General features: G+C 38.6%; 10 protein-coding genes across 19 annotated transcripts; 3 read left to right on the top strand and 7 right to left on the bottom strand.

The window, feature by feature from the left end:
* Positions 1–21,391: 21,391 nt before the first annotated feature.
* LOC307124490 (putative global transcription activator SNF2L2) lies at positions 21,392–27,123 on the bottom strand. Of its 2 annotated transcripts, none has more exons than XM_079813709.1 (6): positions 26,796–27,123; positions 23,957–24,186; positions 23,631–23,736; positions 23,137–23,238; positions 22,627–22,759; positions 21,392–22,406 (listed from the first exon to the last, which is right to left on the bottom strand). In XM_079813709.1, the coding sequence occupies exons 1-6, from the start codon at positions 26,877–26,879 to the stop codon at positions 22,261–22,263; spliced, it is 801 nt and encodes a 266-aa protein (XP_079669835.1). In that variant the 5' UTR covers positions 26,880–27,123; the 3' UTR covers positions 21,392–22,260. The 2 variants fall into 2 exon arrangements, with proteins under 2 accessions (XP_079669835.1, XP_079669836.1); XM_079813710.1 differs by lacking the exon at positions 26,796–27,123 and adding an exon at positions 25,484–26,588.
* An 8,805-nt stretch (positions 27,124–35,928) lies between these two features.
* On the bottom strand, positions 35,929–45,170 carry kank1b (KN motif and ankyrin repeat domains 1b). Its single transcript, XM_079814744.1, has 11 exons — positions 45,050–45,170; positions 40,466–42,910; positions 40,284–40,370; positions 39,494–39,581; positions 39,175–39,306; positions 38,999–39,086; positions 38,149–38,368; positions 37,034–37,176; positions 36,744–36,944; positions 36,512–36,610; positions 35,929–36,408 (listed from the first exon to the last, which is right to left on the bottom strand). The coding sequence occupies exons 2-11, from the start codon at positions 42,516–42,518 to the stop codon at positions 36,355–36,357; spliced, it is 3,165 nt and encodes a 1,054-aa protein (XP_079670870.1). The 5' UTR covers positions 42,519–42,910; positions 45,050–45,170; the 3' UTR covers positions 35,929–36,354.
* A 3,795-nt stretch (positions 45,171–48,965) lies between these two features.
* On the bottom strand, positions 48,966–68,559 carry prkaa1 (protein kinase, AMP-activated, alpha 1 catalytic subunit). Its single transcript, XM_079816153.1, has 10 exons — positions 68,425–68,559; positions 63,566–63,707; positions 60,444–60,537; positions 58,641–58,785; positions 58,458–58,545; positions 58,162–58,386; positions 57,882–58,031; positions 56,038–56,386; positions 54,331–54,457; positions 48,966–51,408 (listed from the first exon to the last, which is right to left on the bottom strand). The coding sequence occupies exons 1-10, from the start codon at positions 68,519–68,521 to the stop codon at positions 51,113–51,115; spliced, it is 1,713 nt and encodes a 570-aa protein (XP_079672279.1). The 5' UTR covers positions 68,522–68,559; the 3' UTR covers positions 48,966–51,112.
* Positions 68,560–72,509: 3,950 nt separating this feature from the next.
* kyat1 (kynurenine aminotransferase 1) lies at positions 72,510–79,784 on the bottom strand. Of its 2 annotated transcripts, XM_079815206.1 has the most exons (15): positions 79,675–79,730; positions 79,518–79,570; positions 79,346–79,426; positions 79,180–79,238; positions 78,554–78,701; positions 78,256–78,405; positions 78,010–78,096; positions 77,796–77,921; positions 76,326–76,446; positions 76,172–76,248; positions 75,997–76,086; positions 75,728–75,914; positions 75,113–75,189; positions 74,922–75,008; positions 72,514–74,711 (listed from the first exon to the last, which is right to left on the bottom strand). In XM_079815206.1, the coding sequence occupies exons 3-15, from the start codon at positions 79,415–79,417 to the stop codon at positions 74,652–74,654; spliced, it is 1,341 nt and encodes a 446-aa protein (XP_079671332.1). In that variant the 5' UTR covers positions 79,418–79,426; positions 79,518–79,570; positions 79,675–79,730; the 3' UTR covers positions 72,514–74,651. The 2 variants fall into 2 exon arrangements, with proteins under 2 accessions (XP_079671331.1, XP_079671332.1); XM_079815205.1 differs by lacking the exon at positions 79,518–79,570 and having other exon boundaries at positions 72,510–74,711; positions 79,675–79,784.
* A 299-nt stretch (positions 79,785–80,083) lies between these two features.
* surf6 (surfeit 6) lies at positions 80,084–83,902 on the bottom strand. Its single transcript, XM_079815203.1, has 6 exons — positions 83,879–83,902; positions 83,703–83,774; positions 83,411–83,509; positions 83,019–83,213; positions 82,844–82,923; positions 80,084–80,995 (listed from the first exon to the last, which is right to left on the bottom strand). The coding sequence occupies exons 3-6, from the start codon at positions 83,502–83,504 to the stop codon at positions 80,282–80,284; spliced, it is 1,083 nt and encodes a 360-aa protein (XP_079671329.1). The 5' UTR covers positions 83,505–83,509; positions 83,703–83,774; positions 83,879–83,902; the 3' UTR covers positions 80,084–80,281.
* A 54-nt stretch (positions 83,903–83,956) lies between these two features.
* On the top strand, positions 83,957–86,460 carry surf1 (SURF1 cytochrome c oxidase assembly factor). 2 transcript variants are annotated; one of them, XR_013816377.1, is made up of 9 exons: positions 83,957–84,088; positions 84,200–84,278; positions 84,921–85,048; positions 85,117–85,199; positions 85,292–85,483; positions 85,578–85,650; positions 85,758–85,920; positions 86,025–86,102; positions 86,322–86,460. XR_013816377.1 is itself a non-coding variant. In XM_079815204.1 (9 exons), exons 1-9 carry the CDS (start codon positions 84,026–84,028, stop codon positions 86,386–86,388), a joined length of 930 nt encoding a protein of 309 aa, XP_079671330.1. In that variant the 5' UTR covers positions 83,957–84,025; the 3' UTR covers positions 86,389–86,460. The 2 variants fall into 2 exon arrangements, 1 of the variants encoding a protein (XP_079671330.1); XM_079815204.1 differs by having other exon boundaries at positions 86,021–86,102.
* Positions 86,461–87,324: 864 nt separating this feature from the next.
* On the bottom strand, positions 87,325–91,236 carry rpl7a (ribosomal protein L7a). Its single transcript, XM_079813696.1, has 8 exons — positions 91,204–91,236; positions 90,324–90,444; positions 89,971–90,120; positions 88,636–88,776; positions 88,250–88,329; positions 87,871–88,001; positions 87,594–87,663; positions 87,325–87,468 (listed from the first exon to the last, which is right to left on the bottom strand). Exons 1-8 carry the CDS (start codon positions 91,204–91,206, stop codon positions 87,364–87,366), a joined length of 801 nt encoding a protein of 266 aa, XP_079669822.1. The 5' UTR covers positions 91,207–91,236; the 3' UTR covers positions 87,325–87,363.
* A 22-nt stretch (positions 91,237–91,258) lies between these two features.
* Positions 91,259–95,892, top strand: med22 (mediator complex subunit 22). Of its 5 annotated transcripts, none has more exons than XM_079815189.1 (5): positions 91,259–91,353; positions 91,918–92,081; positions 92,169–92,249; positions 92,922–93,130; positions 94,952–95,892. In XM_079815189.1, exons 2-5 carry the CDS (start codon positions 91,959–91,961, stop codon positions 95,121–95,123), a joined length of 585 nt encoding a protein of 194 aa, XP_079671315.1. In that variant the 5' UTR covers positions 91,259–91,353; positions 91,918–91,958; the 3' UTR covers positions 95,124–95,892. The 5 variants fall into 5 exon arrangements, with proteins under 5 accessions (XP_079671315.1, XP_079671317.1, XP_079671316.1 ...); XM_079815190.1 differs by having other exon boundaries at positions 91,277–91,353; positions 91,927–92,081; positions 94,952–95,783; XM_079815191.1 differs by lacking the exon at positions 94,952–95,892 and having other exon boundaries at positions 92,922–94,481.
* Positions 95,569–104,056, bottom strand: cUnh9orf78 (chromosome Un C9orf78 homolog). The gene is made up of 10 exons (XM_079815188.1): positions 104,001–104,056; positions 101,032–101,357; positions 100,781–100,840; positions 100,628–100,679; positions 100,441–100,511; positions 100,266–100,343; positions 99,940–100,137; positions 99,668–99,804; positions 96,212–96,313; positions 95,569–96,124 (listed from the first exon to the last, which is right to left on the bottom strand). The coding sequence occupies exons 2-10, from the start codon at positions 101,109–101,111 to the stop codon at positions 96,030–96,032; spliced, it is 873 nt and encodes a 290-aa protein (XP_079671314.1). The 5' UTR covers positions 101,112–101,357; positions 104,001–104,056; the 3' UTR covers positions 95,569–96,029.
* On the top strand, positions 101,525–139,178 carry usp20 (ubiquitin specific peptidase 20). 3 transcript variants are annotated; one of them, XM_079815185.1, is made up of 25 exons: positions 101,525–101,643; positions 102,623–102,721; positions 102,807–102,860; positions 103,799–103,861; positions 104,011–104,145; positions 104,362–104,464; positions 105,062–105,131; positions 105,278–105,391; positions 105,551–105,629; positions 106,017–106,449; positions 107,682–107,828; positions 108,585–108,697; positions 109,028–109,200; positions 111,540–111,634; positions 111,778–111,811; positions 112,009–112,054; positions 112,134–112,314; positions 112,457–112,583; positions 119,852–120,021; positions 131,281–131,362; positions 131,646–131,754; positions 132,275–132,377; positions 133,338–133,406; positions 133,736–133,894; positions 137,671–139,178. In XM_079815185.1, the coding sequence occupies exons 2-24, from the start codon at positions 102,641–102,643 to the stop codon at positions 133,888–133,890; spliced, it is 2,736 nt and encodes a 911-aa protein (XP_079671311.1). In that variant the 5' UTR covers positions 101,525–101,643; positions 102,623–102,640; the 3' UTR covers positions 133,891–133,894; positions 137,671–139,178. The 3 variants fall into 3 exon arrangements, with proteins under 3 accessions (XP_079671311.1, XP_079671313.1, XP_079671312.1); XM_079815187.1 differs by having other exon boundaries at positions 138,599–138,724; XM_079815186.1 differs by lacking the exon at positions 101,525–101,643 and adding an exon at positions 101,694–101,868.
* The last annotated feature ends 3,223 nt before the right edge of the window (positions 139,179–142,401 follow it).

Genomic DNA, 142,401 nt, shown 5'->3' with positions numbered 1-142,401 from the left:
TACGGATTACATAAACAGAGACTATTTGTTTTTTGCATAAATTACTTCATTTAAAAGTAGAAATTCGAAGGTTAATAATTCTTATGATTCTTATTTGGTGTCTTCATCAAGTTGTAAATCTTTCAAAGGTTTATTAGGAGTTCAAGCACATAGCTCAAATGTGTATTTAAACATTTAAAGTGGCATTCAGGCTGGAAAATAATCTATATTTTCTCACTTATGGAAATAATTAAATGAAACAAATGAATATTCGTGATGAAACACAAGCAGAACAAATATGTGTAAATTGTTCAAAATGCATCGTAAATTGTCCCATTATGGAATTAACTGGTTTTTCCTATCACTGCTACACTGATGACACACAAACAGTGCTGGGAGTAACACATTACAACAGTTATAATATTACAGTAATATATTACTTTTTGCTGTAACACAGTAATATAACGCATTGCTAAATTTTGGTAATTACAGTAACGCACATTACAACAACGCATTTTAACCCGAAATCAAGTGGTGTTATGTATTACATTTTGAAAGTAACTTGCCCAACTCTGCAAACAACTCTCATTCCAGCCAGATGATCCAACGGTTTAGCTGCTCGCATCTCGGCCTGCCTGACAGACATTTCTTGCTGGATGAAGGACCATCACCTTTAACCCAACCTTTGCTAAGAAACAAATGCTTGGGGTCTCAGCCAACCCAACTCTTGATCACAACTTCACCATTCAGCTAGGTTCATCAACCATAACTCCATCCAGAACAGCCAGTACAACACTTATTTAAAAAAAAAAAAAAAAAAAAAAACCTTGCTACGTGTACTGTGCTAAACTAATTGGGACTAGTCACAGCACTTGTATATTGTTGCCTTTGGATAAACATGTCTGCTAAATGTTTACATTTAAAAGTTAAATGTAAATGCAACAAGTTTCATGAATGCAGCCCAATATGTCCAGTAATATTTTCTCTGCCTTCCAGGATGCAGTGTGCTCTTTCAGAGAAAGAATATTTGCAATCAATCAAATGGGAGAAAATGGTAGTATAAATGGACTTTCATGCAGTGTGTTCTTGTTTAGTTAAATGTAGCGTTCTTAAACTGGATATACAGAGCAAGTCATTTATAATGGGGATGAGATGTTTAGAGAATATTTACAGTATACAAAGGTTTAACAATACTACAAACTATACATCCATTATTAAAAAAAGAAAAATATGCAGTCACACAGTGAATGGTGCAAGAAAAGTTCCTCATGCTCTCTCTGGCTGCTTTCTTTCCCTTCTGATTAAGCATTGAGACATCAACATCAACAGCCATGCCTCAATATAAATAGTGTTGCACAGCCTCATTTGACCCAAATAGTCTTTCAAATGTCACCTCGAATATCTGTGGGAAATCTCTCCATACCATTTTTGTCCTGGGGAAATGTTAATGATAAATGATAAAAACCGAAGACTAAGTGTTAAATAAAACCAACGTTTCACAAAGAGATAAATTATACAAATTCTCATAAATATGTGCAATAAAAAACAAAAACAAATGTTTGTGTGTATGCTTTCACGGGTGTGTGTATTCTGTAGAGATCATTATCATCCTGAGCCACAGGACGCTTTGGAAACATCATTACTTTACTCAAAACTTTAATCGGCCCAAGCACAGCACTGAGCGAAAGGATAAGGGCAGCTTCACAGATCACTCTGCCAGATTGATTACCTCCAAGCTCATGTTGACAGAGTACCTCTTTCTTTGAGTGATGCCTTCAGTTGTTGTTTGTGTCTGGGCAATGGGACCAAAACATGTTTAATGCTATTTCTGTTATATAGGCTAGCGACTTTCCAGTGTTTTTCTAAATGCTTGGCCAGGTTAACATTATGGGATCAATTTCCTGTCAAAAAGTATTGCGTTCACGGATCAAAAAATAATAAGCATGAATCAAAAATTGAAAAATGCATTTAAAAATATATCTCACAAAACTGAAAAATGAACGCAAATTTATCAGACTAGAAAACAACGCGGTCACAGATCGTAAAATAATATCTATAGACACCCTCACTCCAATCCTTTAAATGTAACGGTATTCAGAACAGAATAAGACTGAAAAGGTGTATAAAAGAAACACAGCTTATAGCGACATTCATTATAAAGAAGCCTAAACAAAAAATGATTTAATTGTGCTCACCTCTCTCATATTTGCAATCAACTTTTGGTTGTTTGAACTTCACTCCTGATATCCCAATATCCACGCTAAACGTCCGCTTCGGTGTCTCCGGCGGTGAAGATAGTTAGTCAGTGGAGTTAAATGTGACAGTTAGTTGGGGATGTGAACCTTGGTTAGGACAGAGAGCTCCTGATTCCCGTGAATAAAGTGACATAACTCAAGGTAAACCTTCTGGATCAGGGATTCTGCAAAGGTTGGCCAGAGTGACACTGCCAATGGATTAACCTTTTCTGAGAACTGGACTGATGAGTGGTCGGAAGCACACTCTCCCTTCTAAAGTGGACCTTTTTATTTGTGGTTCAGAATCCAATAAGGGGTGTAACAATTTAAAAACAACTGTGTCACCCTCTAGTTGGATTCAGAAAAACAAAAAGAATTGTGTGTTATATTGCCATTCTGGTGTGTTCCGGTCCAATTTGGTTATTACAGTATTTTTAATGGGTCACAGACACTCCTCCATTAATTTAATTTAATTCTAATCTTACAGAAGCCCTAAGAGGCCAAACATATTTTTTTTTCTTTATTGTTTCTCTTGATCACAACTTAACAAAAGTTACAGACTGAAGTAGGCTACAGTTATCCATCTTTATCCATACGAGTCTGAGGATCAGCTATGAGTTGCATGTTGGATTGACGTCAACTCCCCTCTTCCATTGGTTAGCTAGAGGAGGAGCTGTCAATCTAGAACTAGAACAGCAATAAAACTTGGAAACAAGAGCTAAGGGAAAACAGCATAAGCGTACAAAAAATTAAAATATGAGCTGAAAAAAATATTTTGCGTGTGATCTGGATAACTTGTAATTTATCGTTTCAGTTTTGTGCAATATAATTTTAAATGTGTTTAAGGTTCCATGCTTATTTTTTTTTATGAATTTTTCAATTTTTGATTCACACTTATTTTTTGATCAGTGACCGTGTTGTTTTCTAGTCTGATAACTTTGCATTCATTTTTCAGGTCATATTTTGGTCTTCTATCTCTTCATCACGAGATAGAACAGTAGGTAATTCGGCCGGGGACTTTAACGTGGGTGGTGGATAACGGACGGCTTCAGCCAACTCCTCCACCACTAACAGAGCGAGCTGGTAAATCATACTTTTCCCGAGCCACAACATCATGGCCACCAATAAAAATCAGCAAAGATTGTTCTTGCTCTGGCTTTAACTTCTGTATATTTGGCAGTGGTGCCAGGAATGAATGGCTTCACTCGCATCTTTTCTCCGCCGTCATTACTGAACTACAGCTCAAACTAGCGCACAACATCAACGTCATCGTTCTCAGCCACTCCCTCTGTTCGCTGATTGGACCAGTAAAAAATTGTTCGGAGAAAACCAAAGAATATCCAGCAGTCCCAGACGGAGTACTGAAGGAAAATGAAAATTGAGCGGAAGTACGTAGGAGGGTAGAGCCAGGCTAAGGGTTTAGCTCAGGCCAGCCAAGTTTTAAAACACAACACAACATATTTAAGATGTTTTCACCTAGCTGACCTTGATATGACCAGTGTACAGAAAAAAAGAAAAGAAATTAAAGTGTGAATAATTATATTTCATGTGTAAAGTATATTTATTACAAATCATAATCATTGGTTTGTCACTCACCATAAACTTTTCACCTTTTTGAGCTGCCATAGCAGGGTGAATGTCAACATGTTTTAATAATATCAACCAGTGTGATGACAACCGTTATTATATGGAAGGAAGTAACATGATGGTGCTGTGACAAGAGAAATTTGGTGACACTTACGAATCAAAGAATGAGTGGGTTGCCTTCAAAATGTCAAATACTTTGTGAGAGATTCCAGATCTGTTCTGAGTCAGTAGAGTGTCATCCTTTTGTTCCTCATTTTCAAATTTATACCCGGGTGAAAACCGTAGAAACATGAACTAATTTATTGGAAAGCATTACAATAACTCAACCACAGTGTCACAGTTGGTTGCAATAAAGTCCATCTCACCACAGTGACTCTACAATAATTTTACGATGGGACGACAATAGTTTTTGTGCGCAAAAAAAATCAAAATAACACCTTTATCCAACTTGTTCTTGTCTTCCGTGTGTGCCTCCACGACGCATGCGCGAGAATATGACGCAGCGCCGCGGTACGGGAATCCATGAAATGCACACTTTAACCCCATTTTGAGAACTACGCCGAGACCTAAAGCACGATCAATGTAGAATTCAACAGCTTAGATACGCGCGTCTCCCTCTGCTTGTAAACAAATCGCTTCTGGGTCATGTGTCCGAACGCCGGATCTGCGTCATATTCTTGCGCATGCGTCGTGGAGGCACACACGGAAGACAAGAACAAGTTGGATAAAGGTGTTATTTAGATTTTTTTTTGCGCACAAAAACTATTGTCGTCGCATCGTAAAATTATTGTAGAGTCACTGTGGTGAGATGGACTTTGTAACGACGTTTTAAGTGCCTTTTATGGGTCTTGGGAGTGTAAATGTACTGAATGCCAATGGAGGCCTATCTGAAGCCTTTCTAAGCCATCAGCTTTCAACAAAAATATCTTAATTTGTGTTCCGAATATGAACGGAGGTCTTACGTGTGTCGAACGACATGAGGATGAGTAATTGTGTTCATGCGACGAACAACCGTATTAGTCCAAAAAAACAAATTGAGATAACCATGTGACTTGAATGTATGTGTGCCACTTTGTATACAGAATCACTCTGGGGGGTGTTCACGCCACCAAAACTCTGTATTTTAAAATTTAAAATAGTCTCACGCGGAAAAACCGTTTATGTCCACTAACGAAAAATGGAGACGCCGGCTGCTTTCATGTCCGCTGCGGAGAGCGAACGTGAATGAATGGAAGGACAGAGCAAGGAAGTATTTGAGGAATGCTGGGAAACCCTATGTGAACCGGAGAGGAGAGCAAAAACAAGGAAAAAGTCCACCAAAAGAGGTGAGTAAAAACCCGTATACAAAGTATCTAACGTTACCTAAAGTTAGCGGTTACAGTCAGAGGGGCGTGTAGGCTCTGTCTACTACAGTTCATATAGCTCACTCTGTTTAAAGGATCATTTCATGAATGGGTCGAAATGAAAGCTGAGAAAATTAGGATTCAGGGGACGTTTTAAACATGTCTGTACTCCTTATAACCACGGAGAAATGAATCAAACGCTTTAGGTGCGTCTCTAACACCAGCTCAGCTGCGTCATTCATAGATTGTGTTATACGTAACGTTACTGCTGGCAGAATTGTATACATAAACAAACATAATATGTAAATATTATTATGTAAATTCATCCCCAATCTTTAAGATGTTTAGAGTAGAATTTGATTGCTTTATGTCTTCACTGAAATTGGTAAAAAAAATAAAATAAAAAGTCATTGACGTGTTTAAAATATTTTGATATAGGCTAATTTTTGTATCCCGTTAACGTTACCATTTAATGCAACACGTTGTTTAGTAATATGTATGCTATGTTATGTTTGTTACTTGTTATTTAATAAATAATAAAAATAAATTAAAAAAAGGTAATAATAAAAAAAAATGCATTGATTGTGTAAGCTGATATTCTAGCAAGTAACCTTAATAGCTGCTAATAGCTCTAGTTTTTATAGCTAAAAAAAAAAAAAACGCTAATGTGACTTTGTTTCTGTTAAGGGCAAGGTGTGCAAGGAGACGTGTCCCAGGCAGTGTTCAAGCCTAACAGATGAACGAAAACTCCAGCTCTTCACAGAGTTTTATGCTGTCTCTTATGAGAGGCAGCAGGCTATCATTCTCTCTGGTTTGGAGCAGGTAGGCTAACTTAAGCAATTCATGACCATATCATGTCAACAGTATGCAATGCATTACAATGTAGGCCCATGAAATAACCAGTGAATTGAATACTACTGTATGCCTTCAATTCACTAAGACTGCACATGTGCTTGATCACTGTAAATGTTACATTTTGTGAGGATGGATGAAGGATGACCAGCATCAAGTAGGCCACCAAGTGCATTAAAGACCACAGCGCTTTGATGCCCTAAAAGGCACACACATGGCTTATTCATTCTCCTAACCAAAGCCTACTCACATACTTAATGACCTTAACTTGACAGCATACGACGGCTAGCCTGCTACGCTATGGTAAATGTATTTTTTTTTCTTTTTACTTCTAGCACAAGGTGAGTCGCAGACGACCACGTGGGCCTGACACTGAGAATACTAAGAGGAAGTACACCTTCAAGTACAATGTGCAACAAGGAGGCCAAAGACTTGCTGTTTGTAAGCTTACATTTATGTCCGTCTTTCAACTGACCAACAGTCGCCTACAGGCAAGTTTTCTATAGCCTAGCGTTTTCCGTTTAACTTTTCATTACATGCATGATTTTAATTAGATACATTGTCCATAACATATTTATTTAAAGTTACATATCTTTGAAAAGGTTTTTCAAGAAAAGTTAGGCAGTCAGTCTGAGGGAACAGAGCAGGTAGCTAAAGTCAGGTCTCCATTAGAGGACTTCAGAGGAAAACATAAGAACAGGTAAGTAAAAAAAAACAACAAAAACTTCACCTCAGGAAAGATTAATGTGTATTTAAAATGGGTCATTTATGTAGTAGAAATGTAAAATTATTTTTTTATTTGGAGCCTTCTAGACTGAGAAAAGTCAGAAAATTAATTTTTGATTTATGGGGATGAAAGACAACAACTCCCAGAATGCACTGGGACACAGAGACGCACTGGTCTCGTAGGCTATCTCTCACGGAGGAGAATGCACATCAACTGATCACTTGGTTAGCGTTCATGTAAACACTACATTCAGATTCACAAATCGTAATAAATTCAGTTAGATTTGAACAAAAGATGTGCATGTAAACAATGACGATTTTTGCGTCATCGCAGGATTTTTTCCAGACAAAAAATACATAAATCTCTCGTCTCAGGGGGACATGAGGGAGGAAAGCACGGTAATTCGAAAATACTACAGGTTTTCTACTGATACAAAGCTTAATGCTAAATCCGGAAGTATCCCTTTAATGACTGTATGTGAAAAACAAAATCCTATAATTTAATGTCAAAGAAACAATGCAATTTTGCAAAACAGACCAGCATAGTTTATTATATTTCCCGTGTTCATGAGTTGTGTTGTTTATTTTTTAGGCCTCATAGCATTCATCCTGCAGTGAGAGAGGGGATAAGAGAGCATATCCTGAGCTTCCCACGCCAACCGAACCACTACTCACGGTTGAAGGGAGATGTGGAGAGGGAGTACCTGAGCCCTGATTTAAACCTGCTCCGCATGTTCCGCCTGTACAAGGAAAACAATCCAGCATCCACTGCAAAGTTCTGGCTCTATAGGGACATCTTCAAGCAGCAGAACCTCAGTTTTGGGCAGCCAAGAAGTGACACTTGTGCGAAATGTGACGCCCTGTTCTCAAAATTAACAGCTGCTACAACAGATGGAGAAGGTTGAAGATCGCAGCCGAGAGTGAGCTTCACCACCGGAAAGCTGAAAAAGCGTACACCCAGTTGCAGGCTGACACAGATTGGGCCAAAGCCAATGATGACTGCCATGTCATTTGTATCACGCCAAACCTGACACACTCCAACGTGTACTATCAACGGCAGCTGGCCAACTACAACCTCTGTATCCAGGAGATGGGCACTGACGATCCTCCTACAATGTGCCTCTGGCATGAGGGCATCGCTCACAGAGGTTCCATCGAGGTGGCAAGCTGTCTTTTGAAGTGGGCAGAAACATCTTTCGCTCCCCTAGTCCAGGCAAAGGAACGGAAGCTCATCATCTATAGTGACCGATGCTGTGGGCAGAACAACAACTGGCGAGTCCTAAACCTCATGGCCCTGCTCGTATCTAGAAGGTACTTCAGTCAGATAGAGCAGAAGTTCATGGTGTCTGGTCACTCCTTCCTTCCCTGTGACCGTTCATTTGCCACGCTGGACAAGAGGCGTAAGGTGTCCACACTCCACACCCCCAGCGATGTTGCCGAGATGATCCGTGGAGCCAGGCAGCAGCATCCATTTAAAGTAACTGAGATGAAATGTGCGGACTTCAGGCAGCTTCCTGATGCAACATTAAAGCGTCCACCTGGCCTCCTAATCACATCCATGATGTGGTTGAAAGTGACAGGTAAAAAACCGAAGAACTAAACTAAAACTAAACTGGTTTTCTGAGATTAACAGTGTTAGGGATATGTGCGTGAAGGAAGAATCTTTATTGAATTTCTTGTTGAATCATGATTTCAGCTGCTGATCCATGGTGTGTCCACACAAAAGGGAGCCACAGCCTTTACGAGGGATGGAAGACCTGGCTGATCACCAAACAGAGGAAGAATCAACCACCTCCAGCTCCCTTGTTCTCCACCACGTATGCTCGTGCTTACGAGGACCCTCTGCCCGTCAAGAAGGAGAAGCACCGTGACCTTATGAAAATGCTAGCCTACATGCCAGCGGAGGCCCAAGCATTTTATGGGACATTAGAATGTGAAGAGTAGCCTGGTAGGTCATGTGCAGGGTAAGGTGGGGTATATTGTGTATATTGTGTAAAAGTAATCATAAAAGTAGTTGTAGCTTATCTTGTATGCCTTATCTTATGTTGTATAATAGGAATATATAGGTATTTATTTATTTAGTAAATGAATGAATGGGGTGATTATTTATGAAATGTATTATAAAAGTTAAAGGAACAAAAAAGGAAGATGTATATGTAAACTAGCATATGGAACTATAGCATGGAATGATGATGATGTATGTATTGTAAATATGTATTGTTTACTGTTATTACTGTTGTTTATCGTTTGTATGTATTGTTTATTGTATGTACGGTTTATTGTTTGTACTGATGTTTATTTTTTGTACTATAAGTAGGCCTATGTATTGTTCATTGTTCGTACCGTATTGTCCGTGTTTTTGTTCTGTGATTTACGTTGGCAAAAAAATAAAAGAAATTGAAAGAAAGAAATGCTTAATATTTTCTTTAAGGTTCTGTTACTGTATTAAAACTAAGATAAAGCAATCAAATCTCCAGTGGCGTAAAATGATAGGATGTATTGGACTTATACTGTTATTCCACATTAACTGGACATATACTGTTCTTCCACATTCCAGAAATGTAAATTACTCTAACTTTTTATTTTTAATATTGATACTAAAAAATATTATCTCATTAGAATTGGGAAGCTTTTGTTGTCTATCTTCAAGTAAAAAAAAAAAAATACATATAATATTCAGAATCCAAATAAAAAAAATGTATTATTCAAAATTTGCAAATATGGACTTATATGGTTCTTCGTCTCAAGCCCTCAATTAATGAAAGAATTTTCATTTTTGGGTGAACTAACCCTTTAAAGTCCTTATATTGTAGTGTATATTCAAGGTTTCATGCAACGTCCCCTACATGATTGAAATCACGAAATAAATGTAAATAATTTTTATTAAAAATGTGAAAAAAAAATTAAATGAAAAAAAAGTTTTCTGTGATGGGTAAGTATAAGTTTAGGGTTAGGGTCTAGAAAATGTCATTGTACAAAAACAAATACGCATATGGAATGTCCTTATGATAGGAGTACCAATAGGCCTATGTGTGTGTACTCTTTGTGTGTGTGGGTAATTTAACAACACATTCACATATTCATGGATCTCTCGGGGTTGGTTAATGTCACATCACATGCAGGTAAACAAATAAAATGTTTTATCTTTTTTAGTAAGAATTTTAATTTTATTTGTTTTTATTTATTCATTTGTTTTAATTTTGTACATTTTTATGGTTGAATTTATTATTAGCTTTTCACAACCCCCCTGCAGTTCCTTCCCGAATCCCAGTTTGGGAAACCTTGAAAAACCTTGTCGTAAGCACCACTTCATGTTGTTGTTGATAAAAAATGGAATACATTTTCTTTCACTTTGTATTTTTATAACAAGATTATCCTATTCAAATGTTACTGAATGTTATAAACAAGTTAGGTCAAAAGTAATCTAAAATAGTAATCAAAAAGTAGTCAAATTATATTACTTAAAATGTGTAATAGATTACGTTACTAACTACAAAACATCATGTAATTTAAAGTAATGAATTACTATTTGTACCAGCACTGAAGATCAACACATAGACAAACAGCACATACATTCAGCACATAACTTAATTTACTGGATCTATGCGTGCTAAAAACAAAAATTATAAACTCCACACAAAGAAAACAAGGTGATGCACAGCTAAAGTGGCAAAAAGCAAATCTTTAACCCCATTAGGTCTCAGATCTCCATGCTTGTGGATATTCAAACTAAGTAAAATTATGTTTATTATTCTCCTCCTCAGGACTCTTTACACTCCTCACTCCTTTCTTGTTTCAAACTAGCAAACATTGCATTATGACCGGTATATGACATTTCAGCAAAAGAAAAGAGTTTTCTTTGATATCGATAAAGCCTGAAGCTGGTCTAAAGTGGATGAGTTTTTCTTTGTTCTGCTGCACAACACATGAGCACAAGGCAAAGACATTGCATAAGTTCTCTTCATTTGTCTTAGTTCCTCTTATTCACCTGTTTCTGATATCACCACACAAATTTGTCTGGCTATCACCAGACCAAGCTCAATTTAAAATTGAACATTGGTCTGGGGAGTCTGCTATGTATTTTCTACTGCATAATTCAAATGACTCTGTACACAATCGGATAGTCCTTCAACCAATCAGACCACAAGAGGCCTGATAAACGATCATAATTCAAATGACTCTGTATGCAATTGGATAGTCCTTCAACCAATCAGACTACAAGATAGCACACCAGGTGGATAAGCCAATCTGTGATTGGTTCCCGCAAAAGTGTAACAGAAGCAGTAGAAATGAATGTACAGGTTTCCAGTAGTGATGGGAAGTTCGGATCATTTTACTGACTCGGATCTTTGAATCTCGTTCAGCAAAATGAACGAATCTTTTTTCAAGTCATTCAGTTAATTTCAGCAGAATCTAATTAAAACTTTACATGCTACATTTTTCAACACATTTAGTACTTTTGGAATAAAAAATATGTATAATGATTTTTTTTTAATTGAATTTGAACTATGGAGCCTTGATAGCTAACATGTGCTAATATCTCCTTCACTTCCTTGTTGCCAAAATTGTCGAGCACACGGCAAATAGATTTTTATTTTATTGGCTGTGTACATGTCATACAATAATAATATTCAACCAAATAGTATTATCATATTTTAAATGTTATTTTCTCTACATCATTTATAAATGATGATGCACCGTAGGGATAAAGCTCATTGTTGTATTTATGGTTTATGCACTCTTTCATTTATGTTGTATAGGCTACTGTAGACATTGAGCTACAAAATTATTCCAAAATCCCAGTAAAAGACTTTTGTTAGTGTTATGAATTGATCTCACTAGTGTTTACTGCAGGAAGGTATATAATCTGTGTATTTTGAGGTTTTGCGTGTCATCTGAGGCAAAAGTTTGTTGACAAAAGAGAATGTTTTTGACTATGTATACACATTTAATTGTCTCTGTGGGTTTTGATATCTTCATCTTCATTGCCCATCATTTAATGAATTATATGTTGAGTTTAACTACTGCAACCTTTGTTTGTTGGCTCCATCTAGTGGTTTTGTGGAATATTCATCATCATCATCATCATGCAGATGATGTGTCTTTACCAAATGGGTCATGGGTTACACTTAAAAATAAATATTTGAGAATATATATAGCATGACATCATAGGAGAATCTTTTAAAAATTACCATAAAATTACTTTTAATGTTCCATTGATCACATAACCCTGTACTTAAATATAATTTCTAATAAACTGATCTGAAGAACTTATAATGGACAAGTTCATTTTTTTTAATATTCAAAGAACCATATATGTAATTCAACAATTCTATGAAAATGCCTTGTTAAGAGGGTACTAAACTTAATGTGCTGCAAAGAATCAAACGAACCTTTATTTTTAAAAGTGTACCATTTCTCCCAAGACAAACCATTAATATAATTAATATCAGTGTTGGGGGTAACGCATTGCAAGTTGAGTTACGTAATCAGAATACGTTTTCAAGTAACTAGTAAAGTAGCGCATTACTTTTCAAATGTACAATAAAATAGAGTTACTTTTTCACATTTATTTGACTGACAGCTCTCCTGTTGAGTAAGTGCAGAGGTGTCTAAACATGTTATTTTAGTTCTAGACTAAATGTGAGCATTTATTCATCTCACTTGCACAATAAAGATTCAGTACTCCTCAAAATGAATAAAATCAGTCAAATGCAAAATCAGAGCAAACTTCCAATAATTAAATGTTAAATAAAACAAATATTTGTATGCATTTAATCTACCTTTACTGACCAATGTTTTGATGCTGATCTTTGATGATTCCGTTAAACCATGAGCAAAAATTACAATATTTTTTGTTTTTATTGGTAAAACCTTTTTCGGTTTCATTTTATTTTGATGGTCCCTTTAACACATTCTGTTGACTATAAATAACATTGCACCTACATGTCTACTAATTCTCATTAGAGTGTTAGTACAGTATTAGTAGACTGGTAGGGTTAGGGTTAGAATAAGTTGACATGTACTTGCAAAGTTACTTATAGTCAGTAGAATGTCTTTTGGAGGACCATCACAATAAAGAGTTAGCAGACATTAAGCAGACAGTCTACTGATAATCTAATGACAGTTAGTTGACATGTAGTTGCAAATTTACTTATAGTCAACATAATGTTCAAAAGGGACCATCAAAATAAAGTGTTACCCCTTTTTCTCCTGGGTCCTATTCTTCCACTACCCAGAATGGCAACACAGCAGCGCTGCGCCCTCTGGTCATGCGTGAATTAGCATTTTTACTTTATTTTTTCAATTTTGGTATGAAGAGGTCTTTACATTTGCTCATAAACATAACTTTTTTGTTACAAACCAAAAACCCAGCCCAGGTGAGAAAAAGTAACGCAAAAGTAACATAACGCATTACTTTTCTGAAAAAGTAACTCAATTAGTTACTTTTTAAGGGAGTAATGCAATATTTTAATGTATTACTTTTCAAAGTAACTTTCCCCAACAATGATTAATATAATATAAATTAATCACTGGTCCTAATGCTCTGTGATGTAGTAATAATATTAGATTATCCAATCTGACAGAATGTTAAAGAGATAAAATATTGGACGACCTGAGATTTTCTTCTATTAAATTCAGATGAGACTGAGGTATTACTTATTGGACCAAAAACCTGTACAAAGAATATCAGAATACAATAGGACCCACTTTATATTAGGTGGCCTTAACTACTATGTACTAACATTTGAATTAATTATTTGATACAATGCACTTACTATGTACATACATTACATTACATTGTACTTACATTTTTAAATATACCTGTATGTAATTACAAATGTAAATTAATTACAGATGTAATTACACTGTTGACCCTTCCCTTACACCTAACCCTACCCTTAAACTTACCCATACCACCACACCTGTCCCTAACCCTACCCATATCCCATCTCAATATCAGCAAAAGTGTTTTGCAATACAATTTAAACACAGTAAGTACATTGTACTTATTTTTTTATGTAAGTACATAGTAGTTAAGGCCACCTAATATAAAGTGGGGCCATACAGGGACCTACTTAGAAGGTACTGTAACTTCATCCTCTAATCATCCTCTGTTATATTAGACAGCATAATCGAAAATCATATTGCATTTTACAAAAATAGCCTTCTTCCACCTCAGAAACATGACTAAGATGCAGAACATGTTATCTGTTTCTGATGCAGAAAAGCTAGTTCATGCATTCATAACCTATAGACTAGAATAGATAACTGTAATGCATTACTAGCTGGTTGTCCTGCATCCTCAAGAAACAAGCTACAGTTAGTCCAAAATGCAGCAGAGTTCTCACCATATATTCTCATCATCAAAAAAAAAAAAATTATGATCTCTAGTTACCTATTCAATTCCATATTGATTACAAAGTAATGCTACTGACCTATAAGAGCCTATATGGTTTAGCTCCTGTGTTTTTAACCAACCTTATATAGCTACAATCATCATGCTCTTTAAAGTCAAACTCTGGACTTGTTGACTTGGTTGTGCCTAGAATATCCAAGCCCACTAAAGGAGGGAGTGTTTTCGCATTTGGCTCATAAACTCTGGAATAGCCTTTCTGATAATATTCGGGTCTCAGACTCACTCTTCCAGTTTAAATCTAGATTAAAGACACATCTCTTTAGCCAAGCATTGACATAATGCATCTCATAACTTTGTACTTCAGTTATATCAGATCAAATGCACATTATTATCTTTGCTTAAAGGGTCATGAAACCCCAAAACACATTTTTTGAGATGTGAATAAATAAACAGCAGTTACATACTTTTCTGTTTTATCTTGGGATGCCCATCCTAAGGGAACTATACGTCGGCTCCAGTTTGGATCCAGCTCATGAAGACTTGAAGAGATGCTCAAGAGGACTGCAAGGACTTCAGATGACGCAAACTCTGAATCAACATGCATGCATCAATGCAAAATTTCTATATATTGTAATCAATCATATTGTTCATAACTTGTAATAATTACTTCAATGAGCTCATTGTTTCTGCCGTAATTTAATACATTGTAAGCTAACTGCGTGATTTGTATAGGCCTATGTACATTTCTGAAATACATAACTTGGACACGGTCACCTCTGATAACAGATCACTTTATTGTAATATAGACACAAGCATTTTCTGTAAAGCTGTGTTGAAACGATATGTATTGTGAAAAGTGCTATACAAATATAAACATTTTAATTTACAACATTCAGGCAACAGCTTCATGAAAACCTTTGGTTAGACTATTAACAACTGCTGTAAATGGTACACTTACTATAAATGGCTATACAATAACTCTACAATTCATTTATCCTCTGTTCTTCACCCTTTCTAACCTGAATTAATTTAAACTTAAATTATTCTCTAGACTTTAATTACTTAATTCTATTGTACTCTATTTTACAATTTGTACTTCTCTACTGTTGACAGCTCAGGGCTGCATTTCCCGAAACCTTCTTAACACTACGTCGTTCTTAAGTTATACCTTAAGGTGTACCTTAACGTTAATACGTGTTTCCCGAAACTATCTTAGTTAAGAATACCTTCTGTAAGTATTACTTTTGTAAGGTTGGTCTGGACCACTCTTAGCCATACCTTATCACTATTGACAGTTAATTCCACTAGTGGCCACCACTGTGCAAAAAGCGTCTTTACATGTTAGTCTATACGAATATAATTCTGAAGTTGTAATATACACCTAATGTTCAATCAGGCTAATTTTTTTTAATGAAAGGATTACAATTGTCATTACACTAATGTTTGTTAGATTTTTAATTATATTATCCAAAGGTACATCAGCTGGCAAACCATTAGACAGGAAAAGCTTAGGAGCCTATTTAAAGGGAATGATTGTGGAGGGGAGTTTGGTCAAACTATGGCAGCGAGACAGCGAATAGTTGTGCTAAATCAAAGACGGCGCCGCCCGCGGAGCCATTTAGTGTATATGCACTATTTCATACGTGAAAACTTTAGTCCCCTGGCTACCATGTCAGAAGCCGCTATTCAAAATAAATTTCGCCTGCCACGACAGCAAATTGAGCAGCTTTTAGATCTTGTTGGTCCAACTTTGTCGAGACAAACTGGACGGAGCTACCCTCTCAGCCCTGAAATCCAGCTGCTGGCGGCTCTCCGTTTTTATGCCGTGGGGAGTTTTCTGGAGGTGGTTGGGGATGGATATGGGCTGAGTAACACCTCGGGGTGGCGGTGCGTTCATTCAGTAACAGAAATTAGTTATTTACACAATAATGTAATGCAGCTGCTGGGCAATCATCCCTGATTGTGGAGTAAATTAACACACTATGGAAAATATATTGTAATAATATAAATGACTCTTTCAAATGCCAGTGAAGGCATACTGCCAGTTAGTGTAGCGGGTTGACGCATGATGCGGTTGAGCATGAAATTGCTGGTTCGCGTACTCATGTCAGAATTATATAAAATTTAGTTTGCAAGTTCAACTATTTCTGAAGTGCTTCTTTTATAAAAAAAATTAAATATAAAAAATTCGCATAAAGCAGTGAAACAACCCCTGCATAGAGTAAATAATCGATTCTTGAGCTATCGATATAAGCCACTTCAGCACCGCCGCCACGGACAGCACCTGCTAACGTCGCACTTAAGAAGGTTTACCTTAAGTAACCTCCTAAGGTATAGTTCGAGGAACACACCTAGAAATGGTATACCTTTAGTTAAGTTATGCCTTTAGAGTCTTCGTAGCGCGCTAAGAGACAACGTTATCGGGAAATGCAGCCCAGGGCAGTCCGTGGCGGCGGTGCTGAAGTGGCTTATATCGATAGCTCAAGAATCGATTATTTACTCTATGCAGGGGTTGTTTCACTGCTTTATGCGAATTTTTTATATTTAATTTTTTTTATAAAAGAAGCACTTCAGAAATAGTTGAACTTGCAAACTAAATTTTATATAATTCTGACATGAGTACGCGAACCAGCAATTTCATGCTCAACCGCATCATGCGTCAACCCGCTACACTAACTGGCAGTATGCCTTCACTGGCATTTGAAAGAGTCATTTATATTATTACAATATACTTTCCATAGTGTGTTAATTTACTCCACAATCAGGGATGATTGCCCAGCAGCTGCATTACATTATTGTGTAAATAACTAATTTCTGTTACTGAATGAACGCACCGCCACCCCGAGGTGTTACTCAGCCCATATCCATCCCCAACCACCTCCAGAAAACTCCCCACGGCATAAAAACGGAGAGCCGCCAGCAGCTGGATTTCAGGGCTGAGAGGGTAGCTCCGTCCAGTTTGTCTCGACAAAGTTGGACCAACAAGATCTAAAAGCTGCTCAATTTGCTGTCGTGGCAGGCGAAATTTATTTTGAATAGCGGCTTCTGACATGGTAGCCAGGGGACTAAAGTTTTCACGTATGAAATAGTGCATATACACTAAATGGCTCCGCGGGCGGCGCCGTCTTTGATTTAGCACAACTATTCGCTGTCTCGCTGCCATAGTTTGACCAAACTCCCCTCCACAATCATTCCCTTTAAATAGGCTCCTAAGCTTTTCCTGTCTAATGGTTTGCCAGCTGATGTACCTTTGGATAATATAATTAAAAATCTAACAAACATTAGTGTAATGACAATTGTAATCCTTTCATTAAAAAAAATTAGCCTGATTGAACATTAGGTGTATATTACAACTTCAGAATTATATTCGTATAGACTGACATGTAAAGACGCTTTTTGCACAGTGGTGGCCACTAGTGGAATTAACTGTCAATAGTGATAAGGTATGGCTAAGAGTGGTCCAGACCAACCTTACGAAAGTAATACTTACAGAAGGTATTCTTAACTAAGATAGTTTCGGGAAACACGTATTAACGTTAAGGTACACCTTAAGGTATAACTTAAGAACGACGTAGTGTTAAGAAGGTTTCGGGAAATGCAGCCCAGGTCATTAAGCAATACCAGACCAACATTTTGTTATTATACTACCATTAGCAGCCTGCTAAATCCTTCCAATTTATTCTTTTGGCAGTGCCAATTATTGCACGGTTCCTGCGAAAAGTCATCAGTTAGCCCACTGTAAAATAAAGCATTACAGTTTTTCTCGATTGCTAACGCACAACTTCCTCACAATAAACACAATGTCAAAACTACACACCAATTTATACAAACCTCAAATTTCAACATCAAACTCAAATATTTAAGTTAAAAACATCTCTTCTGTTTTGTCAGAATCAAATTTTGGCCTCAGATGGCACACAAGACCTACAAATACACAGAGTAATTTCCTGCAGTGAACACTTTAGTGAGATCAATTCATAAAACTAAAAACCTCTTACTGGGATTCAGGAATAATTTTGTATCTCAATGTCTACAGTATACGACATAAATGAAAGAGTGTAGATACAATCAAATACATCAATGAGCTTAGGAAAAAATAACTTTCATTTCAAGTTAGATGAAAAGTAAAGAAAAGTTCAAATACCAAATAATTGAATATGAACTTGCAACACAATACAGTACAAATAAATAAATACAGCATCCTCTGCACCTTCGGCCAAATTTCATTACAGTATACATCACTATAGCAGTTTCCTGTATAATACTTTCTCTACCGCCCTTAGACAGTAATTTCAGTTCTGGAAAAATACAGTACATGTAAAAAAAATTGGCTACAAATAAATGTGACAGTCATAAGTCTGAGGGTGTAGAACATGTGCTACAGTTTACTGTTCGAGTAGTGAAATTTCCCTCATATAAAGTACTGGTACTGTTTACTGTAATTATACTGTATGTGCAAGTAGTATAAAAACCTGTAGATGATTCTTTCAGCTCTCTATCCAGTGTTAGGATGCATTTTCTAAAGCACATACACTGATTGTCCTCAAAGTTGATGTGTTAGAAGCAGGAAAAATGCACTCAAAAAAATGATTCAAGCCCTTCTTAGATATGACACATTTATATTGTGTTCACTTTATTTAGATATATCTAATTAGGATGAATACTTATATATATTTAATAAGTTTAACGTAAAATATATAAACAGCTTCATCTATGAGATTTATTTTAGTTCGATTAACTAAAATTAATTTGGGTTTTGGAGCGTGCCATTTGAGCATGCGCATAAGCTCAGAGAATGGAACAGAACAAGCTCACGGTGTGGCCACCATTTTCTCATGGTGCGGCGAGGATGGTGCTGCGAGGACTGTTAAGGCATATTCCTTACTGGTAAGTATTAGTTTGTTTGTTTTGTTTTTGTAGTTAAGAATTTACCTCACTGTCAAATAATGTGTATAGGCCTATCATAATTCTGAGTGAAATATGCTACAGCTGTGAAAGTTATGCGAGGTGGATTGTTCAAAGTGATAGCAATCGTTTTGGCGCCGTTTATTTGTTGCTGCATCACCGAATTGGTGCATTGTTCTCGATCAAATTTGACCTGATTAACACGAAAAAAACACATTTCGACATATAAATTAATCGTGTAAGTGAGATGTTCAGTATTTCTCAATCTCCAAATGACTTTAAGCCCCGTGTGGGAAAATACACGAAAACACGACCCAAAATTATTTTTATGGATTAATGTACGATCCCTTAACACTTCCCCCAAACCTAAACATACCAATTTTATACAGAATATAAAGAGAATAAAACGTAATGGACAGAATGTGATGGAAAATTACGATTTTAGTAACAATAAAGCTTTAAAATGATATTTTGAACGGCTAATCCTACACCTAAGTTACCCAAACCATTTATTAAAACCATTTATTATAAATAAAAGCACAACAGATAGACCAGTGTAATCACAATAATTTATTTATTGCAAAAATGTCAAAAGCGGTACCAAGAGTAGTTCAAATGACGATGTGTTGCAGTCGCAGTACTCGCTGGTGGTATATAATAGTTTTGTATGAGCACTGAGCAGGGTGTAAGTTATTAATCAGTGAAAATATTAATCCGGCTTCAGTCCGTGAAGGCGCGCTTTCCCCTTTTTTTTCAAATACAAATCGACTGAAACACGGCATGTCACAATCTGTGACGAAGCAGGCGAGAGCCAATGAGCGTTTGATGTCACTGCCGTAAATCATGTTGTAACGCTTAATGAGCAAGCGTAAGGATTTGAGCGAGTTTGACAAGGGCCAAAGATGTCAGAATACACAGTTTGTTGCATATGGGGCTGCATAGACCAGTCAGGGTGCTCATGCTGACCCCTGTTCACTGCTGCTTCAGAACTGGACCACAGAGCAATGGAAGAAGGTGGCCTGGTCTGATGAATCACGTTTTCTTTTATCATGTGAGTGTGCATGGCTTACCTGGGGAAAACATGGCACCAGGATGCACTTTGGGAAGATGGCAACCTAATGGAGGCAGAGTGATGCTTTGGGCAATGTTCTGCTGGGAAACCTTGGGACCTGCCATCCATGTGGATGTTACTTTGACACGTATCACCTAAGCATTGTTGCAGACCATGCACACCCTATCATGGAAACGGTATTCCCTGGTGGCTGTGGCCTCTTTCAGCAGGATAATGCGCCCTGCCACAAAGCAAAAATGGATCAGGAATGGTTTGAGGAGCACAACAACGAGTTTGAGGTGTTGACTTGACCTCCAAATTCCCCAGATGTCAATTGAATCGAGCATCTGTGGGATGTGCTGAACAAACAAGTCCGATCCATGGAGGCCCCACCTCACAACTTACAGGACTAAAAGAATCTGCTGCTAAAATCTTGGTGCCAGAGACCACAGAACACTTTCAGGGGTCTAGTGGAGTTCATCCCTTGATGGGTCAGGGCTGTTTTGGCAGCAAAAGTGGGACCAACAGAATATTAGGAATGTTATGTCTGATTGGTGTATATCACCTGTGTGTGGCCCTATTGATATTATCCTTAGATTCTGCTTGGGTCATCAGTTTTGCTACACTCTAAAAAAAAGGTTCTATATGGCACCAAAAATGGTTCTTGGCTCGTAATCATAGGGGAACCTTTTTTAGTGCTATATAGCACCAATTTTGGTGCTTCAGTGGTTCTTCAGCAGTTCTTCAGAGGTTCTTTGACTAAGGTGCTATATAGCACCGCTACCATATACAGAACACGTTAAGATATGGTGCTATATAGCACCAAAAGTGGCTCTATGATTACGACGAAGAACCATTTTTGGTGCCATATAGAACCTTTTTTTTTAGAGTGTACTTCATGTTTACTCATGGATAAATGTGAGCTATTGAGTATCACATCATGATGCTTCAGTTAATTATACTACCGGTATGTGTTTGTGTTTTATGAATGTGATCATGGTTAAAACAGTGTAAAAGGAGGGTATTTTTGTAGAGTTTTGTAGAAATCATTGAGATAATTGGAATGTGTGTGAAAACAGGTGAAAATAATTAAAAGTTTTGAGAAAATGTCTTTGTTTTGAAAACTGAATGAATGTTATGGGAAATTGGGCCAACTAAAATCATTTAGTGTTGCAATCAAGAAACACTGTAAGAAAGCCAGAGTACTAAATTACTAACAGGAATTTATGGCTTACTTGTTGTATTGGTTACAAAAAAGCAGAAACCTGCTTTAAAGAAGCAAAATAGCCTGTTATTATTACTATGCTATAAAACATATTTTGATTACCCACAAAGCAAGAGAAGAAACTGATCCACATTAGGCCCTGTGATTTCATAAAAATGTTTATTTCAAGATGATGTCTCAAACCTTGTTGCCCTTTCACATCATATAAACCCCATACATTTTAATGTCAGAATCTGTGCACAAACACACCAGTTCTACCGTCCATCATAAACTGAACACACAAGCGTGACAATATCATCAATAGGTGCCTCTCTTTGAGGGCAGTATCTGATCTGTCACCAAAGAATACATTGCCATTATGCCCCAAGTTCCTCTATGTACAGATAGTTATGATCCTGTGAAAACTAAAGCGAGATAAAGAGCTGCTGGATAAAAAATCGTAACTTTTTTTTCAGAGATTTTGACAGGTAATGAAGGAAAGGGAAACGTACAAAGAGAGGATGACAAAGTGCTCATAGTCACAAAAAAACACAGATTAAAAATTCTCTGAGACAGAGACATAATAGCTTGCAAATTTAGCATAGCTTATCGCATCTTAAAAGATTGAATGCATTTTTTTTTTTAAATGATCATACAATATAATAATATGTCATACCACCATTTTCCATCCTTGGGGGAAAAGAGAGAGAACATTTTCAGGCAGTCTGAACTTACAGATTTTTTTCACCATGATGTTATCTATTTTGGGTTTATGATATATTTACATTATATAAATACATGAAAATAATGCCAATTTTAAACGCATTACTGCAGAAGCACTGCATTAATAATGTTGTTTTTAGAATACAAATGTTTTATAAAGGCGTTTTAAGCAACCAATATAATAAGAGATCACATTCAGAGCAAATCCTTGAGCAAAACATCAAGGAAAGTTGGACTGAAATGGCCATACAATGTTCTTAAAATGGCATACAATATATGAGACTGTCATTTGGGGTCTAATCCAATAGTCCTCTTGTGTTATTCTCACATTCTTGGCCAATGTCTTCATCACTGTTTGCGACCGGGCTGGAATTACTAGGATTGGTTTTATTTTTCTCCTTTTTTTCATCCACTTTGGGATTTTTTGTCTCTGAAACAGGAGCTTTTAAGACAAAAACATTTTTAATTTACATGATACCTTAAATACTATATCCATAATAATTTGCCTGAATTTGATTCATAGTCTTAAAGAGAGACGATTTCAAGCATTTATGCATTATTAGGTTTCACTGATTGTCATCTATTGCATCCCTCAGAATTATTTAATTTTAATATGCATTTCATCTCAATCTGGACAAGACAAAGCATGCGTTTTGACTTACCCTCTAAATTAAAATGATGGCCACCATCTGCCTCACTGCTTCCAACAGCATCATTGTCTTCCTCGCTGAGTTCCACTATTCGCTGTCTTGCACTCTCAAAAACAGACTTCAAAACAATGGAGTCTTCAAAGATCTAAGATATAGAGAGACATTTAACAATCTCAATGCAATCCATCCTCTATATTCACTGATACAAACAGCTTTTTGCCTTGCAAAAATATGCAGACCATTTATAACCTGTTAACTACTTAAATAATTGTGTTAATGTTTAATGCGAATATGAACAAAATGGTTTTTATATGTTGACAGAATTCTAAATAATTCTTAAAATCTATTTGCATAAATGCCTAATTCTTGTGTTCACATATAAATCGTTTAAGTTGTGAATTTAAACATAAAACATTCAAAAGAGGTCATATATGCAGTAAATAAAATTCAAAAGATTTTGAAATGTTTTTAGAAAGTATTTTTAAAGGATGAATGACCCAAGAACATGTTCTTAAGCCAAACCTGAGATCCTTCCAGATTAAACGTCTGAGCGTTGTGACACATCTGCATGATATCCTTTTCCAGGTCTGCAATGCACCTGTATTTGTGATTACGCACTCTCTCCTGCACAAGCAAAACCAGGATCAATTCAAAGGAATTTGTGTTAGAGAGCAGAAGATGGAAACAAAGAACAAGTTCCATTAACGGTCATAAATACATTTCCTGATTTATCCATTTCAATCCAAACACCTACGGAACTTTATGAGTAATGACATATTGTGTTTTTTGGTTGTTGTTGATCGAACCTGTAAAAAATCTGCCTCCTGCATATCACTCTAAAACCCAATCAGCAAAAACACACAACCTGTGTGACAAGAGCAAAATCAATGTGTTTCTTGAGCTGAAAGGGATGTCAGTGTGGAGATAAGAATGGAAAAAGGTGAAGGATGGTCTGGTAGAAAAGGGAGTGGAAGCGGAGGGTGAGATTTGTGTAATTGGGAACGATTCAAGTTCACCCTGATCCTCCTGAAGTCGACTGGCTTGCGGATGAGCTCGTAATACTCTGGCACCTCTTTTCTTGAGGGCAGCTGGACGAAACCTTTACTGATCTGTCGGCCCAACCTGTAGAACGGTGGCGTATTCAAGAAAAGGTACATAAAAAAAACATCTGTTACTCGTTTTCACTGACCTGACTTAAAGAATAAAGGGAAACAATATGAACTCAAAACTTTGTTGATGAAGTTCTTTGTAAATCATCCTGTTTTAGTGTCTCGATATATATGTCATGAAATAAAAACATAATCAGCAACAACCGATTAAGTCTGTGTGTTTAAGTACTGACGTGTCCTTGTAGTTGATGACCATATCTACGATGGTGTTCATCTGTTTTGTGAGTTTGGGAGGGTTGGGGGGCAGCTTCTCGGCAGGAGGGCGGCCCCGTCGCTTTTTCACTTTCTCCACCACCTCCAGACCAGTCTCAGAGCCCTGGTTGCCTTGTTGATCGCTTTTTCGTTTCTTCAAGTTGCTTTCCTCCTCCATAACCTCAGACACTCCGTTTTGGATAGCCTGAGACTGAGGACAAGACATGATCCATGGGAACACTGATGAGAGCTACTGGATGTGACAGAAATAGGGATTTGGACATGAACTTGAACTAAAAAGTATCCTCACGGTGCACATTATATAAAAAATAAAATAATACCTTCAACTAAGAATAGTCATTGTTCACTTCAATAAGTTGCCAGTTAACAAGAAATATAAGTGATGCTTTTAGATAAGGTTGACTTTATAGGTATGAACTAATAATTTAATAATCTAGGTTGTGAACTTACTGTTCATAGTAAATTCATTGTCTTTCATAATATATTTCATTAAGATGTACATGTATACGTATAAATTAACTAACCAAAATTAATAAATGCTATAAAACGGCTGTTCATTTATGACACCTAATTGCAATTAACACATGTTAACGAATTGAACATTACTGTAAAGAGCAACAGAGTTACAAGCTTAGGATACAATTTCAAAAATTCTAGGATATAATGTATATAAGAGGCTAGAGCTATTCGGGACATTATTGTGCTCATTTGTATTAAATTCAGGTTGCATGTGAATTTGCAACTCATTACTGTAATATTCTTAAGACATATGGAGGGATTAATAATCATTGTAGAAGTTTTGTGGCAATCATTGCACTATGAACATGTAGAATTTAGGATATTTGCCACATTGTATTTTAAACACGCTTTTCTAATTTCCAAAACTGGATTTTTTGTTCACCTTTTTTTGCAGTGAATACAATAGAAGAACAATTTTGGTCCCCTAAAGACCTTTTCACTGAACTTTTAAGAACATGTTACAGGGAAATGAAAATTCTGTCATCATTTACTCACCCTTGTTCCAAATGTATGAATTTCCTTCTTCTGCTAAACACACACAAAAAAAAAAGAAATTTTGAAGAATGCCAGTAACCAAACAGTGATGGACCCCATTGACTTCCATTGTATTTTTTTTGGTTAACCGTAATCTTCAAAATATCATATTTTGTGTTCAGCAGAAGAAAGAAAATCATACAGGTTTGGAACAGCTTGAGGGTGAGTAAATGATGACAATTTTCATTTTTGGGTGAACTATCGCTATAATAGTAATAATCTAAAGAACCTTTAGTGCAATGGAAATGGTTCAATGTTAAAGCTTCTTCATTGAACCACAGATTCTTTATTTGGTAGAGTGAATAAATTAATCAAACCAAGATAGTTAGCATAATAGCAGTAAATAAATAAGCAGTTTAATGAACTTTCTGCCCTTTCATCACTTTCAGGTCTAAACTGACATAGGTCATCATTATCTTGGCAACACGTCTCACCAGGCAAGATGCCTTCAATCTTCAGTCGCCTCTAACACGAACAGCTGCTTTCACTTCCATTTAATATTTGATAAAGCACCACTTAGCAATATATAACGGGCTCATTATGATACCACACATGGGCTTCTGGGAGGCAAGATATGCTGGTGCACTGATCTTCACTCCCATTGTGAATGAAATGATTGACGTTTACGACGATGCTGATCTCCGGTCAACACGCCTAAAAATACGTACGGTTCACCATACACAGCGTCCACCAACACGAGACGAGGCGCCACGCCGCCGCTTATGAACACGCACACGCCTCACGTGTGAAAATAAGCAAATGCATAATTCACTACTTGCGCGCGCGTGCGTGCGCGCTGCCAAGTCTGTGTTTTACACAAAGGCAATTAAAGTGCAATGATATTCCTGCCGCAGCCAGTGCTGGCACAGAGAGCATATGAGAGGGATGAAAATATTAATTCTGAGTATGACGCTATGCAGGCAGCGCCAGCCATTGATGTCTAGATCAAACACACACGCGCGCGCGCGCACACACACACACAGAACGCTCTCAAATACTTAAAATGCAAAGAAATCAGACAAAAGACGCAAATTTACTGATATGAGAGAACAGCCCCTCACAGACGCGAGCATTTCATGCAAACATCCTCAAAACGGGCGTAAGAGAAATGTGAAAGCTCGAGCGTGCAGAGAAACACACGGAAAGCATTTATTCACACGTACCCCAGGGGACCGTGAAAGGAAGGAGGCCTAATAATCAACAGCATAATAAAGGAATGCATGCACACACACACACACACACACACACACACACACACGCTTGCATGCACAGGCGCACAGCAGAAACGCAAACATGCAGGGTGTTTGCAACAAGCACATTCAGAAAAGTCTATATTTGGTGCAACATGCAAAAAACCCTTGTTACGCTACACAAGCCTGTTCCCATAACCTCTAGAACGAAAAAAGAGGTGTCAGGACGCGCACTGCCGATTTGTCTGGGCAATGTTTTCCTTCAGCAGACACCGATCACACCTACACACACACACACACACACACACACACACACACACACATTCCCTCTCTCACTTTCTGTCTGTGTGCCCATGTGCTGAAGCCTGGTGTGATTGCGTGCTCTATGCGCAGGAGAGAGAGAGCAAGTGAGAAGGAGAGAGAGAGAGAGAGAGAGAGAGAGAGAGAGAGAGAGAGAGAGAGAGAGAGAGAGAGAGAGAGAGAGAGAGAGAGAGAGAGAGAGAGAGAGAGAGAGAGAGAGAGAGAGAGAGAGAGAGAAACCAAGAGGGCGATTTACCTGACTGTGGTCTCCCGGCTGGCTCCAGTCTGGAGGAGAGAGAATTAGCAAACCAGCATTGCAGCGCGCAGCCAGTCTCTTCATCAGCTGATCACTCAAAACGCACAGCCCAAAAGGGGGGCGAAAAGCGCCCAGCTTTTCATACACAAATCAATTGCTGTTAGGATGTTGAGAGAGAGAGAGAGAGAGAGAGAGAGAGAGAGAGAGAGAGAGAGAGAGAGAGAGAGAGAGAGAGAGAGAGAGAGAGAGAGAGAGAGAGAGAAATAACTCCGAGAAGCCTTTCTGCTAGTTTGTCCCTGTGGAAAGGCCTGCAGCTCGCTTTTCTCTCTCTCTCTCTCTCTCTCTCTCCCTCACCCTCTCTCCTTTTCTCTCTCACTCACTGCATGTTTTAATATCGACTGTCGCAATCTGGTTTCTTTTCCTTTTTTCCTTTCCCCCTCTCCCTCTCTATTATGCTCTTGTTCAGTCTTTTTTAAACGCCCCTCTGTTAAAAGAACCGGGCTCCATTTTTGTGCCTATGCAGATGGTTTTTTGCAAGCTTTCCTGACATCTTGAGAGGATTCCAGGGTAGTTAATGTTGTTTTGCACACACACACACACACACACACACACACACACACACACACACACACACACACACACACACACACACACACACACACACACACACACACACACACACACACACACACACACACACACACACACACACACACACACACACACACACACACACACACACACACTATTGGCTAATGGCATGTTTGTATCTGCGTCTGGTAGCTTTTACAACATAAAAGAGCATAGAGATTCTGGTGATATCATTTGTGGCTATAAATATTACCAGACAGTCTAAAACATAACAGTTTCTGTCTGCTTCCCACTGAGAATTGAGACCTTTAACTTATAAAGTAGCTTCACATGTAGCTCTGTGGCGTCTGCTTAATTATTCTTATGCCATATTATTGTAGGGGTCAGCAGAGTGGCCTATATTAGCTACTTAGAATTTGATTCTTGGTCAAATATGATCGGTTGATGTCAGACCTGAGAGATGTTTGTTTATGTTTACATTGAAATGCCTGAATCGGTATGGGTGTGAATGTGCTGTAAGGAGATATTTCGCATTTCTATTGACTCAAGTCTGTTTATTACCAACTAAAGAAATAATAAGCAGTAGATCATTGAAATAGACAAAACAGACCTTGATAAAGCTGAAAAAAATTGTCAGGGTCACATACACCAATACATTTTTCTTTTACCACGTTTTGCATATTTCTAGAAATGAATCTCTATAGCAGTCATTGTGTTCCTTATCTCAGTTTATCCCTATTGTTTCTTTGTCTGCTGTCATGTTTATTTGTATAATACTGTGAAGCGACCTTGAGCTTGCAGAACGGAGCTATATAAAATAAACATTATTTTTATTAGTAGTAGTAGTAGTAGTAGTATAACAGCAAATAAACATATTATCAGAAGAGGTTATGATAGTAAAATCCACTCTATAGAATGTCATGTGCTATCGTTAGCATTTTGTAAACTGGTTTTAAATGTATGAAAGTTCAGTTATACAATAAATTGCCAACATTTCCTATGAGGTCACATTGCCATCTGTCATCAGAAAAGCCCTGTGATGAGTCATATTCCTGCTTTTAATATTCTCCATAATTTTCATGAATGAAATATGCTTCTCAAGTGTCTGTTTATAATACGATGCAGTTTTAAGGTGCAACACTGTTCATGTACAGTATATTTGCCATGGCAACAGCTTCATTATAGAAGCCATTGTTTAATTTATCAAATAATCTCATCAAATGTAATCAAATATCTGACAAGCTTCTGAGAAGTATTTAAATGTTGTTTGACCATGGAGAGCAGATTATTAGTGTGCTGTGGTATGATTACATGCTGTCATAATTTTACATTTCATATGCATGTTTTGCTATCAGGTCGACAAGGGCATTTTGGTAAAACATCTCAGGCGGTTACTATGGCAACACCACATTTTACTGGCTGCAGACCGCACTGAGCTGTAATGCTATAGCATTTCATCACAAAACACAGACACACACTTTGTCGTACAGACACACTGAGCTGAACATTCTCAAACACAATAAGCCACTGAGCTACATAAAGAAGAGCTAAACTCCACAAAAAAAGATGGGATGAAGTTAATGTAATTACATGCATGCATCCACAGTATATAAGTGATGTATATGTATTCAGACAAAAAAACATGCATGCAAGACGTCATGTTACACAAAAAAAACACAATTTTCTAACCTAACCTCAATTAATGCAGCCTTCTAAATTAATTTCTCACCACAAGATATTGTTTGTGTAATACTATGGGCTGTCTTTTATCTGACAGCCATCTATTTCCCCCTTCATTACAGCTGAACTGATTCTACATAAGTATTGAATGCCAGCTGTTGTCCTTGTTATTCCCTTCGTTTTGTGAAGAATCTCTTTTATCATGCTAACAAGTGCAAACATGATTGTCTAACCTCAAAAATGGGCGCAGACTGATTGTCATTATGCAGCAGAATGCATTTATATCACATAGGAATTTCGTTTGAAAGATTAGTTCACACAAAAATGAATCAAAAATGAATCAAAAATCTCTCATCAGTTACTCACCCTCATGTGGTTCCAAACCTGTAAGACCTTTCTTTTTTTTTTCTGTGGAGCACAACATAATTAGTTTTGAAAAATGTATACTGGAGAATGCAATTACAATGAATGGGGAATCGATCTTTCAAGCTAATATATATAAAAAAGGTTTCATAATGACAAAATATTCCTAACATAGAAAGAGTAGATTAGTCAAATGGCATAGGTTCACATCCAGACCAGTGTCTGTAAATGCCCCACTGAAAGCATTCTACGCAGCTGTATCAGTGTGTGGTGTGGGAGCTGCTCCCCTGTGAGCAGAGGCTGGTAAAATTAGCTCATCACTGGCTGTGCAATGAAGGCAAGGTAAAAGCTGCATTTTGATCTAAAAAGTAAATATTATACAAAGATCAACGCATCTATCTGTCTTCCAGGGCACCAACTAAAATTCCCCAATTCAATCAAATTAATAACAGAACAAACAAACTAAATAATGTCATTTCATCTAAATATGCACTTAAATAACTTAATAACTTTGTTAATGTGAGACCGGAGATGGCAGTAACACTTTTTGTTTGAGCATCAGTAACTCAGTGGTTGTTTGTGCTAGATCTCTCAAAGTTTGATACACAGTAGACACATTTGTCTACAAATAAAACTCACAACACGGATTATGTGAGTCAAGGTCAATAGTTCCGTAGTTAAAACGTAGCAGTTTTACCAGTTCCAGTAACGTCATGAAAAGAAAAGGGAGGCGAGGAAAATTGTTTTAACAAGACAGGTTAGTGCACTGGGTCAATGTGATGGGATGCCGTGCCCTGATCTTTTCGCTGCCTGATTTACTTTCGCGGGAATAGGACGCCGCCCGCACACGTCGGTATGCTACAGTCGATAACGCGCTCAAAGTCCCCGTCTTTTTGCGCTATTATGTAGTTTGTTGGTTTGTGTAACATGCAGCAAAATATCCGTGTCACAAGGATTACAGACTGGTCGGCTGCTGATGTGATATTTTTAACAATAGCCTACTGTCAAGAAAACGTGAATAGCCTACAACTCACTCCTATTGATGGATACATTTATTAGCTTTATTTAATACAATAGCACATTATCTTCGTCAAAAAGGAAGACAGTGAGAAACTTAAAGGGATAGTTCACCCAAAAATGAAAATTAGCCCATAATTTACTCACCCTCAAGTCATCCTAGGTGTATATTACATTCTTCTTTCAGACGAATAAAATCGGAGTTATATTACAAAAGTCCAGGCTAATCCAAGCATTAGAATTGCACTAATAGTGGCTCTGTTTTTGAAGTCCATAAAAAGTGCATCTGTCCGTCAAATAACGTGCTCCACGCGGCTCTGGGGTGTTAATAAAGGCCTTCTGAAGCGAAATGACGTGTTTGTGTAAGAAAAATATCCATATTTAAAACTTTATCAAGTAAACTTTCGGCCGACCGCCTTCCGTGGAAAAGTGTTGAATGTTGAAAGTGAAACTCAAGATGTGTACGTGACGTCATGACGAGCGTACCTGGTCGCGTTAGTCTTTCGATCGGCAGGGGAACTTTCAACAATTTTTCCATAAATTGAACAGGGAAGGCGGTCGGCCGAAAGTTTACTTTATAAAGTTTTAAATATGTATATTTTTCTAACACAAATGCATCGATTCACTTCAGAAGGCCTTTATTAACACTCCGGAGCCGCGTGGAGCATGTTATTTGATGGGCAGATACACTTTTTATGGACTTCAAAAACAGAGCAACTATTAGTGCAATTCTAATGCTTGGATTAGCCTAGAATTTTGTAATATAACTCTTTTGTAATATAATATTCGTCTGAAAGAAGAATGTCATATACACATAGGATGACTTGAGGGTGAGTAATTGAGGGCTACTTTTCATTTTTGGGTGAACTATCCCTTTAAGTGGTTTTATTTTAGGTTACATTTGACTGCTTACTTTTTCATTTCTGAATATCTCAGCTGTTATTAGACTGACTGGAAATAAATGTTATAGGCCTTTATATTGCTTTTATGCCTACTTTTAAAAAGTTTGTTTGATCATTTGATCAATTTCTTGTCTTTTGTTGTTATTTCTTTTGTTTGTCTGGCATAATTGCTTGATGACTGTAAATTAAATTATTACTCGCTTAATGCCATTTTTTTTGGCATTGACAACTTTGTACAATAAGTAAAAGCAATAACCTTTATTTGCATTTATTTATTTGTCTGTTTAGTTATTTTGTAAGAAATCCTTATTAGGTACACCACCAGATGTGACCCTCCATTTTATAGGCCTACCGTTACCGTATATATATATATATATATACGGTATACCGTATATATGATATGAGTGGAGGGCGTTGGGGGCCCACGTCAGTGTTTTTTTCAGGTGGCCCATGAATTCCCAATAGCTACGGCCCCTTTTGGGGATAAAAGTAACAATGAGAGGTGATTAACTTTACTGAAGAAAAAAATAATCACTTTCGAATAAATTGAACAATTTAAAGTGAAAAACATTATATTACATATTTTTTAAAACTTTAAATTTAACACAAAACAACTGCCATGTGTTTGTGTGAATAATCATGTGCGTGTAGGCTACTGCATTTTGGTAACACTGTACAATAAGGTTCATTAGTTAGGCCTACATAAGTTAACATGAACTAATAATGCACTTCACTTTTAAAGCATTTATTTATCTTTGTTAATGTTAATTTAGACATTTACTAATGCATTATTAAAATCTTGTTAACATTAGTTAATGCACTATGAACTAACATGAACAAACCATGAACAGCTGTATTTTTATGAACTAACAAAGATTAACTAATGCTGAACAGAGGTGTTTATGGTTAGTTCATGTTAACTAATGCATTAATGTTAACTAATAAAACCTTATTGTAAAGTGTTACCTGTATTTCTGTCATATTTGATTACATGTGAATGTTGCCATTCATAATATCACATAAAAAACGCTGGATGGAAACGCCAATATGTGCATAAATTCTAAAAATGTGTGCACAAAAAAAAACGTATGCGCTCAATTGAGGCGGATAATGGTTTTACCTGACAAGAAGACCTGCGCATGAAACTACGATGAAAACACATTTAGGCTACCACATCCCTTGAAAGGCAAAAAAAAATAAAAAAAAATAACCTCAAGTGACTTTGCCTTATAGGCTACTAAAGATGTGATTGATAACGGACTCATTGGAGGTTGGTTGGTTGTAACATTTTTAATCAACTGTTACAATTATCACATAACAGCCATTATAACTAAATGTGTGTTTGATGTTAGCATGAATGCAAAGTATCAAATTAAACTACTAGAGAAACAGTTAGTTTAGTTTATGGGTAAAACTGGGCTAAATTTGACTATTTTCTTTTAAAACACTATGGCACAATAAAGCCATGAGAAATAGAGATAATCATTAACCATTATATTAAAAATATATATTAGGCTAGTCATATATCCTAAAAAATATATAATATTTATTATACTATAGGCCTAAAGCTTTATTAAATTATTATGGGATCTCATTCAATGCTTTCCAAATATTAACTATATGAAATAATTTTGTTTGTTTTAAAATGAACATATTTTATTGACATGCGTATATTTATTTTTATGCATGTATAAAAAACGAAAATAGCCTAGTACAAACTTTGCTAAAGTGATTGTTTTAAACAAGTATTAACTAAACCATTATTAAAAACATATTATTTAAGTATTTTAATACTGTGTGCCTTTTAAAAATAGTTTTCTGTTGGCAGTGAGCGTTTATGCGCGCTGTTTGTGCCTGCCGAAGCCATACTTACATTTTAATATATTCTGCTCACTTTCCGACTTAATATCCGAAAAATATTTGTTGCAGAATGCTGCACACTTTTACAATGTAGGCTATTATTTATTAGCGGTCTATGTTTTGGATGAATATTTTGGTGGGGCTCCTACAGACGATTGAGCCGCAGCTACAATGGACCCTGTGTTACAACCTGGTTACAACACTCAAAAAAATGATTCTTTAAACTTACTTAATTTAATTATGGACAGTGGTTCCACACAAGCAAATTGCTTTTTATTAACATTAATGGAATTTTTCTAATCTATGTAAACTCCTTGTGTTGGGACAACACGACTGAATGGGGAAGAATCTATGTGAAATAGTAATGTTGAACTAAATCAGTGGAATTGCTTCCCTATAAATAAAATCGGTTAAGTTAAATGAACATGCACACTCAAAAAAATAACTCATTGGACAAGCTCAATTTACCTGAGGGGAGGTTTTCCATCCAATAAATATGTGTAACCCCAACTCATAAAAAACGAATTCATACAATGAAATGTAATTGAGTTGGTTCAACTCAATTTTATCTAATAGTTTAATTGATATTTATATACGTTTAACATTACTTTTTTTTCTTGTCAAACTTAAATTTAAAAAAATAATTGGAAAACCAATTATAAGCAATTTAATTCATCATCATATACAATGTATATAATGAATATATAAGAAAAGAGGTTTGACATTAGCATAGATCACTGGCGCCACTCTTCAGCATAACGGTAACCACAAAATTAAAAAAACATTACAGAAACCTCTCTAAATGTCCAACATAACTGAACATTAAACACTAACATTACTAACAACATCATTCCCTTTACAGAAAAACATATAAAATAACACTTTAATCGCTAAATTTACTCTCCTAATGGAGTCCCTTGCAAAGCATGCTGGGAACTGCCCAGTTAGTTATGTCAACACAAATATTTAATGTAGTTTTAACACAACTGAATTAAGTAAACTTCAGTTTTAAATATATTAGGTTGATTGAACACAATTAAATTAAGTTGTGACAAAATTAGATATGTTTAAGTAAAGTGAACAGAATTTAAATGTGTCACATCTATGAAGGGCTTGAATCATTTTTTTGAGTGAACAGGGGTTTTCAAACTGGGGTCCGGGGACCTCCAGGGGTCCTCCAGAAGGTTTAAGGGGTCCCCAGAAAAGTTCAGGGAATAAAAAGACAAAGCAAAAATGGATAAAGTCTACCGAACGTTCTGTTTCAGTTCTGTTTCGCTCCTTTCTTGCTTTGTATCTTTCTAGTGAGTTTTTCTCACCATAGTCCCCTTTATCTCACTCACTGGGGTTGTAAGGCAGTATTCTCACCACAGTATAAGCTGCTTACATACAATTACAGTAAAAAAATAAAATAAAATAAAAAATCATCCTTGTTCACATTACTTAAAAACTCATGTAACTACATGAACTTAAATTTATTGAGTTGTTTCTACTAAAAATTAGTATTGTCAGCTTTACTTAATAAGTGTTTGTTCGGTCAACTTAACATTACTAAGTGAAACGAACAAACTGGGCAGTGGATCTAGTTCCCAGCATGCTTTGCAAGGGACTGCATTAGGAGAGTGAATTTAGGGATTCAAGTGTTATTTTATGTGTTTTTCAGTAAAGGGAAAGATGTTGTTAGTTTATGTTAGTGTCTAATGTTCAGTTATTTTGGACATTTAGAGTTTCTGTAATTTTGTGGTCACCATTATGCAGAAGAGCGGTGCCTGTGTTTAGGGCACTCATATACACATATTTATTGGATAGAATTCCTGCCCTCAATTAAATTGAGTTTGACCAGTGAGTTATTTTTGAATTCTGTTTCTAAAAATATGCTTGTTGTTAATTAATAATTTTCCACTTACACTTGTAGAGCAAATAGTTAATTTAATAAGGTAAATTAAATCGATAAATGTGTTCACCTAATATAATGTTATGTTAAATTTATAAAAGTTTATTAAGTAAAATGCACATATAAATATTATGAAACAGTGACAAATTCAAATGGTTTGTATTTATTCAAGGAAATTGTTAGCTTTACTTGAATTTCTTTTGTTCATTTAACTAAATTATTATTTGTAAATATTACTCAATATAGTTGCATATATATAAATGCATTTTTTTTTATATAAATCATTTTTAATTGAAAAATTCTTCACGTTTATACATCCAACATTATGTATAGCCGATTTAAGCTTGGAAACATGTTGTATTTATTATGTCACACTTACTATTTATCTAACAGTTTAAATGTTTTTTTTCCATACATAAAAAAATATATAGATGGATTTTAGGAAGGGGGTCCCTCATAAAAGGTTCATCATATTTGGGGGTCCTTGCATCAAAGTTTGAAAACCCCTGGGTTACAACACCAACTGGTCTCCCCTATAACGTTTACATGGAAATATAGTATTTCTAGTGTTTTCGTGTAATGTTGTCCGACAAAAAAAAAAAAAGACATTCAAGAATGATTGCTAAACTGTACTATATTATGAACAATAGAAATAATATTTTTGGCAAATTTATTCCTCAGAGTTGCAACTCCCCTTCTTCCCAATGTCCGCTGATCTCCTGCAGCCCAGCTTTTCGCCATTAGATGGCATCATAACTGTTCAAGTTATCCAGATCTAAAATACTACAAGAGGAAAGTAAGGCAATTTTTGCAATAAACACAAGGTGGTGATGTAAGTACATATTTATTTATTTTATATGAACATGACATTTACATTTACTTCATTTTCATAAAGAGTTGCTAAAATATAGATTTTAGATTTTGAAATGCATAGAACAAGTGGAATATATAGCAACAAGCTTTTAAAAGTAAAAAAAAACATTTTATACAGTATCATAAAATGCATATAATTTATATATTACCTAAAATTAATACATACAACTGTTTTAACATGCAGTTTCCTATTATAGTATAACAGTTGAATTTAAAATATAGGTCTTTATTAGTAAACTGCATTTCCAACAGTGAGTGCACTGCATTTTTAGAACTATTGCTCTCTTTAATATTACACGTTTGAAAAGATGATGTGTTATATGATCGAACAGGATGTTCAGAGGGGTGTATGAATAGATGAAGAGAGCATGGGAAAATGTCACTAATCAGAAAAGCTTATGCGTGAAGCAGGTGGAGTCTTGCTTCGAGGGGATCCCTGTGGATGAGCATGAAAACAGCTGTTCTGCGAATTTGCGTAACTGGTAAGTAAATAAAATAAAAATGCTATGAGAGAGTACAGGAGTAGATAAGAGTCATACCCTAGGATGGCCCTTGGAGTAGTTGACATGGGCATAGAGGAGCATAGCAATGTCTTTGTGTCCGGCCTCCAGAGCTATAGACAGAGCAGTGCTCTCATCCTACCAGCACAACGACACAAAACATACCAAACAAAAGAACAGATACAAATGTAATAGACACATTTAAACAAGAACGAGAATGAGAATAATAAATATTAGATCTTTTTTCTCAGATAGCCATGTTGTTACTCACATTGTCAGCCAGTGTGGCATCACAGCCTGGCTGAGCCAGTAAGAGTTTGACAATGTCAGCATGGCCGTGTTCACCAGCACACATCAGAGCGGTTGACCCCTCATCATCCTGGATGTTGACCTCTGCCCCCGCAGCCAGTAGAGCCCGGACCATATCTATACGCCCATGACTGACTGCTAGCATGAGAGCGGTCTGACCAGCCTGTGAAGAAAATAGTCCAGTAAACATAAAATAATACTCTTAGGGAGAAACCTTTTTTTTTTTACTCATATAAACAAAGAGACAGATACCTGGCTGGCCTTGGCATTAACATCGCCTCTGCAGAAGAGTTCTTGCACCACCATCATGTCTTCTTTTGCTTCCACGGCGGCCAGGGAGGCAAGCATTATGGGAGTATAGCCAGCCTTATTCTGATGATCAATATTACACACTCCTGCATGAGAAGGAATCAAGAGCAAATTAATTGTCCATCTAGGTTGTCCACAAAACATTAAAGGATCCACAATTTGAACCCTTTTTTAACATTAGAGTGCCTCTCTACAGTTTATTTAAACTGTGTTCTAGAAACAGAAGCATTTGACACTCTTTCTTTATCTAGTCTTTGAAAATGTATATTAAGCAAACCACAACCATTCAAAGAGTCAGTACAATGTTTAAATGTTTTTTGAAAGAAGTCTCTTATTCTCACCAAGACTTAATTTATTTGTTCTAACATACACTATGAACAGTAATATTCTGAAATATTATTATTACAATTTAAAATAACTATTTTCTATTATAATATATTTAAAAACTAATTTATTCCTAATATATGCTCATTCAGCTCAAGAAACATTTCTTATTATATTATGTTGAAAACAGTTGTGCTGCTTAATATTTTTGTGGAAACCATGATACATTTTTTTTACAGTATTCTTTGATTAAAGAAAAAAATGCTGTCCTTTTAAACTTTCTATTACTGTCTTTACTGTCACTTTTGATTAATTTAATGCATCCTTGCTGAATAAAAGTACTAATAAAAAAAAAAAAAAAAAAATCCTGACCACAAACTTGGACGATAGAATATTGGTTTAGTTGTGAAATATTCAATGCAGATCCTGCAAGCATATTAACACAAATGTTGAATCTGCTGTACTACTTCACATTGGATTAATCTAGGATTATATGTTAACCCACTTTATTTTTTAACGTAACAGTGGAACAGTGGAACAGTGGCCATTTGTAAATTGAATGTGTCTGGCTTCTGATATCTGGTTCCAATTATTTTTAGCTGTACAAAACAGCTTGTTATGCTGCTTGATATTACAAACTGGTATTAATTAACATATTTTAATATATTGTCATAGTTGTACAGAAAATAGCCTTCTTCCGCATTGCTAAATTAGGTGGATGGGTTTCAGTGTACCTGCAGCAAGTAGAATCTTTACAACGCTGAAATTAGAGTGAGACACACTATAGTGAAGGGCTGTGTTGCCATTTTGGTCAGCCATGTTGGCCACAAAGCACAGCACGTCTGGCGAGACATGGCGGCAAGCGAAGAGGAAGTCCTCCACGATCTGTGGACATACCCTCTTCTGACTGGACACACAGAACCACTCCTGCTGCACTGTGCTCAGACAGGAGCGCTTTTGGAAAGAAAAACAGATAAAATGCAGAAAAATCAATTAAAAAAAGCTTTTTAGACATAATATGCCAAGAACAAAATGACACAAAATAAATGAATGAAGGCGTCACAAACAGGCTTAAATTACTTTTAAGATAGAGAAAATACAGCAACACTATAATTTTAAACTTCCAAAATCCCACAGAGTACCAAACAATCTGATCTATATGCCAGTGGGTAATTATGGGACGAGGAGAAGATGGAGTAAACATAGAACACATCAACAACTGAGTTTTTCAGACTGTGAAATATGTTTGGTTTGCCCTTTTGCTTTCCTGTTGTTGAGTTATATATTCTTGAATCTTGAGAATTCATTCCCACAAGTTTCTTAAACATGTTTACCAAAGCTAGATCCATCTGAGATGGTTAAATTCTTCCTGAACACATTGTTGTTGTGTGTGACAAAGCAACTCAAAAAGTTAGAAGCCACTAACAATGTGGGCGAAATGACAAATTACTTAGCAAAAGCCATAGAAAAAACAAAAAACAAAAAAAGAGTCTAACCGCAGTCTGTTGAGAATAGACAAATACATGGAAATGGTAAAAGAACTGACATTAAAGGACAGTTCTCAGTAACTGTTCTGTAACTCACCAGTTCTCTGTTGGATATGACCTTGCTGTCATTGAGGTGAACTTCCAGAGTTTGGCAGGCAGAAAGCATCTTCTCACTAAACGTATACCTATACAGTAGGCATCAAACGTATCATGATAAACTGAACAGTTTCATCTTGCACTGATAAAATAAAACTTGTTATTATAAGTATGAACCTTTCGTTTCTTTTAGGAATCTTCACTTTATCTTTGGTGCTCCCCTCGTTCTCCCTATTTTCTCTTTTTTTCTTCTCTTCATTCTCAGAATTGCCACCTTCAGGCAAGAGGTCCACAATACCTCTCTGTGTACTGTATATTGACAGAGAGAGATGTACAATTAAATGTACAATGCATATGTATAGCAATGTATATTGTTCAAATAACAAAAAAGACACACAATACACAATCAATCTGATAAAATAGCTCTAGCTCAACAAAATGCGACACTGAGCTAAATTTATTAGTCATTTAATAAATAATGAAAACCTTTATTTACCCAAGCGATGCAGTCTTAGGGTTCATACTATCCGTGGTTCTTTTTCTTTTCATGATAGACCTGAGACAGCGGTCGTCACTGGGTGAGCCTAAAGGAAATGACAACATATTTCTAATAAAACTAATAGGATATGACACAATATAAGAGTCAAAACTAATTTTAAAGTAAAAATTAAAATGCGATTTGTGTTTCAGTAGTGCATTTCTTAAAACAAGTTTTCAAACTGACAGTAGATGTTCATCGCCCTTCTTTGGAACTTAATGTATATTAGGAAAAGAAGCCCCGTGGAAGGGAATCACCATATTTGCAGGTCATTGACATGAAGATGCTTGAAAACCCCTGAAAACATTCCCTGTCCCTGGTTTACAATGAAGCATGCACACACTTCTTTATACAGCACAAACACCTGGTAAAGGCTCTTTTTTCTTTAATAAGGACTAATGATACACAAGCACTCCTGCCTTTCAGAAATCATGCACAGCGCAGGCTTCTAGTGTGGATGGTATTCATGTCTGTGTCTGCCACATACCAAAGGACATAAGAGCATTCCACAAGCCAACAGCAGCCCAAATATTCTAAGTGTAGGGCTCATTCAGCCAAAAGACAAACCAGAGAGAGCTATTTTCACCTCCCGTTCAAATTCCACAGCATATTGCTCTGAAAAAGTCTTCTCTTTTCTGCTTATTTTTACATCTCGCATGCACTTCTTTGTCGGGTGGAGTCATTTCAACCAGGATGCAATACTTTTGCTTGCTAACTTGAGTTACCTTTGACACATGCAGATACATACCATGAAGAGCAGCAGACATCTGCAGTTCCATTTGATTCTTCTGTTTAACCATTGTCGTCTCATTTGATGACTGGCTTTGTGCAGTGACTGGAAATTAGAAAGAAAATGAAAGCAAGCAATTAGCTGAAACCTCATAAAGCATGCTTTTAAAAAGGCAGATACACAAAAATGCACAGCCTCACCTCCGACTTGTTCATCTACGTGACTGTGGGACTGGAGAGTGACCTCATGTTTTGACCCAGGGTGGCTGTCGGTTAACAGGTCCTGTTGTTCTTTAAGTAATTTCTGCATGCGATCTATGTAATGATCAAGTCCAGGCTCAGTCTGCACAAACATCTGGCCCTCCATGTCGCGTATCCTCCCGTCCCCCACTTCTATGCCGATGCTACGTGTCTTGACCGGATCTGGTAGGCGGGATGGACCACATGCAATGTTTCGTGTATGGAGGCCGATGAGGATATTCTCATTAATATTTGCCATTCCGATGCCAACATCTCGGGTCATCACATTAGGGACAGCAAGGGTGCTTGTGTCTCTACCGAAGCATGTAGTGGTTCCAACAGAGTGCATCTGAACAGCAGCCATTCGGTCGCAAACCTTCCCATCCCCAACCGCCAGAGATCGGGTGATCGTGTGTGCTGTGTTAGTATGTCTTTCCCTGGTGAGTGTGTGCTTTGTGTTGGTGCTGGCTTCAGAGATACAGGCCTGCAAAGTGCTGGTGCTGCGCGAGACTGTGCAAAATGCAGTGCTGGTACGCTGCGACAAAGTCTGTGGGATTGCCATTACACTAAAGTCAACGTTTCGCACTGGGTCAGTGACAGTTCCTTGGGAAATTTGCGATTTTACCACTCTGACGTCCATGTCGACTGTACAGTCACCACAGCCAACTGTTTGGTGGGAAACGCTCTTCTTCTCCATCGTCTCCAAAGTAATTGTGGCAGCGTCACACATGCATATTGTTGTCCCAACACCTTGATTTCGTGATGCTGTACGCTTGCTTCCAACGCATTGATCTTTCCGCTCTACTTTTTGGCGTACTACCCACTCTTCCATAGGTGTATCTGGGCCAGATGAAACAACCCTCACCTCGGGTTTGCAGGAAACTCCAACAGCAATGGAAATCCCCTCTAGTCCTCCCCCAACAGCAGAATGCACAAGGTTGGTGTGGTTTCCAACCCCAAGAGTGCGAGTTTGCGACCCGGTCTGGGTTGCGGCGCAGTCCACCTGCGGTTGTGCAGAGGAACTCTTATCAGCATGGTTTCTCGCTTCTGCTTCCCGCAGTTCACTCCTCAGCCTGCCCATTTCTGCCTTGAGCATTGCTTCTTTAAGCTCAGCCTCCAGTATCTGAACCCGGTCAGTTAAATGTTGGATGGTTTGCTGTTGCAACTCGGTTTCTGCTTCCTTGGATACAACCCCGAGCATAGTCTCCGTGACACTGACAGCCACTGACTGAGTCTCAGGTTTTGCACCAACAGCAACATCCTTACAAAAGTTTAATTTGTGTTGATGAATGACATCAACTTCATCAATGCACCTGTCATCTCCAACTGCAACAGACTTTCGATCCCTCGTCTTGAAGGCACAGGATTCAAGACGTGCATCTTGGATCTTCCTTTCGAGAAGTTGCATTTCAACACTGAGCTGTTGGAAATCCGTCAGACCAGAGATGGCACTGTGCTCCAAACCCTCCATCGCTGGTTTGCTGCTAAATTCTTTGTCATTAATAGAGCCTGATTTGTGATCTTCATCTTGCCTCTTGACCAGGGTGGTCAGTTGTCTCTTTTCTTCTTGCAAAACAGAAATCTTTACCTGTAAGACAGGAATGGCCTTCACTTGCTCCTCCAGGTCCTTTAACCTTCGTAAAGCAGCTGCCATCTGATCCCTGACCATCTGCAGATGGAGTGGGCTCACGCCGCTCCCTGGAGATGCTCGGCCAGAGCTTGAGGGGCTGATTTTAAGGGTGTTCCCCAATGACAAGGAACCTTGTCGGGGCTGGTCTAGGACTGTCATCTTAGCACCTTGATTTAAGGCACTCCAGCTTGTATACGGAGATCGGGTACCACTAGAGCCAAAACCACCAAAACTGGCCAGTCTACGCCGCGGCTGTGGTTCTGGAGGTCCTTGCTGCGACGGGCCTCTCTCATGTTCCAAACGTTTGCATGTTTCCATCAAAGTTTTTTCCACTAGAGGATTTGTTTTGGTTGGGGTAGGATGTTGTGTGGCTGGGGCAGGCATCCCATCTATATACCTCTGAGAGGTGACTAGGTCTTGAGGGACCTCAGGTCTTGGACTGGAGGATTTAGGTTTGGAATGGGGAAGTGGGGGTCTTCTTCTGTTGACAGAAGAAGAGGAAGAGGATGAAGAGGGAGACGTTTTCTTGGCTTCATCACTGCTCACTGAGGACAAAGACTCTGAAGAAGTCCAGCGTGTGGGGTTTACGATGCGTTGCGACTCGGAGGCAGCGTTTGCCGCTCCGGGCCGCTTGGTAAAATGCAGCCGCCGAATGGTGTCACTTCGCTCAATATCATCCACGTATTTAACAAAGTCTAAATCGAGCTGGTACCCGTATGGTGTATCAATGCTGAATGGACTACTCTGAAAAGTGTCAGCTGTGGTTTCACTCCAGTCTGTTTAAACAAAGAAAACAAAATTACTGGCAGAGGAGATTGGAAGAGAATTCATATTCACAGTTCATTGATTTTTTTTTTTTTACTTTATTTTTTATTATTCTAATTTACAAGATTTACAATGAAAATAAAAGAATATTAACAGGAAGGGAGAAAAGAGATTAAACATATCAAATATCTGCAATACAGCGTTCACAGCTGTATACTTATAAATGCATATCTACAGTTCATATTTTTTAAAGTGAATGTGTCTAAAAAATGTTTGTGTGTGTAAAACGGTTCAATAATAAGATAGAAATACAGGGAGTGCAGAATTATTAGGCACGTTGATTTTCTGATCATATTTTTTTTCCAGGCACATTTGACCAATTCCAAACCACAGTAATCCTAATAACTACTATTGATTTAGTATTTAATAATGTATAAGTGATATATAATTGTTCATGAAGGCTGGAAATGAAAAACACCTTATATTCAGGTGTGCAGAATTATTAGGCATGTTTTCTTTTACAGATAAATTGAGCCAAAAAAGAGATTTAACTCAGACTGAAAAGTCAAAAAGTATTAAATGCCCATGAGAAGGATGCAATACTAATGCAATACTAGACATTGCAGTTAAGGCATGACCATTGGACAGTGAAATGCTCGTTGGGTCAGCAGGATCTGACAAAAACAGGTGGTGAAGAAAAGACACCTGTTAACTGCAAAAGAATTAAGAATTAAGGTGAAGAATTAAGGGTGAAACCATCAGGAACCCTTTAGTCTCCAGCGCCACCATTTTCCAAAGCTGCAACCTACCTGGAGTCTCCAGAAGTGCAAGGTGTCAGGATCTCAGAGACTTCAGTTAGGTAAAGAATCCTAAAAAATGACCCCCACTAAATAAGAATCATAAGCTGAAGTGTTGTAAAAAACATGAAGCCTGCTTTTTTATAGGCTTTATAGGTTTTATAGGTTGAGAGTGACTCTTGAAGGACCAGCACCACTTCCTCTAGTACCACTGTTTGAAGAATTCATCTTCCAGAATCTGGCAGTACGTTTTGGGAGTTCATTTTAGTCCATCCTGAAGTCCGTTTTGCAGAGATGGACTAAAAAACTCCCAAAACGTACTGCCAGATTCTGGAAGATGAATTCTTCAAACAGTGATACTAGAGGATGTGATGCTGGTCCTTCAAGAGTCACTCTCAACCTATCTGTCCATAAAGCCTATAAAAATACCTTCTTCATGTATTTTACAACACTTCAGCTTGTGATTCTTATCTAGTGAGGGTCATTTTTTAGGATTCTTTACCTAACTGAAGTCTCTGAGATCCTGACACCTTGCACTTCTGGAGACTCCAGGTAGGTTGCAGCTTTGGAAAATGTTGGCGCTGGAGACTAAAGGGTTCCTGATGGTTTCACCCTTAATTCTTCACCTTAATTCTTAATTCTTTTGCAGTTAACAGGTGTCTTTTCTTCACCACCTGTTTTTGTCAGATCCTGCTGACCCAACGAGCATTTCACTGTCCAATGGTCATGCCTTAACTGCAATGTCTAGTATTGCATTAGTATTGCATCCTTCTCATGAGCATTTAATACTTTTTGACTTTTCAGTCTGAGTTAAATCTCTTTTTTTGGCTCAATTTATCTGTAAAAGAAAACATGCCTAATAATTCTGCACACCTGAATATAAGGTGATTTTCATTTCCAGCCTTCATGAACAATTATATATCACTTATACATTATTAAATACTAAATCAATAGTAGTTATTAGGATTACTGTGGTTTGGAATTGGTCAAATGTGCCTGGAAAAAAAATATGATCAGAAAATCAACGTGCCTAATAATTCTGCACTCCCTGTATACTTCCAAGCCAAGAACATGCAAATGTATGACTGTGGACTGTTTATGACTAACATGCATGATAACACGATTTAAAAATCACAGAATGAAATTGTGACAGAAAGAAAACGACAAAAAACATTTACAAATTCAATAGTACATACATATACTTTATATTTACAGTATTTCAAGTGGTGACATTCTCAGCTTTCAAAATGTATCTGATTTCCATAAAAATAAGCATTCCTTACTAAAAAGCTCAGCATCAAATGTCTTTCACAATAAAATACGGCTAAAGATGATAAGTATTAACTTTCTTACCTGCAGATTAAAATTTTCACAAAACGTTGTAGACACATGAAAAGAAAAGTTAGTAAAGTTCATCTGTTCTCTTTCCCTCTCTCCGTCCATGTCTTACTCTTTCTGCTTTCCGCCTTCAGTCTCTTATTTTGTTTCTCTCCTCCCACTGCTTTTTTTATTCCCTTTCTCTTTCAACAAATCAAGCATTCAAAAACGTTTCTATTGAAAAGTAAAAAACCCAAACCAGGCCTTTAACACTGAAAAAACTTCCAGCTATAAATAAAGCGATCCCCTTGCATTCAGAAACTGAGAGCATCCAACATTTTTTATATATATAATTTAAGGACACTACAGGGTTACTGATTCTTACCTTGTTGATTCAGGTGGAAGTGTGTTTTTTTCTGAGTCATGGCAGATTTTTATTGATGATACCACCACTAAAATTGTTCTTTCCCAGCAGTAGAAACACTAGAAAAGCAAGAACAGACAAGAGCACATTAAACATATCACCTGACATATATGCTGTTGTTGTTTAGCTGAGAAACTGCATTATACATACTACAACTAGGACACTGCTAATAATCTTTTCTTGTTCAACAAGAAACTGGTAAAATAGGGTTGTGTCCAAATTGCTACATTTATTCCATGTAACAATTTAAAATTCATGCCACTTTCATAAAAGTAATCTTAAACAGGACAGGTCTGGTTATTTGTGGTTAACAGATCAATGTAAGGGGTGAAACCTTTCAATCATGGATCTCAAATGATATATCTTTTCATATACTGCCCCCTACTGGAGATATAAAAAGGCAAGCAGTCTCATGTAGATCTGCAATACACCACTTGGGGAGGGAAGGGAGGCTGAAAAGTTTACAATTATAGTAAAAACAAAGGGATTTGGATCTTTTGAATGAACTGGTTTGACTGAATCACTGAATTGGACTGACCCAGTTCTTCATATAGTTTAACACATGAAGCAATGAACATGACATCAGTTGACTTACAGTATACTTTTAAAGTGCATTTATGGTGCTTTTGCATTCTTTTTTTTAATATGCAAATCTCCAGTCTCCTTTCATTGTAATTGCATGCAAAACTTTACATTACCTAAAATGTATCCTCGTGTTACATGGAAAAAAGAAAGTCAAAACGGTATGGAATGACGTTCTTTTTTGGTGGGACAAACTGTCCCTATAATGCATCGTTTTTAGTATTGCTCCAGCCGCAAGCAGGAGTTCTAGCTTAGTGACACTAAAAAAAGCGAAACCATAAGTGTATGCCACATAATGTTTCTTCCTTCTGATGAAGGAAAGAAATGAAGAGGGAGAGAAACCCTGCAACCCAGGAGAAGCTTGCACTGTCACTGCAGACAGATATCTGAAACATGAGCCCTGCATTGTGTCAGCTGAATTGCTTGGCAGAGAGAGGACATGGACACATTGACACAACACACACGAATGGGCACACACTGATGGTCCATGAACACACGTATACCTGATATGAAAAAAAGGCTTCAGGGTATAAAGTAAAACTGAGAAAATGATTGATGAAAAAGAGAACATCACAGAGATAAATACTTTTGAGGCACATATTTAGAAATACAATCGTTTGTTTGTTTTTTTACTGCAGAATAACAAATATGACCTGTAATTACTATTAATTGATGAAAAATGTGGACATCTAATATCATTTGCACACAATATGCAGACTATGAAAACATGTCCATGTTTTTGATTTTGTTAGCTCACTAGCAGAATACTTAAAATGTTCTTTTTATTCCATATGTTGGATCCTTAAACACAAAGGGCTGTTTTGTTGAAATTCAATGAAAGAGGGTAAATCAGTTTGATTTGGTTTACTGGATATTGCATTCTAAAGACGATTTACTTCGTTTTAAGACGGAAATGTATGCATGTATGCATTAATGGACATAATCTCCTGGTACAACCCAGTATATCTTCGGCTCAATGGATTACACACTGCCTGGAGACTAGCTGTACCACAGAGCCCAGATCCCAACTAATAGCACAGCCATTTTACATTCTTGTAAATAACTTAAATAAAAAGTGCAATAACTAATCAAGTGTATTTTGGTAGCACTAAATAGCTACTCCACCATAACTTGCTTTAAAATGTTTGAAAACACTTCTACGAATCATTCATATTTACATAGCCTACACGTCATCTCTGCAGCAAAATATTATTTTGTCCAAAGTGACAACAAATGCAATAATAAAAAAAAAACTTCCAATAAGATCCTATCAACATTAGTGCAGGTGAGTCTGTTTACATACCAGAGCGAAGCGCAACTTCAGAGATGAGCAGGAACTCGCTCTGCGTTTACATCTGTACACTTTAGTTTACCTCGAAACGGTGCTCCCGTAATGAATGCTTAGCATAAAGAGCCTGAGTCCTGGAGTAACTTTACCATGCTGTTCTGTATATGCGTGGATGAGTTGCTGCTTACGCCATGACGCACTACGGCAGGTGTGCAGCACTACGTTTGCTATCTTCTTCTGCCACATAAAGAAAAATGAAGAGTTAGTATGCTAGTAAGCTATTCTAACTAGTTCCCACTTGACTTAATACTTAACTGTGTTTAGTAAAAAAGGAGACGTGAAGTAGATGGGGCGGGTATTGAAAACAATATGCTAGTTATACTAAACATGCACTTAAACAAAATTATTGAGATTTAGCCCAATAGTTTAATATCTAAGATCCTATATACACAAATTAAGAAGTTAGAAAAGGTTCAGTATCAGTTAACGCTGATAATGACACATTTATTCAGAATGCAGCGACATCTGCTGGTAATTTTCTGAAACATAGACCTGGACATATGTTTAGAAAATCATGTCAGTATAGACAAGTCTACAGAATAGCTATTTGGCATGGGTAGGCTATATACAAACACACACGTTGGGTTTCCATGTTTTATGGGGACTTTCCATAGACACCATTATTTTTATACTATACAAACTTTATATTATATCCCCTAACCCTAAAACCTACCCATCACATAAAACTTTCTGCATTTTCAAAAAACACATCATGCTTTCTTTTAATGGGGATTGGGGACCAAAAATGTCCCCACAAGCTCAAGGATTTTGGATATTGCCATCCTTGTTGGGACAACAAATAAATATAATGAATTAAAAATATATAATTTATATACAAATTATATATATATATATATATATATATATATATATATATATATATATATATATATATATATATATATATATATATATATATATATATATATATATATATAATTTATTCAGGCACCCTCAACACTTTCTCAAACTATCATAGTTTATTTGTTATAGTTTAGAAAATGGTAATAAAATATGACAAGAACTCAACAAATTCATCTTGATAATGTCAGATAACTTTGATAGAAAAGTATGTAATGGATTACAGTCAACCAATCAGCTGTTCAATTTAAATACACAATTAGATAATACCAATTTAGGTCAACCAATTACCAAGCAATGCTTACTTTTATTCAGTCTGTGGTGTAAAAGGTCACATTAGCAATTAAAGAAAAAACACTTAAGCAAAACAGGGGTAGGTCAAAGTGTCTGAATTTTAGTCCCAAATTTTTATAAATTTTACTGGTAGTCTGCTGTATGAAGAACTTTTGGGTATAGTATGTCAGTTTACTTTATTTTGCTATCCTTGCTTAAATGAACTATAGTGTCCTGCACCCACTAGTAAAAAATATATCTGGTGTCTGACAAATTTTTGGTTTGACTATTGACAGCAAGTTTAATATTTCATGTAGTTAATGTAACACTACCGAACGATTGGTGTTAATGCAAGTTATGAAATATTACCTATATACAGTACTGCACATATTACAGTCAAATATATATATTTTTTAAGTGTTAATGTCACAACATACAACCATATTTTCAAAAGACAGAACAATCATGTTTTCATGTATTATTTTATTAGGCAGTTGTATTTACAAATCATCTTTTTAATTGTAAATGATCAGTAATTATCTGTAAATTTACATTGGCAAGCCTCTGTGAGGTGCATCTCTTCACAGATAATAAACATAAATGCAGTTAAGAGACATACATCAACAGATTTTCTAAACTTGTTTTCAAAGGCTGAATAAAAACAGCGTGTGGAGACTGAAATTGTTCTGTAAAGATAAGGAAGAGTTATCATTTGAATAAGACTCCTACATGGGGGAAAAAACTTTGAAAGAAAAAAAAGGCAAAAGGGACAGAGCAAAACCAAACAATTTCTCTGGATTTGTCTTAAGCTGGCTTACAAAGCATAGATTGTCAAGGTTTAGCTTTAAAGTCTCATTAATAAATAATTTGAAATGACAGCGCAGTTTTGAAAAATAGGACCTAATATTTTTTTTTATGTAACAAATACACAAGAATTCCAGTCAAATCAGAATTATTGGTCTTTTTTTTTTTTAGATTTTGCTGCATTTGTTAGGACCAATCACATGATCATCAATCAAGTTGTACTTTGTGGTAAGAATGTGCATTTTTCTTGCTTGTATCACATGAAAAAAAGTATGCATTTATGGTTGCAAAACTATTAATTATATAATGTAATTAATTTGAACATAGCTGGAGCTCCAGACAGGCAAACAAACAAGAGCAAACTATTTAAAACAATTTTTTCAATGCATTCTGTGGAACATAAAACACTGGTCTGAGAGAGGAAGATCCTACATAAAATATTTTTTCATTCATGCTGACAGCTTGACCTTTCTTTGTGGACTTACGATGGCACATGAAGCCACATGCATGTAGGACGCGTGTTTTTATTTTCAGATTGCGCTATTTTACGATTATGAATTCAAACGGTCTTTCAAAAAGAATAAGACATGACTATGTGGCTCACTCGGCCACAGTGCAGCATCACTTGTCAAGGATATCTGGTAATCTTTCAAATTGCAACTTGGGGTGGCAGCGGCTTATTGAAATATTTTATTTCTCTCTTTAAGGAGTACTTATTGTTGAAGCAACCATTGTTTTGTAAAACAACTAAAATAATAGTAAAAAAAAAATGTATTTGATAAAGCAGTGTATGGAATAAAACATTTTACAGCGATATAATCAAACATTTCTTAAAAAAAAAAAATCCAGTCCAATATCACAATTTCAATACAATCTACAACCCCATTGAAAGCACTGATAAACATAAATCCGAATGCATGTTTAAATTCTGTATATAGTTAAATTTATGTAAAATGTGAGCAAATAGAAAAAAAGTGTGACAAACAAAAATCTATGAAACAGAGGCAATGACATTGCACTCCATCGGGATAAATGGGTCTTACATTGGTCTCTTCCTTAAGAAAGGCGGACTTATCAAGTTGTCCCTTTGTGTTAAAGTGCCCACCATGTTAAATTGGCCCGTTCCAGCAGTGGCCCGTTATTTAAGTCGGCTCCTCTTAATCGAGTGCCCTTACCAGCAGGCCGTGTCAATGGGATAACCAGTCATGACACTGGCCTACAAAAACTTGCAGGTAAAACTGTGCAAAAGCGCTTTCTGTCAAGGGCAAGGGCTCTCTCTCTATACATCTCTTGGTCCGCCAAGAATTGCAACAGCATTGTGTACAGTACAGCTAGCTCAGTGTATAACTCTATGCCTCACTCTCTGCAAGGAAATCCTTGCTATAAAACCCGAAAAAGAATTGTAAAACCATCTCTAAAAGAGTATAGATACTATAAAGTGGCTTAGCAATCTTTCTGACACCTTGACTGTGGCACAAAAAACAACCTCCATCCTTTTCCCTTTCGCACCTTTCCTCAGTCCCCTTAAACAGGCTGATGCTGGCCACAGACCATTCAGCTTGTTCATGCGAGTGGGATGCATGGAGTCTTGAGTCTGTCTGCATGCTTATTGCTCTAAAGACACTGAGAGAGAAAAAGAGACAAAAGAATAGAGAAAGAAGGACTGCTGTGGATGAAGACATAGATATCTGAGGATGAAGAGGTAGACAGTATTCTAGAAGAAAGAGAAATCAAGCCAGATAGTGAGAGAGAGAGAGAGAGAGAGAGAGAGAGAGAGAGAGAGAGAAGGCATCAGAGGAACCACAAGTTATCGTGCTAGCAGCTTGATGAGGTTGGCGCACATCTCAAAGAACTCTATGGTGTGACTTCCTGGCCGGGGGAGGATCTCTCCCCCAGTGGAATCCACTGAGGAGGTAAGAGAAGAAGCCAGAGAGCTTTCCGCCGCTTTCCCTCCGGATATCGGAGGTGTGGAGGGTGCGGATGCCTCGCCCTTTGCTGCATCCTCACATTCGTTTTTCTCGTTCTTTAGGGTAGTCCGGTAGTTACCAACTGAGCCAGAGCGGAGAGGCGTGGCAGTCCCTGATTTTACTTCCATCATGTCATCTGAATGAAACAGAAGACATCAGACAGTGAAGTATGCAGAAAACACTCCAGAACACAGAGATGAGAATTGTAGGGAATTTAACAATTTTGGTTATGATTCCTTATAATGGTAAAAGCCCATTCTTAATTTACAATAAGAAACTACATAAACTTTATTGTTTACCTCAGCAGTCTGTTGCCAGATGATGAGATTTCAGTAGAATAGACATCATTCAGAAGTAAATAAACATTTTATTTCAATTTTAATTGGAATACTTACAAAAAAGTATGGTTACACATTATTTACTGACTTAACTGCAATAACACAAAGGCAATCCAATAATTGCTCCAACATATTAAATACAAATATTACATTTAAAAATAACAACCATTCAGTAACTACACTGACTGAAGTCTCACAAGCCTTAAAGGGTTAGTTCACCCAAAAATGAAAATTCTGTCATTAATTACTCACCCTTATGTCGTTCGAGACCCGTAAGACCTCCGTTCATATTCGGAACACAAATGAAGATATTTTTGTTGAAAGCTGATGGCTGAGAAAGGCTTCAGATAGGCCTCCATTGGCATTCAGTACACTTATACTCCCAAGACCGATAAAAGGCACTTAAAATGTCGTTACAAAGTCCATCTCACCACAGTGACTCTACAATAATCTTACGATGCGACGACAATAGTTTTTGTGCGCAAAAAAAAATCTAAATAACACCTTTATCCAGCTTGTTATTGCCTTCCGCGTGTGCCTCCACGACGCATGCGCGAGAATATGACGTAGCGCCGGGGTTCGGGAATCCATGAAACGCACACTCTAACCCCATTTTGAGAACTACGCCGAGACCTAAAGCACGATCAATGTAGAATCCAACAGATGAAATAAGCGCGTCTTCCTCTGATTGTAAACAAATCACTTCTGGGTCATCTGTCCGAACGCCGGATCTGCGTCATATTCTCGCGCATGCGTCGTGGAGGCACACACGGAAGGCAGTAACAAGTTAGAAAAAGGTGTTATTTTGATTTTTTTTGCGCACAAAAACTATTGTCGTCGCATCGTAAGATTATTGTAGAGTCACTGTGGTGAGATGGACTTTGTAACGATGTTTTGAGTGCCTTTTATCCGTCTTGGGAGTATAAGTGTACTGAATGCCAATGGAGGCCTATCTGAAGCCTTTCTCAGCCATCAGCTTTCAACAAAAATATCTTCATTTGTGTTCCGAATATGAACGGAGGTCTTACGGGTCTCGAACGACGTGAGGGTGAGTAATTAATGACAGAATTTTCATTTTTGGGTGAACTAACCCTTTAAGGCCTGTTCACACCGGGGCGATTTTCGCACGCGTTTATCGCCGACGTTTAACGCAGTGCGTGCACACCGACGCACAAAACGGCAGGCGTAAAAGCGTCATTTTTTAAAAAACGCCTCGGGGTCCTTTTTATATTTTGACGCGACGCGTTAAAAACTGGCCGATCAATGAGATCAGCGCTTTTGTTCAGGTGCCTGGAGCTGCTAAAGTGACAGTAAAACCCGACTTGGTGGCGCTCCAGCACAAAACGGTCTTGCCGAACACACATTGATCCGACGAAGAAGTAGTAAGTAAACAAAGAAAAAGATGAGCTGCTAACGCCCGTTTCACACATACTCCATCTGCAGTGCGTATGCGGTGTGTATTTTTTCCGTACCCATGTTAACGGATTACAGCTTTCACACTGCACGCGGATGCTGTCCGTCAGTCCGTTCCAGGTGCGGTGCGTCTGCAGCAGTCCGGCGATCGTTTCCGTACCGAGTCTATTTTTTTTCTGTGCTGCACTGCTGAATTAAAGTGACAGCACATTGTTCGCGTTAAAATAAACATGTACTGACGCGGAAATTTTGTAATTTTACCACAGATGGATATAATTTAAAATATACTCTGTTTCAAAGTCAACACATGGATTTTTTTTCTCGGGTAAAGCAAGGAAACGACACCTTACCTGGCATTTAGGTAAAAAAAAAAAAAAAATGGATAGCACTCGTACGTTCTTGGAGGTGGAAAAACTAAGGTCTTTATGACCTGCTTTTAAAAGTGTTTAAAAACGAAAGAAAAGACGAGAGTCAGCTGTTTTTGTAAAGCCTATTGTAAGTTTCTAATTTTAAATGTTTATAGGCTATAACCTATGTTTAAATGTTTAGCCACTTGTGTGAGCTAAATCTAAAGTACTAGGCTATATAAATATAAAGTAATGAATTGAATAAAACGTTGTTTAAATGTACTACCTTAAAATATGACTGACATCTATGAAAGTGTAAACAAAGAGAATTGCAATTCTGACAAGCCATGTTCAGTAACAACTTTTGGATTTGAAATAAAAAAAATTATGAATAAATGCTGTGTTTGTGCTATACAACCGCGGATCAGTTGCGCGCTGCAAACGCAGCATATATGAAAGCACAACAGCGCGTATTGCTCCTGCACTGCATACGCACTGCAGACGGAGTATGTGTGAAACGGGCGTAATGCTGCTTGCCAGTTAGCAAAAAGTGTGTGAAGTGTTTTGGCCATAGACATAATATATCTATGGTTTTGGCAAGCACGTAAATACTGTCTCTCCTCTTCTTATGTGTGACAAGCGAGTGTCAGAAGCGCTAAGTGGCGCAGCACCACCTTGTGTACCGGGAGTGCTATCTACTGAATGTGCACGCCAGTGAAAATCGCTTGGGTGTGAATACTCAAGACGCGCCGAAAAACATCACGAAAAACGCTGGCGATAAGCGCGCGCGATATTCGTCCCGGTGTGTACAGGCCTTTAAGCTGTATAACATGAACACATTTCAGACATGCTGAAAATAATACTTGTATTATTCAGTCAGATCTATTCAGTATTCATATTCTGATATGCGTGATTGTCTAATCTGATCTCACACACACACTCACACACTGAGAATTTTACCATCTATGCTCCTGAAGTCTAGTAAATAGGTCCTGCTGTCCACCTGGTAGAGCTGGAGGCTCATCTTTGTATGTATGCCAGTGACTGGGTTCTTCCTCCGCACTCGTAAGTAATAAGGATTCACTACCTATCAAACCAGAGGGAAAAAAGTCAGGAGAGTAAACAGATTTGACTGTAATAGACCCTAAGTTCGTTAATATTTAGCTATGTTTAACTTTAAAAAGGACTGTGTGCTGACAGGTTCATTGCACTGTAATACTATTCGCACTGTTTTGAGGAGGTCTGAATGGCATACTCCTGAAAAGCAGTAAACACTGTTCCACTTGATAAGAGAGGCCGCTAAGAGATAAGACAAAGAATGAACGCTATAATAAACAAAAGGCCATTTCCGTCCAAAACTGATGACTCACTCAGTCAAACATGCTTGACCTTCAGCCAGTTGAATTAAGACACACAAACCATATAACGCCTTTAGCCACAGGCTAACATCAAAGGTCTTTCTACGATGGTGGCAGATACGCTACTTTGTCAGACAACATTTTATGGATATTCCTCTTGTAGGATTTACTTTAACTATAAACATAACTGTCACATAAAACAAAACAATCCTCTGTGATTTTATGTTTCAAACATAGATGTCAACGGAGACCAAAATGACTATAGTGTACCTTTAATATACACTATAATGCAAAAGTTTGATCTTAGTTAAACATAAATAAATAAATAATTATTCAGCAAAGACCCATTCAATTGATCAAACGCAATCAATTTAATCGATCAAAAGATAATTACGTAACAAAAGATTTCTATTTCAACTAAATGCTGTTCTTTTGAGCATTCTCTTCAAACAATCCTGAAAAAAAAGATCAAATGCCATCACAGGAATAAAGAATATATATATTTTTTAATTAACTAAAAAAGTTATTTTAAATTGTAATAAACACAGCCAAGCCAAAAGACTTTCAAATTATATATTTTTATAAATCGTACCGACCTCAAACTTTGGAATAGTAGTGTACCATTAAAAAACGAATTTGGTCCTCAATACTTTAGGGGCTCTGTTTATATTTTAGCGCCGGGCTGTTATAATGCCTGTGTGTGTGTGTGTGTGTGTGTGTGTGAGAGAGAGAAAGACAAAGCGGTCAAGTCTTTTCTATTTATAGAATTTACCAGAAGCCCCAAAACGCTTTCCCAGAAGGCAAAGATTAACTTTAGCTTAAGATCATGAACCTCAAGTGGATAAGCAAAAGAAAATGCGTAGCGGGACATGCATTCACTCCATTTATCACATTTTTATTTTATTTTTTTACCACTTTTCTAGCCTTTCTTACTGCAATTAGTATTTTCCTGGTCTAAACAAACTAACTGGTTGTTTGTCTGGATGCAATTTATTCCCATAGCCTGTTCTCATCTTAAAGGGATAGTTCACCCAAAATTTTTTATTCTGTAACCATTTATTCACCATGTTGTTACAGTGTTGTTTTGGACACCACTGACTTTTATTGTATGGATAAAAACAGTTGAAACATTCTCCAAAATATCTTCTTTCGAGTTCTGCAGAAGTCAGTCAGTCATACAGGTTTAGGATGTCATGACGGTAAATGATGATAACTTTCATTTCTGGGTAAACTATCCCTTTAAATGCTGAATGCTGCAGTGATCCGAGAAATGTATACTTCAAATCAAAACACATTCACAGATGCTTACCTTCCACTCATAGTCCAGCTGCTTCATAGCACGACAGACCTCACTCATGATATCATTTGGTCTGCTCTGGCTACGGATTCCCAGGTGCCACTTTGCCCGCCGAACACCAAGATGCTTGGATTTTTGGGGGTTAAGCTCATCCAGCGTGTGTCGAGGACGTGGTTGAGACTCCGCCACTAGGAATGGCACTCTTTCAGGGTGAATCTTAGCAGAGTGATGAGCGGGCAGGTCATCTAGAAAGCTGTCTGGGGGGCTGGAGGCCAAATAGAAGTCTTTGGCTTCATTCATAATGCGGCGGTTGTCTATGATCAAGTGATAGGCCACAGCAAGAGGATCATGGTGATTGCGACTGCAAAAGAAGGGAGGATAAAGGCAGGACAGATGAGAGAAAACAACATACATCCACATATGAAACAGCTACTGGAACCCATGTATTTGTTTGAGGTTTTGAGTTGGGATTCTGTTAAATATATATGATCCAATCATAAGCGTCTGGCCCCATTTACACCTGGTATTAAGATGCATTCTGATCACAAATAGACAAGGCAGACACATACCTAGGGCTGTGCCCGTAAACTTAACAACCGCACCACTGCGGTGGCTGAGTAGCACTGGTAGTAGTCCACCAAAACATTTTTTCTGTTTGTTGTGAATGCTGTTTTACGTGAATATTACCACAGGAGTGAAGAACAAAGCTTTGTTTACAAAATAAATAATAGGTTAGCAATTAAATGTTACTTTGCAGCCGTGGAAACATATGGATTCATGCCAAATGAGAGAGGTATGCTATGTGAGCCCAATTTAAGCTCTGTCAGCTTTTTTATTCGGTTTTGCGATCTGGTGGTCACCCGATTTTCTGCTAATTTTAACAATAGGCCTACTCCGTTTTATCCCACTGGACATGGACATTTCGTTTCTTTTCCCAAATCTTCACTTGCGTCTCACAATTTTCGCAGGGGATATTTTAAATGTTTCTTCCTTTCGTTTGCTTAGAATTAGGTCTATTATACCTATTTGCATCTTTTACTGTGGTAAAGTAGAAAAAACACTGTAGGACAGATACCTTTTTACTTCAAATTCTATTTAACACAGTTTGTGCTTGTTATTAGACTTGGTAAGGCATGTCAAGTTTATTTCTAGAGCATTTCACACACATCTGTGATTTTAGTTTTAGTTTTTAGTTTGCTTTCTCTGGCAGCACAAAATCAAACATAGCCTAAATGTCTTGACCCTGTAGAAGATTAAATTCACAACTGTAAGTTGCTTTGCAACATCAGGAGAAAACAAAGATGTCTTGAAAAGAGAAGGTATCTTTCCTGCTCAAATATTTTTTTAAACTAATATATTAAATGTTCTTACATTCTTTTAGATTACCATTATTTACTGATAATTGTTTAAATGTTTTACATGCTGTAGTGTGTCGTTTCACTTATATTCACATATATATATATATATATACACCTGCCGTGGCTATTATTAGCCACTACAGCAGATGTAAAGATATTCACTGTCAAAGTGAGGCCAAAATGAATGGGAGTCAATGGGATGCTAACAGCAGGTGATGGCTTGGTTAGCAATGGCTGCCCCTATGGAAGGTACGCTTTCCGGAGGCTGGATTACCCCCTTGGTACACACGTGCACCGTACCGAAAGCCCTGTACCGAAACATTATTACTCCCCTTATTGTTTAAGCCCCTAGACATTGTGTTATTTCGGTAATAAATCCTTTCTGCATAAATAAAGAATCTTCTAATTCAAACAGTTTGCTTGTGCATGTGATCCTCTTAATGCAACGGCCGAGAATGAGCTGGCCGTGACGGATTAAAAAAATTAATTTGCACAAACCTGTACAAGCAGTTGAGCACCTCCTCCTCAGTGCACTCAAACTTCTCACACACCTCCTTTAGCGCCTCCTCATCAATCAAATTACTGCTGTATGCAGCGTCCTCTGGGAACAGATACTTGGGGAGATCTTGCTTAAACCACTCATCATCTCTGAGAATGGAGAGCAAGGAATAGAGAAAGAGAGAAGACATTGATTTTAACTTTTACACATCTTACTCTACACATCCTCATAGTTACACATTACTAAATTAAATGGACAGTGTCTGGCATAGTTTCTGACCGAATCTCTTTGATGGTGGCTCTCTTCATGGGGTCCACCTGGAGCATGTGTTTCAGAAGGCTAATAACGGAGGGGTTCAGGTACTGAGGCGTAAAGAAGATCCCATCGCAGATCTTCTTGAACAGTGTTGGCACGTGGTCGTCGTCAAACGGCAGCGTTCCACACAACAGGGCATACAAAATCACTCCACTACTCCAGATGTCCACCTCAGGCCCAGCGTATAACCTGGGTAAGAACAGCAAGGTTAGTCAAGAGATCATCTGAAAGGTAAATACAGCCTCAGAGGTAAACAGTACCTTCCAGAGATGACTTCCGGAGCAGCATAATTAGGAGAGCCGCAACTCGTCCTCAAGAACTCTCCATCCGACATCATGTTTGACAAGCCTACATGGGGAAAAGTTGAAGTTTAAGTCTGTACAGCTTTTAATATAAATATTTAAACAACCACCATGTTTCACAAATATGAAGAGTTCACATACCAAAGTCTGCAATCTTGGCATTCATGTGTGCATCCAGCAGGACATTCTCAGGCTTGAGGTCTCTGTGCACCACCATATGTCTGTGGCAGTAATCCACCCCTGAGATGATTTGCTGGAACAGACGCCTGCTCTCCTTCTCATCCAACTGACCAGAGAGATAAAGGACCATGTATTATTTTTAAATCTCCCACGTGGTCTAAACTGAACATTCTGCCTTAACTGTTGATTTTCTGGACCCTGATGTACGCAACTGTTCAAATGTTTGTTCACCCAGGCTGCATTTGTTTGATCAAAAATAGAAAGTAAAAACTAGTAAAAACTATTATTGCAAAATAGTATTATCTTTTAAAATAACACTTCTATTTTAATAATTTTTCAATTTTAAAATGTATTCCTGTGATGGCAAAGCTGAATTTCCAGCACCATTACTCTAGTCTTTGGGATTTGACTGTTCATAGATTAAGTAGTACATTTCAAATGGATAAAGACTGTCTTCGGGGTCAAGGCGGGGTTTAGACTAGTGGGTTGCAAAATTTCCATTTAAACGTTGATAAAAATTAATCTTTGCGCACATCCCTGGATTGCCCTTCCTCTTTCTGCAGATCTATGATGATTTTGTTTAGCAATGAGAGTGTTATTTAATCTCTCACTTCCTGCAAGACTCTGTTTCGCAAAAATGAAATGCTTGTATTAATAAGTAGCAATGCAGCGATTAACCGATTTCTCGATTAACCGCGATTAAAAACGTCACGGTTAATTAACTGTAAAGGCTCTGCTACACAGAGTGTTTCTTTTGCACGGAACGGAACTGTTGCAACTTGCACAAAACGAAAACAAAGTTACACCAGCAGTGCACCAGCTTAAAGCGCTGTGCCGTGCTTGGCGTCACGGAGGCTACTACTGTACACACTGGGTTTACTGTGGCAGAGGGATCAAACAGCGAAGCTTTATTTCCACCAAAGAAACGCCTGAAGTCGGCAGTCTATAGCTGAGGCCTCAGCGTGAGGTTTTATTTTAAAGCGACCGTTATTTTAGAACGTATTATTTCCATGCCGACACGTCATGCAGTCACAATACAGATACAGTAAGTATCGTGTTTATTTCAGTTTTCCTTTTTTGTTCGAAATATTTACAAACGTGTTAACTATATCTTGAGTTGTGATATATTCTGATTGTCAAATATGTGGAAGTGAATGTGTTTTGTCATTTAAACCCATTTATAATGATCATGTTAGTTAATAGATATGAGTAACTCAGGCCAAATGTAAAATTAGATTAATTATTAAAAAGATTATTAAAATGAATACGTATGGATGACAATTGGTGACAGTAAGAGTTCAGTTTTTTCCCTCACACTGACATGGATGTTTACAGAGCAGAGGTCACCTTTCTTTAATTCCAAAGGGAGAGATGGACTTTTGTCTTATATTATTATTTTATGCCGTATTATTTGGTTACGGTGTTATTTCTGGTTCAAAAGGTAGGAAAAAATAACACTTTAAAATCTAAAGATTGTTCATGTGATTTTATACATTGTTGTGAAATTAATGAATGCATAATAATCATGATAATTGTGAAACCATGATTATTTCTCAGACTATAATCGTACCAACAACAAAATCTATAATCGTTGCATCCCTAATTATAAGCATTATATATTATTATCAACATATCATTTCATTTTTACTACAATAAAGAGGCATCACTGATGGAGGTTCAGCACAAAGATCCAACTATACAACAACTAGATTAACGGTTTCATTTTCCAGTCCTAAACATAACCTACAAATTCAAAAGCTGTACCTTTCCATTTTTACAGATGTAGTCGAAGAGTTCTCCTCCTGAAACATATTCCATTACCATGAAGATGTCTGTTGGTGTGCTGATGACTTGGTAACTGCCAAACAAACAAAATGCACAAATTTGAAATAGAATACATGCGTTTGCTTCTGTAGTCACAATGAAATACATCTGAATGATGAAACCATCTGAAACGTAAATGTTTAAGCTTTTAAGTAAAAGCTCAGTATTTACCATAGAATTTAGTGAACCTGTGGGTGGATTTTAATGTTAAATTCATTAATCTGGTGCACTTTGAGAGTTTAATTAAGAGCTCCAACCCATATTCAGTGTGCGAATTGAGCAAAGAAAAAGTCTTGGCTTCAAGCATTGACTTGAACCTCAACTTTAAAGGGGACTCTTACACTCCATAGTAATAATAATAATAGTTATAATATTAATCATATGACAGTAATAGCCATATATTGTAAAAAAAAAAAAAAAAAAAAGGCACTGGAAATTGGAAACAAATGCATGAGCTTTTATTTTGATGTAAACTGCAGTCGAGCATTTATTTTGGCGGAAACATTACAAACGCTCATAACAAATCTAGTAAAATGCGGTAATCGTCAACTATGCAGGCGTGAATATAATGCGTAACTGGTGCCCGCTACGTTCCCAAATGCACACTAAACTCAGCACATGCACAGATGGAGTTCACCGCGTTCATTCACTGTGAACTGAGACCGGAGCTGATCTCGTGAGCGAAGCGCGCACTTCTCTTTGCACAGCGCAAACAGTCTTTTGCGATTTGATAAGGGCACAAAACCTTATCGTGCTCTGAAATCTATTTGTGGTGGTCAGTGTCAATCAATGCGGTCAATCAATGTATGGGAAACACTGAAGCTTTTAAGATCTACATTATTCTAAACAAGAAAACATATTCCCCTTGTAGTAGTTTAGTGATTAATTCAGGCAAATTTTAACGGTATGGTTTTTAGTTGTAATGCTGGTTAGTAATGTTAGATTGTTCACTTATACTATTTTATCACAATTTATATGGGGAATTTCAATGAATTCCCTAATGGTTTCAATAAATTCTCTAATGGTTTGGAGCAAGGCTGGATGGCTTCGACATTCCCATGAATTTTCTGGCCAGAGTAAAGGTTATGATTGACACTGACCTCAAAATAAAACATCAACAGACAAACAGCTCACATGTAAACACACAGACACACACAAAAATCAAGGTGACAGACAGAAAAAGACTTCATAGCATCAAAGGCAAAGATTTACTGCTTCTCTATAATGGGAACATAGAATACTGAGGGAATGAATCTGGCATGGAATCAGAAATGCATTTGGTGAATTGCATGGGAAACGAGAGAAAGGGAATGAAGGGAAAATTATCATCAATTTGAGACAAACAAATCCTCTAAAGCCTCTATATCAAGGGTAGAGATGCACAGATACTAAATTCACCCACGACCCACCGATATTGATGGTTTGATTTTCTTAAAGGGGCACTTCAGTGCTGGGAAGATGAATGTGTATTTAAACTGTGTCATTTATGTAGTAGAAATTTGAAATTATTTTTGAATTTGGTGCCTTCTAGACTGAGAAAAGACAGAAATTTTATTTTATTCTCATGTGGATGAAAGACAACAACTCCCAGAATGCACTTGCTTCGCTGCCCTACGAGGCCACTCCCAAAGCCACGGCTATTGATTATCACTTGCCCACCATTACACCGCGCCCACCGCCATTTTGTTTTTCGTGGTAATAAAATCATTCCATTCAGTTAGAGAATAGACACTACAATTAAAAACTGAACGTGTCTTTTCAATAAAGTGTGAGTGAGCCGAACGAAAGTCACGTCACAGACGCAGCAGGAGTCAGATTTCATTCATCACGAGCTGAGGTAAGCGAGCGGCAGCGGCCGTGCGCATTTACATTCTGTGAGTGAGATCCATCCACTGTGGGCAGGTTGAAAACATGCGGAACTAGCTCCTGTTGTCTCTAGGCTCTGGCCAAAAATCCTCCGATGATGCAAAATGACGATATTTGCGTCATCTGAGGATTTTTTCCAGAAATAAAATGCATAATTATCTCGTCTCAGGGGGATATGAGGGGGGAAAGTACCATAATTTGAATATACTATCGGGTTTCTACTGACACGAAGGGTGTACTCACACTAGGCATGGTTGCCTTGTACCGTGCCCGAGCGCGATTGCCGGCTAATCGAGCCGCGCCCGGGCACGGTTCGGATCACTCACACTAGTCAAACGAACCGCGCTTTGGTGGTCAAACGCACTCGGGCACGGCTCAAACTGGCTAGTGTGAGTACACCCTAAGCTTAATGCTAAATCACTGAAGTTACCCTTTAAGAAGAAAATCTTAAGAATATTAAAATCATCTTTTTCAGAAAAACATAAAAACAGAAGTATTTGTATGCAGCTAAGTTGCACATAAGGTAGCTTTTATAACAAATTTACAAATTTCAAACAAACATATCTTTAAAGCTAACTAACAAACTGTGAACTTAACTTTCCTGAGGTAAATGAAAAGTTAAGTGACATTGTTCACAAGCTGTTTTATTGATTTTTATTGCACTGTCTCTTTAAAAAATACATTTGGAGGTTTTTCATGCTATAACCTTTACTAAAGTGGAAGAAAAGACTTGCTCAGCGCTGCCGTTTGAACTGAGGCTGTCACGTCACATTACAGAGCATTAAACCCCCATTTATTGTTTGAATTTTGTGAGAAAATGGACAGAACGGCTAACATCACAGCTAACTCTGGGGCATACGGTGAATAAGCTAAAGTCCCAAAAAGTCGGCGTGTTCCTTTAAACTACGTTTGATTCAACGGGTTACATAGAGACTGCTTTAATGTTGCTATTTTCTAACTGTTTGTGCATTATTACAGGCTTAAATTCAACACGAGACATTTTCTTTACACACAGTATGAGTTTTTTTTTCCACCACGTTTGAATGACAGGATATAATCAGCCCTGATCATCGGCTGTTTTTAAACAATCGACATATGACCGATAGTAAAAATAATTGCTTTTATCAGACAATACATCGGTGCTTCCCAAGTCGAGGGTCCACATTCTAAATGAACACGTCATGGTTGTTACTCACAGTTTGATTATATGCGGGTGACGAAAGAGTTTGAGGTTCTGGATCTCACGTCGAATCTTCCCCACCACATCCAGACTGCGAATCTTCTGCCGGTTTAGAATCTTTACCGCCACCTGGTGCTTGGTCAACTCATGCTGGCCAACTGCACAGACAGATAGAAGGTCAATGAAAAATATACAATACATTTCAGAATGTATTTGAGAAAAAGACACATGAATCACATTCAATGTAGAAGCAACTGTCCTATCAATCTTGAAAGAAAATCTTCTTGAATAACCCATTTATTCTAACTCAAAATCAATGCCGGTGAGTCGCAGGTTTGTTCTGAGAAGGAAAAATATAAGTTCATTGCATTATTCAAATTTTCCATAACTTTTTTACATGGGCAAAGGCCTTGCAAACCAGCTTTTCAGAAGACAGGATTTTGTTGCATTAGTAAGTGCTGAAAGCTGTACATTGAAGTTTGAACTGTTCCCAGAAGCTGTGTGTGGTGGCAACTTGCAACATTTAAAACAGCTAGCCTGCTTTAACTAGACAGATCTAGTTATGCATTAACACAAACCCAGCCATGCAGAGGAATGTGTGTGTAAGTGTGCGTGTGTTAGACCTAAAGCCGGGTGCACACTGTGCGATTTATAATAGTCCTTCACGATTGTTCCTTGTCAGAGTGTACGAACATGATCCCCGCTGTAAGCCATGTCACACTGTAAGATCTAAGTTGTCATTAATGTCAGACTGTACGATAGTCAAGGCACGCTAAAAACAGATGCACGCAAGAACTCGTCCGGAGTTTTATATCTTCAATCAATGACACGTTCGGTGACGGTGAGCTGCATTACACGCAGGACTAAAATTGTGCATACAAAGAAATCTCTAGCGCTCATTTTGGTCATAGTTTGTCTTGAAAAACAAAGATAATTTGACAGTCGTCGTAGGAGAAGTCACACTGCAGGACTGTGCGCCAAAATCTTCTGACACTGCCAGAATTTCGTCTGAGGTCAAATTTGATCGCAATGGTCCTTAATCGGCTGCCGGTGAACATGTCAAACAAACAATCAAAGACTTCAGATTTTAGCCAAGGATCAGAGGAATCTTTTAGGATTTGCTCAATTTGTCTCAGACGGTCAAATCGTGGCCAAAATCGCACAGTGTGCACCCGGCTTAACACAGCACTATTAATTGTCTTTGTGAAGGCTATTTTTTGGATTGATGATTGGTAGTTTCCATGTTTCGTCAATATCTCAACTTCTCTGTTTTCCAGAAACCCTTCTTATGAAATATTTGATTTAACCAACATACTTCCTTTCCTGAAAGGTTTGCATTGTGTATTGCCCCATAATACAGGATGATTCAATGATGATTCAATGGTTGCATTGCTCCGAGGGGCACAGCAAGCTGGGAAGCCATGATTTATTATTTTTCTCACTATTGTTGAGCAGACATTGCATTATTTCATCAGACTTTGAGTGTGTGGGGGGGACATGATCGACAAAGAATTGGAATTTTAGAAATGCCATCAAAAATTATTTCTGGGCAATCATACAGTAATAAGTAGGGTTACACAACGTGCATATATTTCAATGAATCTGTTAATTCTGTCTTCGATTAAGCGGATTTAAAAAGCAATATTTTATTTTAAGAAAAAGTTATTTCATCCTGCCTAATGTTGTCATTCAAACAGTGTGCAAGCTGAAGAATCTATAGCCGCGTTTCCACCGCAGGAACTTTCCCCCGGAACCAGGAACTTTGGGGGGGAACTCGGTGTGTTTCGACCGCAGGAACTAGGGTCTAAATGAAGTTCCGGGTAAATATTTCCCCCTCCAAACGGCCCTGCTTGCGAGGTGGTACTTTTGAAAAGGTCGGGAACTTTCGGGGGTGGGACTTGGGCGCTGAACATGCTGATTGGTTGAGCTCTCGCAGCATTTTTTTCCCCACCGCCATTTTTACAAGTTTTTTGCGAGGTGGGTTCTGCGTTCAGTAAATATTTTCTTTGCAACAATGGAGTTCAACAAAAAAATTCGACCGACGACTAGGTTCAGGCTTTGAGCATATATGCGGAGGAGGACATCCAACTGGAAACGGCGACCCGCAATGAAAAGGTATACCTGAAGATATCGACTCGGTTCCAGTCACACTGGAAAACAGTGCAGAGAGAAGTTAAAGAAATTAAGACAAGATTACAAGAAATTAAAGGATCATAACAACCGGAGCGGTTCCAACCGGCGTATCAACAAGTGGCATGACCGCCTGGACGCGTTGTTGGGACAGACCGTCCTTTTCTAGGGCAGCGGTAACGAAAGACTCGGCTAATGCGTTGTTGGAAACCATCCCGGAATCCGAGTGGGTTGAAGGTAAATATCTCATCTTGGTATCATCTATTAAACTCGTTGCAGTGTAACGTTGCAGTAACTTTTTTCAACGTGCTTTTCCAGACGTAACGGGTGGCCCTGTTGAATTGCAGGCAACGGAGACCAGCGTGTTTTCCCCCGCGGTCACCAGTACACGTTAGCCCTCGTCCCGTGTCTCCTGCCGAAACACACACATGCCAGAGGTATAAAGCTGACAAAATGTGTATATATTTAAAAACTGATGTGTAATCCATAATGGTTTTAAGTAGTTTTGTTGTTTTTAATTGTAAACTTAAATTGCCAATGATAGAAATTGCACACTGGGCATTGTTCAAGCTGGGCAAGCAATTGTTCATTATTTGTAGTGAAAACACTAAATAATTAATTGATGGTTTCTATTGTTTCATGGTTGCCTTGTGTATTAATTTCCATGTGTTTCTGTGCAATTTTTCTACTTAGGGAAAAGGAAAAGGGACTGACTTTTCTTGATGCACTGAGGGACATGGAGGATGCTAACCGGGCCGTCCTGCAGCATGGACAAGAAAAGCGAGACCAATATATTCAGCTGTTACTGGAGAGCCAGGCCGAGGAGAGATGAGGAGGCAAGAGTTGGCATTCCACCAGTCAGAAGCGGAAGAAAGCTGACGGCAGCAGAGGGACTTTCAGACCGGGTTTCTGTCTGTTCTTGGACAGTTTGTCCAGTTGTTCAAGAAGTAGCCACAATGACCAGCCGCTTGAATGAAGCATTTGCACTACCACATTTGTACTTTATATATTGTACGTGTTGGCACAGCTCTTGGACAGGTTACTGAAAAATACACTTTTTTATATTGTTGTTTTCACATTTTATAATTTAATTTTATTGTTCTAGTAATTTATTTGTCTTTGCACACTTATTTTAATTTTGTAAGAACTAATCTGTCTAAAATAAAGTCAAATGTGTAAAATGCCACTGTGTCTTTTTAATTTCCACATTTTAACTATATAACCACTTTCTAATTGTAGTGTTGGAAGCAAATAAAAGGGCTGCTGCTCGCAAGTCTTTCTGAATATGCACATAAACATATCTAGAAAACCCAAATATTATATTTTTAAATGTATAACTATGTGAATGTAGTATAATAACTTATAACCACAACTTAAGTGAAGCCATACGTGTGGTCCTGCTTCATTTCAAATTTGAGGAAGAAGTCTCTAAAATTATGCATTTAATGAAGCATATTGTAATACTAGTCATGTGATTTTTTTTTTTTTTAGTGAATGCTAAGAGATGTTATTGTGATAAATAAATACTTGCAGTCTAGTACCTAATCTTTCAACCGCTTAATTCAGTCTATTGTTTTCATTCAATTAACTTTTCACACATCTGTCATGAATGACTGACCTCATTATCCTTTTATAGAAAATATTTTGGAATTGAGCTATTACAACACATTCAGATTTTGGATTGCCCATCATCCCATTTTGCATTAAAATGGTCAAACCAGGTGAAAGTGCACGTTTAAATAAGCAGTGTTGGTAATGTGTATGCAAAAGCAGCGCTGCTTGCATCTCCTCCACTTGTTATTGTTGCAGACAGTATCGCGCAAAAGTGATTCATGTCCGTCGGTGACTGGGAGGAGCAGCCGCGCGCATTCTCGCGTCATCGGGCTAATTTGCCTAATCTTCCCGGTACTTTAGACCGCGGTGGAAACGCAGAAAGTAGCAGGTCTGGGGGAGAAAAAGTTCCTGGGAAAAAAGTTCCTGGTACAAATAGTTCCGGGTAATTTCGGTGGAAACGCGGAGTTGGCTGTTGCATTCTAAAACTTGACCAGTATAATAGAGTAAAGCAAAGATGCCTATTGCCATTTAGAAATGCGTTCTTCACTACTGTAAAGTCACGTGACTGGCGGATGTTTTCCTTGTAACTTACTGGGCGCAGACTGAATAAACGATAATACATTTCGTTATCTATTATTATTGATTAGATGTTGCAGCCCTAGATAGAAGATAAATTTAGCATGACTAATACGAATGCTATGAATATACAGGTCATACTGGATTAATTAAGTTACGGTTGTGAAACTGGATCACACAAAAAAAACAGCATGCAACATTTTTAAAAAAATTCTTGTAATTTTGACAGACTTTCTGAAAAGCTGCATCAGCGGTTGACATTTGGCCTGTGTGAGAGCGCATGCATCAGTACCCACCAAACTGCAACTTCAGAATACTAATAATCACTCTATCAACCATGAAGCTAACCAGGTTAGCTGCGACCAATCCATCAACAAACCACACAACCATACCACATACGTGCGACTATTCAGAAAACAACGTAAGCATCGATCGCCGACACTATCGACGGATATAAACGCAGGAAGCTCCGTTGTTTGATGTTTGTGTCATGACTACACTGTTATTAGCCAACAAGTGCTGCTGCTTTAGCCGCATTTAAAGACTCGACCAGCTCCAGTTTTACTTTTCCGTCTTCAATACAGCAATAACACAAAACATCTGGGACAGTTTTACCTTTGACTTTTCCAAACGTTCCCACTCCTAGCGTATCTCCAAGAATATAATGTCCAATTTTCACCCTGCCTTCATGTTTCTGTTTGTCCGTCGCCATCTTCGCTAGAGGCCCTACCTGAGAGAGGCAGCAGCGGGACGGGGACGGGAGCGGCGTCTCTACTGACAACTACCGGTACTGAAGAGTAAGAGCGCGCCAAAATACCAAGCTCCAAACACTTGGATTCATGTTTTGACATTATTACAAACTTTTAACTAATTATAGCAACATAATTATTAAAATAAATTATTTAATTATTATTAGCCTATTACTATTATAGCAGGAATAAGTGACTACTGGCTAAATTTATGCTTATTTGAGTCCACAACGGTGCTTTTTTTAGTGAGGTATGCCTATTATGGATTCCAAAGATTTAAAAACCCCACATGCAATGGGGAAAAAAAAGTAAACAATAAATGTTGGCTACAAAAATAACCAAATGGGGGCATTCTGTGTTTTCTGGGATTCTGTATTTTGTTATATATACACCGTGCCTGCATCATGTGCATACTAGCCTATCCATCCTAAATATTAGGCATATGTGACATAGTAATTCAATACTATTTTGTTTCGGATAGGGTGGATAGTAGTGCACATTGGAATGCAGGTGTGTTCCAAATTATTATGCAAGTGACATAGTAGGATTTCAGTACAATAAACATTATATAAACAACATTAAAAACAATTTGTTTGTGTTTTATTTATTTTTTATAGGCCATTTATTTATTTCATAGTCCATGTCTTTTTAGATAGCCTAACTGGTGTCAATCTCAAACAGGTTTTGCCTGGTCTACTTCGGCTTAAAGTCACAGTTCTCATGCAATATGGGGAGGAAGAAAGATCTTTCTGAAGATGAAAAAGGGTGCAATGTTATGCAAAAGGCATGAAAACAACTAATATTGTGTGAAAACTGAATGGAGATTATCAAACTACCACAAGATATAAGTGAGTAATTTACAGCACAAGAGAGCAAAGGAAAGAGTCTGTAAAAAAAAAAAAAAAAACTATTGAGCAGCAAAAAGGTATTTGAAGCTGCTGATGTCACTGGAGTCCCAAGAACCTCTCCATGCAGGCTGGCAATTATGCGTAAAGTTTTATTTCAGCCACCTCTAACCAAAGCTCACAAAGAGAAACGTTTACATACTGTGTGTGTGTGTGTGTGTGTGTGTGTGTGTGTGTGTGTGTGTGTGTGTGTGTGTGTGTGTGTGTGTGTGTGTGTGTGTGTGTGTGTGTGTGTGTGTGTGTGTGTGTGTGTGTGTGTGTGTGTGTGTGTTGCAATGTCAAGGAACATTGGGTGGAGTTAAATGTCTTGGAGTAGCTTATGTGAGAAAATATGTTTTACTTTTTATTTGTGTTAGGCTTTTGGCTGAACTATCTCTGTGAAAAAACTAAATGTTTTTGGCACAGACACACATGCCATAAAAAATACTTTGAGATATTTTCAATCATTGATTCTATCTCTTTCTTCATTGATTGGTTTAAATGGAAAGTGACAGCTGTGAATGTCTTGTTCCTTGATCTTTGCGGAAAATGGAAAGTTTGACAACTATTGCCTATTCACAAGTTCACACTTGGGCCTACACAGTGGTTAAATTGGCTTTTGTAGGGAGGGGGAGCCCTTATTTATGGTGAATGGTCATTCAAAATCGCGCCGGAAAAATACTTAATGTGTTTTTACACCAAAGGGGCTCTTTTTCCAGTATTACTGTGTAAGGTAGGGTTGAGTAGTTATTCAAACAAAGATAAATACTTTACAGTTCACTTAGAGCCATAAGCAGGGTTTTTAAAATCAGTGAGGTCCCAAATTTTAGGTAGTTACAGGGGTTCGGGGGAATGGTCCCCTGAGAAAAATTTGATTTCTCTGATCTACATTATGTGCATTTTTAATAAGTTTGAAGGCCAAAAAATTAATAATAAATAGCTTTCAAAACCATGTCAGTGGGCAGTAGATTATTTGACAATACCCCCCTAAAGATGAGCTTTGACTGTAGTCTTTTAATTTTCGTCTGTGTCCCTGAAAAGGGTTGGGAACTTTTTTTGTCCAAAGAGGCATTTTTTTTTTTTTTTCATTTTTGGTAAATGCATTTTTCCAAAAGAGCCACAGTCAAAAATTATATACAATTATTATTAAAAAGCTTTTTTTTCCCAATAAAATGTCAACAGTAGTAATTATTAGGTCCATAACTAAAAACAAACAATTATGCAGCAAACAATAAATAAGTTGCAATATGGAATTAATTGTGCAGGGCTCTCACTGTGAGGTTGACCAACTGATGAGTATAAATCCTCTTCGTGTGTGTGAACGCCCACAGTGCTTACATCTACTATGTTTATGTGAATACTCGAATACTTTTGATATATTTCTGTGTTTATTTGGTCGTTTAGGCGCGTAACCGAAGACAAAAGCTAGTATGATTGTCCGTGTTGCGCTCGAAGCGCGCGCACAGCATCCTGTCAGTAATTCAGTTGTCTTTCGTGACTTATCATGCTTTTATTATTTATTTTTTCATGACACTCGCGAACAGCACTGAACACACAACTTGAATATTATTATGATAAACTTGTCATTAACTTCGGAAGGCTGTACAACAAGGGAATTGTTTTTGTTCAAGGGCTGCTTTTTTCTGCAGAGAACGGATCTCTGTTGATGCGTGTGTCTAATATTTTTATTGATCATGTTAGTAAATGTTAGATATGTTGGTAAAGTGTGAGAGAGGTTCCCGACCGCTGCTCTAGCTGTTCGCGGATTTCCATGGTAACTCACTGTTAGAATTGTGACTGTTTTACCTGATGGCTGTGGGCGCGGTACTGAACCAGAGAACGCAGCGATTAATGCATTATGACGTCTGATAATTCCATGTAGCCTGTATTTGCCAGGAGACGAACAATAATTAAAGTCTAATAACAATATTTTGTGCTGAAGGAGACGGAGCTGAGCTCCAGCAGGGTGTGTTGTGGACCTGAGGAGGCGGAGCTGCGCTCCGGTGCGCTCCGGCCCAATTTAACCTCTGGGCCTACATATAATTTAGATGGACTAAAGTTTAAATGCGTATTTGGCGTGCTGTCCGGGGGGAGAGCTCCGAGCTCGTAATTTGGCCCGAACCCAGTGTACTCCGCCCATGTATGTAAGTGGTTAGAAACTAGAAGTGTGGAGAAGGGGTGGTGGAGGGATGCTGATAAACTGTCAACAAACAGAGGTAAGACTTCTGAATATATTGATTGGCTGAGTGCTCTCCACTCGTGTCAATTATCTAAACGTGCTCCTCCCGAACTTTGTTAATAAAACATAATTTTTTGCTTACTTCTACTCATTGCAACATTTGGTGCCATCAGTAGGCCTATAGTGTATTTACGTGTTTTTGTTTCAATTTCTGCTCATATGACAATATTCAAGAAACCGACTTCTCTTTCCTCTGAGGTTAGAGTGAGTCTGGCTTCTTGAGTTTTTGGAACATTGCACATTTAATTTTGCAGCATTGTTGTGAATAAAAAAGATACACAGTATAGAGTTTTCTCATGTGTAATATCCATCCACATGCATGATGGAGTCTATTCCAGCGTCACACACCTAGAGCCAATTCACACCAGAACTCCGCGAGAGTTCCTGAGTTGCACACCATGCAACACAGGGATAACATGCAAAGTCTGGCTCTGAGAGTCCGACCAGTGACGTTCTTTAAGATTCTACCCATTGTGCAATATGTATAATGAAACTCTTGTGTTTTTTTACACATCTGTTATTTTATTTTCAGGCTCAACTCAATTATGGACAGTGGTTCCACACATGTACTCAAATATTTAATGTAGAATGAAATAAAACTCAAATAACTTGATTGAATCAAGTAGCGGTTCGCAGGTGCGCACCCGAGTTCGGAAGACCGCGTTCACATCATCCAAACGGCCCAAACTCTGACGTCAATCGAACTCGGCTTGGAACTCTGAGGTTAAAATGTATTTGGCAATACTGAGGATTTTTGCAGCTACAACTAAGGTTGTCTGCTATGGTAGCAGTCAGTGTGCTACAAAAAAGACAATTTACCACTGAGTATGTTCAAATTAGTTTAATTACAATTACACTGCAATCAATAGGCTAATGTGTCAACCAGAGTGCGACAATGTCACTTTATTGCGTTCTCCAGCAGAAATTTGTAAAACTACATATTTATGTAAATGGGGACAGTACCTAGATCATCTCGCTCTCTCTCTCTCTTAAAAAAAAAAAAAAAAAAAAAAAAAAAAACAAGGTTTTACATGCAGATGCATGAGGTAGTTTGGAACATTTTATGAGAAAAATGGCTGAACATAATACTTACATTGAGTCAGCTGATAAAACAGTTTAACATTAAGAGAAATTTATTAAGGTGTCATTTGTAATTCGGAGTGGAACCAGACAGTAATAACAGGCAATGGTGCAGTTTAAAGTGTAATCCAAACGGTAAATATATGCCAATATGATGACAAACAATAAAAGGACAAAAATGCTTAACCAACTAAAGATTCCATCCACTAATATACTTTTGTGGCCAAAATTATGAGATTTATGATCATGGCAGCAATGATTCTCAATTGAACATTCAAGGACATAACACAAAATAAAACAGAAAAAGTAGACAGAAATAAGAATTGTAATGCAGGGTGAAAAATGTTGTTTAATTTTTTTTAACCCAATTTGCCATGCAAGCTTTTCACCTCTCTGTTTAGTGATGCAACTATCACCATCTGCTACAGTCTAAAGGGATAGTTCACCATAAAATGAAAATTAAATCATCATTTATTCACCCTGGTGTTGTTCAAATGCTGTGTGCCATACTTTATTTTTCGGAAAACAAAAGGAGAATTTTTTTAAAATGTCCCACTCAAGCTCATCCATATAATGGTAGTGAATAGCAATCATTATCAAGATTTATATAATCAAGGGTGCAGTTAACCCAAACATTAAAATTCTGTCATTAATTACTCACCCTCATGTCATTCCAAACCATATGAGATTTCTTCAGAGCACAAATTAAAATATTTTTGATGAAATCCGAGAGCTCTCTGACTCCTCCATAGACTGAAAAGTAATTGCAACTTTCAAGACCCAGAAAGTTAGTAAAGGCATTGTTAAAATAGTCCATGTGACCACAGTGGTTCAACCTTAAATTTATGAAGTGACAGGAATACATTTTGTGGGCAAAAAACAAACAAAAATAACTACCTTATTCAACAACTCTTCTCTTCCCTGTCACTCTCTTACGCTATTCACTTTGCTGGGCTATTCACAAAGTACAGCGCTTCCGGGTTTTATGGCAAAACACCAGCTCACTATTGGCCGATCACGATCCCATGATCCCATGCATGCGTTGTGGTGCTTGCGTGAATCGCGTAGGAGACTGGCATGGTAGAGATGAGATTGTTGAATAAAGTCGTTATTTTTGTTTGTTTTTGCACAAAAAAAGTATGCTCGTCACTTCATAACATTAAGTATTAGTATTAGTCACATGGACTATTTTATCAATGTCTTTACTACCTTTCTGGGCCTTGAAAGTTGCAATTACGTTGCAGTCTATGAAGGGGTCAGAGAGCTCTCGGATTTTATCAAAAATATCTTGATTTGTTTTCCGAAGATGAAGGAAGGTCTTGCGGGTTTGGAATGACATAAGGGTGAGTAATTCATGACAGAATTTTAATTTTGGGAGGAACTAACCCTTTAAAAAAGATGTAAAAGTATCACAGAAAGCGCATTCACGAGACTCTATAGCGCCGCTGTGCTTTTTCTGGGTGAGTTGGAGTGAACTGTGGCGCGATTAGTGTCTCACGAGCACCACACACAGAAAGGCAGAGGTCAGGATTTTTCTTAAATAATACATTTCGGTTATGTTTTTTTACTAAACCTCATCATATACCCCCCAGAATACTTGGTATATACGACACATATGACACAAGGTCCAAAAAATCAGACCATTTTATGATACTTTTGCGTCTTTTTTTAAAAAAAAAAGCTTGATTCTGGTCACAATATTTGCTGCTATTTATGTACGAGCGTGAGCTTTTCCCCCCAAAATTTCTTCCTTTGTGGTCCGATAAATAAATAATTTAATATTCCCAACTGCTACTAGTCTCATTTTAGCTTTGCTCTGTCTTTACAAAAAAAAGCATTCACTTGCTTTTCACATTGCTTGAATGCCTATACTATCAGGATTTTGAATTTTCATTTGCTTTCACTCCACTGCCTCAGGATGTCCTCTGCTGCTTGCAGGGTTGAGTCCTCCTATTAATGTAAAAAAAAATTATAATAATATAAACAGCATTTTAACAAGGTCAACTACAGATCACAATGGCAATCACATTTCCTGCATTAATGTACGATTCACCTATATAAAGTTAACATGTAAACTTTGTTAAGGTATTAAAGAGTTGATTAAAAAAAAAAAAAGAATTTTTCAAATAATTTCATGTTTCATTTTTTTGTTAAAAATACCTTAACGAAGCAGAATCTGATGTATTTCTGGAATTCTTCTCTGTGTTCCGGACTGTAGAACGCAGACACAGGGATAGTTGCCAGTCCCTATCCAGAAGTAAGGAACTCGCATTAAAAATTAAGCAACATATTTTGCTATATAGATTATTAAAGATTTTATTTTAACAGTAAATACTCATGTCTGTGAGTACCTTCTCTTTTATAAGCCATTTCACAAATCTGTAGTCATAGGGTTCGTCTTTAGTACTAGGGTCAGTAAGGTCGATATCTTAAAAAAAAAAAAAATTTAAAATCAAAAGCAATATTAAGATCACTTTATTTTTGAATAGTCATGTCAAAACATTCACTAATCATTGAAAACCTGGAAATATCAGGAATTTTTACTTTCCAGGCCTGGAAATGTATCAAATCTTAAAAAGCCATTTAAATTCTGTATAAAATTTAAATTATAGAATTATTCTATAATGGATATTTATTTTTAATTATGAATATTGTATATTACCTAGTTTACAGTCAGTGCTACAGTATTTTACTAGCTAGAAACTGCTCTTTGCGAGTTCCAACTGTAAAAAACGATTATTGAATATCCACAAATGGCTGGAAAAGACATGGAACAATATACGTTTATTATTTTGTATGAACTCAAATCTGAGAACACTACTATCAAATTAACAATCTCAAAAAGAGAATTCCTCTTGGGCTGATAGATCGGGGATTCTCCGATGTGAAAATGTTAGTTCTATAATCCATAAAGAAATCTGAGTTCCTGCTTTAATACTTTGTTCTACACCTTTTCTGTTACTTACTAAGATGTGAGATATCAACAATCATGAAGTATCCTCCCTGGGGCAGAATAGGTTTTAGGCCAACGCTCTTCAGACAATCTGCCAGCCTCAGTCGCTTTTCATGAAGAAGGAGGGGTAACTGGTGGAAATAGCTGTCCTCTGTTCCAAAAACATCATATTCCCTCTGAAAACCTACTGCTACGGCTTCCTTAAGAACAATAATTGACAATGTCAGCCCACTGAACCCCCCCACTGAACTTTATCTTTAAAATAAAGGAGCCTTGTTTTACCTGGGCAGCTGTGGCACAGTGATACACTGAGTTCTGATGGACGGTTTTTAAGTGCTTCAGGATATGCCCTGATCCCATTGCCCAACCCACCTACATTAAAATAATAAAGTAATGAACAATGTCAAACAAAGGCATTTAATAGTGCAAAAAACCCTGTTGAATTTGACCATCTCACCTTCCACCCTGTGGCACTGAAAGTCTTGCCAGCACTCCCAATGGTGACAGTGCGTTCCCACATACCTGGCAGGCTGGCTGTCAAAACAACAACGTTCTTTTACTATGAAAGTCCACAAAACTGTGATATATTACTCGCACAGTTCTGCTCTTACCGATCTTCACATGTTTTGTTCCATCATACGTGAGCCACTCGTACACCTCGTCGCTGATGCAAATGACATCATGTTTAATGCATAAGTCAGCAATCACCTGAAGTTCCTCCTGCTGATAGACCTGCAGGAAACCACAGTTAGGGTTAGGCTGTACATATAGGCATATGTATCTGTGGTAAAACTCTAACCCACTAACCTTAAAAAACCTTTTCAACTCAGTTTCAGTTCCAGCTCTGAATGATCCAAATTTAAATATTTATATAAATGACGCTACCATATTGGGGTCAGTTAGATTACCAACATTCTTCCAAATATCTTTTTTTGTGTTCAACAGAAGAAATAAATTCATTCAAGTTTGGAGCAGCTTGAGGGTGAGTAAGTGATGACAGCATTTTCATTTTTGGGTGAACTATCCCTTTAATACTTTTACTCAGTAACAAAAGTGACAGTAAAGACATCACGACAGATTTCTATTTTAAATAAATTCTGTTCGTTTAACTTTCTATTCATCAAAGAATCATGAAAAAAACATATAACGATGTGTATCAAAATATTAAGCAGAACAACTGTTCTATTTCATCTCAATCAACACACCACACAACCCATAACCAAACCCTGGGTTTTTTGCCTAACTCTCCGTTCCATTTTATCTCAGTCAACACGCCACACTATAGGCCACGTGGGATGTCAACCTATTCACAAAAGACCAGGGTTACCCGCATGACCCTCTGTTTTCAACATCAACAATAATAAGAAATGTTTCTTGAGCAGCAAATCAGCACATTATAATCATTTCTGAAGGATCATGTGACACTGAAGACTGGATTAATGATGCTGAAAATTAGCTTTGAAATATAAGTTCAAATAGAAAACATTTATTTTAAATTGCAATAATATTTCACAATAACTGTATTTTTGATCAAATAAATGCAGCCTTGTTGAGCATAATATACTTCTTTTAAAAACAAAAAAATCGAACTCACCTCAAACTTATGAATAGTAGAGTGTATATAAATTATATAAATATAAATCTTATGTAATGTGAAAAACAATTCTTACTGTAATACCTGCCTGTCCAGACACAGATGTTTTTGGTTAAATCCACATAAAATGTATTCATTAAAACACATTCCACCACAGTGATGCATACTTACAATTGTACTTTATAAATGTATACCTTGCCAGTTGTTTTAAAATAGTGTATTGTGCTGTAATTGCATAAACAAATACAAAACAATGCAATATAATTTAAGTTATATATTATTATATTTTTCTCATTACAGTGATGACAATGAATAGACTACTGACCATTTGGCAACAGGGTTTAAATGTGCTTAATTGTCATAAAAATAATGTAATGATGCAACAAATCTAAATGGTCTTTTTAATAGCTTTTTACAAGGCACTTGTATATTGGATAAAGTATAAGAATGGGTAAAATTGTCTTATGTTTGTTGGTGACTGACTCACCTTGCCAAGAGGGTTATTAGGAGTGTTAATGACAATGGCTTTGGTACGAGGACTAAATTTACTCGCCAACTCTTCAGGAGACAACACCCAGTCAGCACTGGATAGAGCAGGACCACAGCCTTCCCTCTGTCAATACACAGCAAGTATTATTTAAAAGAAACATTTTAATCTCAGATCAAGTTGACAGATCTTGTCACGTGATACATAAACATACTGGTTTAAGGGGCACATATACAGCTGTTCCTCCCGCCATCATTACCATTGGCTGATAACAGTCAAAGAATGGCTCCACAATAATCACCTGCTCATGAAAAGGAAAAAAAGGGGCATTCTGACATCTCATATTGAACATAAGGAACCAGACACAGACTTTTTTATTCTCTACTAACAAAGAATCGCAGACTAATACTGACAGTCTAATTTTACGAAAATGAATATTGCCTATAAACGATGACTTTACCTCATCACCCTCATCAATAAGAGCCTGGAAGGTGCAGAAAAGTGCTTGATATGCTCCAACAGAAACCAAGATATCCTCCATTGGATCTATTTCCCGGCCAACAATCCTACTGAAGAACTTGGCCAGGATCTTCACAAGATTTGGGTGGCCCTGTATGACCGCATGTTGTTAGATTCTTTAGAAAAGCCTTACTAAAATAGTCATTATATTATGCAGTGGTTGTTTAATTACTTTATAAACAAATTGTTAATTGAAAGCTGAAAAGCGAGCAAAGCTGATTGTACTTCTAATATCTTACAAAAGCACGTGTGTACTGGTGCATGGGGAAACCTCCATTTAGTGCTTTGCAGAAGGCTTCCTGAATGAAACTAGGAGGGGGGAAATCAGGGAACCCTTGACCCAGGTTCACAGCCTTATATTCGGCAGCCAGCTGAGTGAACTCCACCCTACCAATGAAATAAACAAAAGGAATAACATGCAATTTTAAACATCAAAATGTATTACCTTTACTTCCGTAGGATGCACAAAGGTAAGGTAAGATCTATCATTACTGTTATCAGATAATTACACAGCTCTCTGTAATACAAAAATGGCAAATTAGCGCCATCTTGTGACTCAAAACTGTTAATGCGACTATCGTCTATAGAAATGAAGGACAGTACTTTGAAAATTCATGGTAAGCAATAAACCTTTTATATAAATACTATATTATAATATAAATATGTTGCTTGACATATTTTTTCCTATGATATAATGGATTCTTTTTTTAGCGGAATCTACAACTAAAATAACTCAATATTTACGTATACCTATAGTATTTCCTTGTTTGGTAAATGCCGTGTAATAAGCCGAATGTTAAGCACTAAATGGCAACAGACTACCCATTATACTTTCACTTATTTATAGGCCATGAAACTTAATTACCATATGTTTTTGTCAATTCCTTCAATCCTTCTCGCGTGCAACTTACGAGACATTATGCCCTGCGTAATAAAGCAGAAAAGCATGTAATAAGACACAACGATTGCAAATGACGCCACTCAACCACAACATGATCAGGAATACCGATTGACTGTGAAATGTCTCCTACCTTATATTGAAAACCTGCGATTATTAGTCTGTTTGACAACGAAGCTCCATTCACCGCCGCTCTTCTCCACATGCCAGTTTTCTAAGAGCAGGTTTTCAGATAAAGCCATAAATCAGTAACAGATAGTAACAGATTAGAATAATGGCACATCTCGAACAACTGAACTGTCAACCTTTAAATGTCGTGCAGACAATAATTCAGTCACATGACACTGACAGTAGTGTCCTTAGGATTTAGAGATTCAAGAAACAAACGATAATGTGGTAAATGTCGACTTCATGCTGCAAATCTAAAAAGTAATGCACAAAACATTCGGTTTCGCTCCAAACCTTGTTGCTTTACTTTCCCCAGCTGTTAAAGACGTCACATATTTATTTTTCAAGCGTCTTCCTTACTCTGAGCCAATGAACCTGCGAGCAGAGCTCCTCCTCCGGTTAGCAGTTTCTTTTGTAAAACTACTTCCGCTGTGGGCGGGTCCAAAGTTTGATAGCGCTAACGCTGTCAATATACACATTGTAATTTGTAGTGATCATTCAATATTAAACAAAGCGACAAAAATCATATTCTTAGCATTCCAAATAAAACTTGCATGGTACACCATGAATAGTGTTGGTTCTGTGACAATTTGCTTATGTGCCTCTATTGTGTCACTATGGATGAAAGCGTCTGCTAAACCACTTAATGTAAATGTAGATAAATGTCTCCAACCTTGGCTTGACAGAATAATAAAACACAAAATATGGACACAAAGAATTCTCTTTATAAAGCTGACATCTTAAAAATGACAATAGAAAACAAAAGATTTCTTTACAATGAAATTTTGTGAAAAAATGTGTTACATTTTTTAAAAGGTCTCTTTCAGTCCTAAGCACAAGGCAAATTCCGTTATCCCAAGAGCATTCATCACAAATCCTCACTTCTTTTCACCCTTTCTGCCTATAAGTCGGCCTTCTTGAGATCCCCAGCCAGTACACGGCCCTTTTTTCTTGCTCTCTGTTTGCGCTTCTCTATCTTGGCATCCTTGCGTTGCTTAATATTCCTTTTCCGCTTGTCTTGTCTCTTTTGCATCTTCTCCACAACTTGCTGGCTCCTCTTTGTCCACTTCTTTTTCTTCTGAGCTTTCCTTTTCTCCTTCTTCTTCAATGATACATGCAAGAGTTCCTCATTGTCTTTGATCTTCATGCCTTCAGCTTTGTAGAGAACATTGGTCCACTTCATCTTCTCTTCCTCTTTTTTTGCTTTGCCTTCATCCTTCTCCTTTAGCTGCTCCAGGTAATCTTTCCTCGCCTCAATCCGCGTTAAAAGCTGCTTGTAGTTCTTGCCAGTGAGCGGAGTAAGCATTCCTTTCACTTTCCTTTTCTTTTTATTCTGGATCAGCTTTGTTCCTTTGTCCACATATTCTTCTCCAACCTCCATCTTGTTGAAGACTATGAAGCTCTGCTCCTTTTTGGCCGGCGTGCTCGATGTTGAGCTGACTTGCAGTTGGGGTTCTGCTGTTTCTTTGTCATCTTCTCCTGCCTGCAAAGCTGCAGCATCAGCTAACTTTTTAATTCGAAACTCTTTCCTTTTCCTCTTCCGACGCTCCCTTTCTATTTTTCGTTTTTCTCGTTTCTTCTTCACCTCCTCCGAGGAAGGATCTTTAGGAGGGCCCTGAAAAAAGCACAAAGATTTGGAATAAAACCTTTTAAAAGGGTTATAAAATACATTTCTTAATTTCTCCTATTTTTTTTATTTAAAAGGCACAATATGGAAGATTTTTGGATTAAAAGGTAACACTTTACAATAAGATTAATTAGTTTACATTAGTTAACATGAACTAATAATGAACTGCACTTATACAGCATTTATTAATTTTTGTTAACGTTAATTTCAACATTTACTAATACATTATTAAAATCTTGTTAACATTAGTTAATGCACTGTGAACTAACATGAACAAACCTTGAACAGCTGTATTTTTATTAACTAACAATAACCAAAATTAACAAATACAGTAACAAATGAACTGCTCATGGTTAGTTCATTTTAGTTAATATATTAACTAATGACCATTATTGTAAAGTGTTACCGATTAAAATGTCCAAAAACCACTAGAACATTTGGTTGCCTTGTGTACTTACATTATCCCAAATGTTTCCAAAAATCCAGAAAAAAAGCAATTTTAACCATATAATATATTATGTTTTATTAGACAGGTGAGCAACTATTTGGATACATTCATTGACAGAAAATGTATCATTGTTATATAGCTCAATAGCCTAGAAATCTAGACGCATCCTAGCGGCAGAAAATCTAATTTGCAGCCAGGGTAGTCTAGCAACTCTCCGTTGGCTTACGAGCTGGAAAAACAAAACTCTGGTCAGGCCAATCACGTCGTGTATAGAGTCGGTGGGCGGGCTTAACATAATAACGACAGAATTGCTGCGGTTCCGCATGCTACTCGTAAACAAAGAAGCTGGCGAACAGCGGTCTTTCGAATCGACTTTGGCCGCGACTCTGGAAGACTTGGAGTTCAGCTTTTCTTTGAGGAAAGAACAAAGAACGGAACTGAGTCATTCTTAAGAAAGGAAGATGTGTTCAGAGTTTTGCCAACCGGATATGGCAAAAGTTTAATCTATCAACTAGCTCTGCTTCACCTTCTTCGTTGCTCTGGTTGGTTGTAGTGCTATCCTATTGCGTGCAGAGGGAATTTGAAAGACAACCGTTTATCCCGCGTGTTCCCAGACCCAAGATCTTGATGTGGCTCTGGCTTGTCAGGCTAATAGCTCAACACAGTTTGTCTTAATGTTTAAATCTCGTTTTCTTGATTTACCATGTATTATCATGCCTAATATCGATCTAGCTTACTGCAGTGTGCAACAAGTGTCTCATAGTAGCCGGCGGGTGAACACACAGAATAGTATTATAACTTAACTTTCAACACACCCAAATGTATCTATGATAAAACAGTGCTGCGTTACCTCACATACTAATGACTGGAAGAAGCAGAATCGGTCTTCTGTGGCATAATAAAAGCTCCACTGCTCTCGAGACAGGTGTCGTGCTTGTCTCTCAATAGCAAATTCTCCAGCAGCCTCATTCCGCTCTAACGACTTTCAGCCCCACCCTACTTCATATTACAGTAACGTTAATAAATCTTTAATATATTAGTTCATCCACGAATATGATTTCTGCCTGAGTCCCATCGGATTCTTTTCCACGGGCTGTAGAGGTGAAGACTAAAATTCCCATGATTCCACGAAATCAAGACGTCATCAAGCTAAGCCTTTGTTTTGAATAAGCAACCTCTAGCAGCAAAAAGTACATATTGTGCCTTAAAAGTAATGTTTACCATGTTTTTGAAGAAAAACATCATAATGTAGCTTTTATGAACAATTTACGCTATTTCTCTGACCCATAGAAAACAATCGATTCAGCATATTAACACTTAATAACACTCTGACAGACATTACATTTTCTTCCATTTTTTTAATCTTTTAGTCCAACTGGAGCACGTACCTGTCCACGAGATTCCTCAATCTTCTGGTGGAGCCTCTGACGAAGAATGTCTACAGCATCAAATTCCTGTGATGTTCCACCTAACATGATGCATCAGTTAAAACGCATTAACATTCAACAATAATAAAGCATTCGGAATGAACTAATATTCTCTCTATACAAACAGTTGTTTTACCCTCAGGCTTCTTTTGTGTCTCTGAAATCCCATTCTGAACAGTTTTTCTCTGAGTGGGAGGTACTGCAGGCTGAGTGCTCTTTGAAACTGTCTTATTTTTGCTTGCATTCATGTTATCTCCTTTCGTTGGATTTTGCTTGTTCTTTTTCTTCTTTGGAGGAGCACCATCTTTAACCCCACTGCCTTGGAATGGAACTAAAAGGGGATTAATACAACTTTAGTAATTATAATTAACAAAAAAAAGTGATTTTGTGCTTGTTCAACTGCTGACTTGAAAATTCAAACGTTGCATGAACAAATAAATAACCCACCAATAACAATTTCACCAATGCTGCAGGTGACTTCAGTATTCACTAATTCATTAATGCGTCATTAACAATGCAGAACATTACCATAGGGTCTTTTCTTTGGCTCCTTTTTCTGAGACACACATACTTTACGTGTCAACTTCTCTAGGTAATCATACTTCGCAGCAAGGCTGGCCATGTTTCCTATTACAAAAGCACAAACAGACAAATAAATAAATGCAACAGATGCAGATAGGTAAACATATTACTTAAGATTTTTAGCAAAGTCCGTGTGGTGTGAAAGCTATGCAGTATTTTATGATAACAATAGCAAATACGTTAACTAATAAATGCAATAAACATATCATTATGCGTTTAACGTGTTCGAAATATTTACCTCGCACAATCAAAACCGTCAATCGAAATTTCACCGCACAACTTCTGTGATGTTTTAACCGCGTTTCATAAGCTGGAGAATGAAAATAAAGGCATTTAACCCCCTTGGAAATTACAAACTGAATCGGATAAAAGCCTTCAAATGAGGACTGTATACGACAGCCCTATTAACTTCACCGTATTCAGAAACATGCCCCACGTGTGGATGATCTTGCGCATGCGTATGATGATGCTTCAGGTTTCCCGGAAATGGTTACATTGAAATCATTCCCCTGAAAGCGTTGTTATGTAGTCGACCTCACAGTTACAACAATTTCAGCTAACATGAGCGGTTTCAGATTAATGCTGATGTTCTCTAATAATACAAGTAAGATCATTCGAGGAAGTGTAAGTTCATTTTAATTTTTCCCTCCTCATAAAGCGGTTTTCCATTAAAATAAAGTGTATTTATCACATGTTTGTAATTCATTCTTGACAGTTCGTCTGTTCTTTTCTCAGATTCTCATCTCACCCAAGAGGACCCTGTTTGTGACACGACAGGGTTTATTCAGACGTCAGGATGACCCAGTGCTCCTGTGTAATTCTGTTTAGTTTTCTCATTTACTATATTCTTAATTATTGACTAGACTGACTACATTACCGTTCAAAACTCTGTGTTCGGCAACATTTTTAGTGTTAGGCAAGTCTCTTATGCTCACCAAGGCTGCATTTATTGATAAAAAATACAGTAAAAACTGTAATATTGTGAAAAGTCATTACAGTTTAAAATGTTTTCTAATTTAATATATTTTAAAATGTAATTTATTCCTCTAATGGAAAGCTACATTTTCTTTAATGTCACAGAAAACATTCTAATATGCTGATTTGCTGCTCAAAAAAGATTTAGGCTATTATTATTATTATCATCATCAATATTATTCTAAATATTGAAAACATTGCTTGTGGAAACCACAAAAGATTTTTTAAAACAATGTGAAGGTATACTGTCACTTTTGATCAATTTAATGCATCCTTGCTGAATAAAAGTATTAATTTCGTTTTTTTTTTTTTTTTAATTCTTACTGACCCCAAACGTTTGAATGGTAGTGTTAAAAAAGGTTAACAGTTAGAATGAGTTTCTAGTAGGCTAGTGACAAAAATATAGCTGTCTTTTTTTCAGGCATTATACTTGGTAAAACTTTCAGTCTTCTGATTTTTAAAGTGCTGTTTTTTTCCGTAGGTAACCTAGCTAGGTTTAGTCAGCGGTCAAGTTCCACTGTTGCGAGAACGGAGAAAGGAGAAGACTCCTTCCTGAAGTGGCTTCTCTTGTTGATACCTGCCACCACCTTTTGTCTTGGAACATGGCAGGTACATGCAGGAGGGTGGTGTTTATCTGTTAAAAATCTATTTGCTGTTTGTTAAAAGCTTTTTTGTAGTTAAAACGCAGAAAGTGGAAGCTGGAGCTGATCCGTGATCTTCAGAGCCTGACGACTTCAGAGCCTATCCCACTGCCCATAGAGTGAGTCTGTGCCTTCTCATATCCGTGTGTCATATGCTCTTGTGTTATTAAGCTTAGACGTTGTGATGAACTGGTGATTTAATCTGTGACAGTTCTATGGAAATCAAACAGCTGGAGTACAGGCGAGTGAAGGTGCGTGGGTGTTTTGATCACTCAAAAGAGATGTATGTCCTGCCCCGCTCCCCTGTGGACCCCGAGAGAGAGGCCCGGGACGCAGGCAGGATTTCCTCCAGTGCAGAGAGCGGAGCTAATGTCATTACACCATTCTACTGTACCGATCTGGGGTACAAACACAATCAATTTTAAAATTCCACTTAAATATGTTCACTTGCCTTTCACTCTGAAATGGGCGTAAACATTTTCTGGATCAATTTTTAGGATCACTATCTTGGTGAACAGAGGTTATGTACCCAAAGCTAAGATCAGACCAGAAACCAGGATGAAGGGACAGGTAAAAATGTCTTTTACCTATTAGAATTTTTGATTTTTTTTTATTACATTATCTTAATCTTTCTTCATGTTAAATTATTTTTGAGGGGTGTTAATATTTTCTAAAAGGTGACTGAGGATGTGGATCTTGTTGGCGTGGTGCGTTTAACTGAGCAGCGGAAACCATTTGTCCCTCAAAACAATGTGGAGGCAAATAGGTGGCACTATCGAGACCTGGAGGCCATGGCGAAGGTCACTGGTGCTGAGGAGATCTTCATTGATGCGGTGTTTGGTTAGAGCAGCTCTTAATATACTAAAAAGTTCTACTGATGTGATCACATCCTATTAAATGAATGAGTCAGTTAAAATATTTCAACTATTGTTTCATTCAGACAGCACAATACCTGGTGGGCCAATAGGAGGGCAGACAAGAGTGGCCTTGAGAAATGAACACATGCAATATGTCATCACATGGTTTGTTAAACAAATTTCTTTTTCACTAATTTATTGTCATGCCTCAAAACATGCTTTACTTGTCTGGATTGCTAAATTCAGTTATTTTTATATAAATCATGTTTTATCCTTGAATTGAAAAAGAAACAATTACTTTAAAACAATTTGATTTCATATTGATTTTTCATAAATTAACTTAAGGTGAACTGTTCTTTAACTGAATATGTATTGCTTTTTTAGGTATGGACTGTGTGCTGCTACCTCCTACATGTGGTATGCAAAATTCATCAAGCGTATTGCTTTATAAAAAAAATTGCAGCACTTTGAACTTGTAAAAATGTATTGTAGAATAATAAAGCGCTTCTAATGTTGAACCAAATGCTGTTAAGATGTGGATTTGTGGTCTAATAAAATAATGAATTAGTTAAAGAAACCTTCATGCTATGATAAAGGTTATAAAGGCAAACTTTAAGCCTCAGCAAACATCCAAGGAGGCCACAAGATGACAAATACCCCTCAAATATTATTGAAGTTCTTTTTGAAAAACATTTAGAATGAGATCAGAATGTACAATTGCTAAATTCTTATTAAAACACCTAGTTTAATAAAAAGTTTGAAAACAAGTAGTGTTGTCAATTACAACAAGAATACTGGATTAAATAGGTTTTCAACTTAAATAATACTGTGCAGTCCAATTGGTGTATGACAGTACCTCTTCACGTGGCGGTTAAATGCAATGAAATGCACTTTACAGTTTCTTGATCCAATTTGTATTTTTAGGGGATTTTATGGTACTAAATTATATTTACGCAGTAGTCATCCAGTTAATCACAGAGCATAAACCTGAAAATTAACTGTCATTTATGCATTGGTTAAATTGGAAAAATAGGTTTTAAAAGTGAATTTAAAAAGGTTAAAGAATTTCACATTTATTATGAAAAATGCACAAATACTATCAATTTTTATATGAAATACATTTTTCCAAAAGGTTTTACTCAAACTGCACAAATTGCAGAAGAGCACTGGAGGGCAATACATGGACAATGGGAGCCCTTTGAGTATAAAAAAAGAAAAGAAAAAAGGTTGAAAACCAGTTCTACTAGGTGGTTTGATTTTAACGATTTCAGTAATTTTATACAAATCATTTTTTTCTTCATTTGAATGTATTGACAAAGAAAAAAAAATTATATAATATATATATAAATAAAAATAATATAAAAAGGAATCAGTCAAACTCAATATACTTGTGTGAACATTTTTATTTATTAAACAAGATGGAACCTCAACCAAGTTTGGTAGCCAGCTCCTTGGCCTTTGCCTTCTCGAGTTTAGCAATGCGAGCAGTTGACTTGGGACCCAGGACATTGCCTCCCCAGTGACGACGGATCTAAAGAAAATTGAAACAGAAGAAATTAGATTTAGAAATCAATTAGGTTATAAAAATGTCAAATCAATAAATAAAAAAGTAGTATTAGTTTCAGCAATTATAACCACAGCAGGCAACAAACTAACCTCCTCATATCTGTCATTGTAGTTGGTCTTGATAGCTTCCACCAGTTTAGCAAGAGCTGCTTTGTCTTCACTAAAGGGAGGGAAAGACAAATACAAAACGTTAATGTAAGGGTCTTATGTCCATAATGCCTAAATTAGTGTGTAACTGCAAATCATTTTGCTCAGGGTTAAAAAGCTCATTTTGAAGCCACACGGTTGTTCAGTTGAAGAAATTCAGACATCATAGCCATACGATGTGCAGCACAGTAAAGTGAAACATGAAAGCGGCGTTACTCACGGGTTGGTCTGTGTGAAGGCAACCGAAGTGCAGGTCTTTCTGTGCACAAGTCTGCCCAGTCTGGCCTTTCCCTTGACAATGCAGTATGGGACACCCATCTTACGGCACAGAGCAGGCAAGAACACCACCAGCTACAAATTACACATTAAATCAATTAAGAAAACAAACCCTGCATACACAATCAAACCAGAAGCCAAAACAATTCTGAAGAATTGTTACAGAAATGCTCGAGACATTAAGTGGTTGTTGCTCAGGGTTAAAAAGCTCATTTTAATCTTCAGCTTGAATTCAGGTGAAGAAATTCATTACATCATTGCAGACAACCACAACAATTTATGATGTCTATCCTGTAGAAAAAGAACAAACGAGAGAAACGTACCTCAATGGGATCCACATCGTGAGCAATAACAACCAGCTGTGCCTTCTTGCTCTCCACTAGCGTGGTCACTGTGTTCACACCTGAGAAACAACAAGTGTCAAAAGAGAAAAAAGCACTGGTTCTTATGGGGCCTCAACTTCTAGGAAAACAGTTAACTTATTAAATATTGTTCAATAAAATGAAGAAAAAAAAGGACCAGAGATGCACTTCAGCTAAGACAGGAGGGCCTTTGAATATTGTCTTGGACAAAAGGAGGCCTTGGAGTCAAAAAGGTTGAGAACTACTAATTGAGAGAGATGGAAGCCATGTACAAATGAGTGCAACTCAGAAAAGGATTGTACCGTTCAGTGTCTTGAAGGAAAATACGCTCTTTTAAAAAGACCCACCTGCACGGAGGACTGGTGGCCTCTTTGTGGGAACGTCTCCCTTTCCAGCAGCCTTCTGTTCAGCACGAGCCAGCAGTCTCTGTTTCTTCTCCTGCTTGGTCTCGGGCCTGTACTTGTGGGCCAGCTTGAACAGCTGGGTAGCTACAGAGGGTAAAATTAACATTTTAAAGTGTAAATGTAAAAGCCATTTTAGTTCAGCAATCAAATCTAGCAAATAATGCCAGAAGGACCTCCAAGCTAACAATTTAGGACTAACTTGAGGCAACACTTATTACAGTACAATTCCTAAGCATCAATACAACATATAACAGTGCATCAGTGATCTTGGTGGAAATTGTCCACATCAACTATTCAGATAGCAAATATTCTTCACATCATCTGCACATCAAAAAAAACATTCTAAAAATGCCAGAGGTCTAAAATAAAATATTTAGAGGCCGATCAATGTTGTTAGCGATTAGCTGGTGGAACTATTGGTTCTGTAAGAAAATTAGAATTGCAATAGTTTAATTTCCTCTGAGACCATGCCACTTGAAATTTACATTTAAAAGGATGGTTCACCCAAAGATGACAATTCTATCATTACTCACCCACATGTTGTAAGCCTTTCATTCATCTACAGAACACAAACTAAGATTTTTAATGAAATCTAAGAGCTTTCGGTCCCTCCATTGACAGTCAACACAACTACCACTTTCAAGGCCCGGAAAGGAAGTGAAGACACCATTAAAGTACTCCAGCAGTTTAACTTCAATTACAAAAAGCGACAAGTGCCTTGTTTGAGCAAAAAACACGTAACGTGTCAACGCATGTCGTGGTGCTCTTGTGAACATGCAAAGAAAGTTGTAATTAAAGTGGTAAATTAAACACACATCGCTTCATAAAATTGAAGTTGAACTACTGGTGTCACATGGATTACTTTAATGATGTCTTTACTACCTTTCTTGGCCTTGAAAGTGGTAGTTGCGTAGGCCATCAATGGAGGAATAGAAAGCTCCCAGTAAATCTTCATTTGTGTTCGGAACAGGAGTCTTGTGGGTTTGGAATGACATGAGGGTGAGTAAATGACAATTCTCATTTTTGGGAGAACTAACCCTATAATTACATTGTGAATTTATTTTATCAGGGTTAATTCATTGTTCATTTTAACGCTGTTAAAAGTACAGCACTCCTACATTAAGCAAAAAGTCTTCATTCCTATTACTGATTTTCAGTAAATATTTTCTATTTTTAGTTACTGTATTGGCAAAATCCACCATCATAGACCTCTATAAGCATTGTTGTACAGATATCATCAGACTGTCAAAAGAGACTCCAGTCAAGTGAATGCCTCACCGGTCTGGCGGTCCAGAGCCTGGGTGAACTGGTTGATCGCAGGGGGAACCTTCAGACGCTTGTAGAGAATGGCCCGCTGCCGTTGGAGCCGGACGTAACGTGGCCATTTGACGAATCGGGTCAGATCCCGCTTCGGCTGGATGTCCTGACCTGAAGATCAAAGTGCACGACTTTGATTAGCAATAAATGGCATTAGGGTTAACAAAGCCAATTGATTTCAAGGCATTTGTGCATCAGAGATCTTGGTGGGAGATTGTCTGCATAGTTGTTAAGATAGCAAATATTCGTAACATCATCTGCACTTATTTGACTGTTACACACTTCAAATGACTGGTCTCCAGGTTGTTACTCACCAATGCCAAAGTTCTTGGGCCTCTTCTCAAACAGGGGATTCACGACTTTCTTGGCCTCATGCTTCTTGGCCACTGAAGGGGCTGGTGCCACCTTCTTCCCCTTAGCCTTTTTTCCCTTAGGCTATGGAAAGACACATTACTTAACATGAGTTCATCCACAATGCGCAGACAATTAAACAGAAACAGCATTTTAGCTTTTGCTCAGTTTAAAATATAGGAGTTCTACATAAAGTTCAGGTGAAGAAATTCAAGACATCACTGCAAAAGCCACAAAAAAGAAAAAAACCCTTAATGGTCAAATACACCAACTTGTGTTGTGACATGCGTTGTAGCAACTTGTACAAATTTAGCGTTGCATTATAAACGCTTACCTAAGAGCACTGCATTTCGTTTAACCACAATTAGAAAATTATGAATTGACAAACTGGCGTGTAATGGTGTATAATAAATAACGCTTGTGTTTAAGCACCACCAGCGGGCCGATCCGATTCATTTCTGGCCTACAAAGCAAACCGCTAACATGTTAGCCTTCGATTGCATTGTTGAGTTCCTCGTAATAATAAACGTGTTGTTAAAAATATAATAGAGTGAGCCCGTTTCAAAACTACGAATAAGAAAAATTAAAGGCTTACGGTCTAAAGGCGCCACATCTCGAGGCGTCATTGCTGACATTAAGCAAGCGGTCGCTACAGCTCACAGAAGTTCTCATAATTCTTCATCTACATACTTAAAACGATCACAATTCTTGTTCAGAGAGCAAGCGGTGGTGCTTTATTTTCCATAAGCGATATAGTATAAGCCCTAAAACACCCTCCAAAAGAGGATGCTTAAGGATTTTTAAAGAGTGAAGTCTTCCCAATCAAAACCATCCAACACTCACCATGTTGGTTCAGACGGAAAGGAAGAAGAAGAGGATTGTGGGAAATTTAACTACCGCGACATTTGGTAATGCTGACGTCATCTATATGCGACAGAACAAAGCGGGAGGCTCATGTTTATTTGTAAAGATATTAGAAGAATGCTTGCAGTTGTAAGTAGCGATTTCTTTTTAAAATTTAAGCTATAGTACCTACACGGTTCTATTATTCATGCATGATGTACAGTCGCTGTTTAGTTACTGTGTCTGAGAGAAACAAAATAAATCTCGAATGGAGACATTCGCAAAGGCATTAATTTAATTGCGTTGAATAACTGACCGTACTCTTGGCTCCACTTTTACGTGTTTCTCAAAATAGCCAGAATATACATTTTCACAGACGGACGGGCGATTATTAAATCCACTCTCGTAACGTTAGCCATCACGTACCGCTCTTAAATATGCAGAACTACTTTAAACCAGGGTTTACAAATGTACAGTATGAAATGTAAAAACTCTCTACATAGGGTTAATTTCTAACTACTAGTATGAAACATGCAATTACCAGTAGACTATTATTAAGGGTAAAATGAGTATATAATTCCATGATTTTTCATCATTTTTTAGCACAATTTCATAAGAAAATATGTAAATGCAACAATGCCTGTTTATTGGATGTTTAGTAACTTAGCAGTTTGTGTGATAATTAATTGTAATTCTAATAAAGTGTTGTTTCAGTTCCTTTAGCATTAAGTAAAGTGTGACTGAAGAGCGCTGAGATGACCACACAGAGAGTCCTCCCGCAAAGCAAAGAGTCTCTACTGCAGAACTATAACAAGAGACTTAAAGATGACATCAGGTCAATTCTAGACAATTTTACGGAAATAATCAAAACTGCCAAGGTAAGTTGGCATGCATTGTGCTGTGTGATTTTCATATTGGTATGATATAGCTAAAGGTGACACTAATCTGGTTATCTCATCAATCAGGTGGAAGATGAGACTCAGGTTTTCAGGGCGACACAAGCTGAGCAGGACCACTATGAAATGCATGTGCGAGCTGCCAACATTGTAAGATCTACAGTGATGGAGATAAATAAACACCTCAGATTTGGGTGACATTAACAGTTAACACATTTAAAGGGATAGTTCACCCTAAAATCTAAATTCTGTCATCAATTACTCACGCTCACGTCATTCCAAATCCATAAGATTTTTGTTCATTTTCAAACACAAATGAAGATATTTTTAATTAAAACGGAGATATTTATGATTTACATAACAGATTGTAAACCATTGGTCAGAGTATATATGTATAGAGCACTTAAATATGGTAAACAGAATCTCAATTGTACTGTGACACGCGAGAATAAACCTCATTGGTAAACCTCACGTGTTGCCGTGACACCTTATTGCATGTCAAGCTTTCATAAATTACCATACTTGATGTGGTCTATGTTTATATCTGAATAAATAAATTAAAGATGTTCGTCTTATAAAGCAACCATGTTTCATCTTAAGACTTGGAGTAATATGGGTTTATTTTACAACCGTTTTACATTTTGAAGGGAATAGATTTTAAATGGAGGGACAGAAATCTCTCTGATTTCATTAAAATAATCTTAATTTGTGTTCTGAAGATGAATGAAAGTTTTATGGGTTTGTAATGACATGAGTGTGAGTAAATGAAGACAGAATTTTCATTTTTGGGTGAACTAACCCTTCAATGTGTTTGTGTTTAAGGTACGTGCAGGAGAGTCTCTCATGAAACTCGTCTCGGACCTGAAGCAGTTCCTCATCCTGAATGACTTCCCCTCTGTCAATGAGGCCATCAGTCTCCGCAACCAGCAGCTGCGCACGCTGCAGGAGGAGTGCGACAAGAAGCTCATCTCCCTGCGTGATGAGATTGCCATCGACCTGTATGAGCTCGAGGAAGAGTATTACTCCTCCAGGTACAAATAGACCAGTGATCCCAAACGTGTGCAGTCACCTCTGCCTTCCCTTGCTTACCAACGCCATATACTTGATGCATATGTACATCATAAGAAAACAACACAGGGTGATTTATGGAGCCATTAATATGTCTATAAAGATATTTTTAACTTGCACAACCAAATATTGGCTCCGACCGTTGATCATTTTACTAAAATATGTGCTAACCTTGTTGGTTTGCCCTATGTTTTATTACATCTTGCTAGTTTGTTCCTCCGATACACATAGCATACCATTGTGCCTTAATAAGAGTGTTCATTCTTGCAAGTAAGCATATAGCTAATGAAAGAGTGTATTCTCTCACACAACTCAGTCATGTAGTAAGAATCGCTTACAATTTAAATACTGTTGAGTGTTATTCCACTTGTCATGTTTATAACAAGCCAGACATGATCATATCTGTTTCTGCTATGCTTCTAATATAGCAAAATCCATATATCCATATTGTCATATCCATCCATATTGCAGTCACACCAAAGACATTATAAAGCACTTTCCTTATAACTGGTTTTGTAAAAGAAAACCCTTCTGTTTTACATATATAAGTGCATGTAAATATTTCCTCCTCTAGGTGCCTTTATCAATTGTGTTTTAGAAGATTTACTTTATTTTGCAATCAGGAATCAGGATGTGTATTTACTTTTATTATTGGTGCTGGTCTGATTTTTATTTAATTTCTTTTAGATTAGTTTAGGATAAATCTGGATCATTTGTCTTTTTAAATATTTTAGATAAATTTAAGCTGTCTTTGAAACGCACCATTGTAACATTAATAGTTATATGTGAAGAGACACTTTTATTGGGTTATTATGGAAATAATTTAATAAATGAAAAATAAAATGTAATTTGATATTTGATTGGACACAATGTTCAGTTGCACTTTAGAATAATAAAAGAAAAGAATATAGGGTGCTGTAAGTGGTGTATAAATTACTTCTAAGAATCATATTAATTTGCTTACTGGAAGAAAATTGTTAAGATCAAGATACTTTTTTTGAGAATTCATAAATGCAATGTTTTTTTTTTCTTTCTCTGTTAAACTAATTGAAGATTGTGTAACTGGCAAAATATTTTAGCTTTCAGTGGCATATGTGTCAAGTTCGAAATGTAATATTTATCATTTAAAAAACATTTGTTTTCCTCAGTGGTTTATAATCTCACTACATTATGTTTCTTTGTGGTGACGTATTCAGTAGAAATAGTGTTGGTCACATAAGTACCTGTTTAAAATGTATCAGATTATTTGTCGGTTTTTCCACAAACCAACTGGTCATTTCAAATGACATAAATAAACCAGATAGAAACGAGAGCACATTTAGTGTCCGATCTATTATTTGCTCGCCTCCGATTTGGAATTTATGTTCTGCCTCTGTCTGTTGAGTTCATAGTCTAAATTCTCTGCTGCTTACAGCCTTTCGCTTTTCAACTATTGAGCAATTCTATTATTATACTCTACACACATCTGTTCAATGCACCGAAAGACAGCAAACAGAAGAGTAACGTGATCTGACAGACCAAAACTCAACTCAAAGGACACCATGTGACCACACGTTTCCAATCAATGTTAGTAGCAATCCTGAATAATGCTTTTCACAACTTTCTTTCCCTGCTTAGGCTTCCTTTCCCAGTTCTTTATAAGTTTTGTGTATGTGTCCCTTACTAATGTTCATTATTAATATATATACTCCTAATTTATTACGGAGTGTGTTTTTAGGCAGAAGTGGACAGTAGAAATGTTAGTTTGTGTGCTTGTGTGTAACGTGTGTGTATAACGTTTCTAGCTGTGGACAGTGGGATGGTGTTGAGTTGCCACTTTGTGAGGCCTTTCATCGGCGGGACAGTTGGGGGTCCCCCGAGACGACCTCTGACCTTTCACATGCCAACCCAGAGGATTCAGACCAATTGGGGACCCAGGAGTCCATGCACGGCAGCAGCACTAGTGAGCAGTCGTGAAAAACCAATGGCTTCCTTCATGGATCAGTTAGATTTCACAGCAAAGCAACCTGCCATCTTAATAAGCAACAGTCTACAGCTGTAGACTGCAAATCTAGAGAACTACTTTAATGGATTTTTTTTCCCTGCAAAAATGACACTGAATTAATAGAGAACATTTCTTATAAGTAGTATTTCAGTATTGTAACTGGGTAACTTAGTTGTAAGTAACTGTGGTATAATAGTGTTTTTTTTCCTGACTGTTTATTGGCTACATATAATGCCTATAGTTTGAGTGATAATACAACTGCTATACTTTATTTTCATAATTGTTCTTCAAAACAAAAGTACAGATCAATTCTGTAATCAAACTTGTGTAAAGGACATGGTGTTTTATATGCTGATAGAAACTAGGACTTTGTAAACATGCTGCTCTATTTAAGTAACAAAAACACTGTTAAATTTCACTATATGTTCACTACATGCAAGTACATATGCACTGTAATGCTCTATTTTATTATTTTTTTTTTCAAAATGTGACTGCCAAGGAAATGTTCTCTTTTCTTATATACATATTTTATTGCTGTGGATGACCTCTCCATTTTAGGTTGTTACAAGACATCTCATTAGGAAATTCTGTAGAATAAAAATAACCTTTAATAATAAAAAATGAGGTTTCATTAATATGTAGTGGTCAATCAATTTTGTTGAATTGTTCCACATGAGACTGAAACACATTATAACATGCACATAATTATTAAACCAAAATGTTCTATTTTTAAAAGTTTGCAAAAACTATCAATGTTTTGGGGAAAGTTTTATTGTAAAATGTTTTATGACCGTAGGCTATAAGGATATTCATTAACAGTAAAAAAATATTTACATCACAAAAAAGTCAATCTAGTTGACTATAACAAAGGTGGAGGATTAGTATCGTCGGTTCATCTTCTTGAATTTCTCATAGTGGTAGTCATCTGTGGCCTTCTCGTTATTCGGTCTCTTGCGGAAGTTGGGTGGTGAGGCTGGAGAACAAAACAACAACAACAAATTCATTCAAAATGCAATTCAATCTGTCAATTAAGCAAAATAGTTATTCGTTCTGTTCTTACCCTCGGGTGCCGGATTCTCAGTGTCACCTACTCGTAGGGGCCTGGCTTTGGGCTCTTCTCTGTGAACTCTTCGCTGGGGAGCATTTACATCCTCATGATAGACTTGAGAGAAAAACAAACAATGACTTAACATTTCTCCTTTAGGGAAGGATAGAAAATATTGAAAATATTAATCTAAATGTTAGAAATCTACACGTTTAAACATTAGGCATAGACAAAGCTGTAATTCATAAAACTGAACTAAATCTAGATGTGATGAGTAAAAAAAAACCCATACTTCTGAATATAAAATACACTCAGGTTTACTGATACAGTACATTGGTTTATATATATATTAAAAAAAACCTTGTATAATTATTTATTTATTTGTCTGGGGCTATATGCCCCTGGTAGGGTCTCCCAAGGCCTCCCCCCATGGGGTCCGGCCGGGCTCAGCCCGAAGGAGTGACGTGGGGCCGCCCTCCTGTGGGCTCACCACCTGCAGGAGGGAGCGTAAGGGGCCGGTGCATAGTGGATCGGGCGACAGTCGAAGGCGAGGGCCCCGACGACCCGATCTCTGGACACGGAATCTGTCTCTAGGGACGTGGAATGTCACCTCGTTGGCGGGGAAGGAGCCTGAGCTTGTGCGGGAGGTCGAAAGGTACCAACTAGAGATAGTCGGGCTCACCTCCACGCACAGCTTGGGCTCTGGAACCACACTTCTTGAGAGAGGCTGGACTCTTTACCACTCTGGAGTTGCCCTTGGTGAGAGGCGGAGGGCTGGCGTGGGTTTGTTTATAGCCCCCCAGCTCAGCCGCCATGTGTTGGAGTTCACCCCAGTGAACGAGAGGGTCGCTTCCCTGCGCCTTCGAGTCGGGGATAGGTCTCTCACTGTCGTTTGTGCATACGGGCCGAACGGCAATGCGGAGTACCCGGCCCTCTTGGAGTCTCTGGGAGGGGTGCTGGAAAGTGCTCCGACTGGAGACTCCGTCGTTCTACTGGGGGACTTCAACGCCCACGTGGGCAGTGACAGTGACACCTGGAGGGGCGTGATTGGGAGGAACGGTCCCCCTGATCTGAACCCAAGCGGTGTTCTGTTATTGGATTTCTGTGCTGGAGATATTGAGTCAGAGTGGACCATGTTCTCCACCTCCATTGTCGCCGCGGCCGCTCGGAGCTGTGGCCGTAAGGTCTCCGGTGCCTGTCGAGGCGGCAATCCCCGAACCCGGTGGTGGACACCGGAAGTAAACAATGCCGTCAAACTGAAGAAGGAGTCCTATCGGGCCTGGATGGCTTGTGGGACTCCGGAGGCAGCTGACAGGTACCGGCAGGCCAAGCGGACTGCAGCCCGGGTAGTCTCGGAGGCAAAAAATCGGGCCCGGGGGGAGTTTGGTGAGGCCATGGAGAAAGACTATCGGTTGGCCTCGAAGAGATTCTGGCAAACTGTTCGACGCCTCAGGAGGGGGAAGCAGTGCCCTACCAACACTGTTTACAGTGGAGATGGGCACCTGTTGACCTCAACTGGGGATATTGTCAGGCGGTGGAAGGAATACTTCTAATCCCACCGACATGTCTTCCGTTGAGGAAGCAGTGGCTGGGGACTCGGAGGAGGACTCGTCCATCACCCGGGCTGAAGTCATCGAGCTAGTTAAAAAGCTCCATGTGGCGATGAGATCCGCCCTGAGTACCTCAAGTCTCTGGATGTTGTGGGGCTGTCTTGGCTGACACGCCTCTGCAACATCGCATGGCGGTTGGGGACAGTACCTCTGGACTGGCAGACCGGGGTGGTGGTCCCTCTTTTCAAGAAGGGGGATTGGAGAGTGTGTTCCAACTATAGGGGGATCAAACTTCTCAGCCTCCCCGGGAAAGTCTATGCCAGGGTACTGGAGAGGAGAATTCGGCCGATAGTAGAACCTCGGATTCAGGAGGAACAGTATGATTTTCGTCCCGGTCGTGGAAAACTGGACCAGCTCTGTACCCTTTCCAGGGTGCTGGAGGTTTCATGGGAGTTTGCCCAACCAGTCCACATGTGTTTTGTGGATTTGGAGAAGGCATTCGACTGTGTTCCTCGTGGCACCCTGTGGAAGGTGCTCTGGGAGTATGGGGTCGGCGGCCCCCTTCTTAGGGCTGTTCGGTCCCTGTACGACCGGAGCAAGAGCTTGGTTCGCATTGCCGGTAGTAAGTCAGACCTGTTCCCGGTGCATGTTGGACTCCGGCAGGGCTGCCCTTTGTCACCGGTTCTGTTCATAACTTTTATGGACATAATTTCTAGGCGCAGCCAAGGGCCGGAGAGGGTCCGGTTTGGGGACGATACGATTTCGTTGCTGCTTTTTGCGGATGATGTTGTCATGTTGGCCTCCTCAGACCAGGACCTTCAGCGTGCACTGGGACGGTTTGCAGGCGAGTGTGAAGCGGCTGGGATGAGAATCAGCACCTCCAAGTCCGAGGCCATGGTTCTCAGTCGGAAAAGGGTGGATTGCCCACTTCAGGTTGGTGGAGAGTTCCTGCCTCAAGTGGAGGAGTTCAGGTATCTTGGGGTCTTGTTCACGAGTGAGGGCAGGATGGAACGGGAGATTGACAGACGGATCGGTGGAGCTTCTGCAGTAATGCGGTCGATGTACCGGTCTGTCGTGGTGAAGAAGGAGCTGAGCTGTATGGCAAAGCTCTCGATTTACCGGTCAATCTACGTTCCTAATCTCACCTATGGTCATGAGTTGTGGGTCATGACCGAAAGGACAAGATCACGGATACAGGCGGCCGAAATGAGCTTTCTCCGTAGGGTGGCTGGGCGCTCCCTTAGAGATCGGTCACTCGGGAGGAGCTCAGAGTAGAGCCGTTGCTCCTCCACATCGAGAGGAGCCAGCTGAGGTGGCTCGGGCATCTATTTCGGATGCCTCCTGGACGCCTTCCCAGGGAGGTGTTCCAGGCACATCCCACTGGAAGGAGGCCCCGGGGAAGACCTAGGACACGCTGGAGGGACTATGTCTACCGGCTGGCCTGGGAACGCCTCGGGGTTCCCCTGGAAGAGCTGGAGGAAGTGGCTAGGGAGAGGGAAGTCTGGGCGTCTCTGCTTAGACTGTTGCCCCCGCGACCCAGCCCCGGATAAGCGGAAGATGATGGATGGATGGATGGATGGATTATTTATTGAAGGACGAATACTTTGTTACAAAACATTCCATCTAAGATAAAACGTTTTGGAATTTCTATTCATATAGGAATCCTAAAGAAAAATATTAAGCAGCACAACTGTTGTCAACCTTGCTAATAAGAAATGTTTCTTGAGCTGCAAATCAACACAGAATTGACATTGACATTTTTTTAAATTATTAAAATAGAAAACAGTTATTTTAAATTGTAATAATATTTCACAATACTGTCATACAGTATTTGGTGAAGACAAAAGACTTCAAAAACATTAAAATCTTACTGACCCCAAACCTTCAAAGGAACGGAAGTATATGTGTACAGTACACTTACAGCGATTATGCTGGACGTAATTCACTGCAATGTTAGTAGGAACGAAGGAGGTCCCGTTGTCTTTCTTCTTATTCCTCTGCTCAGCAAGCAGCTTTGCTTTGGCATCTTCTGTGCTGATGATGTTCTTTATCTTTGCACTTAAAATTATGGAAAAAAAAGAGGGTTTTGGAGTTGGCATCCATAGCTCGGGTGGTCTAATTAACCAGACTACAGATAAAAATATCTGATGCCATCAATGGAAAATGTCTAAATTAGTTTTGGTCTTTACTTACTCTATCCCCAGATCCACCTCTGGAATCCCACTCAGCATCTGATTGGACAACATCTCTTCTGTCTTTTTGGCAGAATTGACACGGATGCTCTCTGGAAGTTCGTACAGGAGGTCCTCTGGATTCTTTGCCTTCACCTTCAGCTCCTCTGCCTCCACCATGCCTTTCTTTTTCTTTAACTCAGTCTCAATGTACTTCATCCTAAATTAAATCACATACAAGGGGAGAGAAGATAAAACATAAACAGAGGCAAAATTTCCAATGAAGACAAATCATCATTCAGAAACTCTAAGAATGCAGATGGATTGCACGCACACATAGGAACTTACATGTCTGCATCTTCATCTCGTCTGTTAGTCTCGGCAGAAAAGGAGGTACCAAGATTCAGGTCGTTTTCATCAACTACCCTAAAGTGAAGAATAGAAGTTCATTATTTAACTTGTGAAATACAAAAGCCACCAACTTTAAATGAAAAGCAAACATGATAACATACATAACACTTACAGTTCTCTGTTTCTGTCTTTAACTTTCTTCATGTCAACAACACCTCCAGTCTTCAGTTTAAATGGGTCATCCTAATGCACAAAACAGGGAATGTCGATATTTTGCCCATTTATTTGTTAGTTCATAAGATATATAACACTGCAATACCTTCATTGTACTACAAAATGTAAAAAAAAAAAAAACATACCTCAAGCTCAGCATCCAAAGGAAGTTTCTCTCCTACAAGTAATGTTGCAATGCTGGAGGAATAAAATGAAAAAGCAGCATGCATTATTTTGTATACAAAAAATATAAATGAAAAACACTGTACAAAAAAATAAGACTAGGTTTGCTGACCAACCTCACTCCATGCTGCCTTTTTCGTAGACTTTGAAGCTCCCTGGCTTCATCTAGTTTGGACCTTGAGAAACAAATTTAAATGTAACATATTTAAACATATTTTTATATATAAAAATACATCTGCATGTTGCCTCTAAATTAATCTGACACTTATATAAATGCTTTTCTGTAGCTCGGTTGATCTATTGTGGCTAAATTTAGTATAGCTACTGTATATATTTGGCCTGAATGTGATAAACATATCTAACGTACCTGACCACGGCTTTGGTCTCATCATCTTCCTCGTCGGATGAGTCTTCGTTCTTCCTCCTAAAATTCTTACCCGATGGCATGATTTCAAAGAACTATTTAAATCTTTATATTTAATGTTTACTGTATCCCTTCACAAGCCTGTACGCTGCGTCGACGGTCCGTGTTTAGCGACGGACCTCTCTCCACATTTCCCGAGACTTCCGCTGACGTCACAATTACTGTATTAACAGCTGATCTAAGATCAGCTCATCTGTTTTCCATATAACCGTTTAACGGAGTAAAGCGACTATGGGGGGATGAAGAGACTTGTTCAAGATCAGCTACTTCTATGAATAGAAAAACAAAGTAAAAAAATAACAACAAAAACATTTAAAACATGAACAGCCTAACAAGTAGTATATTAATTTTAATAGTGTAAGCAAATAAAAAATAGTTTTCGATCAGATGAAACAGCTGAAAGCATTCATTGGCTCTCGTCAAAGCTGTGACGCACACTCATGCTATATTCAGTATGGATGCTGTTTAGTACACTGTTACCCACCTCTGTTACAAACACCACAGATTGGCATAAAATGATCATCTATGAGTGTTATTTTTGTTTATGTCTGACAGGTAAATAACTGTTTTTATCTTTCCTTCGGTTGAAGCGAAGTGTCACTGTTTATTTGTCAAGATAACATCATGTCGACCGAGCGCATGAAAAGTGTCTTGCAGCCCGAGTGGAAATATGGCCTGTTTATTCTGCAAAGATCGTGATGTAAAACGGCTTTTTGAGTGGTTGACGATGACATTTAGTGGAACTGTATTGTGTTGAAGAAGAAGCAGCAGAAATAATCCGTATGTTTTTAGATTCTTTTTCGATGATGAATAGCGAGTCTGGTTCACATGAATATTATTGTTTTTCAGTTTCTATTCGGAGTTGTCAAAGCTACTTTTCGTGTGAAAAGCAGATTTACTGATTATTTTTTATAATGTGTTATTGTGCATTATTCCACTGTAACAATGGACGGGGTGATATTTGCGATGAATGCATCCTTCAGCCGTGCTTGGCGCATGAAACAGCAGTTTTGGGCTCCTGAGAGTTTCAGGCACCCACTCACATTGGTGCCATCTCATATTAAGTAGACGTGCTCAGCCTGAGTTTTATTCCTGTTTTCTTCTTTCATTATTATTTTGAATAATTGATTCACTGATGGTAGATTTTCTCTTTCACACTGATATTAAGACTGTAGAAGGTTATACTTTGTAAGGGACAGTTCACCAATAAATGCAATTATGTCCACATTTCTCACCCTCGTAATTTTCCAAACTTTTATATCTTTTTTTCTTATGTAGAACACAAGTGGAAATGTTAGAAGAATAATTTTATTAAAAAAAAATTGCGTAGAAGGTAACTGACTTAATATTTCTTTTTGTTAACCACAGAAGATAGAAAGTCAGTTTTTAAACCAATGACATTTAGGGCTAAATAGATGATTTAATTTCTCTTTTTGGGGGATGTACTTTAACCTAACAACCTCACAGCTGTTGATTGTATTGATGCTGTGCAGAGGTGTATCAGTAGTTGTCAATTCTCTGTGTTTTGCAATAGAGTGACGTCAAAATCAAGATGACTGAAAGCGGGGATCTTTGTCCTCACTTGGACATTATTGGTGAAATTACTAAAGAGGAACTTATTCAAAAATCAAAGGTTAGAATTGTTTTGGCTGATATTTAAGTCTTAAATGTATTATGAGTGCTGTGTATTGAATTTTATCATGTTATTTTTACTCAAGGGTACGTGTCAGTCATGTGGGGTAGGTGGACCAAACCTCTGGGCATGTCTACAGGTAAGGAGCCATTTCCCTTGAAAACATACAAGTACAATAGATTTTAAGCATGTAGAAAGATTTATGAATGTCATCTTTAAGATTAGGCCCAGAACATTTATTTAAAGCCACTATCATTATTATTTTTTAATTCATGTGCCCTTATAATCTTTAATCAAAATAACTTCCCCTTCCTTTTGCAACAACATTTCTTCTCTTCTCTGATTATGGCTTTGAATAATGGACAGAACAGCGCAAGCGCATGAACACAGCATGAATTGGCTGTTGTTGGAACTCTCCGAACAAACACTCAAAACGGGCTGTGTTGGGAATGGGATGGCAGACAATAAAGTGTTCTTTATAAGTTCTTACATATGTCTTCATAGCTGTAAGATTCTTTGTGTACTAAAGCAGCAGCGTACTATGGAAGTGGCCATGCATTATTATTTTTCCTTTCTTGTTTTCTCGTGATCTCGGCATAAAAGTTGTTTTCTCTTGATCTAGATACAAAAAGACATTTCCGTTTGATAGACGTTTGATACAAACCAACGGTGCAGTTGGTTTGATATTGGACATTTTTTAGGCATTAGACATTTTTGTTAGACATCTTCAACATTAAACGATGTGCAAAAACAAAATAGTGGTGATTCAAGCTGTATCTTTTTCAGATCATGCATGTAAAGCATAATTTCTATATATAGCTACAAGCAGCAATCATCGGAAGCCAAGCACCAATGGCCAAGTAAACACTGTAATAAATACATTATGTAATATTTTTGTAGAACTAATAAGCTACACAGAACAAACTGTCATATTACTTAAAGACAGCATGTTCGAAAAAGCAAATAAATGGAATAATTGTTGTGCTGCAGGTGTTTCTAAGCTGGTGTCAGGTTTTATGAGAATATGAGAAACGACTTGCTGACGACATTACTCTCTTTGTCCTGGTTTGCCCACAGTGTGACTGTCCCTATGTAGGCTGCGGAGAATCATATTCTGATCACAGTACTATACACGCACAGGTAACATTCTTACAGTTTGCTTGGTCATTTAATTATTCTGTGTACTCTTTCATTCTATTTAAGCATTCATTCTATCTAGGGATCATCCATATATAATTTTGTTTTTGTTCTTTTGTACATGTGTGCATCATCTTCTTACCTTTTTCCAGGCCAAAAAACACAATCTGACAGTAAACTTGACCACATTCAGGGTGTGGTGTTATGTCTGTGAGAGGGAGGTGTTTCTGGAACCAAAACCGGTTACTCCTATATCATTAGCACACTGCTGCAAAACACATGAACAGGTAAATTCATTCACATGTTTTTTTATTTTTTTTTAAATCTGCACTTTTAGCAGTTTAGGATTGTATAAACATGATTAACGTTGTGCATCCTGTTTGAGTTTAGCTGTGTCTTCTGCATTATTAATATCAGTTTAAATGTCTCAATTACACACAATAATTTATAAAACACATGTACAATACATAATGCACAATTCTCTCTTTTTTACATCCCCAAAGGATCCTCTTCCCCAGACAACATTTCACCCTCTGAAGGCGGTTCCTATCGCAGTGGCAGATGAGGACGGCTCAGAATCTGAGGAGGATGAGTTTAAACCTAGAGGTATAATCATGTAGCTAGTACATATTGCATGGCATTTCTAATCCTTTTAAAAATGATAAATGGCAAGGACACCCACCTATACATTGGTGGGGACATGTGCACTACCATTCAAAAGTTTGAGATCTGTACGATTTTTTAATTGTTTTTGAAAGAAGTCTTTTTTGCGTATCAAGGCTGCATTTATTTGATTAAATACATAGTAAAAACAGTCATATTTTAAAATATTATTACCATTCAAAATAGCTGTTTTCTATTTTTTATATATTTTAAAATATTTTTTTTTCTGTGCCAAAGCTGAATTTTCAGCAGCCATTTCTCCAGTCTTCAGAAATCATTCTAATACATTGATTTAATGCTGATTTGTTGAAAACTTAATATTTTTGTGGAAACCGTAGTACTTTTTTCAGGATTCTTCGATTAATAGAAAGTTAAAAAGAACTGCATTTATTTTAAATAAAATGTTTTTGTAAAATTATAAAACTTTTTTACTGTCATTTTGATAAATTGTAATGCATCATTACTAAATACATTTTTAGCAAAGTTGTCCGCTGGTGTTTGCATTACTCGTCATGTTTAATACTCTTTACTCTATCTCAGGTCTCACAGGGATGAAGAACATTGGGAACTCCTGTTACATGAACGCTGCGCTGCAGGCCCTGTCCAACTGGTGAGCTCCCAACTTGTGCAGCATAATTAGCCATTATCCAGTCAACACAGATTGAAAGCGTGACTGATTCCACTGATTTGATTTTCAGTTCTGTGCATCCTGCCCCTTAAATTGACAATGGTTTTCCTGTTTCTTTTTCTCTTCAGTCCTCCTTTGACTCAGTTTTTCCTGGATTGCAGTGGGTTGGTTCGTACGGATAAGAAGCCGGCTTTGTGTAAAAGCTATCAGAAGCTTATCTCTGAGCTCTGGCACAAGAAACGGTAACAAGCACTGACTTGACAAACCACTAAACTAGATCTGGCCAGTTCTAGCGGACCTAATTTTAATCTATTGAGCGTGGTCCTAATTATCTGAACCTTATCGTTCTCTGTTGGTTTTCTTTTCTGCCTCTTCTGTTCTTTCTTCGACTTTCCGTCCAGGCCAAGCTATGTTGTTCCCACTAGTCTGTTTCATGGAATCAAACTGGTGAACCCCATGTTTCGTGGCTACGCTCAACAGGTATATAAAGCAATGTTATTTTAATATTGTTCATATTATATTACTGTACTTATTAATATATTGAATTGGCTTGGCTTATTTTTTCATTTTCAGTTTTCTTTGTAATTTTAGTTTATTTTAGTAACTTTGTGATGTGCGTTTGACATTTACTTTATAAATATTTATTTTTTAGCCTTATTTTATTTTTATTTAAGTTTTTTACTTCAACTTATTTTATTTTAGTAAATTGCTAAGTTGCTATTTTTTGTTTAAGCTTTTCATCTAATATTGTTATTTTATTTTATTTCATACTATGCAACCTTTCAGGACTGTAATTGTGTTTATAAATTTAAGCCCCATATTTTTTTTTTCTTCTAAAGTACACACTTCTTGCTTCTGTCTTTTTAGGATACTCAGGAGTTTTTACGATGTCTGATGGACCAGCTTCATGAGGAGCTGAAAGAACCTTTGACCGACTGCAGCAGTGCAATCTCAGATGCCGAGCCTGACCACAACCTTGACAACTGTAACCATGTCGATGGAGACCGAAGCCCCTCTGAGGACGAGTTCCTGTCGTGTGACTCTGGATCAGGAAGTGAGAAAGGAGATGTAGAGAGGGCAGGAGGAGAAGCAGAGCTGCTCATCCAAGATGAGTGTGTGGGAGTGAGAGGAAACAGAGGGATCTCGGAGAAGGAGAGGCTGAAGGAGAGAAGAGGAGAAGAGAGGACTCGGGAAATGGATGAGGATGCAGATGTGGATACGGCCGCACAAGAGGGGCAGGCAGAGAGAGAAACAGAGGCAACACCTACAACCACAACTGTGACGACATCAGGAAATACAGGTATGATGTTCTTTTAATCTTAGGCTATGTTCACACTGTCAGTTTTGGGATTGACAACCACATTTACTTACAGGTGTGAGTCTCGAAATGTCCCGTTCATGTCTGTATGAACTTGCAACGAGAGTCAAGCCCGCATTCTCTAACCAGTAACCATAGTGACCCAAAGTAATATAAAAGATGGCGACGTCCCTAAAACTGAAAAGTCTGATCACTTCTGACATGACAAGATGCGGGTTCATCCATCAAATCTTCATTAATTGACAGCAGCGTTTATATCTGGGTGGAGCATTTGAGTTGTGTGTAGAACACAAAACTGACGGGAGCAGCTCTGGTGGAGAACAGTGACTGGATCTAAAACATTCACACACAGCTCATATCGCCGTTGTTGTAAGTTATCGAAACCACACATGAAAACACACAGTAGTCACACATTTGTGCAGCGCAGAGCAGTTCTCTCGCACTGTGTGACATGACAGACTAGTTGTCCAATCCGGTTCTGTCTCACAACGGGCGGGTTTTCAGAGAAGGCAGTTGTGAGTCCTGAAAATGTACTTGTGAGTTCGGTTATAGAATGCAGTTGTCACTCTAAATAACTGAATTGTGTGTGAACATAACCATATTAAGGACTCAAATTCAGGACTGACATCTGTATTCTGCTGCTGTGTGTGTGAACATGGCCTTATACTACCAAAAGTTACTGGACAATTAGTGTTTTTAAAAGAGTTCACTTTGATAAAAAATATAACAAAGAGTAATACTGTGTGAAATACTATAACAATTTTAAAATAACTGTTAAGATTTATTTCTGTGATGACAAAGCTGAATTTTTAGCACCATTACTCCAGTGTTCAGTGTCACATGATTAATCAGAAATCATTCTAATTTGCTGATTTGATGCTCAAGAAACATTTCTTCTTATTATCTGTGTTGACATAGTTGTGCTGCTTAATATTCTTGTGGAAACCATGATCATTTTTGGGGGATTCTTTGTTGAATAGAATAGAAGGTTCAAAATAACAGCATTTATTTAAAATAGAAATCTTTTGTAATAATGCAAAAGTCTTTACTGTCACTTTTGATCAATTCAAGCATTTATGCTGCATAAAAGTATTAATTTCTGTAATGTCTTTTACTGACTCCAAACTTTGAATGGTAGAGTATGGTTACAGGGTTTATGAAGTTTTTGGATGTGAAAACAGATCTTCTCACTTCCTGATCTCTTTTTCCTGCAGAACCTGATAATGAAGCTTCCATGCACTGTCCGTCCTCTCATCCTTGTAGTCCCGCTCACAGTTTGCAGGAGCTTCACTCCAGACTCTCCAGCAGCCCACCAAGATCCAGCCCCCTCAGAACTGGACCCATTTATGCTTTCAAGAAAGGTTTGCTTCTCTCATATAGAAAAATACAGCATAGAGTTGGATTTTGCTTAAGGGTTAGTTCACCCAAAAATGAAAATTAGCCCATGATTTACTCACCCTCAAGCCATCCTAGGTGTATATGATATTATATTTTAGATGAACACAATCAGAATTACTTACGGTTAGTGTGTTACTTGAACTTGCGGAAAAAGTGTAACGCCTCGCGCAGTTCAAAATGCTTACGCTACATCTGACGACCGTCCGCCGGAAGTTAGAATTTTTAAATATGGATATTTTCCTTACACAAACACATCGCTTCGCTTCAGAAGGCCCCCCCGGAGCCGAGATGGATATGATGGATATGGATGCACTTTTATGGACTTCAAAAGCATTCACTGCCATTATAAAGTTTGGAAGAGCCAGGCCATTTTTTAATATAACTCTGATTGTGTTCGTCTGAAAGAAGACCTATACACCTAGGACAGGGATGGGCAACTCCAGTCCTCGAGGGCCACTGTCCTGCAGAGTTTAGCTCCAACCCTAATCAAACACACCTGAACCAGCTAATCAATGTCTTCAGGATTACTAGAAGGCTACAGGCAGGTGAGTTTTATCAGGGTTGGAGCTAAACTTTGCAGGACAGTGGCCCTCGAGGACTGGAGTTGCCCATCCCTGACCTAGGATGACTTGAGGGTGAGTAAATCATGGGCTAATTTTAATTTTTGGGTGAACTAACCCTTTAACACTAAATAACCATTATGTTTGTTTGTCTTATAGCTCAGATGCACCTGAGCACCAAGAAGAAGAAGCAGTCCCGTTTCCGCAGTGTTATTTCAGATATCTTTGACGGATCCATTCTGAGTCTGGTTCAATGTTTGACGTGTGACCGGGTAAGCAACAATGCAAGGAGTTTTTCTGTCTATAGAGGGCACCAAGCATCAAATTACGTTCATTACTCAATTCACAAAAATTCACCACTACAGTACAGTGTAGTTGAACTGCAGGGAAATCAGTGATGCACCATGTGGTATCTGAGATGCTTCACTTCCATTTCAGGTCACTTCTAGAAGAATTCTGCAATTCATAGCTGCACAAAACACACTGTGTTCATATCACATATATCAAATGTTATGTAACTGTAGAAGGATATATTTCAATGGTACATTATTTGCACGACTGCAGAAATAGCAATGTTTTAAAGAAAATATCTACCTTTGTAGGTTTCGACAACCGTGGAGACCTTTCAGGACCTGTCTTTGCCTATTCCGGGTAAAGAAGATTTGGCCAAACTCCATTCCTCCATCCACCAGAGCGCTCCCGTTAAAGCTGGTGTCTGCACGGATGGCTATGCAGCACAGGGCTGGATCTCCTACATCATGGAGTCTATACGAAGGTATAGTGTGAGTGTGGTGGGGCTGAGGATGAACAAAGAGAAAAATTAATTCAAATGTTCAAAAGTTTGGAATCTGTAAAAAGTCTCTTGTACTCACCAAGGCTGCATTTATTGTGTGTGTGTGTGTGTGTGTGTGTGTGTGTGTGTGTGTGTGTGTGTGTGTGTGTGTGTGTGTGTGTGTGTGTGTGTGTGTGTGTGTGTGTGTGTGTGTGTGTGTGTGTGTGTGTGTGTGTGTGTGTGTGTGTGTGTGTGTGTGTGTGTGTGTGTGTGTGTGTGTGTGTGTGTGTGTGTGTGAAATATTATTACAATTTAAAATAACTTTTTTTTTTCATAGATTTTGAATTGTAATTTATTCCTGTGATAACAGCTGAATTTTTAGCTTCAGTGTCACATTATCCTTCAGAAATCATTCTAATATGCTGATTTGGTGCTCAAGACCTTATTATTATTATTATTATTATTATTAATGTTTAAAACAGTTGTGCTGCTCAGTATTTTTGTTGAAACTTAATTTTTTTTTTTTTAAAGATTTCTTTGATGAATATAGTACATAAGTTCAAAAGTACAGCATTTATTTGAAATAGTAAAGACTTCTACATTGTTAAATGTCTGTGCATAAATGTATTACATTCTTGCTTAATTCAATTAAAGTATTAATTTCTTACTTTAAAAACAACAAAAAAACAATCATACTTACCCCAAACTTTTCACCAAAAGCTGAATGTAAAACAATGTAATTGCACTGAAAACAAACACTGATATTTCTGTAGCCTAGAAATCTAATTTGCAGCCAGGGTAGTCTAGCAACTCTTCGTTGGCTTGCGAGCTGGAAAAACCAAACTGTGGTCAGGCCAATCACGTCGTGTATAGAGTCGGTGGGCGGGCTTAACATAATGACGGCAGAGTTGCCGCGGTTCTGCGTGCTATTTGTAAACAAAGAAGCTGCCGAACAGCGGTCTTTCGAATCGGCTTTGGCCGCGACTCTGGAAGACTTGGAGTTAAGCTTTTCTTTGAGGAAAGAACAAAGAACAGCACTGAAGTCATTCTTTAGATAGGAAGATGTGTTCAGAGTTTTGCCGACCGGATACGGCGAAAGTTTAATCTGTCAACTAGCTCTGCTTCACCTTCTTCGTTGCTCTGGTTGGTTGTAGCACTATCCTATTGCGTGCAGAGGGAATTTGAAAGACAATCGCCCCTCGGATTGTGCCCTGCCAATGGTTTTCCCAGACCCAACATCTTGATGTGGGTCTGGCTTGTCAGGCTAGTAATGCAGGGCTCCAGACTAACATTTGAGAGCAGTGGCACATGTTCTACAGATGGTGGCGCCAGTACCTGACTTGGTAGCGCTGGGGGAAAATGTATCATAAAGTTAATTTAATCATAAAATTACTATTGTTTTGCATTATTAAGGACAGTTACTAATAATATTACATGTCTGTTTATTGGAAATTATAAAGCGAAGAACTGAACTGGAATTGATATTCCTGATTGTAAATGTACATGTGTTAGTGATCGCAAAAACTATATCTTATAATCGCGGACACTGCAGATCCATGGGTTAGTAGGCAAGTAATAAAAAATAACATTCTGATTAATTGCTGGTGGTTCACAGGTGAATGAGATAAATCATTAATGATGGAAATATTAACATGTTAGTTCACCCAAACATTAGTTCAGGGATGGTTCACCCAAAAATGAAAATTCTGTCATCATTTACTCACCCTCAAGCTGTTCCCAACCTGTATACATTTCTTTCCTCTGCTGAACACAAAATAAGATATTTTGAAGAATATGGGTAACAGTTGATGGGCCCCATTGACTTACATATTATGAATTCCCTTTAAATATATATTTAGATATGTCGTAAAAGATCTTTAGGTAGGTATGTGATATGTAACGGCTGTGAAGTGCTAAAAAACGGCTGTGACAAAAAAACGAATGAAGCCTATCCAGCCTTTGCTTGGGATGAACATATTTTATTTCTTGTGTGTTTTCAGTGTGTACAATTTAAGTTTGAAGGGAGTATATCCTGTGTTTTTTTATTTTAAAAAAAACAAAACAATTAAGGAATTAAAGTGATTAATGAAATGTAATTTCGCCAAAGAAGAACTTGTACTTTAATAAATGTTCTTTTAAAAGCAGACTACTCCAGTGTAGTATGATACCATATTATCACGCTTAACACTAAGAATTTAAAGAATTTTAATGTGATGATCAGGTGCGGGTCAGGTGCGTATATCTAAATCAGAGAAAATCATAGTTTCGGGGGTGGGTAGATTATTTATTTTTAACAGCGGATTAGAGTTGATCCACGCATCTCTCTGTGTGTGTTTATGCAGGTTTGTAGTTTCTTGTATTCCCAGTTGGTTTTGGGGTCCAATGGTAATGCTGGAGGACTGCCTGGCAGCCTTCTTCGCTGCTGATGAGCTTAAAGGTAAGCACACCATGTTTGACATTTCTGAATTTGCAATTATGATTGTGACAGAATAGGATAAAAAAAAAATAATATTCACTTTTCCACACTTTTGTACTGCTTGGCAACCCTTTGTTGATGTTTATTTTCTTTCTGCCAAACAGGAGACAACATGTACAGCTGTGAACGATGTAAAAAGTAAGATTTCTTATTAAAAAAAGACAAAAATGCATGTGATCAACTTGTCATGCTGTGTAGTGGTTGTCATGCTGTGTTACTATTTCATAGTCTAATCTAAATACTATTTATTGTTTTATAGCCAAAACCATACTGTAACTGTTAGGTTTACATGTTCAGATGATGGAACATGCTCATTTACTCTACCTTTTTCCCAGATTGAGAAATGGTGTTAAATATTGTAAAGTTCTGCGTCTACCAGAAGTAAGTACCCCCCTCCATTTTGATCTGCTCTTTTCAATACAACGTGTATTCCTAATTTATATGTGATCTCCTTTTGCAGATATTGTGCGTTCACCTGAAGCGTTTCAGGCATGAAGTCATGTACTCGTTTAAGATAAATAGCCACGTGTCATTTCCATTGGAGGGTTTGGATCTCAAGCCCTTCTTGGCTAAGGAGAGCTCATCTCAGATTACTACCTATGACCTGCTGTCTGTCATCTGTCATCACGGCACTGCTGGGAGTAAGTTACTTCTGTGTAATATTGCGAAATATTGCTGGGGCTTTGAGATTTTGATATATGGCCTGGTATCTGTTTCTCACTGGCGCTTTCCCCAGATGAGCTTTTTTTTTGAGTGCAATCTTTTATTTTCCCTGTTAAACAGGTGGTCACTACATAGCGTACTGTCAGAATGTGATCAATGGACAGTGGTACGAGTTTGACGATCAGTATGTAACAGAAGTGCACGAGACGGTAGTGCAGAATGCTGAAGCATATGTCCTTTTCTACAGGTACTTTTTTGTGCTATTTTATTGATCTTGTAATGTTTGTTTAACACGTACACAGTAATGTTTCTCCTTATTAAAGTTGGCTTGAAATGAAAATAATTTTTTTAAATGCACCTTATTGATCTTATTGTGAATGTTTCATCCATGCATACATTTCATTTAAAAAAATTTTTTGGACATAATTTTTTATCAAAATGAAAAAATTAAAACTTCTCTCTGGTAATGTACAGTTAGGTCCATATTTGGATACTGACACAATTTTCATAATTTTGACTCTATGGCTTTATGCCACCAGAATTGAATTAATATGAAACAATCAAGAAGAAATTGAAGTGCAGACTTTTAACTTTAATTCAAAGGGTTGAACCAAAAATATAATGTGAAACGTTTAGAAATTGCAACCATTTTTATACACAGTCACTCTATTTTCAGGAGCTTAAATGTAATTGGACAGATGAATATAATCACAATATTTAATATTTTGTTGAGAATACTTTGCAGGCAGTGACTGCCTAAAGTCTGGAACCCATGGACATCACCAAAAGCTATTCAGACGGTAATTGTTTCTCATGGGGGTCATAAGGTATTTTCATAATTTAAAGTGGCTAGTCTGTGAATAAAAAAAAAAAATGTATTGCCATCCGAATCCAGAATGTCAGTGTTTTTCTCCCACCACATGCGTAAAAATCCCAGGCCGAATTACCTGCTGTTTTTTGAAAAACACCAAGGTTGTGTGGTCATTTAATTGCCGTCCGAATCCACATCTCTGAGTTTTCATTCACTTCAAAATTCACTGTTTATTTCCTTTTTGACCACTGTGGAGCACTGTACCGTAGCGCTTCGCTGTAATTTGGATGCATTTTAAAGATCTAGCCTAAACTTTTATTACTGAAAGTATTTACAACCCCAAATCAGAAAAAGTTGGGACAGTATGGAAAACGCAAAAAAAAAAAAAAGAAGTGATTTCTAAATTTACTTTGACTTGTATTTCATTGCAGACAATATGAACACAAAATATTTCATGTTTTGTCAGGTCAACTTCATGTAATTTGTAAATATGCATCATTTCCTGTCATTCAGACCTGCAACACATTTCAAAAATAGTTGGGACAGGAGCAATTTAGGGCTAGTAATGAGGTAAAATGGTTAAATAATGATGTGATGTGATTTGAAACAGGTGATGTCAACAGGTGATTGTAATTATGATTTGGTACAAAAGCAGCATCCAAGAAAGGTCTAATCCTTTAGGAGCAAAGATGGGCCGAGGATCGCCAGTTTGCCAACAAATACGTGAGAAAATTATTGAAATGTTTAAAAACAATGTTCCTCAAAGAAAGATAGGAAGAGATTTGGATATTTCACATTCAACAGTGCATAACATAATTAAAAGATTCAAGGAATCTGGAGGAATTTCAGTGTGTAAAGGACAAGGGCGCAAGCCGAAGCTGAACAACCGTTATCTCCGATCCCTCAGACGGCACTGCATCAAGAATCGTCATTCATCTATAAGCGATATCACCACATGGGCTCAGGACTACTTTGGCAAACCTTTGAAAAGTACCACAATACGTAGTTACATCCACAAATGCCAGTTAAAACTGTACTGTGCCAAGAGGAAGCCCTATGTTAACAGTGTCCAGAAGCGCCGTCGACTTCTCTGGGCTCGGAGGCTTCTGGGATGGACCATCACACAGTGGAAACGTGTACTGTGGTCAGATGAATCAGTATTTGAGGTATTTTTTGGGAGGAATGGACGCCGTGTGCTCCGGACCAAAGAAGAAAAGGATCATCCAGACTGTTACCAGCAACAAGTCCAAAAGCCAGGGTCTGTCATGGTATGGGGTTGTGTCAGTGCCCTTGGCAAAGGTAACTTGCACTTCTGTGAAGGCACCATTAATGCTGAAAAGTACATAGAGATTTTGGAGCATAATATGCTGCCTTCAAGAAGACATCTTTTCCAGGGACGTCCATGCATATTTCAACAAGACAATGCAAAACCACATTCTGCACACATTACAAAGTCCTGGCTGCGGAGGAAGAGGGTACGGGTACTTGACTGGCCTGCCTGCAGTCCCGACCTGTCTCCAATAGAGAATGTGTGGCGCATTTTGAAGCGCAAAATGCGACAACGAAGACCCCGTACTGTTGCCCACCTTAAGACTTGTTTGCAGGAAGAATGGGACAAAATTACACCTGAAACACTTCATCACTTGGTGTCTTCAGTCCCTAAACGTCTTTTAAGTGTTGTGAAAAGGAATGGCAACATTACAAAGTGGTAAATGCTTTACTGTCCCAACTTTTTTTGAAATGTGTTGCAGGTCTGAATGACAGGAAAGGATGCATATTTACAAATGACATGAAGTTGACCAGACAAAACATGAAATATTTTGTGTTCATATTGTCTGCAATGAAATACAAGTCAAAGTAAATTTAGAAATCACTTTTTTTTTTTTTTCATACCGTTTTCCATACTGTCCCAACTTTTTCTGATTTGGGGTTGTACAAGAACAATCTTTTGTCACCGCTCAAAAGAGAAAGATAAGAAAAGCACATAAACATTTGAAATGGGCCATTATTACGGTAGCAATACGTTAAAATCGCTAAGCAGCATTGTGTTCACCTCATGTAAATAAGAGGCTGTATTAACTTATTTCCGCTCATTTCCACATTTTTAAGATGACAGCCATCATTTTGAGATAAAATACAAGACAGAAAACCATTTTAACTATAATGCGTCTATCTTCCTATTTTTTTTTAAACAGGAGATTTAAATAATTAAATAATAATTAGGATATTATTTTCCTTTTATTAAATTAAATATGAATTTTTTTCTTATTATTCCAAGCATATGACATTTTATTTACAGCAGACAATCATGCAACTGACCACGTGAACAGCTTGTTCCTAGGTTCGTAGGATCACAAAACTCTCTCCTCCACCATGAATAAATCGTCATCCGAATGCACAAGTTTTATCACTGAGGTGGCATGGAAATGTATTTTTATGGACGTCCACATGAGAAACAATTATCGTCCGAATAGGGCTAAAGACTGTTTCCTCCTTTTTGATGCTTTGCCAGGCCTTTTCTGCAGCTGTCTTAAGTTGTTGTTTGTTTGTGGGTCTTTAGTGCCTTTAGTTTTGTCTTCAGTATGTGAAATGCATGTTCGATCGGGTTGAGATCAGGTGATTGACTCGGCTATTGCAGAATATTCCACTTCTTTTCCTTCAAAAACTCCTGGGTTGCTTTTGCAGTGTGTTTTGGCTCATTGTCCATCTGCACTGTGCTGCATTTGGCTGAATCTGGGCAGACAGTATATCCCTATACCCTTCAGAATTAATCTGGCTGCATCAGTCTTCTGTCACATCATCAATAAACACCAGTGACCCAGAGCCACTTGAAGCTATGCATGCCCTGCCCATGTCATCACACTGCCTTTAACAGACAAAGTTGTATGCTTTGGATCATAAGCTGTTCCAAGTCTTCTCCAAACTTTTTCTTCCATCATTCTGGTACATGTTGATCTTAGATTCAAAGAATGCTTTTCCAGAACTGGTCTGGCTTTTTTTGGCAGTCTAATCTGGCCTTTCTATTCTTCAGGCTTATGATGCATGTGATCATCCACCACTTATTTCTTTCTTTGACATCCAGGCCTTTTTATGTTGCTGAGCTCACTAGTGCGTTCTTTTTTTTCTTCTTTTCAGAATGTACAAAAACTGTTGATTTGTCCAATCCTAATGTTCCTGCTTTCTCTCTGAAAGATTAGTTTTGTTTCTGAAGCCTAACGATGGCCTGTTTCACTTGCATGGAGAGCTACATTGACCACATGATATGGGTTCACAGCAACAGCTTCCAAATGCAAATGCCACACTGCGTTCACACCAAACGTGAATAGAGCGTCAAAATCATGTCTACCGCGTCTAGTTGGACGCTTGAACATTTTGAATCCATTTGCGCGTCCACAGTGAATTGGACGCGCGTATAAATAGAGCGTTTGAAGCGAAATAGACGCGCGTTCAAGGCGCTCCAGGAGAAATATGTCATAAAACACCACTCTGCCTCTTTTCATTTTCATTAAAAAATATATATTAAACATTAATAGCCACACAAATGTGGTCCAGGCAACGCACTAGGCTACCTGGCCTACATTATCTTCACTGCATGTATATTTAAATATCCTAAAAAAAATTAAGTTATGAAACTTCTCTTTGCCCTCAGTCAAAACGATTTGGCAGACAAGAAATTATAGATTCATGACACCAAAGATCGACCGTTAGATCTACACAAGAAGAATTCTATCTCATGTTTAACCACTACAGAGGCATCAGAGCCAGCGGCAAAACTTCAGAAGGACTGGCAGAGTAAAGGCTGCTCTCGCCGGGTTAATGAGTGCTGAGCTCCCGGTGATCGCCTGGATCTCACAACTCCAAAAACGCAAGATACATTTTTTTAAATAGACGCTTTCTTTATAAATAAACCACAGATTTGAGCTTTAAACAACTACATTCTCACCTGAAAAAGTCTTAACTACATTTTGTGACACAATAGTTGTATTTTTAAATTATGCTGGGTTTCTCATCACGTCACTTTACCACGTGACAGCAGCGAGCAGGCTCCTGATTGGTTAACGCGGTGCGAATTGAAGCCAAAGTTAAAATTTTTCAACTCGGGCGTCAGATGCGAATTCGCTTCAAATGCGTGAATGCACAAAAAGCACCACTCGTCTATCGCGCCGCAGGACCTCCAGACGCGCGTCAACGCACCTTTCCATTGATTTAACATTGAAATCACTCGCTCCTGACGCTCTATTCACGTTTGGTGTGAACGCAGCATTAGAATCAACTCAAGACTCTGTCTTTTACCTGCTTAAGCGATGAAGAAATAATGAAGGAATAGCCCATACCTGTCCATGAAACAGCTTTTGAGTCAATTGCTTAATTACTATATTGGTCCCTTGAAAAAGGGGGGATGTGAATACTAGGGCTGGTTAAAAAATATTGATTTCTCGATTATAATTGATTCTCATTTTTATGAACCGATATTGATTCGTAAATCCCAAGAATCGATTTGTTTATCCTGTTTTCAGTTGATGAATGAACGGATCTTTGTAGAGCCCCTCCCATCCAATAAATGACAATAATCTTTGTGCTTTGTTACTTTTGATATGAAACAAAGTCTCCACATCTTACACATCTTAAGCTCCACAAATTACATCCACTTTATTATGAAATTTTAAAAAAATTAACAATTTTGTGCTGTTTAATGTGGTGTGACAGATCACAGTAGCACAGCTCAGCTCAAGAGATGCAGCAGCGCGGAGCCCGTGTGAACGGATCATCTCCTCCGCTTTAATACCAGTTACAGCATGAAATAAACATTAATGAATGTCTGAAGGTGTGTTAAAAAATAGAGTACAATGTACTGAAATCCTTATCACATCACATGTGATCACTCAATCAGTGTTTCAACCGTGGAAAGACCTCAATAAAGCAGCTTGTGAACAATATGTCACGTACTGTCACAATTACCTCAGAAAAACCATTCAGTGTCCATAAACCATTAGTAAGCTAGAAAATTTAACTCTAGAGATGAGCATTTTGATAACCACATTTAGACATGTGCCGGTATACGGTCATACGATATATCACAATAATGAACATGCACGATATTGTTATCGTGGGCACTTCAAAATACTGTGAATAATTATTTATTACGAATTATTCCAATTTTTAGAATGCATTAAGAATACTTTACCCATCAACCATTTAAAATGAACAACACAGAGGAAGGCGCACTGATGTAAACAAACCCAATGTGCATGAGTAGCACATGGCAGAACGAGTGAAGTAGATACACATTCACTCTCTGACAGCAGAGGGCGCTGATGGAACAGCAGAAATGCAGCCGTTTCCCCGGTAATCCTCGTAAACAAAACACACACAGCCATTCAGATTTCTGCATTCGCTACGGTGCTCATCACATAACCAAATTCTTAATACTTAAAGACTTAAGGCTATTCATTTTCAAACTTTTTATATTTTAATCTGGACTAAATTACATGCCCTAGACATTGTTTGAATATGTTCTGATTCTTTGTTGTTCAGTCACACACTTTACAATAAGGCTCTATTATTTAATATGAGTTCATTAATGAAAAAAACTGACAATTACTAATACTTCTAAAGCATGTATTAATCTTAGTTAAATGTACATTTCTGCATTTAATAAACACATTATTCAAATAAAAGTTGTAACTGTATTATTTAATGGACCTGAGCTAACACTAACAGTTGCTTTTTTTAACTAACGTTTCACTTTAATCTGTTTTAAATATTAATTTACTTTATACATTTTTGTGTATTGCTTTATTGTATTTAAATGTTTGGTTCATTTTGTTATAAGAAAGTTATTAAACCTGTTATAGTATGACAACACTTTTTTACCATGATAAAAAGCTTCAGCAATTAATCGCAACATGAAAATTTGATACCGGCACATGCCTAACCACATTACATAGCCTGTTTTCATTATCTTTTTTAATGTTCTTCAATGATAATGCATGTTTGAATAAATCCGTCAAGTTTCTTTGACTGCCACCATTTAAATGTTTTTATTTCAAAGAATAAATTCAAAGAAGAAATATGATTATGTAATTGTAATTGTAAAGTCAGTATTATAACAATTTTTATAAAAAAAACATCCTTGAGTGTAATTTGTTTTTATTTAATTAACCTTCAGTATTATAGTAATGTAGTACCAACTTACTCCCATGTATAGTTTACAACATTAGAGATTTCTTTGACCTCTAGAAAATTTGCCATGTACTGTATGTGATATATATCCACAATAATCAAAATCATAATCAAATTGAATTGTGAAATTTGTGTCAATACCCAGCCCTGGTGAATACCCTCAAATTAAAGCTGAGAGTGAAAAGCTTTAAACCCATTCATTATATAACTGTAACTTGAATATGTTCTGGCAAATGGCTAAAATAACGAAAAATGTGCTTGTGTCCAAATATATATGGACCTAACTGTATGCCCAGACTTATCCAGTCATTTAGTCCGCATAAACCCATCCCTTTTCTTGCAATCACAGGCTTACATTTAGATCTGCCTCCATCCAACGGGAAGTCCCTGTCCTACATTTTTATGAAAATCTGTTTCACTATGTACTTCGGGATATGATCTGTTGCTACTTATGTTACGCTGCAGCTGTTTTACACATAATTAAATGAATAGTACATTTCATGGTGTTCATTTTATTTCAGGAAGTGCAGTGAAGAATCTGTGAGAGAAAGACAGAAGGTTGTCGCTCTGGCTAATTTAAAGGAGCCCAGTCTGCTTCAGTTCTACATTTCCAGAGAATGGCTCAACAAGTTCAACACATTCACTGAGCCTGGACCCATTGCCAACCACACTTTCCTCTGTCAGCATGGAGGTATAATCACACACAAATACTGTCATGCATATCTAAAACCTATCCAAACTGGACAGATTTAAGTGGAATTAATTACATGGCTGTAATATTAATTTAGGTTTTGTCAGACCATAGGCTCAGAAAAGTTTATTCTGTCATAAAGTTTGCTGCTCTAATGACAACCACACATGTTTTTTCTCTGTACTATGATTACTGTGTAAGTATGAAGGGCTGAATGTAAGTACAAATTGACTTAAGTGGGTGAGTAAATGGATTTACTGGCTACAGTATGTGGTATGTGGCTAATTTGTAAACTGCCACATAATAGATTGTTTACATTTCTAGACCCTAGGGGTGTGAAATATTGACAAAAATTCTATTTCAAAATTTGCACAATGCACATTATTAAATATTTCATCTTTAAGACTGTTAAGAAGCTGTTACCAATCAAATTAAATCATTATAAGCAAAATAAATTTTTTGCACTGCAGAGATGACAGAAGCTGCATCTGAAGTAGAATTTAGAAGTATTTACACAGAATGTTTAAAAAAGAAATTACACAGCAATTACAATTGCATAAATAATTCTGAGGGTAATGTTTTAAAAATAACATTTTGAGATTAAATGATACTTTAAATCTGAAAATAAATACCCCCAGTAGGTGGCAGTAAGTTACTGGCTTAATGAGTGAGCCATTGCATTATTCATTTAACTCTTTCCCCACCAAAGTAAAAAAAAGTTGACAGCCACCACCAGTGTTTTTGGACATTTTCACCAAAAATGAATGACCCCCAGGATATTTTTTTGTATGAATATCTGAACATGCATTTTATATGAAATTAAATTAAGAATGAACAGACTCTCTGATTTAAAAATAAAAATAAAAAAAATAATTATATATATATATATATATATATATATATATATATATATATATATATATATATATATATATATATATATATATATATATATATATATATATAAATAAATCAATTAAATGATAAAAAATTAAGACTAAACCCAGAATGACCATTTCATTATAGAAAACGTCTCGGTTACGTATGTAACCCTCGTTCCCTGAGGAGGGAACGGAGACGTACGTTAGTGACTAACAAATGGGGGTTTCGCTTAGAAGCCAATCATCTTCGAGAATTCAACAGCGCCCAATGGCAGTGCCAATGCCATGGGCATGCAGAATTTGCATGCGTAACTCCGCCCCACCTCGTGGGTATATAAGGAAGTACGCTGGCAACATCACATTATGTTACTGCTGCAGGAGCCAAGACTGAACTCCGCGTTCCAGGCAGCACAGCTGACGTGGCAAAGGAAACGTACGTCTCCGTTCCCTCCTCAGGGAACGAGGGTTACATACGTAACCGAGACGTTCCCTTTCGTTCAGTCACTACGACGTACGTTAGTGACTAACGAATGGGGGTTCCAATACAACAACGCCACTCAGCTGTCGTCCAGTGCCCTGCGTAAGTGTGAGTACCCTGTCGTAAGACTAGTACGGACGAAGGACTCCCACTTATCACAGGATTACCAAGGTACACTGGGAAGCATATCCTGGTGAGGGAATGCCAAGATGCCTACCGTAGGGAGGGCTTAAGAACACACATATGACCCGCTAAGGGCTGCATATGGAAGATCTCTAGGGTACCAGCCGAAGGTGGATTTTTAACCCTAGGGGTGGCAGGGACTTGCCAAGGGAAAGACACCTGCTCGCTGAGGAGGCTTACGGTGGAAATACTCGTGTGGGGGTCGCCGGAGGGGAACCATGCACACGGAGCACCTGGCCGGACATGAGGGTCTGGGCTCGAAAGGGCAGACTGAACTGATGTCGGCGTGAGCAGTGCTGGAGGAGCTCAGGGCTCTCGGGGAGCTCACCTGAGGGAAAATATCGCACGTATCCAGTCCTTGGAGTGGAATGGCGAGCAAGCGAAGACACCTGAGCCTGGCCCATTACCGGCCACCCGTAGGGGCGAGTACATAGTCGGACACTGGCTCCACTCGGAGATTGTAGAATCTGGCGAATGTGTTGGGTGTCGCCCAGCCTGCAGCTCTGCAGATGTCTGTTAGCGAGGCGCCATGCGCTAGAGCCCAAGAGGAGGCCACACTCCGGGTGGAGTGTGCCCTCACACCAAGGGGACATGGTCAACCTTGCTGCTGGTAAGCCAAAACAATGGTGTCCACTATCCAGTGAGACAACCTCTGTTTTGAGAGAGCACTTCCCTTCCGCTCTCCACCATAACAGACAAAGAGCTGGTCTGAGGTCCTGAAACATCGCGTACTGTCTACATAGGCGCGGAGAGCGCGTACTGGACAGAGCAATGCCAAGGCTGGGTCTGCCTCCTCCAAAGGCAGCGCTTGCAGGTTCACCACCTGATCTCGGAACGGAGTGGTGGGAACCTTGGGCACATATCCGGGCCGGGGTCTCAGGATCACGTGAGAGTTAGCCGGCCCGAACTCAAGGCACGCTTCGTCAACCGAAAATGCTTGCAGGTCCCCGACCCTCTTAAGCGAGGCCAATGCGGTCAGCAGAGCCGTCTTCATAGACAAGAACTTAATCTCAGCTGACCGCAAAGGCTCAAAGGGAGGCCTCTGCAGAGCACTTAAGACTACTGAGAGGTCCCAAGAGGGAACGAGAGGAGAGCGAGGAGGATTCAGTCTCCTCGCCCCCCTCAGGAACCTGATGATCAGGTCGTGCTGACTTACCTTTTTGTCTCCCAGGAGATCGTGGTAGGCAGATATTGCGGCCACATACACTTTAAGGGTTTGATGGAGACAGCCTTCGCTCCACCCCCTCCTGGAGAAACGATAGCACGGACCCGATCGGGCATTTCCAGGGGTCTTCTTGGCGGGAAGAACACCATGTGACGAAGAGGTTCCACTTCAACGCATAGAGACGTCGCGTAGACTCAGCTCTAGCGGAAGTGATGGTAGCGACCACCGCAGGTGGAAGACTACTCAAACCTGCCGCGTCCCGTCCAGAAGCCACACGTGGAGCTTCCAGAACGCTGGACGCGGGTGCCAAAAGGTGCCCCGTCTCTGAGTGAGGAGGTCCGGTCTCAGAGGAATAGGCCAGGGAGGGGCTGTCGCAAGGAGTATAAGTTCTGGGAACCAGGTCTGGCCGTGCCAATACGGGGCGACCAACATGACCTGCTCCTTGTCCTCCCTGATCTTGCACAGTACCCGTGCAAGAAGGCTCACTGGGGGAAACGCATACTTGCGTAGCCCTGGCGGCCAGCTGTGCGCCAGTGCATCCGTGCAAAGGGTGCCCTTGGTCAGGGAATAATACAGGGAGCAATGGGAAGAGTCCTGGGAGGCAAACAGATCTACCTGTGCGTCGCCGAACCGTTCCCATATCAGCTGGACCGTCTGGGGGTGGAGTCTCCACTCTCCGGGGAGAGGCTGAAACCGTGAGAGCTCGTCGGCTGCACAGTTCAGGTCTCCGGGGATGTGGACAGCACGAAGGGACCTCAGGTGCTTCTGACTCCACAAAACGAGATGGCGGGCGAGTTGAGACATACGGCGGGAGCGTAGACCGCCCTGGTGGTTGATGTACGCTACTACGGCCGTGTTGTCTGTCCTGACTAGTACATGTTGACCCCTCAGCAACGCTCGGAAGCGGTGCAGGGCGAACCGTACTGCCAGTAACTCGAGGCAATTGACATGCAGAAGGCGCTGGGGTCCTATCCAGGAGCCCGCGGCTGCTTGTCCATTGCACATGGCACCCCAGCCCGTGGATGATGCATCTGTTGATACAACAACATGCCTGGAAACTCGTTCTAAGGACACTCCGGTCCGTAGAAAACTGAGGTTCGACCACGGGGTGAGAGTCTGTAAGCAGGCCCGAGTCACTTGTACCCGGAGCGTGCCAGACCGCCATGCCCATCTTGGGACTCGATCGCGTAGCCAGTGCTGAAGCGGTCTCATATGAAGCAATCCGAGCGGCGTCACCGCGGCTGCAGATGCCATATGCCCCAGGAGCCTCTGAAATAGTTTCAGTGGAACCGCACTCTTGCCCTCGATTTGACGAAGGGAAGTCAGCAGAGACTGCGCGCGCTCGCTCGAAAGCTGCGCGCACATGGCGACCGAGTCGATATCCATACCGAGAAAAGAGATCCTCTGCGCGGGGCAAAGTTTGCTCTTCTCCCAGTTGACCCGAAGGCCCAGACGGGCTAGGTGATGGAGCACCAAATCTCTGTGTCCGCAAACCTGCTCTCGAGAGTGACCCAGTATGAGCCAGTCGTCGAGGTAGTTCAGGATGCGAACCCCGTGCTGCCGAAGGGGCGCAAGGGCTGCCTCGGCAATCAATCAAAAAAGACGCGAGGGGACAGAGATAGCCCGAATGGTAGAACTGCGTACTGATATGCCCGCCCCTCGAAAGCAAACCGTAGGAACGGTCTGTGTCGAGGTAGAATGGAGACATGGAAGTAGGCGTCCTTCAGGTCGATCGCTGCAAACCAATCGTCTGGACGAACGCATTCGAAAAGGCGTTTCGCTGTCAACATCTTGAACGGAAACCGGTGAAGGTAACGGTTCAAGACGCGCAGGTCCAGGATCGGTCGTAACCCACCGGTCTTTTTGGGTACAATGAAGTACGGGCTGTAAAACGATCGCACCCTTCGCCAGTAGGGTGGCAATCTCCGCTCGCATGACGGGGGCATTGGCCCTGATCATGGTGGAACGGACTCCCCGGAAGCAGGGAGGAACCTGCGCGAAGTGAATCGCGTAGCCGCGCCTGATGGTCCGCTCGACCCAGCGGGACAGCCCTGGAAGCTGAAGCCAGACTCCCAGAAACTGTGCCAACGGGGTCATACGGAGTACAGACGTACCCGGTGTGGGTTTGCAGCGATGCAGCGTCACCGGCCCGGACATGGGAGGCTGAGGGGCGTCCGGGTGCGGGGGCACGGTTGACTGCTGACAGAGGAGACCAGGGAAGGACGCACGTTCCACTGGGGTCTGCTCTGCCAGGAGGCTGGCGACAGAGTGGGATGCGAGTGGCGGGACCCGTGGGTGGCGCGCACCGTCATCACCGGACTCTGTGAGCTCAGGGATGGGAGTGTTAATTCTTTCTTTGACCAAAATAGGGTGCTGCTGACCCGGGGGCCAGCAGCTGAACAAAGGATTCTCCCCCGGCCCTCCACCGGGGGAAGGAGTGGTCCTGCTACCATCTCCTCGAAAGAATTTCCCATCCCTGAGCCGTCCGTCTCAGGAGCGCCGCTTGGCCTGGCGTTTAGCGGGGCGCGGGGCGGCCTGAGGGGACTTGGACGCCTTCCTACGGCTTCCTCCGCGACCCGGCCCGGGTGAAGGCTGCTGCTTGGACCGGGTGGGAGGGGCGGGAGCCTTAGGAGGGCGTCCTCGGCGTGGAGCAGACTGAGGCGACTGTGCCGGCGGCTGGGTGGAGGCAGCAGCTGGCCGCCGGGGCAGTACGTGTTTTATAGCCTCAGTCTGCTTCTGGGCGATTGAGAACTGTTGGGCAAAGTCCTCAACCGCCCCGCCGAAGAGGCCGGCCTGGGATATGGGGGCATCGAGGAACCGGGTCCGCTCGGTGTCCCGCATATCGGCCAGGTTCAGCCACAGGTGACGCTCCTGGACCACATTTGTGGACATCACTTGACCCAGGGAGCGTGCGGTCACCTTCGTCGCCCGGAGAGCGAGGTCGGTGGCGGCACGCAGCTCATTTAAGAGCCCCGGATCAACTCCACCCTCGTGCATGTCCTTGAGGATCCTGGCCTGGTAGACCTGAAGGATCGCCATGGCATGCAACGAAGCGGCAGCTTGCCCCGCGGCTCTGTGCGATTTCGCCACCAAGGTTGATGTGAATCGACAGGCTTTGGAGGGGTGCTTAGGATCACCGCGCCAGGTTGAAACAGAACGTTCAACTGGGGGGACCCCAGTGTACCCCTTCTTTTTTTTGGACTTCCAGGACCGCGCGAGTTCCTCATGAAGCTCGGGAAAGAAAGGTATTGGGGGCGGGGACTGACGGTTGTCAGCGCGCGCTCCCAAAAACCAATCATTGAGCCTAGAGCGTTCGGGACAGGGCGGAGGGTTCCACTCTATCCCTAAGCTCGCGGCTGCCCGAGACAACATGGCTGTCAGCTCTGGGTCCGACTCGGGCAATGCTGGCGCGCCCGAAGGCGGCAGCACAGCCGAGTCATCATCCTCAGAGGACTCGAGCCCACCTTGTGATGCGGTGACCGACATCGCATCTTCCTCCGGAGCGCCAAACGAGATGCGCGAGGGGGCAGGAGCCGGCCCCGCGATCTGCGTCTGGACACTCGCGGGTTGCAGTGTGCAAGACGGGGGTGTGGCCCGAGGCATGAGCGTCGGGGCTTTGTTCCACACCGTAACCGTCAGGTCACCCTGACCACCAGCCGAAGTACTGGGCCTCTGGGACTCAGTAGATCGGGGTGTGGTAGAGGGGACTCTCACTTCATTAGGAAGGTCATGGAGTCTTGACCGCAACACCGCGATGGTCATGTTCCCGCAGTGGGAAAATGACTCATCCACAAACGCTGTCTGAGCATGCTGAAAGCCCAAACATATCAGACAGTGTTTGTGCCCATCAGAGGGAGATAACAACCGGCCACACCCAGAAGTACACGGACGAGACATCCTGAAAAGGACGCGTCACGTGTAAGCTCTTTTAGGAGAGGAAGCTTCGCAGAGAACGCCGAAGCGCCCAGGGACCACACACCAGCTGTCTAGCGGACCACTGCGCAGATCAGCAGGCAGGCAGTATGATGATCACTGGAACGCGCCGTAACACCAACGCCTCTGGAAAGCTGCTCGTCTCGAAAAGCTGTCGAAGACTCAGATCAGGCTTGAAGGAGTGAAGAGATCCTCTTGGCTCCAAAGCAGAAACATAATGCGATGTTGCCAGCGTACTTCCTTATATACCCACGAGGTGGGGCGGAGTTACGCATGCAAATTCCGCATGCCCATGGCATTGGCACTGCCATTGGGCGCTGTTGAATTCTCGAAGATGATTGGCTTCTAAGCGAAACCCCCATTCGTTAGTCACTAATGTACGTCGTAGTGACTGAACGAAAGGGAACTGTATGTAAAATATGTGACATAATTGAAAATTAAATTAAATGATTTAATTTTAATTTTCACAGTGACAATGCATCATCCCTGTCAAATTGAAAAATAAAATGCAATTGGTGATTTGACATTTCATTTTCACTACAATCTCGAAGCAAGACTGCCGATATTAAAATGAAAATGCAAACGTGTAAAAGAAACTGCAAATTCAGTTTTTACAAAGCTTTTTATTAATGCTCACACAATAATAGTGACACAATTCAAATTAAAATGTAGTGTTATAGTTTTTAATTTATTTCCTTTAAATTTATTTCCTACACTAATTGTAATATAAATAATAAAAATATTAGAAGGAACATATTTTAAGTGGTCATTAATTGACAATAATTATTACACAAATAGTATTTAGAACCAAAAGATCTCCTCAAAATATTCAATAAATATTATTGAACTAAAATATAGAACATTCATTTATTTAATTGAAAGGTGTATGGTCACATTTGACCATCAATAAGTATGAGTGTGACCAATTAGTAAGGAATACCTGAGGGCTAAATACAAGAAAAACAGTAACATTAATGTTAACTGTTGGATCTCTATCACTCTCCATAATAAAATGATCCTGTAAATATGGTTGACGTAATAATCAATGCACACTATGCTATACTGTTTACCGAAACTTTCTGCAAACATCTGTATAGTGAAGCTGTTGTGTATCCGCTTAAGCCATTCAAATGTATTGACACAGCGCTAGAAGTATTGAGAGCTCCATGAACCATGTGACCGCGTGCGTCGCCGGGAGATGAGAGCATGTCGCAACGGCTCTGGCTTTTGTTGTGCCTCATTAAGTGTGCCAAAACGATATTTATTGTTTGAATTTTGTATTAAAACTTAAACAAAATTTAAAAGCTTAGACTTTGTTTAATATCAAAAGCAGGTTTGGCAATTTGGCGTAAGATTAAGTTGGGCAGAGTGAGACCGTGAGACAGAGCCTGGAAGCGTGTGTATCACGCCAAATGCATGAGAGTTGGCAACCCTGCGAATACAATATGATCACGACATTATAGTTTCAATACGTCTGGATCAGATTAAGTACGATGATCAAAACACAGATGAAGTAGATTGAGTCCATCAACACCCCCAAAGCTTGCAGTCTTATAGCACTTCCTGGGTCGACGTTTCATTCAGTAACATTAGGCTGAACTAAATCAGCATGAAAAACTACAAAGAACTACAGAGCAAAACACACAACAGGAAATAACATAAAAGTCCACAAACACACAGGGAATATGTGACACTTGTGCTAAGAGACAAGTAATAGTTCTGCTCACTTTGTTTTGGACTATTTTCGATGACCTTTTAACTGCGTTCTAATAGGCTACAATCACACAGTTAAAGGGGTGGTAAAAGACATTCTTTCGAAGGCTTGATTGTGTTTGTGGGTTGCACTGTAACGTGTTCATGCTTCGTTTAAAAAAAAATTCATTATTTTTCATATATTTTACCTTTATTCTACACTGCTCTGTCCCTCCTTGTAAAAACGGTCTGATGGTTTCCGGGTTCTATGAAGCCGGTCCCTCAAAAATACGCAATGGGCTCAGATTGGTTAGCTGGCCCAGTGTGTTGTGATTCGCTAACCGCCTAGTGCACGTTTGTCGGAAACGTCACGCCCCTTACCTTTACCGGTAGACTGTGCTTTGGTAGTATTAGAAACAATGGCGTCAATAAAACCATACCAATTTGAGCCCGAATCGTTTTTAGTGAAGATGATCGAGCAGAAGCTGTTCAGTCCTCAAGAGTAAAGACTGCGGATCTATAGTGATCGCTACTGAATGGCACCGGTTCTTTTGTATTTTTTTAATGATTATAGCCAAATGTCTGTCACAAGAACTATTAACCCAAAACGAACACTAAACTATAGTAGCCAAATCAAACACAGAACCATGTTCAGCATGCCCGTAGATAAACAAGCATGTAGATAAACAATACATAAAAGCTCTAATCAAAGAATAATTTACACTAATTCCAAGTTCGCTGTTGAGATTTAAAAAAAGTTTGTAACGTTAGGTGTTTGTCGGATAACGTTAAGTATGAATGAGCATTTAACAAACTGGTTTGCAGAGCCAAATAGCGTTGTCATTTGTTTACTTCCTTGCTACAACGTACAAATAATAATACAAACTATTACAGGAAAACACATTGACGAAAAATAAATCATACTTACAGGTTGTGGCTCGTAAACAGCTTCTGTTTTTAAATCCATCTTTCAGGACAAGCCGTTGTGCGAATCCTGCATTGAATTCACAAAGATTGTGGAAGCTTTCCTCCGTGAAATGTGCAGCGGGAGCCGCACGCGCCCGTTGTGCGCTCACACTGGCAGCGTTTGTCTCGCGCAGCTGAACCGCGGCTTGTGTATTGCAAATACAGACGAATATTGTCCATTATGTCATATTTTCTGGTCTTCTCCTCCGACCCCTGTCTGTCTCGTGCTTTGATTTATGATGGGCAGCATACAGTATATCTGCTGCAAATGCGACCTGTTCCCCTCTGTCTCATACACACATGCACATAACATGTTGTATGTTAAACGCACTGCAACGCACCCCCGTCCCTAAGAAGGCTGAACAAAGTGGACCTGCAATCCTGATGAAAAAAAACAGCGTTTCGTCGGCATTGCGGCAACAACACTCCAGCCTACTAACTATACCACAACAACTCTTCCCCACAGCAATACAAAATGGCCTCGCCCCCCTTATTTAATATTCTCGGAGGAGGGGTTTATGTAAATATTGAGGCTGGTGATGTCAGCAGCCCTGGAGGAATGTCTGTAGTCCCTACCGGCCGTTTGCTGTAGTTCTTAGAAACTGATTTCTTTAAAAGCAAATATCTCCCTTTGCTTTAAACTTTGAACGTTGTAACTTTGCAGATGTTGTTTATGCTCAAACAGCAACATTACACACTAGCTAAAGTTAGAAAAGTGAAATCATGTAACCCTCAAGGCACGATTTTGTTTGGATTTTGCAAAGTAGTGTTCATTTCATTTCATCAGACGAGACGAGACTAAATATGTTCGTCAACAACCTTTTTTTCCATGACGAAGACGAGATGATGACGAGACTGCACCAATGTCCAAAAACGCAGATTAAGACTAAATTAACATGCATTATTGTTGACGAAAAAGGACATTAATGACCACTTTAAACATTTTTTCTTCTAATATTTTTATTATTTATATTACAATTAGTGTATTAATTAAGGTTAAAATAAAGAATTCCAAAAACTATGGTGTTGTGGCACATTATGCAGGTTATATTTTATGTAACTTATTTTGCCACACAATATATTGAGTTTTCCTTTGACTAAAACTAGACTAAAATGACAAGACTTTTAGTCGACTAAAACTTGACTAAGATACCTTGAGGTGTCTTTTGACTAAAACTAGACTAAAATGATAAGACTTTTAGTCGACTAAAACTTGACTAACAAAAAAAGATATCTGAATGACTAAATATGACTAAAACTAACAAGGACATTTGGCACAAGACTAAGACTAAATTAAAAATAGGTGACAGAATTAACACTATTGCAAAGTGAGTGACATACTCAACAATGTCAGCTTACACATTGTTAAAACAACAATTACTAGATTATCGTAGACAGTACATAATCACAGACCCCTATCTGACCCTCACTTCTTTTTGTTTTGTTTTTTTTGATTGACATAAGTGACATACAGTATTACAATTTTGTATTTCTTCTCCTCTGTCTGCATGTAAAGAATTGAGCCCATTATGTGGCTGTCACAACTTGCACATTTTCTTACAACTTCTTTCTCAGTGGAAAAAAGACCACCAAAGTTTATCTAGGATGCCTGAAGTTAGTTTTTCCCCCCTCCTCTAGAGCTTCATGTGATGACTCATATGTGAACTATTAATTGCTTTAAGCCACCAAATATAGCGTGTAAATGTTTTTATGAGACAAAGTTTCATGTAGAAACTATATTACAACAATTGATACAGTGAACAGCAAAATAATCCTATTATTAATCACTTGTATTTATTTATTTTTTTTACTCATTTTACCCACTATTGGCAGTTGTGGCAAATAGCACATTTTCAACCCGTTATGCCCCCTATGGTTTACACATTGGTAGATATTTTTGAATCTTTTTCACTTGCTGTAGCTGTAAAAACTTAACTTAATTCGGGTATGATTTTATTCAGGAATCCCTCCTACTAAGTACCATTATGTGGACGATCTGGTCGTGATCCTTCCTCAGAATGTGTGGGAATATCTCTACAACAGGTGAGTCATGTATCGCAATGCACATTTTTGACCTTTAGGAAGTCCTCAGGACATTTATCACCTCAGTGCAACATGGGCTTATTTTTTAGCTTTTGATCTGGTGAAGTCAACAAAACCTCGGTCCAACCCTGAACTCACAAGATGTGTATGGAGTTCTGTCGGTTCGAGAAATCTGATGTCATGTTCAAGGAACTCCACCAGCAGTGCAATGTAAACATTGTTGAGATGTGTGTTTGCTCTTTTCACTGGCCATACTTTGAACATTTCTTCATGTCTTTCACAGGTTTGGGGGAGGCCCAGCCGTGAATCACTTATATGTTTGTGCCATCTGCCAAGTAGAGATCGAAACCTTAGCTAAACGACGGAAGGTGGAGATAGACACCTTCATCAAGGTGAACAAATAACTTCACACACACAGATCAGAGTTCTCTAATTTTAGAGAAAAGAAATACCGTTCATGTTTGCTCTTGCAGGTTTAATATGTTGCCAATTTTTGTAGCCCACTTAAAAGTAAAAGAACTGTTCTTCTAAGTTATCCACTCAGATATGCAGCATTTTAGGTAACGTAGTGTGGAAACTCCTCTTGGAAGGAGCATAATGTTCTTGGAAACGTTTGCTGCTCGTAAAGCCAGAGAACTGATGAAAAACAGACTGCATACTGAACAGATCAAGTATGTGATCTGCACTGGAATCTTATCAGGTGTATATTAGCTTTGAAACAGACATGTTCTGAAGCTTTGGAAAAATGTGGACATCATGTATGAAACTCCTCAGTTTCTCCAGGGGCACATCAAAATTAAATGCAGCTATAATTATTATACTGAGTACTGAAACACTCAGATTGTTTATAGGGAGTTTAAAGTGGATAGTGGTCATATCCCTCTCTGTTTCTTTTCCTCTCTCTGTCAATAGTTAAATAAAGAGTTTCAGGCTGAAGAAGCGCCTACAGTCATCCTGTGTATCAGCATGCAGTGGTTCAGAGAATGGGAGAACTTTGTCAAGGGCAAAGACAACGGTACACTCGCATACAAACTCACAAGCATGTGATACTGCTTATTTTATTATTATTTAAAAAAATATGCAGCAAAACTAATAATGCAATTTAGTTCACTGGTCTGAGGGAGGAATTTAAGTCTCTGTTTATATTGTACAGCTGCTTTTTACTGTTTTCTTTTTGTATTAGAACAGTTGAAAGGTCACTATGAAATAAACATTGACAATTCTTGTTCTTTTAATGGAAAATTGCAGTATTTAATAAAAGTAATTTATCCATGCACATCATTATAAAAAAATTTTTTCCCTGTTGACGTGTAAACCAGCACAAGGTCTTGGCAATAAAGTTGTGGGGGAAGAAAAGTCGATGCATTTTCCAGTTAATGCTGACTTTAAAGGGATAGTTTACCTAGAATTTGTCCTCATGTTGTTAAAAACCTGTATGACTTTCTTTTTTGTCTTTACACAAAATAAGTTATTTTCATTATTTGAACAAAAACCACTGAGACATTTTTCAAAATATCTTCCTTTTTCTTGTGTTCCACAGAAGAAATGCATACAAGTTGAATGACATGAGAGTGAGTAAATGATGACAGAAAATTCCTTTTTGGGGAAACTATCCTTTTAAGGCTTTGTGTAAAATACATTACAAAAGTCCATGTCACATTAGGTGATGTGTGTAATTTTTTTCTGATGCTATAGTACTCCTTAAAAATTATAAACACTGTGGCTCTGAAACGCATTCAAAACATCCCTCTGTTTGTGAGTGTCCCGACCAGCCCAACATGGCAATATTGACTCAGGATTTCTTGTCAGCTCTGCCAAGACCACCCTCTGTATTTTCAAGGGAATGTTTGCTTATGCACTGTAAAGGTCATTATTCTTTTCCTCCCTTCCTCCCACGCTCTCTCTCTCTCTCTCTCTCTCTCTCTCTCTCTCTCTCTCTCTCTCTCTCGCGCGCTCTCTCTCTCTGATGGTTTAGAACCCCCCGGCCCCATTGACAACAGCAAGATTGCAGTAATGAAAGGTGGACATATCCAGCTTAAACAGGGTATTGCCTGTCTACAAATTGACAAGTCTGTGGCTCATCTTGTGTCAAAACTTTGTCTGATTTGTGTGTGTGTGTGTGTGTGTGTGTGTGTGTGTGTGTGTGTGTGTGTGTGTGTGTGTGTGTGTGTGTCTGTGTGTCTGTGTCTGTGTGTCTGTGTCTGTGTGTGTGTGTGTGTCTGTGTGTGTGTCTGTGTGTGTGTCTGTGTGTGTGTCTGTGTGTGTGTGTGTCTGTGTGTGTGTGTGTGTGTGTGTGTGTGTGTGTGTGTGTGTGTGTGTGTGTGTGTGTGTTTGTGTTTGTATATAGTTCATTATCTATGGTTTGGTTTGCAGGAGCAGACTACGGGCAGATATCTGAAGAAACGTGGCAGTACTTGTTAAGTATTTATGGCGGTGGGCCAGAGATTGCAGTGCGGCAAACCATCAGCCCTCCAGACACTGACACGCATGGTGAGAGGAAGATAGAGGCAGAGACCAGAGCCCTCTGAAATGGTAAGACTCACAAGGAGTGAGCTCAAAAAACTATTTGAACACTAAGCTACACTTGGATGCATGTTTGGGGCCCATACAATTTGTTTCTAAATAATTCCGCAAGGAAGCGTTAAATTGGTCAAAAGTGTCAGTAAAAGCATTTATATTGTTACAAATTATTTCTATTTCAAATTATTACTGTTTTTTCAAACGTTCTATTTATCAAAGAATCCTGAAAATTGTAAACAAAGTGAATTAATGTATTTGCATTGTATAACAAAATGCCAAATCAAGTGTTATTGATTTTTTTTTTAATAGCACAAACATGCTTTTCAAACTAAATAATTTCATGAAAATGTTTTTTAAATTTCATATGAGTAAAAAAAAGATGAATACAAGTATTTAGACAAGTTAAAAAAAAAAATTTTTTTTTTATAGAATGCCTGTAGTTAAAGGGTTAATTCACCCAAAAATGAAAATTCTGTCATTAATTGCTCACTCTCATGTTGTTCCGAAGAACATCATTAATACCAGACGTGTTTCATCAGCATATGGTACACACTGGTATGATTCAGACTGATTAATCACATCCTCACGCATCAGTCATGTGTGTGTGTGTGTGTGATTGAAACATGACTATAGTGACATTCAAACAAAAATATGAAATAAGCTTTGGACTTGTTAATAAGCTACTAATTAACTTATTGTGTTAACTTAACTTGAACTAAAAAATAATAAAACCTCAGAAATAAAAATGAAAATTTTAAATAACTAGATTAGTAATGGTTTAATTTGATCTTAGATCAAAGTGGAAAAAATATATATAAAATTGAGATTTTGCTGCCCTTGCTTCACATTTCTACTCATTTTATTTCTCATTTCCATCATGACCAAATAGAAACTTAGTTTTGGGGAAAGTGAATCATTGTTAAAATTATTATAATTTTTTTTTACAAATTGTACAAATAATTTAGTACAGTTTTGTTAAAGGATTAGTTCACCCTAAAATGAAAATTCTGTCATTAATTACTCTCCCTCATGTCGTTCCCAACCTGTAAGACCTTCATTCATCTTCGAACACAAATTAAGATATTTTTGATGAAATCGTCTCGGTTACGTATATGTAACCTTGGTTCCCTGTGTAGGAAGACAGTGGAAAGTGTCCGCTCAAGCAGATAAAACCTAGGAGCCAGGAGCCATCTTCACGTCCAAACCGTAGAACTTGACAAAGGTGCTTGGAGAGGACCAACCTGCCGCAACACAAATATCTTCCAAAGAAGAGCCCTTAAAGAGAGCCTGAGAAGACGCCATTCCTCTGGTCGAATGAGCGTGTACCCCTAGAAGCGAAGTGAGCCCACGCGCCTCATTGGCCGCCAAAATAGCCTCAACCACCCAATGAGACATTCTCTGCTTGGTGACGGCAGCTCCTCTGTTTTTACCGCCAAAGCAAACAAATATCTGTTCTGATCTACGCCACTGGGCTGTACGGTCGATGTAGATCTTTAACGCCCGCACCGGGCACAGACCAGGGGGCCTCTCATTGCTCCCAACCTCTGTACCAGGTGGGGGAAAAGCCTCCAAGACTACTTGCTAGGAACGAAAAGGAGTTGAAGTGACCTTCGGAATATAACCTGGCTTAGGTCGCAGGACGACTCTAACCAGCCTCGGGACAGGGCCTGCAGGTCCCCTATCCTCTTTAGAGAGGACAACACCATTAAAAGAACGGTTTTAAGGGTCAGAAACTTTTTTCAGGCTCAAAAAGATCACCTGTTAATCCCTCCAGGACGACAGAAAGATCCTATGAAGGAATTTGTGCAGGGCGGAAAGGCCTAAGACGTCTTGTCCCTTGCAGAAACCGAGAAACTAGAGGGTGACATCCAAACAGAGCACCCACCACCCACCATCTGTATCTCTGCTCTGCAGAGATAGCTGCCACATAGACTTTCAGAGTGGCTGGGGCCGACCCTGCCGAAAAGCAACTCTGTAAGAACCCCAGTATCGATGCAATAGGGCAACTAACTGAGTCCAGATTATGTAATGTACACCACAGGGCGAACAGCTTCCACTTGAAGGCATAAAGACGCCTCGTGGAGGGGGCTCTTGAGTTAAGAATGGTATCAGTAATCTCCTCAGAGAGACCAGAACGTCTTAACGCGCCCCGCTCAGGGGCCATACCCTCAACTTACATAAGTCCGGACAGGGGTGCCGGATCATTCCCTGAGCTTGTGTCAACAGGCTGGGCCGACTAACAGACTGACCAGGTCTGAAAACCAGATCTGAGTGGGCCAATGAGGGGCCACCAACAACACTTCTCACCCTGTCCAATCGCACTCTGAACACCACCGCTGGCAGCAAGCAAATCGTTGGAAAAGCAAAGAGACTGGTCCTGGGCCATGTGTGGGCCAGAGCATCTATCCCCAGAGGGGACGGTGGTGACAGGGAAAACTAGAGCGGGCAGTGCGTAGTTGTGCTCGAAGCAAAAACATCTATCTCTGCTCGACCAAACCTCGATGAGTTGGCGAAACACAGTGGTCTGTTGTCTTGCTGCTCTAAATTTTTCGACCACCGCAGTCACAGACTCTCCAAATAGGCCGTCCAATAAAAAAGATTTCTCTTTTTCTTTAATGTCAGTAAGATTTAGCCAAAGGTGGCCCTCAACTGACACCATTCCTGCCATGGATCTGCCTACTGCGCGGGCGGTGTGCTTGGTTGCTCTCAGCGCCAAGTCAGTTGCCCGCCTGAGCTCTTTAACGGCCTCAGGAGTCATGCCTTCTCCCTCATCTAGATCTTTTAGTAGATCGGCTTAATAGGCTTGAAGCACAGCACATACTCCAGTGGTTTAACCTTCATTTTATGAAGGGACGAGAATACTTTTTGTTGTGCAAAAACAAACAAAAATAACAACTTTATTCAACAATTTCTTCATATCTGTGTCAGTCTCCTACGCAGTTTACATGGGCCAGCTCCTGCGTCAGCATCACACTCATGCGTCGTGGTGCTCATGCGAACAGCTTCAGCCAATGGTAAGGCGGCGTTCTGGCGTAGCTCTGACTTAACTCGGAAGCGCTGTACTGTATTTACTACGTCAACAGAGTAGGAGACTGACACAGACGTGAAGAAATTGTTGAATAAAGTTATTATTTTTGTTTGTTTTTTTGCGTATAAAAAGTATTTCCGACACTTCATAAAAATTAAGGTTGAACCGCTGGAGTCACATGGACTATTTTAACAATGTTTTTACCACCTTTCTGGGCATTGAAAATGTTAATTAAATAGCTGTCAATGGAGGGACCTGAGATCTCTCGGATTTCATCAAAAATATCTTCATTTGTGTTAGAAGATGAACGACAGTCTTAAGGGTTTGGAATGACATGAGGGTGAGCTAATAATGACATAATTTTCATTTTTTGGTGAACTAACCCTTTAAACACTTTTTATTTTTTATTTATTTCTTTAACTCTTTCCTTAAATCTATTAATAATAGTTTAATCTAAATTTAACCTGTTAAAAATTAGGGTTATGGTTAATACACACTATACAGTATGTTTAGATCTATTCTAATCTATCCTTTAACACAACATTGATGTTTTTGTTTTAATATATATTTTACGGGAGCTTCTCTGTCCCTTAGATGATTTTACCAAAAAAAATACAATTATTTATATTTTACATTTAAATCATCCTAGGGGACAGAACAACTACCGTAGTTGAAGAATCACCCATATATTAAATACAGGAATGAAACATTCACTTTGTTATTGATAGGTTTTGTTTTTTATTTCGTTGCTCTACTGTAGGTGATGAAGACCAACGTGTGGATGGCAGTCACGCCTTGCGCTTACTTTCTGTCTTTGTCACAAAGCACTTTGTGAGCATTTCTGTGGATCTGTGACTGACAGAGTTCTCCTAGTGTAGGAAAGGGTCTTATTTATTAGGTGAATAAATCTATTAGTCACACACATAAAGCATATTTAACATTCATGAACAAGCTTCATTCATGTGTGCTGGTGATATGCGTGTTTCTGTTGTCAGTGGGATTAAGGACAGTGACGTAAGCCTTTCTCAGTATTGCAGAGGTAAATACATAATGCATCAAGCAGGACACATTCAAACTCTCATTCAAAATCTTTGTTAGATCTCTTTACTGACGTCTGCCTAAGAAAAATAAGGCTTGCACTTAGTGTCTGCATGTTCAAAGAAGCTTTCTTTGCCACTCAACTATATCATGACAAATTCACACTACAAATGTGATAAAATCATGCATGTTGGCACTTTTTTTTTGTTATGAATACCGGTAATTGAAACATGATGATGTTGAAAGCCTAATCTTCACGAGTTCTTTTTACATTCCAACTCGCTTCCTACCTCCGAGATACTCAATACTTAACAATCAAATGGTCATGTTCACGCTAGCCACTAAATCATGTTCTTTGGAAACTATAGGAGGGAAAAGATTTGATGTTACAGATATATTCCGGTTTCAACACCTTTGCTTTGGAAGTTATAATTCAGGCATTACAATAATTCATCAGAAGTTACAACAGGGTGTGATGTCATAGGTGACTGAATTTTCATGTTGAAGTTTCTTTAATCTAGGACTGTTTACTCAATGCTACTGAAATTTGACTGAAATTATCATTACACAATATAAGATTTCAAAATGAAGCTCAGGATGTGTTTGCCAATAATATTACGTTTTGTTTTAATGCACTTTAAAATCCTCAGTTTTGACAGCTCCATGCTCTGTCCCAATAGAAGGAAGTGAATCCTTCCCGGATATCCCCATCTCAGCGCCCCAGCTCTGACACAGGGTTGCGTAAGCTACTGTATGTGACGTATTCAGTATTAAATGGTCTTAACATTTTTCACAATTTCGTCAGACTGGCAAAAACGTAGAGTAACTGCTTACTCACATGCTTGGTGTGCTGTCTGTTAAAAGCTGTATCATTTATATGTTACATTATGTTGCAGCACCACAGCCTCAAACTAAACTAAACTACTTTTCTAAGGGAATGTGCAATGAGGCATATCAGATGTGTTGGAAATGCCAATAGAATGTCATTTTGAACATATTCTTTGTACATAATAAAATGTAACAGTTTTTAATTTATGAATGTCTTCTTTTCTCATAAGCAAACGGTCAGAATTGTGGAGAATTGCTTGTGTATAGGACAACATGTTGTTACTTATTTTGTTGCAGGTACTTCCAAGGTAACTTCTGATGTAATGGCTTTTTAACTTAAGTGATTTAATTGTTAAGATCTGTCGGATTTGACAAATAGAAATAAAGTCTGTTCTTTCTCCACAGTGTCTATTTTTTTCTATGATTAGTTTTTATATAGTTCTGTGATCATATTACTGTGGTTCCCAGAATTGCTGTCCGCATCTTTGAGCAATGGCTGTGATAGGGATTACATTCATGACTAGCTTGATCCAGTTATAAACTTCAGATCTGTTTTGCGTAACCTAAACCCATGACCATTTGTTTCTTAAAGCTACACTGTGAAATTTTCCCCCATCTAGCGTTGAAAAGGTATATGACCATCCAGTGAATATTAGTTTCTGTTCCTCTCAATTCCAATTTCGTTTTAACTCCTACGGTGGCCGATTTAGTCCAAGATTAACATGAATTCCAGCTCGACCTCGTCCACATTCGACACGGTGCCATCGAGTGTTAAAACGCGAAAGGCGAAGCTTGAATTTACGGGTATGTCCCTCTTTGGCTAATGTACTTTCAAGATGGAGGGGCAACATGGCGACCCGCATTCGAACCCCTCACCAGTATGTATTTTCAATGGCATATTATAAACTTACGAGAATACTTTATTACTTGAACGAAGTAAATTTACATTAATGAGCACATATATTTTTGAAAGAACTAAGTGTTTTTAGCTAAGAATAAACTAAAAAAGTTACACAGTTTAGCTTTAACCACATCCTAATTGTCTTGACTTTTTTTTAGCTGAAGATAATAAATAAATAAATAAATATACATACACTATATTGCCAAAAGTATTGGGACACTCCTCCAAATCATTGAATTCAGGTGTTCCAATCACTTCCATGGCCACAGGTGTATAAAATCAAGCGTAGGCATGCAGACTTCTACAAAAATGTATGAAACAATGGGTCTTTCTCTGGAGCTCAGTGAATTCAAGTGTGGTACCGTGATAGGTTGCCACCTGTGCAATAAGTCCATTTGTGAAATTTCCTCACTATTACATATTACACAGTCAGAGGTGTTAGAGGTGTTATAACAAAGTGAAAGCAATTGGGAACAACAGCAACACAGCCACAAAGTGGTAGGCCACGTAAAATCACAGAGTAGGGTCAGCGCATACTGAGGCACACAGTGCACAGAAGTCGCCAACAGAGTCAATAGCTACAGACCTCCAAATTTCGTGTGGCCTTTAGATTAGCTCAATCACCAAGTTCAATGCAAAGCATCGGATGCAGTGGTGTAAAGCACGCCGCCACTGGACTCTAGAGCAGTGGAGACGTGTTCTCTGGAGTGAGGAATCATGCTTCTGTGTCTGGCAATCCGATGAACGAGTCTGGGTTTGGCGGTTGACAGGAGAGCGGTTCTTGCCTGACTGCATATAATGGTGTGGGGTTGTTTTTCAGGGGTTGGGCTTGGCCCCTTAGTTTCAGTGAAAGGAACTCTTAACCCATCTGTGCCCAAATGTTTCTGAATGGTTTCATGCATATAGTCATGTTAATAGTGTCCTATGTTCTGCATTTATTTTTTTTATTGAAAATCGTATTTGAAAGTGGGCAAACGTGTTGTATGCACCACTTCAATGTCAAATATGAATAGGAGGAGAAAATGTAGCGTCTAACTAAAAAATAACTGCTTTCAACAGATCAATCTTTATTCATAAACAAATGTATTATGTATAAAAGTCGAAGAACATTCGATGCAAACTCAAAAAAGCTGCATCTATATTATAATCTTTTGAATATGAAAACACAACAAATGCATATCTTGTGAGTCAGTGTTTTTGTACGTCCTCGTCGCGTCTATCTGTTCTAAAATGTGCATACAGTCGTTTCTGCTCAACATCAGCAGACTCACATCTTTAGAGATAAACCTCACACACACCGAAGCTCGGGCTGCACTGACCGTTCGGCCTTCAACATCACCGACCCCCAGTACTGCATCTCGCCCACAGCGGAGGCGCCTTACGCGGCGCGAGATTAAGCAGAAGGGGGGTAAGCGTGAGCGTATCCGGGCTAGCCCCACAATAAACTGGATTACATTCGATTACTGCTGTTGTGTCTTTGTTTGCGCTGTGTACTCAATGCGCGTCACTGACGCTTTTCATATGATAGGAACATATCTAAAAATAATGCTATTATCAACACTTACTCGTAACTCGTTCATCTCGACAGCTGTAATGGTACTTTGCATGTGTTACAAAGTTGGTAATAATGATGAAGACGGACTCGGTGTGACTGGGACTCGTGTTTATTCAGAACTCTCAGAAACAAACACAATAAACTCGCGCTGACTGACAGCGCTCTCACAACTCAGTAGTTACTATAAATAACTTTGTTTGCAATCGCTGAGCTCCATCTCTGGTACATTAGTGATGTCCGGTTCGCGAACGATCTTTCTTTTGAACCGGTTCTTTTTAGTTAACCGAATCAGTTCACCAAATCGGACTGAATCGTTCTAAACGGTTCGCGTCTCCAGTCAGCGCTGATCCATAATTTACTAAAGTTACTAACTTTCTGACATGAGTGACAGTCCCTCCGTCTAGAAATAGACTAATAACCTGAAGTATATGCTGTAACTACGACAGTTCACAGAACTGAGACTGACAGAAATGAAAGCTTTAGCATAAGTTCTGCCAGGAAGACTTAATTGTCACGTCACTTCAACTTTTTATATATCCAATCACATTCTAATACTTGGGTATAAAAGATTGGTAGCTACTCATGTCTGAGTTCGCAGATGCTGACGCTCCAATTCACCGCCATCCTCCCCACCACCTCCAAGTCAAATCCTTCCCTACATCCACCCCACCACCACCAGGATGGTCCCTTCCATACCTCACGGGGGGGTCGGCTACGCCTCTGCCTTCGTCTTCAGGCAGGATATGCAGAGTCCGGACCCTCAGATTGCGAGCTACGGATGCGGCCTATGCCAAAGTACTTTATTGCTTGCTGGGTTGTTAATAAATGGATAATTGTCACAGTATTTATTCTCCCGAGTCTTTCTGGTAGAACTGATGTGAAGTGAACTCCGGTTCATCCGTCTCTCTGGCAGCAGCTCGTGCCTGCTCGTGCGTCGTAGACCTCGTTAAACCACGCCCCCTCCGCTCATTTCAATTGCAAAGATGTCAGCCAATCACAACAGTGGGCGTTTTTACTGAAGTCTCACAGCAGACACGCCTCTTGAAACAGGGCATTCAGCCACAGGGCAAACATTAGTATTGAAAAAAATGCCTTTTATTTCTAAATTATGACATTTTATGATGTAAAAACCATACTAACAATATAAGTACACCTCAGGAAACATTATA

Source organism: Gobio gobio (assembly GCF_949357685.1).
Source record: "Gobio gobio genome assembly, chromosome: 4".
NCBI classification, from domain to species: domain Eukaryota; kingdom Metazoa; phylum Chordata; class Actinopteri; order Cypriniformes; family Gobionidae; genus Gobio; species Gobio gobio.
This window is presented reverse-complemented; position numbering and strand designations above follow the sequence as displayed.

Coding starts and splice junctions, on each gene's coding strand:
- LOC307124490 (XM_079813709.1), bottom strand. CDS start 26,879: ATGAAGAGACTGGCTGCGCGCTGCAATGCTGGTTTGCTAATTCTCTCT. Junction 23,239..23,630: donor TCGACTTCAGGAGGATCAGG/GTGAACTTGAAT, acceptor TTGCTTGTGCAG/GAGAGAGTGCGTAATCACAA. Junction 22,760..23,136: donor TTAATCTGGAAGGATCTCAG/GTTTGGCTTAAG, acceptor TCTATATCTTAG/ATCTTTGAAGACTCCATTGT.
- kank1b (XM_079814744.1), bottom strand. CDS start 42,518: ATGCCTGCCCCAGCCACACAACATCCTACCCCAACCAAAACAAATCCT. Junction 37,177..38,148: donor AAAGATTCTACTTGCTGCAG/GTACACTGAAAC, acceptor CTTCTCATGCAG/GAGTGTGTAATATTGATCAT. Junction 36,409..36,511: donor ACTCCAAGGGCCATCCTAGG/GTATGACTCTTA, acceptor GCTCATCCACAG/GGATCCCCTCGAAGCAAGAC.
- prkaa1 (XM_079816153.1), bottom strand. CDS start 68,521: ATGGCGACGGACAAACAGAAACATGAAGGCAGGGTGAAAATTGGACAT. Junction 58,387..58,457: donor CCGGAAGTCATCTCTGGAAG/GTACTGTTTACC, acceptor GTTCTTACCCAG/GTTATACGCTGGGCCTGAGG. Junction 51,409..54,330: donor AGACTTCAGGAGCATAGATG/GTAAAATTCTCA, acceptor TGTTTCATTCAG/ATGACATGATGGAAGTAAAA.
- kyat1 (XM_079815205.1), bottom strand. CDS start 79,417: ATGTGGAGAAGAGCGGCGGTGAATGGAGCTTCGTTGTCAAACAGACTA. Junction 79,239..79,345: donor TCGCAGGTTTTCAATATAAG/GTAGGAGACATT, acceptor TTTATTACGCAG/GGCATAATGTCTCGTAAGTT. Junction 78,702..79,179: donor GGAATTGACAAAAACATATG/GTAATTAAGTTT, acceptor TTTCATTGGTAG/GGTGGAGTTCACTCAGCTGG.
- surf6 (XM_079815203.1), bottom strand. CDS start 83,504: ATGGCCAGCCTTGCTGCGAAGTATGATTACCTAGAGAAGTTGACACGT. Junction 83,214..83,410: donor GCCAAAGAAAAGACCCTATG/GTAATGTTCTGC, acceptor ATCCCCTTTTAG/TTCCATTCCAAGGCAGTGGG. Junction 82,924..83,018: donor GACACAAAAGAAGCCTGAGG/GTAAAACAACTG, acceptor GCATCATGTTAG/GTGGAACATCACAGGAATTT.
- surf1 (XM_079815204.1), top strand. CDS start 84,026: ATGAGCGGTTTCAGATTAATGCTGATGTTCTCTAATAATACAAGTAAG. Junction 84,089..84,199: donor GTAAGATCATTCGAGGAAGT/GTAAGTTCATTT, acceptor TTCTTTTCTCAG/ATTCTCATCTCACCCAAGAG. Junction 85,200..85,291: donor CCTATCCCACTGCCCATAGA/GTGAGTCTGTGC, acceptor AATCTGTGACAG/TTCTATGGAAATCAAACAGC.
- rpl7a (XM_079813696.1), bottom strand. Junction 88,330..88,635: donor GCCACCAGTCCTCCGTGCAG/GTGGGTCTTTTT, acceptor GTTGTTTCTCAG/GTGTGAACACAGTGACCACG. Junction 87,469..87,593: donor ACAATGACAGATATGAGGAG/GTTAGTTTGTTG, acceptor AATTTTCTTTAG/ATCCGTCGTCACTGGGGAGG.
- med22 (XM_079815189.1), top strand. CDS start 91,959: ATGACCACACAGAGAGTCCTCCCGCAAAGCAAAGAGTCTCTACTGCAG. Junction 92,250..92,921: donor ATGTGCGAGCTGCCAACATT/GTAAGATCTACA, acceptor TTTGTGTTTAAG/GTACGTGCAGGAGAGTCTCT. Junction 93,131..94,951: donor GAAGAGTATTACTCCTCCAG/GTACAAATAGAC, acceptor TAACGTTTCTAG/CTGTGGACAGTGGGATGGTG.
- cUnh9orf78 (XM_079815188.1), bottom strand. CDS start 101,111: ATGCCATCGGGTAAGAATTTTAGGAGGAAGAACGAAGACTCATCCGAC. Junction 100,680..100,780: donor AAAAGGCAGCATGGAGTGAG/GTTGGTCAGCAA, acceptor TTATTCCTCCAG/CATTGCAACATTACTTGTAG. Junction 99,805..99,939: donor GAGGTGGATCTGGGGATAGA/GTAAGTAAAGAC, acceptor CATAATTTTAAG/TGCAAAGATAAAGAACATCA.
- usp20 (XM_079815185.1), top strand. CDS start 102,641: ATGACTGAAAGCGGGGATCTTTGTCCTCACTTGGACATTATTGGTGAA. Junction 105,132..105,277: donor CTGCAGGCCCTGTCCAACTG/GTGAGCTCCCAA, acceptor TTTTCTCTTCAG/TCCTCCTTTGACTCAGTTTT. Junction 105,392..105,550: donor GAGCTCTGGCACAAGAAACG/GTAACAAGCACT, acceptor CTTTCCGTCCAG/GCCAAGCTATGTTGTTCCCA.